General features: G+C 34.7%; 1 protein-coding gene and 1 pseudogene across 1 annotated transcript; one reads left to right on the top strand and one right to left on the bottom strand.

Annotated features, from left to right (window-relative positions):
* The first annotated feature begins 9053 nt into the window (after window positions 1–9053).
* Window positions 9054–97734, top strand: Shprh (SNF2 histone linker PHD RING helicase). Its single transcript, XM_076858167.2, has 30 exons — window positions 9054–9236; window positions 21221–21891; window positions 22955–23084; window positions 25124–25346; window positions 27693–27767; window positions 28723–28873; window positions 29546–29654; window positions 30285–30541; window positions 31873–32529; window positions 33705–33956; window positions 34787–34865; window positions 39821–39984; window positions 40093–40349; window positions 41564–41685; window positions 47827–47915; window positions 49793–49885; window positions 56233–56340; window positions 57285–57427; window positions 58216–58389; window positions 58679–58741; window positions 59740–59965; window positions 61694–61837; window positions 63451–63552; window positions 66599–66670; window positions 69380–69568; window positions 87072–87164; window positions 87852–87938; window positions 88714–88892; window positions 93172–93252; window positions 94348–97734. Exons 2-30 carry the CDS (start codon window positions 21253–21255, stop codon window positions 94442–94444), a joined length of 5055 nt encoding a protein of 1684 aa, XP_076714282.2. The 5' UTR covers window positions 9054–9236; window positions 21221–21252; the 3' UTR covers window positions 94445–97734.
* LOC143402271 (large ribosomal subunit protein uL15 pseudogene) lies at window positions 16497–17007 on the bottom strand (annotated as a pseudogene).
* Window positions 97735–142685: the final 44951 nt, after the last annotated feature.

Consider the following 142685-nt stretch of genomic DNA (forward strand, 5'->3'; position numbering starts at 1 on the left):
ATCCCAGTGGCTTGGGAAACTGAGACAGGAGGATCACGAGTTCAAAGCCGGCCTCAGCAATAGAGAGATGCTAAGCAACATAGTGAGACCCTGTCTTTAAATAAAATACAGAATAGGCTGGGGATGTGGCTCAGTGGTTGAATGCCAAAGAAATAAAGAAAAAAGAAAACTGCTCTCCTTCCCCAGTATTTACTATTTGTCATTTTCCATAGGCTTAAGTTGATAGTGACAATTTTTAATCTGTTTCTAATTTTAAGGTTGAATTCAAAAGTCTTCAGTAAAATGAAAGATGCCTAAAAATTTTTCAACTTAGTGAGTCCCTGAGCAACTTAGCGAGACCCTGTTTCAAAACAAAAAATAAAAAGGACTGGGGATGTGGCTAGAGGTTGACTTTTTTTTTTTTTAACTGACATCTTTAGTTCTAACTTCCTTGAATTCATATGTTAAGAAACTTTGGGCATTTTAGTCAATGTTGAAAATTGCTTAAAATATAATTTACAATGTAACTTTTCAAATAAGAGTTTTTGTTTAGTATACTTAAGGTATGTTTTTTGAAACATAAATTTGCATCTTATTTTTGTAATAATTTTGATATTTTAAAAATATGAGTGGATTTCCAGGAATGGAACCACAATATGTGTGTATATAACCTTGTGGCTGCTGGAAATAAAGGTTTGATTTATACAAATGTGTTCATCAGTTTTCTATTACTGTGACAAAATATCTAAAATAATCAAATTAAAAGGAGGAAGGGTTTATTTTGATTCACAGTTTCAAAGGTTTTAATCTATGTTCACTTGGCCATGCTACTTTTGGCCTGCAGAGGCATAGTGCAGCATGGTGGAGCATGTAGTGAAGGAGGCTTGTTCACCTCATGTAGCCAAGAAGCAAAAAAGAAAGAAACAGCACACCTTCAAGGGCACTTTTCCTATGGCCTAACTTCTCCCTATGGCCTAAATTCTCCCTATGGCCTAAATTCTCCCTATGGCCTAACTTCTCCCTATGGCCGCACCTCCCGAAGGTTCTACTTCCTAATTGCACCAAGCTGAAGAGCAAGTCTTTAACACATGGGTCTTTGAGGGACAGTCAAGATCCAAACTACAGCAATGATCTTGATTTCTAACCATCAAGATGTAAAAAAGAGATGACCTATTCAAGTGATTCCAAACATTTGTCTCTGAATTGTCTTCACTAGTTACTTGGGATGGTTGGATTATTTGGTTTATTTTATTTTTTCCATTATCAGGCAATAAATAGCAAGGAACATGGGCAGAAGCACTAAGAAGGAGCTGCAGTGAGGGATGGGCATCTGGCCGTGAGGAGACCTATGAGGTAGAGCAATACCCTGTGTGTAAGTAGTCCTGGAATTATGATGTGACCAATATATGTGGCTTCTCTGTGTCCCGTGCACTCAAAGAATGAGACTGTTTGGGGTCCATTAGGCTAAGGGTGGGAACCTCCTGACAAATTTCAGAAAAATTCCAGCAATCTAAACCTTGGATCACCATAATGCTACTACACAGATGTGACTAGCTTTTACAGATACTTTACTTTCATTTTTGGAGTATCATGGATGTTTTCATATAGGTGAACATTGTGCAATGTTTAAATTAAATTAAATCTCCTCAAACATTTATCCTTTATTTATGGTGAAAATATGCAAGGTCTTTTCTTTTAGCTTTCTGGAGTATGTAATAAAATTATCATTATCTGTTGTCATCCTACTGTTTAGTAGTACACCAGACCTTCCTTCTCCTATCTAACTGCAAACTACCACCCACTGATCAACTTCTCCTCAATCCTCTATTCCCTCTTACTCTCCCTGACATCTGGTAACTACCCTCCTACTCTCAACTTTTATGACATCAACTTTTTAAATTCCACATATAAATAAAATCATGTGATACTTGTCTTTCTATTCCTGGCTTATGTCACCTAACATAATGTCCTCCAATTCTATCTATGTTGCTGCAGATAACAGTTTCCTCCTTTTTATGGCTGAGCAGTATCCATTCTGTATATTTATTTCACTTTCTTTATCCATCATCAATTTATGGACTCTTAGGTTATATGAGAGTACAGATGCCTCTTTGATGTACTGATTTCATTGTTTTGGGATATCCATCTGGGAATGGGATTGGTGGATAAGATGGTCAGTCTATTTTTAATTTTTTAAAAAACCTCCATACTGTTTTCCATAATGGCTGTACTAATTTGCATTCCCACCAACAGTATGCAAGGGTTCCTTTTCCTCCACATGCTTACCACCTCTCATTATCTTTTATGTCTTTGATAATAGTCATTCCTTTCTTTTCAAAAGTTTACTCAAAGGATTTAGTTATTTCTAGAAAGTCCAACTAAAGAAGAAATAAAATGTTAATGCTGTCATTTAATAATTTGAAATGACACAATATTTTTTATTAAGAAAGTTTTTTTCATAATTTTTTCGGTAGCATTATAGTTGTGCACAATGGTGGGATTTGTTGTCACACATGTGTATGTGCACACAATACAACAACTTCATTTGGCCAATATTCTCCCATGTTTCTCCATTCCCTCCCCTTCTCTCTCTCCCTCATCCCTTTCATCTATTTTACTTATCTCCCTTCTATTTTCATGAGACCCACTCCCCCCAACCTTTATTTTCCTTTTTCTTTTCTAGCTTCCACTCCACATATGAGAGAAAAACATGCAAACCTTGACCTTCTTAATTTGGCTTTCTTAAGTGGTAGCTCTTTGTGGTTACTTAAATTTTTCATGTTGAATGTTTTAGTTCCTTATATATTCTGGATATGAACCTTGTCAGATGTGTAATTTACAAATATTTTCTCCCACTCTGTAGCTTGTCTCTTTACTTTGTTGATTGTTTACTATGCAGAAACTTCATAGTTTGATGTAATCCCATTCATCTGTTTGTGCTTTTGTTTCCTGTGCTTTCCAGGTCTTGTGCAAAAAAATCTTGCCCATTCCAGTCCTATAGCATTTTTTCTAATAGTTTCATATTTATTTTTGAAAATTAACTCCCTAACTGGGCACAGTGGCACCTGCTTGTAATCCCATAACTTGGGAGGCCTAGGTGGGAGGATTGCAAATTCAAGTTCATCTTAGCAATTTAGCCAGACCCTATGTAATTTAGCAAGACCCTGTCTGAAAATAAAAAAGGCTGGGGATGGTACCTCAGTGGTAGAGCACACCTGGGTTCAATCTCTAGCACTAAAAATATAAAATTAACTCCCAAGAGCTCACATCCAAAATGGAGTTGTTATGGCATATAAACATAATTGATAATCACATACTACTATTGTGTAGGCTTTAAGTTTATTTAAAGATCCAGGGAAGAGTTTGGAAATTTAACAGGGTTTCAAGGAAATAGAGCTCAAATCCAATTTTGCCCTCTACTGGATGTAAGTTTTGAAAAGGTTCTTCATGACCTAGCAAATGTCATTTTAGGCTAATACTATTATAGCTAAGCTTCTTTGAGGTTTTGGATTCATTCTGAAAGTATTATGTCACTATTTTTGTACATAAAATGAATGATAGTGACCCTTGGAATATCCAAACAATATTTTACATGTAGGTCTCAAAATTGCAAAATAAATATGACTCAGAATTATAAGCATCAAAAGATTGATCAACAGTATTCCTGTTACTTAAGGCCTTGAGGCCATACTGACAAAGTAGTTGGAAAAAATATGCCCCATGGGAAAAAGTAATGGTTGGATATGGAAGAAGAGAGGAACTGTGATGGGGGAGGGGCAGCAATACACCTCATCTTATCTTTCTTGCTAAGCACTAAATATAATCTCTCATATTTCCTTACACCTCAAACTTCTCGTTGGTTTTACCTAATTTAAAGCATTGCTTTATTCACATCCAACACAAACACTTAAAAAAAAACAATGAATTCCATTCTACATATGCTATAAATTCATTTCCAGTGTAACATTTTGTGTAGATTACAAACTTTGGTTCACAAACGATGAGAGGCAGAAAGGATACAGCTTGAGTTTTCAGTTTGCAGGTTGAGCTTGCAGCAGGGAAGGTAGAACAAAACTTCATACTTTGAAATAAATCTGATCTGCAAATCACCAAGAAAAAAGGGAAGTTGAAATTTAATAATTAAACCTAACAGGGGTTAGCATGAGGAAAAAGCTGTGTAGTTTCGAACATGAAGATTTTTGTTCAGTTCATGTACTTCCTGATTCTTAATAGATCCTGCTTATAATCCTGCATAGCATGTCTGACCCCTGATACTATTCTTTTTTATTTGTTTGATCTGGTACAACTCCTTTCACAGATAACTCCTGCTAGCACCAATTTTCTAAGACCATATTTCTTCATCACACTCTCTGTTAGCACTATACACATTTCAGCGGTGGACTCAGACATTGTTATTTTTTTCTTAATGATACCCAACCATTACTTTTTTCCCCTGGGGCATGTTTCTTACAACTACTTTTGTCAGTACAGCCTCAGAGCATTAAGGAATAGGAAAATCGTAAATGAATCTTTTGATGCTATAACTCTGAGTAATATTTATTATGCAATTTTGAGACCCAGAAGTAAAAAGAGTATGAATATTTAAAGGGTCACTATCAAACAATTTTTAAGTATAAAAACAGTGATGTAACATTTTTCAGAATGAATCTAGAATCTTAAGCAAACTTAGTTATAGTAGTATTGGATTAAAATTAAACATGCCAGAAAAATAAAGAACCTTTCCAAAACTTCCATTCAGTAAAGGGCAGTGCCATACACAGACTTTAGCATTGGTGTATTGTTCAGGTCTGTTCTTGGGGTCAAGGGCAAAATTAGATCTGAGATCAATTTCCTTGAAACAAGAATTACAATGTCCAAGTCCACTGCTAAAATACATATAGTGCTAACAGAGAGGGTGATGAAGAAATATGGTCTTAGAAAATTGGTGTTAGCAGGAGTTATCTGCTATTCTGAAAGGGGTTGTTTCAGGTCAAACAGATAAAAAAGAATGGGATTAAGGTTCAGACATGCTTTGCAGGATTATGAGCAGGAGAAATATGACTGAACACAAATCTTCATGTTCAAAGTGATGCAGTTTTCCCTCAGGCTAGCCCCTGATAGGTTTAATTATTACCTTTCAATATTGTTTTTTCATGATGATTTGTAATTAATTCTAGAATAGTGACATTGAACCTAATATTTTCATTTTGTGAGGGAAAGGGAAAGAAATCCCAGGACATGTTGAAGGTAAAGAAATGAAAAGGAAGGATTTATCTCTGTCAATTCTCAATCATACTTGGTGGCAATCTACTTCATTTCCAGAGAACAGACAAAGTGTTAGACCAGGACGCAAGAAAAGACCACTGACTCAAATTAAAATCAAATTAAAGCAAGCTTATTATTTCGACCAGCCGGGCTGCCTCTCCCACCCAAAACCGCGGGAACAAGAAAGCAGCCGCAGCTTTCCTACAGCCCAGCTTTATAGCCCAGAAAGTTATACAAAGGGGGGTTACAGATAACAGAACTCTGCCGAGCATAACACTAATGGTAGTTTACATTTTTGCTGGCCCGGACATCAGAATTTATGAAGGTCATTAGAGCCTTAGAGAGGGTCGTTATCTGGCCAGGGAAGGCCAAGATTTGTGAGGCCTCACTGAGGTTTCAGAGAGGGCTGCTATCTGGTCATAGAGCCAGGCATGGGTGAGTTCAAGGCATGGGCAGGCATTCCAAGCAGGTTCAGAATTTGCAATAATTTATAGTAAAGCCGAAATTATCTTTTCATGGCTTTGTGGCGAGATGGCTCCCAATTTTAAGAAAAGATCAGGTTGGGTCTATCAAAAGGAAGGAAATATGGAATAAATTTCTTGAGTCATTTTATGAATGACCTTTATCTTGATAAGAAAATAGATATTTGTTGTTATGCATAACTCTACATCATAGTATAATCACATGCCTCTTACCTTCAATTTGCCCATAATAACCTAGTAAGTCTGATGATGAAATTGTTTATTATTTGAGAGATAATATGATTCAAAAATAAGAGGCGACATCCTTTACAGAGAAGTCAAGAGGTGTTCTAGAAACACTTGTTCTCTTAGCACTAAACTGTGTCAATTACCAAATTTCTCTGCGTGTCAGATCACTTTTTTGTAAAATGAAAATGAAAAAAAAATCTTCAATTGTTAGGAATCAAGTGGAAAAATCAACATGAAAAGGCTTTGCAAAATATAAAGTTCTACATTGATAAGTCATCATTTAATCCTGTTTCTGTCCCCAAAGGAAGTAAAATTTGCATTACACTAATTTATCTGCTTCTTCTCAACCAGCCCTCCTAGAGAACAACTTTTGTCATTCATTTGTAAAATAGATGTCCTAAATTAGGGGTGTGGCAGACTAAAACTACTGTCAAAAAGAAGTGGATCTGTAATCACTTTGGTTAATGAGATCATATAAAGAAACAAGTGGTCTAACTGCCCTTATATTGTAGGCATACCTCATTTTATTGAACTTCACTTATTGCACTTCACAGATACTGTGCTTTGTTTTTTTTTTAGAGAAAGTGTGAGAGAGAGAGAGAGAACGAGAGAGAGAGAGAGAGAGAGAGAGAGAGAGAGAGAATTTTTAAAAAAATATTTATTGTTTAGTTTTCGGCGGACACAACATCTTTTCTTTTTTTGTATGTGGTGCTGAGGATCAAACCCGGGCCGCACGCATGCCAGGCGAGTGCGCTACTGCTTGAGCCACATTCTCAGCCCAAGATACTGTGCTTTTTGAAAATGTTTTTATTAGGGAATTTTAGTTATACATAATGTTGGGGTTCATTTTAACATAATTATACAAGCATGAAATTTAATTTGCTCCAATTCAATCCCCAGGACTTTTCCTTTTCCTCCATTCTCCTACCCCTTGTTCTCTTTCCTTTATTCTATCAGTCTTTTTTCAATTTATTAAGTTTTTTCAGATTAGTCAGATTAACATTATAGATATATTACAATGAATTTCACGTGTGTGTGTGTGTGTGTGTGTGTGTATCATGCACTGTTTTTTTTAACAAATGATTTGTCTTGTTAGTGACTTTAAGTTGAAGCTGAAAGCATGTTTGTTCCTCCAAATACCCTAGGGCTTATGTGAATATTGAACCTGTTCTACCTTTTTTCTATAAATGGATCAACAGTGTCTAGATGATAGAAGATGTGTTAACAACATGGTTTGTTCACTATTGATATTTACTGCTCTGAAAAAAAAGATTCCTTTCAAAATATTTCTGCTCTTTAACAATATAACTGGTCACCCAAGAGCCCTGACAAAAGATGAACAATGAGGGCTGGGACTGTGGCTCAGCAGCAGAGAGCTTGCCTGGCACCGTGGGGGCGGGGTGGGAAGGAATAGGGGACCGGAGCCTGGTTCAGTCCTCAGCACCACATAAAAATAAAGGCATTGTGTTGTGTCCATCTACACCTAAAAAATAAATATTAAAAAAAAATGAACAATGAGATTAATGTCTTCATGCCTGCTAACACAAGATCCATTCTTCAGCCCAGGGAACAAGGAGTCATTTTGACTTTCGTGCATTTATGATTCATGGGGTCTGGTGTTAAAAAAATCAACATCAACAAGTTTGAAAGAAGTTGATTTCAACTCTGATGAATGACTTTGAGGAGTTCAAGACTTCTGTGGAGGAAGTATCTGCATATGTGCTGGAAATAGCAAGGGGATTAGAATTACAAGCAATGCCTAAAATGTGACTAATCCTACAACCTCATGATAAAACATCTGTGCATAAGTAACTGTTTCTTATGGATAAATGAAGAAAATGGCTTCTTTAGATGAATTTACTCTGGAGAAGATGCTGTGAACATTGTTAAAATTACAACAACAAAAGATTCAGAATATTACTTAAAGTTAATTGATTAAGCCGCTGCAGGGTTTGGGAGGATTGACTACAATTTTGAAAAACAGTTCTGTGGATAAAATGCTACAGCATTGCATACTACAGAGAAATCTTTCATGAAAGAGTCAAATGATGCAGCAACTTTATCGTTGCCTTATTTTAAGAAATTGCTGTAGCCACTCCAACCTTCAGCAACCACCTCTCTGATCAGTCAGCAGCTTCAACATGGAGGTACGCCCTCCACCAGGAAAAGGATTATGCTGTACTGAAGGCTCAGATGATCATTACCAATTTTAACAGTAAAATATTTTTAAATTAAGGTGTTTATGTTGTTTTTTTAGACAATGTTATTTTGCACTACAAAGACTATAAATATAATTTTTGTATGCACCAAGAAACCAAAAAAAAAAAAAAAAAAACTTATGAGACTCTCTTAATTGCAATATTCACTTTATTGCTGTCTGGAACGGAACCTTCAGTAGATATGCAGTATGCCTTTACAGGATTTGAATTGTATGAACACCTAGGGGTTCACTATTACCATCTTCTATGTCCAATCAGTTGATTCTAATTTCTATAATGTCACTAGATTGATAGCATCTAATAGGTGCAAGAACTCAGTGTTCTCAAGGGTGAACAGATGTCTTACCAGAGATACAAGGAAGAAAAATGAATTATTTTTATGTGGGATGAGCTCTGGTGATTCTAATATTGAAAAACATTCCATAGAGAAAATTTTCAAAGGATATACAGGGTGCTTAGCAAAGACAAGATTAAAAATTCCATTGAAAATTTGAAAGGAAGAATTTGTTTAATTGAATGGTAGTATACTGAATTCACCTTTATAGTTAAAATCACATCTCTACACAATTTACAACTGGATCTCAAACGTTTAACATATTGCCCATGATTACCATATTTATATGTATTAATTAAGGTAAACGAATTACACCTATCCCCGGTTTGCCCCGCCCACATCTGCTAATAAGCCTCGCCTTCTGCTTCGGGATTCCAGCCAATCCTGTATTTCATAACATCCTTGAGCAGAGCTATCGCGAGACTCTCGCGGTAGCCTTAGATGGGCGGACTTGCGCAGAAGAGACGCATGAAGCCAGAGAGGGACACAGGGGGCGGGGCGCTCCGACGTGCGCGTTCACTTTGACCCCACGCTCCAGCGCGCACCCGGCAGCCGGGTGCTGTGGTTTCTGGGCCCCCCTGAAAGCCGACGCTACCCAGCATACCGCGCGCGTGCCCACCTTAGGCGGATGTTCGGTGGGCGGCGAATGCCTGCTGGGGGTCTGCAAGGGCATTTGAGGGACCCGGGTCTAGCGCAGAGAGACTCGGGAGGCTTGGATAACCAGCCGAGGTAGGTGCTTGGGCGATGGAGGGTCAGGGGTCAGAGGTTGCGGAGGGAAGACGTCTCTGGCCTCCCAGGGCCCTGGAGAGAGGACTTGGGTGTCCCGGACCTCGGGAAGCACAAGGGCTGAAGGGGAACGGCAGCGCGAGCCTCCCGGACCCCATCCTCTTCCCAGACTTGCGGGCCTCCGGACCGCAGCAGCTTTCTCGGGGGCTGGCGCGGGGCGTGGGAAAGGTGGCCCTTCTTCTCGCCGTGGATTGGGGCTTGCGGTGTGCGGTGTGGGGTCGAGACCACGCTTCACTGCCAGAGGGGCGGTAGTCGCGGTCGGCGGCCTTGGGGTGGCTTGTTTGCCCAGCTTGCTAGGAATGGTCGGCTGCTTCCAACCCCGCTCCGACTCCTGTAACCTCTTTGGCTTTTTTGGGGAGGATAACTGGGTATCTTCGTATACCTACCTATGCCCCCTGGAGGCTGGCACCGGGCAGCCTCTCGGCTTCTTGGTGTGCGGGATTGTGTAGAGTTAAAGGGGAGGCATGGACTTCCAAGTTCGTCTGACTGAAAGTTCTGTTACCTTTGGAGTTAAATTAATTACATTGCATTCAAAATCGCTCTTGCACATTGTGTATTTGTGTTAGCTGGGTTCATGAAGGAAGGTGTGATTGTATCTGATGATCGACGATCCCTGTCAGATATACATTATTATTAAATCGTGGCAAGTAAACGTGAGCTCTTTTCCCAAGCAGCTCGGCATTTGCATGAGGTAGAAACCCTAGATGTTTGATGTTTTCCTACTTGTACTTAAATTAACTTGAGACTTTCACTGAGCAAAATAACATAATTTTGAAGTTGTTACTGTTATTTTTAGTTTTTCCAGTGGACGATAGCAGGAATGATGACACTCCCTTGAGTAGAAGTGATCCATAATATCTGTACTGGCAAATTGTGGTAATACTGGATTATTAAGAGATTTCAAGTCCTTTGTAACAACTGGACTTTGTTTGCCTAAACCAACACCTTGGGCAGTGAACTGGCAAATGTATACTTCTAGTTGCCCTTGATAGCCTGAGTCATGGTCTGTTATGGATTTGTTGTAATTCAGGATTTGTTTATCATTGAATGAAGGAATAAATCATTTGGAGGGGAATTTTTTAAATTTAATACTCATTTGTTATGTTCTCTTAATAACAGTTTATTTACTTTTTTTTTAGCAGTCCCTCTTATTTTCGTTAAAAGATACAATTTGTTCAGTTTTTAAAATTTTTCCTGCCTCATTCTGGGACAGAGATAGCAAAGAATAGTTTTCTATTCTCTGAAGTCTGATAGAATGTGAATTAAAGAGACTTCTCAAAAAAGAAATGTGAATAAAGTACTGTAGATCCTTATGAAGGAAGATAGGAAGTTAGAGATCTTTGTTTCACCTTGTTTTTGTATATCATTTTTATCCTGGCACTGACCTGGCTTTGGAGGTAAAATACTGAATAAGATACTATTCTTAGTCAACTTTCAAGAAATTCATAGTGAACCCTGGAGCAATTGGAATCAAGCACAAGAGACCTTAAGTCAATTTCCTCAGTCATACATGGCAGGAAGGCTTTCTGGGGAATATAGGACAGCCACTGGGAGGAAAGTGTGAGAGGGTGTTTACATCAAAAGACTTTTTGCATTTAAATGCAGGACAGTAAAAGTGTGACCCATACAGAAAACTTCACATAATTACATTTTACCCAAATACTAATATTTATGGAGGGTGAGGAAGTAGAACAATCAAAGGTCTGATTCAAAAGGTATGAAGACACATGGAAAAGGAAATGGGATTGGGTTACAGATGTATAGAATTTCACCAGTACTTATTAGCTGATGATTATCTTTGACCAAAAAATATCTTTGGTTTAAGACATTATCTCTGGATAGAGATTCCTTAGGGAAAGAGTCAACCAGATACATATATATATATATATATATATATGTGTGTGTGTGTGTGTGTGTGTGTGTGTGTATATATATATGGATATTTTAAATCATGAATTTTGCTCCATTGAGAACTGAACAAAGGGAGAACATGCAAAAATGCCTAGTATTTACTTTTCTCCAATTTTATTATTATCGTTGATAAATAACTGAGTCTCTAATGTTAGGAAAATCAGGTTGAAATCAAACCTGTAAAGGAATGTACAGATTATATTGGCATACATGATTTCAAAGACACTGAATGGGTCTTACCAGAGAATGAATTAGTAGTTGAAGGAATGTGTTCTTGGTATACAAGTTTATTTTAAGAAATGTGGGCACACAAAAGACAAAAATTTTAAAAATGACACATTGCTTCTATTCATATTCCATTGGCTGGAACTAGTCATGGTACCTTACTAAGCTGGGCAGCCATATCCCAACTGGTCTATACTTTGGAAGGAAAGAAATGGATTTCAGTAGGCAACTAGTTATACAGAATAAGGTTTCTCCATTTTGGCAACTCAGTGGAATAGGAAGCCTAAAACAGTAATGAGGATAGTGCCTGTGTCTTATCCCCAGACATTCTGATTTAATTGATTGGGTTACAACCTAGGATTTTTTAAGAGTTCTAAATGTGCGGCTAAATTTAAGAAGCACTGATTTATGGTCCCCATCCAAATTCAGTTATAGTAAAGTGTAGTTTAGAAGACTCTGAGGATGATAATGATAACATCTACCACACTGTGAATACATGCTAAACTTCTGTTACTGTTCTGTTGTACTTTAGTTATTTATAACTACAATCTTGCTGTCATCCCCATTTTAGAAATGAGAAACTGTCATAAAAAGGTTAGTTTACTATTTCAGTGACAAATAGTTGGTAAATACAAAAGCTGGAATTAAAATCTAAGATTTCAAAACACATTTTTTTCTGTGAGCTATATTGCTTTGCAGATATTGTTTTTTGGACCTTCATAGTTTGGTTTCTTAGTGTGTGATATGTTCTGTGAATGTTGGTTACATAACTGTATACCACCCATTTATCAAAACTCTTCAAATTGTACTCTTAAAATTTTATATGAAAATCATACCTAAAGTTGATTAACTTTATTAAGTGTGTGTGAAACATTTTTGGCCCAGTTTCCTTCAACCCATATCCATGCTCTTTGCCATATACAATTCCACTCAGTAAAGAAGTGCAATAGATTTCCCTATATCTTAATTTTGTATCCATCAATGTGATTTGTTATAGGTCATGGAACCTTAGTGATTTTGATGTATGAAGCACTTTGAAAAGTACTTGTGTGACTGGATTTGTGTTCTTACATTGCCATATAATTGTTCCTGAGGTACTTCTTCTATCTCAGGAGGAGAATAAAAACTACGTAAGCAGAGCCAGACTCCTCCTAGAAACCTATCTTACATCAGCCACCCTCAGGTAACCTATTGATCTGTGAGAAAAAATGATTTGCTGTTTCAAGGCATTGAACTTTGGGGTGTTGTGTTATATTGCATGTGTGTGGTGGCAGTAATTAACTGATAAGCTGGTATAACCGAACTTACTAGGGTTCCAGTTGAGTGACTCAGTTTCACATTTTCAGCATATGTTCTGAGGAGAATGTGACAACAATTAATGCTTAGGAAATTAGGGGCTTTCTATGTATTATTTCTCCAAGATAAAAGAAGATGGTAAAAAAAGTCATTAACCATTGTCAGATACTGATTATAATCCATCACTTGTGCATTCATAAACTAAGCATTGTCTAATGTGAATGACATTTTCATGATTGACTTAGATTAGCACTGTTTGATAAACTTTTTGCTATTTGAATGTTTTATGCCAGTGGTTACATATGGCTACCAGGTACTTGAAGTGCGACTGGTGAGACTGAGGAGCTGAGTTTTTAATAATACTTTTATTTATTTTAAGTTGAATTCTACACATAGCTTGTGTTACTTAGCTGGGCTTGGTTTAGCCAATAGTAGACAAAAACTACTTCCTTGGAGCTGCTGTGGATACCATCCTTCTTTGAGTTACAGAGCCACTGTGTTCCTAAATAAATGTTCTGTCAGGAAGGAAGTGGGGATAGATCAGGTAGATAGTTACTTCTGATTCTTTTATGGTTATTGGTCTATTCAGATTTTCTATTTCTTGGGCCAATTTGTTCATTGTAGATTGTTAGGAAATTATCTGTTTTATCTAGATTTTTTAAGTTTATTAGGAAAAAGCTGCTCTTAATATTCTCTGATAATTTTTAATTCCTGCATCTTTTTTTTTGCTTTTTAAATCAACTTTATTAAGATAATTTACATATTATAAAATTTTATTTTAAGACTATAATTTGATGAGTGTTGATAAATATATGCTATTTATATAACCACCATTCATAAAACATTTCTGTTATCCCAAATCTTTCCCTCCTGCTCCTTTGCTATCAGTTATCTCTTTCCAATTTCTGGCTCTTGGTAATCACTAATCTGCTTTATATCACTACATTTTAACTTTTCTTGACTTTCATAAAAGTGGAATCATACAGTGTGTAGTCTTTGACAACTAGCTTCCTTTACCTTCTTTAATGCTTTGAAATTTTACCCATATTGTTGTATACATCATAGTTTGTTTTATCCTTTAAGGCTACTGAAGATTGAACCTAGAGTCTTATGTGCTTGATAAGGGCTCTACCACTAGCCTATCCCATCCCAATTTGTTTATTTTTATCATAGAATAGCATTCCATTCAATGAATATGCCACAGTTTGTTATCTCTTCAGCAGTTGATGGATATTTGGATCATTTCCAATTTTTTAGCTCATTTAACATTATTAGATTCTGACAAACTTTTCCAAAGTGACTATGTTATATTAAAATATTTGAGAGTTCAATTTCTCATATCTTCAGTCTTTTAAATTTGAACATTCTAGTATATATAGTGACATCTCATTGAGATTTTGTATTGACTTTATATTGTTGTAATGACTTAAGATGGTGAAAATAGTTTCATGTGCTTATTTGCTACTTCTAGATCATCTTTGGTGAAGTGTCTGTTCAAAATTTTTGCCCACTTTTTTAAGATAAAATGGTATCACTCCAATATTTGTTTTATTGTTTATTTGCAGGAGTTCTTATATATTCTGTAAATAAATCCTTCATCAGATATTGTTTTGCTAATATCATCTCCCATCTGTGGCTTGTCTTATTTCCATAACAATATTTTACGAAAAGCCAAAGTATTTAATTGTAATGAAGCTTAATTTATCATTTTTTTAATAGTCTCAGATTCTTTTTGTGTGTGTGTCCTCTTTAAAATATTGTGTCTTTTTTATTATTATTTTTACCTGACTCAATGTTACTTGATTTTCTACTAGGAGTTTTCTAGTTTTAGCTATTTATTCTAGTTTATCATCTATTTTGACTTAACTGTTACATATGTTATGTAGTAAGCCTCTAGGTTCACTTTTTTTTTTTCATATGGATACTCATTTATTGAAAGGGATATACCTTCCCTGTTGATTGCCTTTGAACTTCTCTCAAAAATCAATTGACCATACATGTGTGGGTCAGTTACTAAACATTTTATCTTTATTCATGGATATTATGTCTGTCTTTACAAAGCTATTACCACAAGACTTATTGTTGATATAAGTCTCGAAATAAGTGTAATTCATTCAACTTTATTCTTCTTTTCCAAAATTGTTTGGTTCTTCTAGATGCTGGGCATTTCAGTATAATTTGTAGAACCAGTTTGTCAGTTTTTTTCAAAGAAACTTATTGGCATTCTGAATGGTATTACTCCAATTCAATAGATTAATATTAAGGAATTGATATATTGATATTTTGAGTCTTTCAGTCCATGAACATAATATATCATATGATAATTATATTACTGTACTCTTTTATCTATTTTTACATTTGCTGGAAAGTTTTTAGAATAATTTTTTAGATTAAAAAGTCAGTTATATCTTAAATTTGGAAACAAAAATTATAGTTACAGATACTTTTTATTTCTGCTTTTTGTTTTATTATGTAGACCTACATTTCTAATATCATTTTTCTTCTGCCTGAAAACAACTTCTGACATGTCTTATAGTATAGGTCTGTAGGTAATCAATCCTTTTGTTTTTTTTCTTTTTTCTTTTTTTTTTTTTTTGAATGTAAGCTTTCCATTTTATTTATACAAAGTGCACAGGAGGCAATTTTAACTGAAATTTAAAGATGAGGAATTAGATTGAGCTTCAAAAAAATCATGCAGTTCTTGGGTAGAAATCATTTTCCTAATTATAACGGTGCAGTTCCTTGGTCTCAGTTCCATGTTAGAAGCCTTCAAGAAGACCAAAATGCAGAGCCTGTATTTCCACCTTTTCCCATCAGAATATTAAGATGCAAACCCAGACAATCCAGTTTTAAGAGTGTCCACTGAAAAACGTTCCTGACCTCTTACAATTGTCTCCTATTCTTATCCCAGTCTATCCAATCAAGTTTCTCTCCTGTTCTTTGTATTTGATCTCCAATATTCTCTATAACACTTGTTTCACAGAAAATCATGATTCTCCATATGGCTGAGAGTCACTTCCACTAACAAAAACATCATACAGTATTATAAATAACATCTTACACTTCTTTGCTCAGGATCCTAGATGCAAGCTTCATTCTGGGTCCAAAAAAGTTCAAATTTCAGGAAAAGCCATAAAGCTGTTAACATATCATAATTTATCCTGACACCCATGAGGATGCAAACAAATATTGGTCATGGGTTTTACAACAGCAAAATACCAGCCCTAAAAAACACATATCTGGCTCCTGGCCCTCAGGATTTTTCAGTCTTCTCCATACTTCAGACTAAAAAAATTAACAATTTCATGATTATTTTTTGAACATAAAGACCCTTTACAGTTGCTTTGCTGAATCCAATGCATTTTGATATACCCAGATTAAAGATTCTGATTGTAACTAGAAATGTTTGGTCCAAGATGAGAGAGCCAGGTTGGGGTAGGGGCATTTTATACTCATGAAGTAAGTCAAAGTACTCCCTCATCTTAACACTGTCACTGTTTAGTGTGACTGATCAAAGTCTTGTTAAGATCATGCCCCATACAAAAGTGAAGGATACACTCTCATTTGCTGTAAAATTCACTGTACAATACCAGTGGGCCTTTCAACATATTTCAATCATCAACAGTTCTCACTTTCACTTTAGAAAGCCTATTCCCCTCTATGTATCTAATACCTATAAAGTAGGTTCCTAACATATGACATACAGGTTGTTGTATGTAGAGATTTGTTTTAAGTAGAGGTGCCAAAAAACCTACTTAGACCACAAAGGAAAAGTGTTTGATAGCATTTAATGAACCTCCAGAGCTCTTGGTGGCTTTAAGCCACCAGAACACAGGCACCCCCAACACCCTTAATCTTCTCCTCAGCTCTTCTGCTGAAGAATTTGGCCTTCACGATGACAGGCAGCTTTGGGAGCTTTCCCTTCCCCAAAACTTTGTAGTAACCCGATCGGACTACATCAGTTATGGGAGCAGCTCCCGTCTTATTTTTGCCAGCATTTACTCGTGTCTGTTCACTGACCAATGTCCACAATTTATCAAGGTTGACACTTGGGCAGAAACTCTGGTTCCTCTTTAAGTGGTAATGCCTCATACCAACTTTCCCAAAGTAACCTGGGTGATATTTGTCGAAGTTAATCCTGTGGTGATGCATGCCACCAGCATTACCCCTGCCTCCTGGGTGCTTCCGGTGCTTGCGGATGCGGCCGTGGCCATGGCTCACGTGTCCCCGAAGTTTCCGGGTCTTCCTCAGTCTGGATGGCATGTCGGAGGCTAAGACGAAAAAAAAAAGCTGTTTTTTGTCTTTTTTTCATCTTCATTTTTGAAATATATTTTGCTGGGTTTAGAATTCTAGGCTAGGAGAAATATCAAAAGCAGAGATAAGACTAATCTGGAGAGATGATGCTTTTCAGCAATTTAATTATGGTATACCCTCCTGCTATTGTAGTTTGTGCTTGTTGTTTTTAAGGTTCTTGTAATTTGCCCTTACTGGTTTTCATTAAGCCTTTTGGTTTTCTGGGTTGATTGTGTTCTTATCAGATTTTGAAAATTTTCTTGCATGGTTTTTTTCAACTGTTTTTCTTACCTTCACTCCCTTTCCTGTTAGATTCCAATTGCATCAGTGTTAGACAGTTTTAACATTTTCTAGTAGGTCCAGGTGCTCTGTTTGTTGTTTTTAGTGTTTGTTTATCCCTTTCATTCATTTTCACTACTTGCTGCTGTTACTGTGTTTGAATCCACTCTGCTTTTCCCCCCATGTCTTTCTGCTATTGGCCTCTTTTCATTTCAGATGTAATTTTTCCATCTACATATCTTCCATTTCTCCTCATTATTGTCGTATTTTCTTCTACTTTCTTGAACATATTCAGAATATTTAGAATAACTGAATGTTTATATCTGGTAATTGTATCATCTGTGTAATTTCTAGGTCTTTTTTTCTTTCTTGTCATGGTTCTTTACTGTTTGTTTTGTTTTGTTTTATGCCTGGTGATTTTTTTTTTTTTTTGACATTTTGTTCAATTTTATGTTTGTTGTTTTTAAAGTTTGTTAGACTAGATTCAGAATGAACTCATTTTTGTTTTGTTTTGTTTCTGGCTGTTAGTCTAAAGCTAACTTGGGACCACTTATAAGGCAATTCTTCTGAAAATTCTACATGTTATCTCCTGTATGAAAAGGGGATTTCTGTAAACTATCCCCAGTTATGTATGAGCTGCAGGGATTGTTCCACCTATTTCTTTTTTTCTCTGAATACTTTTCAGTTGTAGGTAGACACATACCTTTATTTTATTTATTTATTTTTTATGTGGTCCTGAGGATTGAACTGAGCCACAACCCCAGCCCCTGTTCCACCTATTTCTAGTGGTCCTTTCTCCATCTTTGACTGTTTCCCTCATCCACAAATATAAATCATTAAATCATTATCATACATACTCAAGTGGTTCCTCTGTGTATCTTTAGAGCCCTCTGTGTGTGCACCTTCTATTGGATATTTTGTTGATGGGTTTCTGTTCTGGCGACTAAAAGGCTCAGGGGTTACTCCAGTTGAACTGGGCTGACTGGGGTGCGCAAAATAACCACACAAGAGACACAAATACCTTTTCCTTTGGAATTGCTGTGACGGCTCCTCTGACTTTAAGGGTCCGCAGAAAGAGAGACAGCGAGAGTACATGCTAACCCCTTTTATTGAGGAAAAGCTATTCAAATGAGGCAAGGGGTCAGGTTTCAGGGGACTGAGTCTATCTTCATGATGTCCACTGTCAGCAGGTTGACTGACATTTGGGTAGGCCACATCAAAGGGCACAGTAAGAGAAGGGGACACACATACAAGGCACTTCCATGGAAGATTCTATCCTAAACAGGGCAAGGGGTTATATTACAAAGGAACAGGTGAGCATAGCTTCACCCATGGGGCTGTAGCAAGATACACCCATGCACGAGACACCAACCCTCGAACCCAAGAAGGGTGGGGAAAGCTCTGCCACATTTCTGTGACTGAGTGCCTTAGCACCTAACCGGGGTGTGTGACTCAGTCATGTGCAAGGTTGGTCTCCCTCGTTTTGTCTTACAAATTCTAAAATGTTTCCTTAATTCAGAAGAGACCACTGGACTCTGATTTCCTCCTATTGTTCCTGGAAACTGTCTCCTTGTAATAAGCTGGGAGAAGGGCCATCAAGAATCCTATTTCGCCTGGGATAGAGGGGTTTCCTGGGATTGACTACTTTCAGAGATTGAATGGCAAAATTTCCAGGTAAACCAGGAAGAGTCAGTTAGGCGCTATGAGATAATTTACTTGTTTCAGGGATCATTTTGACATTTGTTCTGTAATTATATTCATTCTGCTATTACTGAATCATTGACCTCCTCTATTTCTCTTATTTTTTTCCTTCTCTCGAATTTTAGCAATTTAATTTGCTTTTCAAAAATTTTTAACACCTTTTTATAACCATATCTTTTTGGTGTTATTACTTACTGCTTCTATTTCATGAAAACAGTATGTTTTCTCCCTAAGAATGTGATGTTATTGACCATCTAGATTGTAAAGTGACTCACATTGTTCCATCTATTTCTTAGGTGAAAATTTGTCTTTTTTGTTGTTTTTTTTCTCCTGTTGGTGGTCTGTAAATGTTTGATTGATCCTTGTGAGCTTGTCTTTGCACTTCAAATTCCCTCCTTCACCTTTCATTGCTTCTGCAGCTTGCTTTAGGGGAGAATTCAACATAGCTGCTTCAACTTGTTTTCTACTGTGTTCAATGAGAGTGAGGACTGATGAAACCCATCCATAGGTAGAGTCCATTGCCATCGACCTTTTTTTCCTATAATCAGTAACAAAAGGACATCTCTTTAGTTTAGGCAATACTCTCACTGGAAAATAGATGTCCCCATTACAGCTGCATTACTTTAACAAGAGAGATGGTTGATATTCCATGATTGTCTGTGTCTGTGACCCTGTATTCACTTGGGTTCCACTAATAGGTCCACCACCTGGGCCTGGGAATCCTCTGGATGATGCTCCCTAATACATTCCTGCTGTCACTTAGTTTTTCAGTCTTATTCCTTCTGTATTATTTTTTAGAAACTTCTCAAAGTTTCTGGTCAGCTAAGATTTTCCTAGTCACTTTGTTTTGTCTTATTTTAAACAGGGCAATGTTTTCTTGAATTGTTTCTTTAAAATACATTTTTCATTCTTTCCGGGATTTGGAGGACATAGTTAGGGATGGGAGTTAGTAGGAGTAGAGGACAGTAGGCTGCTTTGTGTGCTCAGTTCATCAAGATATCAAAACACAGTTTCTTTTCTGTTCCACATTAGTCCATAATTTGATTTGTGCTTATTTTATATCCTCCCCTGAAATACAGCACAGTGCTGAGTATTTAGTGGAGACTCAGCAGATACCTGATAGGATATTTAACTTTTTTAATTGGTGCATATTAACTATACAGAATAATGGATTTTATTTTGGCTTATTTGTGCCTGCATATAGCAATTCAAAAATAATATATATATTTTTTTGCTCTTAAAGCAAAATTTTAGTTGGTTTTGTTTGTTTGTTTGTTTAATGCATCTTCCCTATCCACACCTCAGCTACTAGGCTGGAATAGGCATTAACCATCATTATGACTTTAATTATTTAATATTTGAGTGGTTTTACATTTGGCATAGGAATTGGCTTTTGAGTGAGGCTAGTGTACATTTAGCCCTGGTTCCTCTTTTTGAAATCACCAGAATGTGTGCGCTTCTCCCTCCACTTCTTTTACTTCCATTTTTTTTTTCCTGCTTCTGTCTCATTTCTCCTGGTTGCCATCACTACCTTATTCCCAGTTATCCTTCTAATCCTATTTTTCTGCTAATCCATAAAAAGGAATAGAGATTTGTATTTTTATTTTTCCCTTTTGGAAAAGAAGATAAATTTTTAAGGGGTTTTAAGCTATATTAGGTTCAGGTGATATTTGGTTAATGATTTGGAATCATATAACAAAACTGAAATTCTGTAGCAATGATGTGAGTTTAAATATTAATAATCTATTTCAAATAAACATTTCCAAGCTATGTGAGAGATTTACCCTCACATATTGCTTATCAAATGTAGGTTTTTTAAAAATATTTTTTAGTTGTTGGTGGACCTTAATTTTTTTTATTTATATGTGGTGCTGAGAATCAAACCCAGTGCCTCATAAATGCTATCCAAGCACTCAACCACTGAGCCACAACCCCAGCTCCCTCAAATGTGTTTGTAGAACACATTTTACACAACAAATTGTCTTTACTAAATATATTCATTAAAGACCTGAAAAACAATTAGAATTTATTTGATACATGAGATTATGGTTAATATGTTCCTTAACTGTATTTGACTTAATAAATTTTTTGTTTGTTTGTTTCTCTCTGAAGATTTCATGTTAAATTTGTGGACTTTGAGTTTATGTTGAATTTCTCATCAGGGAATACTTACATACTAAAATCCTTTGAAAATATGTCTATTGGTTTCATTTGTCTTCTAGAGTTCACATTTACCAACCAAGAGAAGGTGAAAATGAGCAACCGACGGAAACGCGCTCTTCCAGTGAAGGTAGATGAAGAAAAGCAGCAGCAGCTTCGTTGGAACATGCATGAGGACAGAAGGAATGAACCACTCACCTTGACTGATGATGAACAGCCCTGCCCAGTTGCAGAATCCTCTCTTGCTGATTGCATCATTCTGGATGACAGCCCACAGGAAGAAGTGGTTTACAGAGACAAGAAGAGGTGTTCACAGTCTGGGAGTGTCTTGCAACTGACTAAAAAAGAAGAAACCATTGGTATTTTTTCCTCCTCTTCTGTAAAGTTGAGTATTGTGATTTCTCCCTATCATTTTGATAATTCTTGGAAAGCATTTCTGGGAGAAGTAACTCTTAAGCTTCTTCCTGAACAAAATTTAATTGAAAAATTTTCTGAAAGGAGTTTTACATTGATGAGTTCAGAGTTAAGCAATGAGTTCCTGATCTATGTTCATTCAGAATGTGAGGAGGTAAAGAAACAAGAAAAAGGCCTCAAAGAGTCAATCAGCATTTGTGACAAAAGTATTCGAGTAGAATCATCCTTCACTGGTGAACTGTTAGAAGATTTAGGATGGCTGCAAAAGAAGAGAAGAATAAAACTTTACCAAAGACCAGAAGGAAATCACATTATCAAGGTATTCAAATACACTTTATTTTGGGCTTTCAGTAACTACAGAAAATGTATTATAGCTAATCCTTTCTGGACCATGTTTTTCAAGGAGATCCTCCTGATTCTTCTTTCCGTCTGTCTTGTCAATGTCTTCTTTGGTCCTTATCATCTCTTCCTTACTATAACAATCATTTAACCATTTCTGTTTCCTGTTGTACCTTTTCAGATCCTTTATCTAGTTTCTGTACATGTATACCATGCATGTAGTTCTTTCCTGTCTGAAGAACTAAGTATAATTTTTCTAATCTGCTATACTAGTTTCTCCTTTGATATGTCTTTGAGCCTCATACTCCATCACTCTTTTTTTGTTCCAGAAACTCCAAATTGATTTGCTTCCTACAAACACTCTGCTGTCTTTCTGAATCTTTCCATTTGCTCTCATAATTCCTTCTATCCGGATTGTTTCCTTTCCTTTCCCTAGTAACTCTTGGTCATTTGTTAATATTTTGTTCAGAGTTTATTTAATCCATTAGTAGGTTTTAAGAAAAACCCCCCTCCCAGAATCAATTTTTATTTTGATTTTTGCTTTGGTCATTTGTAGTACATTTACATTTTGGTTCACCACCCCCACCTGCCCGTATTAGATACATTTTAGTGTTTGATCCAGTAATAAGGATTTCTAAACCTAACTTCATAAGAATTCTAGCATGTGTGTTAGAACCTTCTAAGGAAGTCTATGTTTTTAATAAACTTCGGTGATTATTCTGATGCTCATCAAGTAAAGGAATTAATGACTTGGCAGGTAGAATTGGATGTTCTCATCACATTCTCCCAGGTTTGGTTTAAGTTAAGGAAGTATTTTTTTTTTCTAAAAGCTAGACTGGTGTATCTAGCATAATAGACACTTGCATTATTGAAAATGAAAATATCCAGAGGAGATCTGGTAGGTATTTAACTAGTACTTGGGTGGGGCAAATACTGTGAAAACCTTTAAAAGTGATGAAACTAAAAAAAGGTTGTTTTCTTATGTCCTCATAAAGAATGGTACATCCCAAGTAAAACTATTTTTTGTTAACAATTCTTTGTAGGTTGGAATTTATATTCTGGAAGCTGGCCTAGCAAAATTAGACTTTTTGAGTGATGCAAATTCAAGAATGAAAAAGTTTAATCAACTCATGAAGAGAATTATGGAAAAGTTATACAATTTTATTATTCCAGGTAATTTTTAAAGTAAATTTTATATTGCTTTTGAATTGTGGATTTTTCTTTCAGCTCCTATACATTACAACCAGAAAATCAGGTAATGAAAATGATTTAAAAAATTTATATGACCTACATAAAACACTGTGTGGCAAAATTTTACTTATTTGAAATGCCCTTGCTGATATAATTTATTTTACTGTGTTTGCTTAGCTCTGTGCTTAGTTTATAGTAAGCATTCAAGAAGTGTTTGCCAAGATAATATGCAAGTTGAAAGGTAGTCTAAATGGATCTGAGGTAGTTGGATTTTTTGTTTTCTTGTGCAGAATTTTATCACAGCCAGAGATTCTTCTTTGCAGTTGTCAAGGGCTTGGTTCCCATAAAGACCAGATGACTTCACTCTGTTTCTTGGCAGAACATTGTATCCTTGGTCAGAATTGCAGTTTCAGAATTATCTGCCATTGGTGGCCAAGGGAGAGTGTGGATGATTTGGTGCATCCAACAGCACTACTGCAAAACCGCTCAAATTTCTCTTTGAAGAATTGGTAGGGCAACATTATTTCAGTTGGAAATTTTAGAACATTTAGAACATACTGGAGTATTCTAGAAATCAGTTTCTAAGCTTAGTCAATGAGTTGATTCTATAGCATATTATTTCATAATACTGCTACTAGTAAATTATTTTGCAAGTTAGAGATTTAGTGGGGAAAAATCTCTGGTTTCAGAATTAACAGGAATGCTTTCAAGTACATGTAGATTCTTTAAAGTTACGATAAAAATCTATAATTCTTATAAAAATAATGGATTTTGAATTTTTGGAAACATGGTTTCTAAGGAACAGTTCAAATTTAGATTTTAGTACTAGATTGTAGAACTACCTAATTATACAATAATTGAAAATCCTATACAGTGTGTTCTTTTTACTGAAAACAAAAGTGAGCTGTATATTTTTGGTATAATCTTTTCGTTCTAGAGCATATTAGGTATGTCCTATGGATTATATAGACCTCTTTGAAACCAATTCATACATAAACGGTTCACTTCACCTTGAAAGAATGATATTTTTGATAAGGAATCAGCTGAAAGAAGTTATAAATTTATCAACAGAGTTTTTATTGAATTATTCATGTTAGAGTAAGCACAAATCTTCTTGAATAGGACAGTTGTGCCAACTGAGTGAATCAAATGAATCAGATATTCCTCCCAAATTGACATTTAAGCACTTGTTTCCTAATTAGCAACTGCTTCTACCAAAAGCTTGTCCTTTTTTAGCATGAGAAATAGAATGGGAACTCTTGTTTTAACTTAATATACATAGAAAAATTAATATTTACATATGGAAATATATATATATATATATATATATATATATATATTTTTTTTTTTTTTTTTTTTTTTTTTTTTTTTTAACAATAATGGAGATTGGATTCAGGGTTCTCCACCACTGAGCTACATCCCCAGTTCTTTGATTTATTTTTTATTTTGAGACAGGGTCTTTCTAAATTTTTAGACTGGCCTCAAACTTGTGACCACTTGCCTTAGCCTCCCAAGTCCCTGGGTTATAGGTGTGAGGCCCCGTGCCAGGCCTGTCCCATTCTCTTCCCCACTACCTCCCACCAATCCAGTTCAAATCTGAAATGATGTAAAAGTGAAATAAGTTATCATTTTGTAAACTTCAGAAGATATTTACAATCAGTTCCTGAGATGGTTATTACATACCCAAAATGGGCCAATATGTCTGAAGAGTTATTAAAACAAGACCACCTTTTTTCCTCAGTGGTGAAGGGACAGATACACATAAATATTGCAGTATACTGTTATATCCAAAATCTTGTGTGGGCAGAGGACTTTAATTCCAGCCAGAGGAAACAAAAGAAAGTGCCATGGGGAAAGTGGATAGATTTTTGATGAATGAAGAATTAATAGGGATTTCCAGTTGTAAAACACACTGAACAAGACCTGAATTGAGTGAGTGCATAGTATATTTTTAGGATAAAAATTGTGTGTGGTTATAAAAGGTAAATCAAGTTGTGACTACGTTGTTTTTGAATATACAGATGTGTTAGAAGAAGATGATGAAGATTCAGAGAGTGAGCCAGAGGGACAGGACATCGATGAGCTCTATCACTTTGTGAAGCAAGCACATCAGCAAGAAGCACTGTCTGTACAAGTGGATGTCCAGCATCCTGCATTAATCCCTGTGTTGAGACCCTACCAGAGAGAGGCTGTCAACTGGATGCTACAACAAGAGCATTTCAGAAGCACTCCTACTGGTGGCAAGTATAAGATGCTTAACAAAAGGCACCTTGGTTAGAGGGATTGGTGAGGGTTGGCAGTAATCATTAAGCAAAGAATATTGAAAAGATAGGATAGAATGGGTATTATTATGAACAAAATAATTTCTTAAGAAACCCTTCAAAATTGAAATCTACAAAAGTTAATTTGTGGCTTTCCTCATTCAGAAAAGTTTGGGAAGTTTTTTCTTCCCAAAATGAACACAATCTTGATTGGAATTTTTAAAAACCAAGAAATTTATTTACATGATTTATCAGCTAATAGTTGCTTCTAAAATCTGATTAGATGAGAATTTTGCTATTCTTCTATAGGAAACTTCATAATTTGATGTTAAATATTAGGACAGAAAACAAATTTTATATGTGAGAGATACATGACTAATTTTCTTAGATTTGTGTGTTATTCTTTGCCCCACAAAATAAAGAAAGAAATAAAATTTCACCTATTAAGTATTTTCATGAAAGTAATAGGTTTATGGGAGACACACACTTTATCACTACCTCAAGATGAGATTTTTACTTGATTATAGGAAGTGTATTAATTATTTAGAATTCTTCCTATATATAGATTTATTTTACTTAATGACAAACAGCTGTAATTTCTTCCCGTGTTTATACATTTTAACAAACTTCATTTTTTTTTTTTTAACTTTTCATTTTGAACAACAAATAGCAATTCATTCCCACTACTCTGGTCCCATTCTCTTGTCCTTTACCTCCCACCCACCCAGTTCAAATCTGAAAAAAAATAACATCTGACATCGGAATTGGTTTCTGTTAAGATTCCTAATATGTGGGTTTTGTCTCCTCACTGTTTTTTTTTCTTTTAATTTTTTTTGAAGAAATTGTAGTTCTATAAAGTTTCCCACGTACCATATTACTTTTTCTCTAAAATAAAATATTTTTTCTTTAATTAGTTTTATTAAGGTATAACTTTTATACATTAAATTGTACTGATCTTAAAGACATAGTTTGATGAGTTTGAATAAATCTATACATCTGTATAGCCAGCAACCCAATTAAAATAAAGAACTAAAGGGTTCCCAAAGTAGCCACAAGCCACAAATGGCTCTTGAGAGTTGAAATATGATTGTTCAGATTGAGATGTACTGAGTTTAAATTCATACAAGATTTCAAATAGGAAGAATGTAAAATATCTTAATTTTTCTATTGACTACATGTTAAAACATTTTTTTTAGTTATATTGGGGTAAATAATATACACTGTTAAAACTATTCCACCTGTTTCTTCTTTTTATTTATTAATAAAATTACAAATTAAAAATTACATGTGCAGTTCCCATTGTACCTCTATCAGACAGTCCCAATATAAAGTGTTGCCATCATTCTGGAAAGTTTCCTCAAACCTCAGTCATTTTTCCTACTTCAACCCCATCTCAGGAGGCAACCACTGTGACCACAGTTCTGCTTATTTTTGAAACAATGAATGAAATTATAATAAACATACATTTTGGGGAGAAATACGCTTCTTTTGGCATAATGTTGAGATATATCCATCCTGTGTGAATCAATAATTCATTCTTTTTTACCATAGACCACATTTTGTTGATTAAATCCGTGTGTACCATTTAGCAGCTCTTCTGTCACTTATTCTCATTAAAACTTTTCATCTTTTAATCTTTTCATTGTATAAACACTTGTTCATCTGTGTTCCTATTTCATCTGTTAATCCCTTAGGAATGCAACAAAAGATTGCTTGAATTTTACTAATGGGTAGAGGCACACTCCCTCCTTGAAAGTTGGCTTTAACAAGTTAAAATATTAAGAAGAAAGATGGTGGAAGATTCTGATGAAAGCAAACTTGAGTATTTTTATGTATTATAGTTTTAGATATTTTTTACTTAAATAATCCTTTTCTGACTCTCTGACCCACGTAAGAGGTCAGGTAGGATTCAGATAAATGTACTAGTGTACTAGCATATGTCTGCTGAGTTATTTTAAAACAATGGAACTTCTTGAATGATTTATACAAGATAAGGAATTGGTTATATATATGATAGGAATTGGTTATATACATTAGGTTTTTTTTCCTGTTAACCTTGTGTAATTTGCTACAGTTAACTTTTTCATTTTATTACTTGCTTATATGGATTTGTGCTGAAAACAAAGAAATTAAAGAATACTATTAGAAAAAAAGACTTGGAGGGATCCTTAGTTTTTCACCCATGTGTTAATTATGTAGTTTTTCCTGATTGAGATTTCTCACCATGGGTCTCCAAAATGAGTATCCTAGGGTATCTGGACTTCTTACTAACAGAAAGAGAAACAGATTCATTCTTTTGGTTATTTATTTATTTATTTATTTTAGATAGTTCCCTGCACTACTTATGGCGAGAGATTGTTACATCTGATGGTTTGAAACTCTTCTATAATCCCTACACAGGCTGGTAAGGCAAAATTTTATTTGTGTGCTTGATTTAAAAATAAATGTAAAACTAGCTTGGCATGGTGGCACACACCTGTAATCCCTGTGACTCAGGAGCCTGAAGCAGGAAGATTGCAAGTTCAAAGACAGCTTCAGCAAAAGTGAGGTGCTAAACATCTCAGTGAGACACTTTTTCTAAATAAAATACAAAATAGGGCCCAGGATATGGCTCAGTGGCCAAGTGCCCCTGAGTTCAATCCCTGGTACCTCCAAAAAATAAAAATAATTAAATGTAAAACTATATGAAATAGTAACATATGTTCTCAGTTTTGGCAGTACCCAAAAGGTCTTATTAGACTTTTTTATAGATAGGATATATGTAGAATTAATAGTACTTGTCATTTTTCAGTAAATGAATACAACATAATAGACATAAGGAACTTAGTTATCAAGATTTAAAGAGACATTTTTATTTTAATAAAAGTTATTTTGTTTACTATGGGCCAGTTTTTAGATTTGTCATAAGATATATCAATTTATAAGAGTTTTAGGAATCATTAACATAATTAGTCAGTAGATATTGCCCTTTATTTATTTTTATTCACAGATTCATAAGGGTCACAAAAGGACATGTTTTCCTTTTAATTATAAAAGAAAAAATGATGAGTATTTACCAATACCACTTTTGTTTCTGTGAACTTATTTGTTAGCCCAGGCAGTTTTTATTACTATTATTATTTTTATTTATTTATTTACAGTTCTTACATTTTCTATTATTTTTTATTTATTTACAGTTCTTACATTCATGATCTATGAATTTGAATTGTTACATGCTCAAATACAGCTTCGATAAACTTAGGCTTTTATGCATCTCGCAGTTCTCATTAGGAACACTATTTAGGAAAGTGTAATTTTATATACATTACTATGATATAATTTGCTTGATTTTTTTTTTTTTTTTTTTTTTTTCTCTTTAGCATCATCCGTGAGTACCCACATTCTGGGCCACAGTTGCTTGGTGGAATCTTAGCAGATGAGATGGGTCTTGGAAAGACAGTGGAAGTTTTGGCTCTTATTCTGACGCATACTAGACAAGATGTCAAACAAGATGCTCTCACTCTTCCTGAGGTAGGAGGAGTACTGTAGTGCTTGGGAAAGTGAGGGACATATGTTCTCAAAAGGCATCATTTGTTGAACATATGCTTGGCACTCAAATCAACACTTTCTGTTCGCTCTGTGGCTAATGATTTATATTAGTGGTTAGTTAACTTCAAGTGGGCACAGAGAATGGGATGTTTGTGACCTGGCAGGGTTTTCTCAAGTGAAGTTGGCCAACTAGGAAGAGGATATGTGATCACTTACCAAGCATCCAAGCAGTTGGCAAGGAAACTACTACTGACTTCTTAAATATTTTGTTACTACTACAAAGATCCACATTAACGTTAAATATCTTAAAATTGCTATTTTAAAAAGTTAATCAAATCTCAGATATGTAAATTTTAGAATTTAATAATTAGAACTTTGTTAAAAGATATAGGTAGCTTACTAAATAGATTGTTAGATGAAATAAACTCTTAAGTCCTTGTCCCGAAATATGTACATATTTTTAAAAATAATGGCTAATTGTAGGTTCTGAAATTTAAAAAATAAGGTTTATATGTATGAATAGTGTATTTAGCCCTTTCTTTCGTAATTATTTTCAGCTGTTTTGCATTTTCTTAATGGAAGGAGTATTAATTTTAATAAACACTTCAGAATACTGGAAGCAAATATGTGACTACTGAATGTTGTTTGTATCAGGGAAAAGTGGTGAATTATTTCATCCCATCACATTGTTTTGGAGGAAAAGTAAAAACCATGGAAACCCAGAATATGGAATTTGAACCAAAAGAAAAAGTTCATTGCCCCCGTAAGTATGATATTTCTTAAAATGCCTTCTTAAAGTGATTTTCATTATAGTTCTTAGAGATATCTTGTAATTGTTATGAATAATTGTTTCTATAGTTGTTTATACATTGTATAAATGGACTTAATTACAAGTCAGTATCTTAAGAAAAAATTTTAAAATATTAATTTGTTCGACTTGATCCAGGTAGTTCGTGCTTAGTCTCTTTTGCTTAAATTTCTTTAGCATACAATTTGAACCCAGCTTTGTTTATTCACAAGGATAGCTATATTAGGTTCTTGTTAGCAAATGAGTGTTTCCCTAACTAATGATAGCATATACTAAGTAATTATGAGAAAGTCAACACTTTCTGTTCTTTTATAATTTTGAATTGATTATTGTTTTTTAAGACAAATAAATTAACCTTAGTAATTCTTCCCTACATTATTTCTGTTGCAGTGATTTTTTTCTTAGTATATTGAGATAAATTTTTTATTATATATTCCTCAGAGTAATATATTACTGTATAGTAATAAATCTTTGATTTATATTTTTCTTAACACAGTCCTTAATGTAGATCAAGCTGAACTAAGTTTTATTTCTCATTTCACTTTTATTTATTTTGACTGAGTTAGGATATTCTTTTGCATTTAGCTACACGGGTAATGATTCTGACAGCTGTGAAAGAAATGAATGGGAAAAAAGGAGTTTCAATCCTTTCCATCTACAAGTATGTCAGTTCTATATATAGATATGATGTTCAGCGAAACAGAAGTCTTCTGAAACGGATGCTGAAGTGTTTAATTTTTGAAGGTCTTGTGAAACAGATTAAAGGCCATGGTTTCTCTGGGACTTTTACATTGGGAAAGAATTACAAGGAAGAGGACATATGTGATAAAACAAGGAAACAGGTACCAGAGCATTTATTAAATACATATATGTCTGTGTGATGTCTTATAGAATAAGTTGACAAATCTCATCTTGACAATGACAAAGAAGCTCTCATAGTCTAAAGATTAAAAAAAAAAAAAAAAAAAAAACCTAGTTAAAAGAAAGTAGAAACTTGGTTTTGGTTATCATTAAATCCAGAGGAGAATTCTTAGCACATCACAAGTACTCAAGTAGGTGTGAATTATAAAATTGTTGATTAAACATAATACAGAGTTTTGGATCATTTCTCTCTTCTCATCATGCTGCTGTCATTGGTTAAAATGTTTGTGCACACTTTAAAAAATACTTATGATACCTAAAATTAACATATTACATTGTATACATTTCAAATCTTTTATATGAAATTCTCATTTCCACGTTATCATCTTATAATTTTTGCATTTGGTTATAAAGTTGATTTCATTGATTCAACAATTTCAATGTGATTTTAAGGAAATAGAGTATTTGCCAACAAATGAGTAAAAGACTAATGATAACAAGTCACAGTAAGACATCAGCTTGGTTACTATAAAAGAAAAAGTAGGAAAAAAATTCATTTCCTACAGTAGATAATGTACAGTGTGTACAGTATTATCCCCATGTGGTATAGAAGACTGGAGTTAACTGCTTTTATCAGTCCTGCTGCCACCAGAAAAAAGAAAAAAAAAAAAAAGTCCTCTAGTTAATACCATTGGTTCTGTGTTAAGTATCCTAACTCCTCTTTGATCTTAGTTCTGACACTGCTTGGAGGAAGCTATCTTGTCACCTACCTGTTTGTCACACCCCCCCCCACCATGTATTATACACCCTTATAAGGCATTGCTATTGCATCATTTTTTTTTTTTTTACTATCCTGAGACCTGTTAAGACCAGGGACCAAATAATTGCAAGATGACACAGGCAGAAAATGGAAAGGTAGAAGGAATTTATTTATTAATTGTAGTGTTTAGTAGATTAACTTACTTTTTTTAGAACTTGGTTCTTTTGTAATTGCCTGAGTTTGGATATGTACATTTTATCGACTTAAATATACACATATTATAAGAGATTAATATCAAAAATTCACTAGCTCTCTTTATTCTTCCGATCTTTATTCCTTGCAAATTGTACTGTACAGGAGTAGATCCTCCTTCTTGGTTCCCTGCAGACTACTGAAAAGTAGATTAGAAGCCATTTATCAGGAATGATTTCTCCTCAGGAAAAAAGACTAGCCACTGAATTTTTTTGTAAAGAATGTACATGAAGTTGTGAGTTTAATTTCAAAAATATAGCTGTGTTCAAATAAGGTAATTAAATTATATTTTATTCACAGACAGTAGGAAGTCCAAGGAAACTTCAGAAAGAATCCAGGAAATCAGGAAACAAGGACACAGATTCTGAATACTTGCCATCTAACACCTCTGATGATGATGATGATCCTTACTATTATTATTATAAAACCAGGAAAAATCGTACTAAATTGAGGAAAAAGCCTATTCCATCAAAAAAAGAAAAAAGTCAGCTTAACGTCAATCCTGATTCACAAAGTTACCGTCCAGCCTCTAGTGAATCTGGAATTACTGATATTACCATGTCTGAAAGTACTTGTGTATCCGAAGCCAAGCAAGAACAAGAAACAGAGGACCATGCTCAATCTCTGAACCTTACTGATAATGAGATGCCACATTCTAATATTGTGATTCCCTATAATACCTCTGATTATCGCTTTGAATGCATCTGTGGTGAACTTGACCAGGTAGACCGTAAACCTCGTGTGCAGTGCCTGAAATGCCACCTGTGGCAACATGCAAAATGTGTGAATTATGAAGAGAAGAATGTAAAGATTAAGCCGTTTTACTGCCCCCACTGCCTTGTTGCAATGGATCCAGTATCAACAAGGGCAACTCTCATCATTTCTCCAAGTTCCATCTGTCACCAGTGGGTGGAAGAGATAAACCGGCATGTGAGGTCATCATCTCTTCGAGTCTTGGTGAGGCAGTGTGGGCTAAAGAGGGATAGAAAGATGTAAACTTTTGTTCTTTGTAACAGTTTTTGTAATCTTTTTTTTTTATTATTTATCCCTCAAATTAACTTATTGGTATATAATAGTGATATTAAATCAAAGCTTTAAAAGGAAACTGAAAATAAAATATAGAACAGGGGACTATCTTTCTGACCTAAGAATCTCCAGAGTCAGAAGCACTTTGAGAATGAAAATGTGAAAGCTTTTTAAAAGTTTTTTGACCATATAAATGAAAAAGAGTTGGTTTAAGCATTTATGCTTTCAGAGAGAAATACAACCCAGAGGCAGCATTATGTAATTGCAGCTATCTGTCTGATTTGTGACTTTTTAGCTCTGGAATCATTCTCTGAAGATTTTTTTACCTATGCGAAAATATTTTTTGAGCATCTATTATATGTCAAAAACTGTACTAAGTTCTGAAATGATATGTCACAGACCTGATATGAAGATCAAATGATAAAGTACAGACAAACAGTAAATAGTCATTTTGTTTACTAACAATCGGTACTCTTCTCTACCTTTGTTCTTTTCATGAAAATATTGTAGCTTTTTTATATTTCAGTCACTATCTAGGCATAGAAGAAAATACAGTAATAAAGAAAGCACAGTTTTTGCCATTGAGAAGCTCTGTTCTGTGTGGATAGGGAAAACTTTGGTTTGAGTCTTACTTCTTTTAGTTTTGAGTAAACCACTTAATGTTTCTATGTGTGGCATGGGAGTAAGAACAACAACTAATGGAATTGTTATTGAAGTTTGAAGATAATGCTTAGCATAGTGTCTGAAACATTAAAGGCATTTTATAAATAATAGCTCTTTTTCCACCTGCAAGAACTCCTAAATATTCTTCAAAGTATACCTCAAATTTTAATTTCTCTGACTTTAACTTCTCAGCCACAGAATAGTTCTTTCCACTGTGATGCTAACCCATTTACTTTTGTTATAGGTCCTTTTACATTGCTCATGTTATTTGTCTTCCACTACACTGAAATGTGTCCTTCTTTAGACAGGTATTCAAATCTGTCTCATAGCATGTATGATCTTTGGCAAATAGAAAGGGCTTGGTAAGGATATGAATAAATGAACATTTCATTTGTCTTCAAGTTTTTCTGCAATAACTGTGTTGGTGCTGATTGTTTCTTTAGGTATATCAAGGAGTGAAGAAACATGGCTTTTTACAACCTCATTTTTTGGCAGAGCAGGATATAGTTATCATTACCTATGATGTTCTTCGTTCAGAACTAAACTATGTTGATATCCCACATAGCAATAGTGAGGATGGGCGTCGCCTACGGAACCAGAAGCGCTATATGGCCATTCCCAGCCCCCTAGTAGCTGTGGAGTGGTGGAGGATCTGTCTTGATGAAGCCCAGATGGTTGAATGTCCTGCAGTAAAAGTAAGAGTCTGCAAAATCATTTGAGGACTGGGGAAGAAAGGGAAACGGAATTAGGTGTACTTAAAAGTTTAAATCCTAATGTATTTAAACTTAAAAGTTTAAATCCTAATGTAACCCTCAGTATTGATATTAATTGAGAGTTTGCTGTTAAACATCCTACATTTCTTTTTCTTATGTGCTAGAAACCTTTGGAATTATTTTAATACTCCATGAGTCATTGCTTTATATGAAAATATTCATAAATATTTGGATAAGATGTCAATCTGATGCAAATCAACTAAACTGTATTTAATGACTTTTTAAAGAATTTCTGCTGACAGGAAAGTCTACCATACTGGTTCTGATAAGCCAAAGTTGACTTTGGCAGTTTGGTTTCACTTGTCAAGAGATCAGATATTTACAAAAATATTCTACTTCAGAGGTCAGAGTTTTGATTCCACCTTTATCATTTATCTTTATTCTGTCTGCTTCCTTTGACCAGTCTTTAACCTGAGCTGAATTTATGTATCATATTCCCCTACCACAGAGGTTTACATTTGGAGTGTAGTGTAAGAGATGTATTAGTCTTAAGATTTTTTATTCTCTGCATACTTAAACTACCCCTGCAGTTTAGGGTGGCACCTGGCAACTTTCCATTCAAGACAACAACTGTATTGGAAGATGACCCATTGATGACATTCGACATTGAGCATGATAATTGTTAAATAAAAGCCAATGTGTCCCACCTGAAGTATAGCTTTACTATGTTCATGAGTAAATGTATGCCTGACTTCTGCGTTGTTCCTGTGACTTTTTTCCTTCCTTTTTCTTTCCTATTTCTCTCTCACCAGGCTGCAGAAATGGCCCAGCGTTTGAGTGGAATTAATCGGTGGTGCATCAGTGGCACTCCGGTGCAGAGAGGATTGGAGGGTAGTGTATATCACACATTTTACATATATTTGAAAACTGTTTTTGAGGGGGAAAATATTATCATGCTTAAATTTTGTTAAAATCTATACTTTAAGTGAATGTGTATTTAATAGAGTTCACTCCTAATAGCTTCAAGCATATATCTTTCAAATAGAACTTGGGTTATTTTTCTGTTTTTAAAGAAATTGCTTTATTGCAACTATTGTACTTACATTACAAATATTATAGATACTGGTCTGAAGTGAGTTCCATAGTGGTAGGTAGAAAATAGAAAGGATCTGACCAAAAAGAAAGCAGGGATAAAAATTAATTGCATTTGGCTGCCTTATTAAAATAGGAACCATAATGTTCATTGTCTGAATTCATAAGTAGTGAGATTAAAGTTATACTAATTGTAAAAGTTACAAAATACTAATAGCTTTATACTGCCATGGTATATTCATATACTATTATCCCCTCAACCGTTCTTCTGTTTCTTCCCTTCCACACACACATTGTAATCTCACTCCTGTTTGTTCATAGAAAACCACCACATTATTGAAGTCTTTATTCAAGTTGTGACTATTTAAATTTGAAATTTTAAGTAAATGTTATTTTATATAAGAAATTTCCTAAAAAGTTATCATTAAAATGTAGTGAAAATATAAAATTTAAATATACCTAGAGTCCAGTAATATTTATTCATCTTTGTTATGGTTTAGTGTTTTGATTTTGGTCTTCCCCAAAATCTCATGTGTGAAACTATGCAGAAAGGTTTAGAGGAAATGATGGGGTTATAAGAGCCTTAACCCAGTCAGTGGATTAATCCCAGAATGGAATTAACTGAGAGGTAATTGAAAGCAGGTAGGAGGTGGCTAAAGGAGGTGGATCATTGTGGGAGTGCCTTTGGGGTATATATTTTGTATCTGACAAACAGAGCCTCTGTATGCTTCCCGGTCATCATGTGACCTGCTTCCCTCTGCCACAGTCTTCCACCTATGGACTTAGACCTCTGAAACAGTCAGCCCTCAAATTAACCTTTCCTCCTTTAAAGTTGTTCTTGTCAGGGCTTTTAGTCACAGCAGCAAAAAGGCTGACTAAAACAAACTTATCTTTCTGAAAATTCAGGGTTTCATATGTTGCATTTGATTTGAACTGTATAACATTTTATTGTGCTAAAAAAAAACTTCTATTACTATGACCTGGAAAAAAAAGTGGGTTTTTTTTTTTAATATTTCGAATTTTATTGAGGTATAAATGACATATTAAAACTGCTTAAAATGTAAAATTTGGAAAGTTTTTGCTTATGTACATACCCATGACTCTCTTATTTCCACAATAAAATAATTATACCCAAAATATCCTCATGCCCCAAGTCACCTAAAAAAAGCAGCTTTTTTGAAACTTTCTGGAATTTTGCTTGTCTTTCCTCTTTGCTTTCATACTCTATAGCTTCTTTAACTTGATATATTCTAAAAATCGTATTTTTTTTTTTAGTCATTATATTGAGATTGTTAGCTTACCCGTGACTTACTATGTTGTATCAGAGAGAGAGGAATCGAGAACTCCGCTCAACAGAACATAAACCCCAAAGACACATCCCTAGGAATCCACCTCCTCCAACCACTTCCTGCTTAGAGTAGTATTTGCATACTGATTGGTTAAAGCTCTCTTAACCCAGTCATTCCACCTCTAAACCCTTTTGTATTGACTCATACATGAGCTTTTGCGGGACACCTTACATCTAATCATAACAAATGTCTTCAGATGTTGCCAAGTATCCCTTGGGGAGTAAAATTGCACCCTTTGACGTCTGCCTCAGTTGAAAACCTAAACTCAGAGAGACAAATTATACTTAATGATCTATTAATTAGCAATAACTAAGAAATCTTAAAAATCTCAAATTGGCCACATATTGAACAAGGAAATGAAGGTAAAGTGTTTTCATTCCATAATTTGCCAGGCCTTTACTGTGTGGCTGATAGCCAGCTGAAATACTGTCAATCTACTTGCAAAGTCAAGTAGGCAAGAAAACTGCCTACACTTCAAAGCTTTGGGAATATCTAAACCTAGGTTCACATCTTGACTTATTAATTAATTATATGTTTATAAACAAATTGATTAAACAGTCAAATCTTGTTGTCCTCATTTGTAAAATAATGTGTTTTTCATATGAATTATAATAAAGAATACAAAGCACTTAGTACGCAGTACCTGGCAGATGTTAAATATTCAGTGAATGATAGGTACTTCCACTTTTCCTTTTGTTTTTATTTTTGACTTATGTAGTCATTTATTTATTTTAGTTTCTTTGAAACTGTTGACTTTTGAATGAGTTCTTTGTAGTGCATTTATCATTTCATTTAGTTTCTGTGATGTATCATGGTGAACATAAACAGGCAAAGTCCCCCATATTATTGAGCTTATACCTTAGATGGGAAGATATGTTTATTAAATACTTACACAAAAATTAAACTGTAATCAAGATAACTTTCACCAATGAAAAAATTACAAAATTCTAACTAACACAGGTTTTATAAAGAAGATATCACGTGCTAAGGATGCAGAAGGGAGTAACAACTGATCTGAGATCCAACACATAAGCTAGGTTTAGAGGCAAAGGAAGAATTCTCTGTTGTAGAGGAACAGGAAAAAAAATATATGAAGATCATAAGGTAGCAGGAGACCAAAAGAGGATCAATGTGACTAGAATACAAACAGGGGGAAACATGTATTAAGATGCTGAGTAGGTGGGTATAGATGGAATGGTAGAAAATCTTGTAAGCCATAATAAAGAACTTTACTCATTTATTTTTCTTAAGAAAAAGAGGAGCTATTGAAAGAATTTAACACAGTGATTTAGGGTCTTTTGTGGCTAGTTTGTATTTCAAAAGAACACTAGTTGCAATGTGGAGAATGGTTTAGAAGACTGGCAGAATGAATATTAGGATGTCAGTTGATTGGCTATAATAAATAACCTAGACAAGTTATGCTAGCACTTTGGATTTAGACTAGGGTTGTTCTTAAGAAATAATGAACAGTAGATAAGGAAAAAAACAAGACTTGATGATAGATAAGAAGATGCTGAGATTTCTGACAGGTGGAGACAATATTTACTTCTGCATAATACTAGAAGAAAGGCATATTTGGGTAATAGATTGCAAATTTGATCGTGGCAGGTAGAATCTGAGACAATTTTTGAGACCACAAAGAAGTAGTAGCAACATCTCTAGCAATTAGAAATGTAAACCAAAACTACTCTAAGATTTCATCTCGTTTCAGTCAGAATGGCAGCTATTAAGAATACAAACAGCAATAAGTGTTGGTAAGGATGTGGGGAGAAAAGCACACTCATATATTGCTGGTGGGATTGCAAATTGGTGCAACCAATATGGAAAGCAGTATGGTGATTCCTTGGAAAATTTGAAATGGAACCACAGTTTGACCCAGCTATCCTACTCCTCCATCTATACCCAAAGGACTCAAAAATAGTATACAGTAGTAATGCAGCCACATCAATGTTTATAGCAGCACAATTCACAATAGCTAAATTGGGACCAACCCAGAGCCCTTCAGTAGATGAATGGGTAAATAAACTGTGGTATATATACACAATGGAGTATTACTCAGCATTAAAAAAGAATAAAATCATGGCATTTGCAGCTAAATGGATGGAGTTGGAGGATATAATGCTAAGTGAAGTTAGCCAATCCCAAAAAACCAAATGCCGAATGTTTTCTATGATAGGAGGATGCTGATCCATAATGGGTATGGTGAGGGTGCATGGGAGGAATGGAGGAACTTTAGATAGGGAAAAGGAAGGGAAGGAGGGAAAGAGGTTGGACGGAGGTAGGAAAGACGGTGGAATGAGATGGACATCATTACCCCCAAGTACATGTGCGAAGACATGAATGGTGTGACTCTACTTTGTGTACAACCAGAGCCATGAAAAATTGTACTCTATATGTGTACCCTGAATTGAAATGCATTCTGCTGTCATATATAACAAATTAGAATAAATAAGTAAAAAAGAAGGAGTAGCACATGGGTAATGGGATTGATTTGAGCTAAAATATAAATCTGGATTTCTGCATATGGACAGTGATATATCAATTCTTTCAGATGTTATTCATTCCCAAAAACCATGAAAGTAACTTGATTCAACTTAAATATTTGTTGCTTCTCTTCAAAAAGATATTACAGGAAGGGTTATAGCATTTTTTAAGATAATTTTAATGTCCTTTGAAGAGAGTACATGCTCCTTGTTAAAAATATATGTATGTACATGTATATACATATATGTGTGTATGTATATATGTATCTATCCATATATATAAAACAGAACAGAAAAGCATAAAGCAAATTACACTCACTCATACTCTTCATTTGAAGACAAAACCACATTTAGTATTTTCTATATAAATATTTTTTATATTTGCACTTATTGATTGCATAATTTTTATGTTAGTTTCCCTACCACACACCTGGTATTTTATCCTAAGCAGTTTTTATGTGTTAAAATATTCATCACAAATAGATAAGTGGAAAACTGCTTATTAGGATATGTTAAGTAGAGGAAAATACAATACAATATTGAATGTGCCCAGTCAGGAGATATATAAGAATGATCATGCACTAAAGCTCATGAATGGAAGGCCAGCTAGATCAGAAAAGGACAATAGTTGTTTTGTGAGGGTACTATAGTTTATTTATTTTTCTTTATTTTACATTTTTATTCTATAGATGTTGCTATGAATTACTGAGTAAGTCTCATCTATATTTTTTATTATAGTCTTAGGCTTTTCTCTGAGATTAGGAGGAATTTTAGATAAGATATTCTCTATGTCACCTATATATTTTAATTCATAGAAAATACTTTGAGCTTTGTAATGTCTATGAGAGTACTTATTCAAAATAGTAACAAAAAAGTATTTAAAAAGTTATTCTTAGTGTGCTTTTGGCTTTTTTCTTTTTAGATCTTTTTGGTTTAGTGGTCTTTCTTGGTATTGAACCTTTCTGTGTCAAACACTGGTGGGTTCGCCTCCTCTATCGCCCTTACTGCAAGAAGAATCCTCAGCTCCTCTACAGCTTTATTGCCAAGATACTGTGGAGGTCTGCAAAGAAAGATGTGATTGACCAAGTATGTTTTCATCAGTTAAGGGTATTAGTTTAAAAAAAAAAAAATGGAGTTGGGGTGAAAAGTTTAACTTTCAGGTAAAGTCTTTTTATTTTTAACTCCTCATTACAGATCCAGATACCACCTCAGACTGAAGAAATACACTGGCTCCACTTTTCTCCAGTGGAAAGACATTTCTACCACCGTCAGCATGAAGTGTGCTGCCAGGATGCAGTGGTAAAACTCAGGAAGATTTCTGACTGGGCCCTAAAGCTCAGCAGCCTGGACAGAAGGACTGTCACCTCCATTCTGTATCCATTGCTGAGGCTCAGACAGGCCTGCTGCCATCCACAGGCTGTTCGTGGAGAGTTCTTGCCACTGCAAAAAAGGTTTTATTATCAATTTCCTTATCCTGTGGTTTATGAGATTGTAAAATAGACAATATTTAAGCAGTTACCACAGTTTTATTCAGGGACTTAAAATTGAGTTGTCAGTTATTTTTAGTCATATAGTGGTTTTTCTCTGTATGAAGTCTTATTTTTGAATGAGAATCTAATAAAAATGATTTTATGTTTTTTAAAATTTATTTTAGAATTAGGACCATTGTTGGGATTTTTTTAGTTGTTGTTGTTTTTTTAATTGGAGTTCTTTTGGCAGTACTCCAGATTTAAAAGGCTTTTGTTCTAATTGTATTTCTTAGTTTCCCCACATCAGGGAATTACATTGCCATTGAATAGTTTCTTTATAATTGTGCTAGCTCTTTGATTTTTTTTTCTTCCAAAATCATTAAGGAATTTGTGTCCATAATACTCTGTCACCCCAGAAATATTTTTGCAAATCAGACTGTACTTCAGAAATGGCCTGTTTTTAGCACTGGCATAAAAAAGAAACTCTTTTAGGTGTCATAGAGATATAAAGAGGATGAGATATTGTTCTTGCTTTTAAGTAAATTATAGACAAATAGGGAAAGTATCAAAGATTATAGAATCTTCAATATAAGGCATATATGATAAATATCATAAAAGATACATACAAAGTCCTATGGAAATAATTTTATTGCATGGTGAAAATTCAATAGCTTTCTGGTGGAAGTGACATTTGACCTTATTCTTGAAGGATTTTTTAAAATTACATACTAAAAGATATAAGGCTCAAGGAGATTAATTAATTTTAGAGATAGGGTGTTACTGAATTGCCTAGGGCCTTGCTAAGTTGCTGAGGCTGGCTTTCAACTTATGATCCTCCTGTCTCAGACTTCTGAGCCACTGGGATACAGACGTATGCCACGGCCCTAGCATTCAAATATATCATATTCTATTTTGTATTTGAGGAATATTTTTCTAGTTCCTTTCTTCCTTGACTAAATAGGGAAAATTTTAAAGAATGATGGGATCAAATAGAAGAAAGTCTGCTTTTAGAGTAAAAATAATTAAATTAACAAGCTATAATGGTAAAATGGAGCTAAAGAGAAAAATGCTGTAATGGTATCATATAGACTCTTTGTAAGAGTCCTGTGATATTCATCTTGCATGATGTAACTCTCCCACTGAATTAATAGTTGGGATTTCATTTCTAGCTTTTAACAATCTGCCTTTTCTTTAAGCACAATGACAATGGAAGAGCTACTGACATCTTTGCAGAAGAAATGTGGAACCGAGTGTGAAGAAGCACATCGGCAACTAGTTTGTGCCCTCAATGGCTTAGCGGGCATCCACATTATTAAAGGTAGAAGGTGATTGCTTTGTTATTTCTTATTTTTTAATTATAGCAGAACCCACCCACCCCCCAAAAAAATACACACTACTGATTGTAATTTAAATGTTCTTATTTAAGTTACAGAGAGCAGTTATGCAGGATGGTTCATAAACTTGAAACATTTACATGTGTTTTGTCTGAACAATTCCACTTTTGCAAGTTTTTTCTTGTTTTTTTTACAGAAATTCAGATATGAAAAAAGATATGGCCATAAGTTGATAATCTTAGTCTTTTATAATGAACAATTAAAACCAATCAAAATGTCTAGAAATAGAAGACTGGTTAAATTTTAACACATTCATAGGAGTATTGTTTATTGATTTTAAAATTTATAAATACAAAGTTTATTTATAAATTTGTTTTTCCCATAAATATATGCCTGCAAAGAATGATGGTGGTATATAAAGTGTCAGATGTTTTGGATCTTAAATTCGTTCAGAAGGTGACCAATATGTGCGTGTGCGCACACACTGACACAATGCATATAATATAACTGCCGTGAGAAATAGACAAATCCATAATTGTAGTTAAGGATTTCAGCATCTTTCTCTAAATGTTTACCAGAGTATAGATAAAAAATAAGTACATAGACAAAACTGTTATTCAGTTGACCTAATGAAGACTTATTTAACACTTTACCCAACCAAAGAGTTGCACATATTCTTTTTGGGTATACATAGAATGCTTACCAAGGTCAGCCATTTTCTGGGCTGTAAAACAAGTAAATAAGCCAAGGATTCAAAATCTTTTGTGCATACTCTATGACCACAATGGAATTAAATTAGTTATCAGTAAGAGAAAAATAACTAAAAAGTCTTTAAATATTCGGAAACTAAATAACAACTTCTGAATAATCCTTAGAGTAAAGATAAATCAAAAGCTAGACTAGGATGTATTTTGAAGTGAATGAAAATAAAATATCAAGGTTTGTGAGATGTAACAAATAAGTAATTAAATGGAAATTTGTAGCACTAAACGTTAAAAAAAATTTATTCTTGTTGTATATTGTTATAGTTCTATTTTTTATTAGTTATTAATCTTTTATGTTTCCTAATTTATAAATTAAACTTTACCATAGGTATATATGTATCATAAATGTACAACATATATACATATACACATACATATATGTACACCATACGTGTGTGTGTGTGTAGTATTCTTAGGGCTCAGTGCTGTATGCCATTTCCGCCCGGCACTAGAAGTGAGGGGCCAGGTGTCTTGGACTTATCACCAGCTGATGAATGGAGAACAACTTTAGCATAGTGTTAAAGTTTGTTTTAAGGTATTTCATGGTTAATGTTAATTCATTCAACTTTCCACCAGTAACCTTTTGTGTTAAATGTAAGGGTTCTCATACCCTAGTCTATTGAGTACACAGTCACAGAGAAAATTTACCATTACTCTCATTTACCCAGTAAGAAATAAATCATGCAGAGAAATTTATAATTTCTATAGAATACAGGTAATGTTCTAACCCTCTTTGATTAGCCTGTCCTTAGTTATTAGTTCTTCTGCATAATGGAAACAGAGCTGTGAAAGGATCCATTATTACCTTTATTTTTCTTTTGGTCCTAGGGATTTATCCCAGGGGCATTTTACCACTGAGCTACATCTCCTGCCTTTTTTCTTTTTTTTTTTTCTTTTTTGGTGACAGGGTCTCCCTAAGTTGCCTAGAGCCTCTCTACTAAATTATTGAGGCTGGCCTCTAATTTGTGATCCTCCTGCCTCAGCCTTCCAAGCTGCTGCATGTGCCACCACACTGGATAAATGTTTCTTGTTATCTTGCATTCTTGAGTAGAATTAGAAGGACTCTCCAAAGCTGTATAGAAACAGCTCTAGACAAGAATTGAAAAAGATGTGGCTTCTTATCTGCTGCAATTGTAATCTGTGAACTTGGGCATATTTTTCAAAATTTCTGAACCTTAGTTTACTCAGTAAAATATAGATAATATAGTAAAACTTTAGTAAAACATAAATAGTATGACCTACATTGCCTCTCTCAGAAAGTGTTGTTCTCAACCCATTAAGTCCCATTGTCCAGATGTGGGACCCCCCCTAAAAACTTAAATTGAGCAACACATATTCCATTATGGTAACTTTTGAAGTAAATGATTTTAGAGTTATATTCTTTTGAGAAAAGTGATAGGTGAATGATTAAATATATGTGTGAAATATAAAGGATCTATAAGCTCTACATTATGACCTCCAACCTAATTGAAAGCACTTATGTTGATTTCATTGAGATATTTGCAGAATTAAAAACTTTGGACCTAATAGATTAACACATACACCTTCGTAGCAAATCTTCCTTCTTGGACATTGAATAGAAAATCTTAAATTTATCAAGTGATTGCAAGTTTGTATTTTCTCTAGTAATTCTTAATCATTATCATCATCATTATTGCCAGCTCAATTGCTAATTTTGTCCTGTGGCTATTTGGTATTTCAGCCATCTATCTCAAATCATCTCTGCCTTAAAATTCATGGGGAAAGAGTAAATAAGGCAATTCATTATTTAAGAATTGTTTTGAAAAACAATAAACTTTGCTTTACATCAACTTTGAAATAAATAGTCAAAAATAAGGAAAATATGTGTTATATCTAATACTAGCTTTTCCCAGTGCCAAGTTACCTGAATAATTATAATTAAAACTTTCAAATTTCATGACTATCACAGATGAGAAGTTATGTGTGCTCATCTTTGAAAATATATGAATAATCAATGTACTGTTTAAAATATTTTTAGATCATCAAAATCTGGCATCACATCTGAGAAGTGATTGTTTTTCTACACGCAAATCATATTACACATTATATTTGCCAATTAATTAATACACACATACACACATATATATATGCTATTTGATTCTTATAATTGCTCAATGATTGGAGTATTATCTTCATTTTACTTAAGAAAACATTCAGATAACCTTAGTTGCTTTCTCAACATTATAGTTAATCACTCACAGAGTGAGCCCTGGACTTTTTATTTCAAACCAATGCTAACATCTCGCCTTCCTTATAAAATGAATATTTATGAATTTCAATATTATGCTGTCTATAGTAGGTTGAAACTCACAGCCAAATTTTTTTAAATGCAGTGATATAGTACTTACAGATTGTTACAATAGTAAATTTCAGCTTTCCCATCTTCATTTTAAAATTACTTTCCTTATTCTGTGTTGTTATAATTTAAAAACTTAGTGAATGAATTTCCTCTCTTTGCCTTTTTGCTTGGCTCCCTCTCAGATTTTATTATTGCCTTTCCCTGCTGTAAACTTAGGGCTATAAGAAGAAAAAAAAAAAAAAAAGGTTCTTCATCTGATATTTCAAACAGTCAGGATTTAGCAAGATCAGTATGTAGTTGTATCCTGCTCCGCGAAATACAGTACTGTTGCTAGACAGAAATGACACTACTACTCCTTTCAGTTTTTACTGCATTCTCTCTGGAGTTCCTTGTATGAAATTATAACATATTAATGCTAATTATTAAGAGAAATCCCTATCAGAAAGTTCATTAACATAGGATATATCCATTGAATTTATTATGATAAACTGAATTATAACAAATTTTCTGCTTTTAGTTTGTATTACTTAATAGTATGTTGTAAACAATATCCTTTTTTAAAAGAGCATTTCATATTTAACTGACATGATTCAGACTTTTCTAATATAGAGATGTCAGCGAAGTTTTCACTTTTTAAAATGTGAAAAAAATGTAAAATTAATTTTAAATTCTAGAAAGATTTGCGTGTATTATATGCAGTCATACATAATAATATATAATGCATTTTCTTAGGTTCTCATTGACTATCGTATTTAACATCAGATATTATTCCCATAATGTGCTTTCTACAAATATTTTTTGGAGAAAATGAACTTGACCAGTATGAAATCTTCTAGTGTGTTTACTAAGAAATGTTAGTGCCATCATATGGCTATGAATATTTTCAAAATCAACCTTAATTTGTATAATATATTGAGTATGACATGTTATGTATGTTCTTCATAAAGAAAGTATATCATTTTAATAAACAAACAAAAGGTATTATAGTGAATAGTTTAAATTTAGCAGATTATATTATAATCTAGTCACTATACCTTCTTTAAAAAATATAATTATGAAGGAAGAATTATGAAGGAAGAATACCATAAATGATATTATCAATACTAATTGAATCTGTATACCCATTGACTCTTAAAAAATAAAAAAATTAAAACCTCACTGAAAGAATGAGTACTCCTACACTATATGACCTTACTATTATAAAAATAGTCTTGCTCATTGAAGGGAATAGAAATTGGTAGACTCTGCAGTACTATGAAAATAATGTTTTGGAAAGCTTTATGTTAAGTAACTGCTAGAACTAGATAAAAAGCAACAGCTTAAAAGCAAATGTTTTGCTTAGCACTGTGTATGTATATAATACACTGAACTATTCACTTAAAACTTGTTAAAATGATAAATTTTATATTAACATAATATATATTTTACAACAATTAAAACATATTTATCAGCTTTAACAACAACAAAAAAAGAGAACCAACTAAAAAAATCATTAAAGTGTATATATCTCTATAGGAAGCTTGTGGCTAGCCTATGTTCATATATGAATATATGACCAGTGTAACTCCACATCATGTACAACCACAGAGTGGGAAGTTATACTCCATGTATATGTAATATGTCAAAATACTCTCTATTGTCATATGTAACTAAAAAGAACAAAAACAAAAAATCTTTTTTAAAAAGCCTAAGTCAGAAAAAAAAAAAGAAAAGCTTGTGGCTACGAAGACATCCTAAATATATGATATACATAAAAATAATTCAAAGTTTTAGGCAAAAAATGCTAGTATATGTCATAATCAGGGGAAAAAACATTCTTGGCAAACAACTGGAACAGGTGGAGAGATTTCACCTTTTTTTCTATTTTATCATTTTGCCACTTAGATTTTTATTTTAATTGTATGTAATTCACCAGTTCTAAATCCCCAAGCAGCAAATAAGTTATATTTTTTTATTCAAGCTACCAGAAATGTTTTATCTTTCCTTTTAATGTCAACAGTTTTTCTGTAAAGAGCCAGACTGTGAATATTGTAGGCTTTGAGAACTCAGCTTTACTATTATAGTGCAAAAGCATCCTTGGACAGTACGTGAGTGAGTATAGTGGGGTTCCAATAAAACTTTATTCATGGACCCTGAAATTTAATTGCACTTAATTTTCATACATCACAAAATATTAACAATTTGATTTTTTTTTTAACTGCTTAAAACTGTGTAGATCAGTCTGGGATGTAGCTCAGTGGTAGAGTAACTGCCTAGCATGCACAAGGTTTGATCCCCTCACCGTAAAATATTTTTTAAAAATTGAAGTGTAAAAATTATTCTTACCTAATAGATCCTATAAAAATGCAGAAGGTTAAATATAACCATGGACTATATTTTGCCATCCTATCCTTCTATAGATACTTTTTGAATTTCATTATTTGAATGAGCTGCTGATTATAAACAAAAGAAAGCTAACATATATGTCAGACTTAAGTGACCAGAATTGGAAAGATTTTTAAGTTTAATTGCAGGTTATTTTGACCTAATACTGAAAACAACAGTATCGAGAGGAGGATAGTTTTTCCTGAAAATTATGTGTGGATTGATCATAGTATTTGATATATTTGTTTATAAATGCATTATTACTAGAAATTTGTCCTCAATTTCAAATCATATTGACTTTTAATTGGCATCCCTAACTTCAAGAAGAAGAATATTATTTGTCTAAATTAAATGTTAATCCAGAGTTTGTCTATCAGTATAATTTTTAAAAACATTGTGAATACATTTGTTTTTCTTTCTTTTTTAATACTGGGACTATCATTCATGCCAGTTTCCTTTAGTTAAAAAAATGTGTTATAGGACTGTTATGTGGCTTAGTGGGAAAGCACTTGCCTAGCATGCTCAAAGCTCTGGGTTCAATCCCCAGAACACACTCAAAAAATTATAATTATTAAACTATATATTTTAGAATAGATGTTTTTAGATGATAGATAACCAGATGACACTGGGAATTAAATATGTGACTTTGTTGTTTTAAATATATTTTAATTCTTTAGGTGAGTATGCCTTGGCAGCAGAACTATACAGAGAAGTGTTGCGTTCGTCTGAGGAACACAAAGGAAAACTCAAAACAGATTCACTCCAAGTGAGTAAAATTAAAGGTTTCAAACATGTATACTATTTATTTATTATACAGAATAAGTTTCTGAATGTTTTAAGTCATAATCATTATAGATGAAGCTCACAAATCATTTCATTTAATGAGCACCAAGGTGATTTCTGTTTATATGAAAGCTTGAGAATCACTACTATGCCATCTGCTTGGGCCAATTTTTGACTGAAATCTGACTGAAAAATCTATAACTTCTATCAGAAAAATAGCTCAAATTATAAATCTGAGTAGGTCAGATTTATCATTTTCACATATCAGCATCAACATATTTATTCACAGGCTCTTTACTTGTGAATAAAAAAGAAAGAAAAGGAGTTACACTCATCAGTGGAACTGACAATAATAAAAACTTATCCAGTAATCTTTTAATTTTTCGAGGCCTTTTAGGGGGATTTGGATATTTCAAGTATTATATTTATTTCTCTTTATTGGTTCTGTCCAGTGAATCTTAGACAAGTTTATCTAGTTAACTGGGAAATAAAAACCTCTTTTATTAATCATGGCAAATTTGGGCTTGAGTCTTAGGCATATTGACTTCTTTGTTATACAGAATAAAGATCTTGGGACTTACATGTTCACATTCCATGCACTGAGAGGCATTTGGAGAAATGTGTGGAGTATAGGGGGGAAAGAAAAAATTAAAGTCTACTTATATTCCACATGGATAAGATTACAGAAAGCAGGACCTGGGCCTTGAGCATGTGTGTTTACCTCTTGAGAGAAGGAGAAAATATAAAGATATTCTCCTCTTGAATAAAGAAAATAAAAGTAGGGCTGGGATTGTGGCTCAGTGGCAGAGCACTTGCCTAGCATATGTGAGTCACTGGGTTCGATTCTCAGCACCACGAATCAATAAATAAAATAAAGGTCCATTGACAACTAAAAAATATATATATAAAAAAATTAAAAAATAAAATAAAAGTAAAGAGCGAGGAAGAAGTTAACAAAAATTTGTACCATCACCTGTAGTCTGAGCCAGACAGAATGAACCTTTTTAAAGTCTCCAATTACCAGCACCAAATCAGTTTTCCTTTAGCTATCATCCCAAGTGAAATGAGAACTTAGCAGCTAGAAGCTGCCTTCACTTTTATTTCTTCTCAGAGCCTTTGTCTAACTAGCCCTAGACTCCATATAATCATGGGAAGTATATAACATATAATATAGTTTTCTTCTTATCTTTGTAACATCTTCACTTCCAGCTCTTCTCCTTTTTAGCCCTTAAGCTCAACATGTCCAGGTCACAACCCTGTTTTCTTATGTGTTTCATTATCCTTATTTTTATCATACTACAATTGCAAGACTCATTCAGAATGATTTTTCAGGAGAAAAGGAACCAAGTTAGTACAGTTGACTTTTTTATTCTCCTGAACATTTTACACTTCCCTGTATAGACAAATGCATGTATAATAGGGAAAAAAAATACTTGCAATACATATTCTACCAAATGTATAGCTATATTGCATGAAACTTTTTTTTTTTGGTGAGGGGGTACCAGGAATTAAATCCAGGGGTTGGGGGAGTTTAACCACTGAGCCACATCCCCAGCCCTTTTTTAAATTTTATTTAGAGACAGGAATTGCTTAGGGCCTCACTAAGTTGCTGAGGCTGGCTTTGAACTTGTGATCCTCTTGCCTCAGCCTCAGGCATACGCCACCTCACCCAGCTGAGACTTTTTTAATTAAATAAAATTAATAACATTATTATTTAAAACTGATATCATTTTTCTCAGAAAAAAATTGTACTCAGATTGTTTTTAGAAGGAAAGTAGATGATGTGATCTTAATGTGGTATTAGTACCTGTTTACCATATAAATAGTAGGTCCACTGCATTATGTGTTGTGTGTTTATAGAGACTTCATGCTACCCATAACTTGATGGAATTGTTGGTAGCTAAGCACCCAGGAATACCTCCTACCTTACGAGATGGAAGGCTTGAAGAAGAGGTAATTGGTATTCTGAGTTTTTTTTCTTCAAACTTTCTGCTCTATCTGGTTGATACTCCTAGGGCATGCAACATTTAAATAAATGAAATCATTTTTCCTTTGCTTCAGTGTTACAAATTTTATGACAGTGATTGCATGTGGCAGAGAATGGCAATATTTCAAATTATTTTTCTTTTCTGCTTTATCTGCTTACAGATTATGTAACAAGGTAACTTTCTTACAAGCTTGTCATAGAAAGAGCATTGACAAAAAATAAAGAACACTTGATCTCATGACATCTACAGTATAGTATATATAGAAACTTTTGTTCTTTCTCTACTTTGTATATTATCATTTTTTAATTTTTACTTGTAATTTTTAAATTTATTTTAATTAGTTATACATGACAGTAGAATGCATTTATGGACTTTGATATATCATACATAAATCGGGTATAATATCTCATTTTTCTGACTGTTCATGTTGTAAAATCACTGTGGTCATGCACATGTAAGGTAATAGTGTCTCTTTCATTCTGCTAACCTTCCTATTCTCATATTCCCTTCCCTCCCTTCGCTCCCCTCTACCTAATCTAAAGTAACTCTATTCTTCCCTACCATCCTCACTCCTGTATTATGAATTAGTATCTGCATATGTTTTTTTCTGATTGGCTCATTTCACTTAGTATGATATTCTCCAACACCATCCATTTACTGGCAAATGCCATGATTTCATTCATACACACACACACACACACAAATATATATGAATATCACGTTTTCTTTATCCATTCATCTATCGAAGGGCATCTAGGTTGGTTCCATAGTTTAGCTATTGTGAACTGAGCTGCTATAAACACTTGACATAGCCACATCACTATAGTATGCTAATTCTAAGTTCTTTGGGTATAAGCCAAGAAGTTGGATAACTGGGTCAAATGGTGGTTCCATTCCAGGTTTTCTGAGGAATCCCCATACTGCTTTGCAGAGTGTAGTTGCATCAATTTGCAGTCCCATCAGCAATATATGAGTGTACATTTTTCCCCCACATCCTTATGGTTGCCTATATCTTAATGATTGCCATTCTGACTAGAGTGAGGTAAAATCTTAGTGTAGTTTTGATTTGCATTTCTCTAATTACTAGATGTTGAACATTTTTTCATCGATACTTGTTCATTGATTGTATTTCTTCTTCTGTGAAGTGTCTGTTCAGTTTCTTAACCCATTATTGATTGGGTTATTTGGTTTTTTGGTGTTAAGTTTTTTGATTCTTTATATATCCTAGAGAGTAATGCTTTATCTGAGGTGCATGTGGTAAAGATTTTCTCCCATTCTGTAGACTCTCTCTTCACATTATTGTTTCTTTTTCTGAGAAGACACGTTTTAGTTTGAATCCATCCCATTTATTGATTCTTAATTTTTCTACTTGTGCTTTAGGGTTCTTGTTAAGGAAGTCAGCCCTAAGCCAACATGATGAAGATTTGGGCCTAGTTTTTCTCCTGATAGATGTAGGGTCTCTCTTCTTGTGCCTCTGTCTTTGATCCACTTTGAGTTGAGTTTCATGCAGAGTGAGAAATTTAAGTTTAATTTCATTTTGTTACATATCGCTTTCATTTTTCCCAGCACCATTTGTTTTATAGGCTATCTTTTCTTCAGTGAATGTTTGTGGTACCTTTGTCTAGTATGAGGTAATTGTATTTGTGTGAGTTTGTCTCTTTGTCTTCTGTTATAGAACAGAAGACCAATCCTAACCCTAACCATTGGTTTACGTGTCTGTTTTGATGCCAATACCATGCTGTTTTTGCTACTGTAGCTCTATAGTATAGTTTAGGCTCTGGTATTGTGATGCCTTCTGCTTCACTTTTCTTACTGAGGATTGCTTTGGCTATTCCGGGCCCCTTATTTTTCCAAATGAATTTCATGATTGCTTTTTCTATTTCTATGAATAATGTTATTGTGATTTTAATAGGAATTGCATTGAATCTGTATATCATTTTGGTAGTATTGCATGGCTACTTTGACAGTGTTAATTCTGCCTATCCAAGAGCATGGGAGATCTTTCTGTCTTCTAAGATCTTCTTCTATTTTTTTCTTTCTTTAGTGTTCTGTAGTTTTCATTGTAGAGGTCATTCACTTTTTTTGTTAAGTTGTTAGAAATCAATGGTAAAATAAAAAATAGAAGCTATTCTAACAAACAGAGACTAAATAATACACTATTGAATGATGAATGGATAGTAGAAGAAATTAAGGATAAAATTAAAAAATCTTAGGTAAATGAAAATACCAATAGAATATATAAAAACCTCTGGGACACTAAGAAGCCAGTACTAAAAGGAAAGTTTATGCATTGAGCTCATTTATTAAAATAATAAAAAGTCAACAAGTAAATGACCTAACATTACATCTCAAAGCCCTAGAAAAAAAATGACAAATCAACATCAAAAGCAGAAGGTAGGAAATAATTAAAAACAGAGCTGAAATTGAAACAAAAGAAATAATTGACAAAATGAAAAATTGGTTCTTGGGCAGGGGCTGGGACCCAGTGGTAGAGTGCTTGCCCAGCACGTGTGAGGCACTGGCTTTGATTCTCGGCACCACATAAAATAAATAAGTAAATAAAATAAAGGTATTGAGACCATCTACAACTAAAAAAATATTTTTAAAAAATTGGTTCTTTGAAAAAATAAATAAAATAGATAAACCGATAGCCAGGCTAACAAAAAGAGAGAAAACTCAAATTACTAAAATACTTGATAAAAAAGAAAATATCACACAGACATGTCTGAAATACAGAAGATAATTAGAAACTATCTTAAAAATTAATTCTCCAATAATGTAGAAAACATCAAAGACATTGACAAATTTCTAGAGACATATGATGTACCCAAACTGAATGAAGAGGTCATACATAAATGATTTAAACAGATCACTATCAAGTAATGAAATAGAAAACGTCATCAAAACCTACTAATCAAGAAAAGCTCAGGACCAGACAGATTCTCATTGGAGTTCTAAAGACCTTCAAAGAAAAAAAAACACCAGTACTCCTCAAAGTATTCCATGATAAAGAAAAGAAGGGAACCCTTCAAACTCATTCTGAGGCTAATATCACCCTGATACCAAAACCAGACAAAGACACATCCATGAAAGAAAACTTCAGACCAATACTCCTGTTGAATATAGATGCAAAAATTCTCAATAAAATGCTGGCAAATCACATATAAAAACATATTAAAAAGATAGTGTACCATAATAAAGTGGGGTTCTTCCCAGGGATACAAGGTTGGTCCAACATACAGAAATCAATAAACATAATTCATCATATCAATAGACTTAAGAATCATATAATCTCTCAGTAGATGCAGAAAAAGCATCTGCCAAAATATAGCACCCCTTCATGTTCAAAACACTAGAAAAACTAGGGATAATAGGAATGTACCTCAACATCATAAAAGCTATATATGCTAAACCCAAGACCAACAGCATTCTAAATGGAGAAAAATTGAAAACATTTCCTCTAAAAATGAACAAGACAAGGATGCCCTCTTTTACCACTTTTATTCACCATCATCCTTGAAATTGTAACCAAAGCAATTAGACAAAAGAAAGAAATTAAAGGGATGCAAATAGGTAAAGAGGAACTCAAACTATCACTATTTGTCAATGACATGATTCTATGTTTAGAAGATCAAAAAAATTCCACCAGAAAACTTCTAGAATTAGTAAATGAATTTAGCAAAGTAGCATGATATAAAATCAAACATGTTCCTATGCCTCAGCGATGAATCCACTGAAAGAGAAATTAGGAAAACTACCTCATTCACAATAGCATAAAAAAAACCACTTTGGAATCAATCTGCTTTATATTTTATTTAAGGTAGTAAATAAACTCAAAATTTTCAATGGTGTTTCTCTGAAGTTCCACCGCAACAACTGTTGCCTTTCATTCAAAGCAATGATATTATAGATTATTCCATGGTAGATCATTAATAGCTTATTATGGTAATTCTTCAAGAGACTTATGACTTTTGTCTCCAGTCCCAGCAAACATCATCCTATTCACTCTTCTGTGAATTTGATTTTTTAGATTCCACATGTGTTATCATGGCACTTATCTTTCTGTGTCTGGCTTATTTCATTTAATAAGCCAGGTTCTTTAATATCATGTTCTCCAGGTTCATTTGTGTTGTAAATAACAGGAATTCCGTCTTTTTGAAGTTCTGAATGATATTCCATTGGGTGTATATATATGCATCATATTTTCTTCATCCATTCATTGATAAATAGACATTTAATTGATTCCATGTCTTAAGTGTTCTGAATAATGCTTACTGTGAACATGAAAATGCACATCTCTTTGACCTACTCATTTCTTCTCCTTTGAATGCATACCCAAAAGTAGAATTTCTAGGTCACATGGAGTTCTGTTTTTAATTTTTTTAGGAATCTTCATCCTGTTTTCTGTTATGGCTATACTAATTTTTATTCCCCTCAACAGTGTGCAAGGGTTCCCTTTTCTGCATATCCTCAGTAATATTTATTCTCTTAACTTATTGATAATAGCCATCCTAACAGAAATGAGGTAATATCTCATTAAATGTTTTTAATTTGTATTTCCCAGGTATTTAGTAAAATTAAACACCTTTTTCATAGACCTGTTAGCCATTTGTTTGTCTTTTTTTGAGAAGCTTCTTAGCTTTTTTTTTTTTTTTTTTAAGAGAGAGAGAGAGAATTTTAATATTTATTTTTTAGTTTTCGGTGGACACAACATCTTTGTTTGTATGTAGTGCTGAGAATCGAACCCGGGCCGCACGCATGCCAGGCATGCTGCTACCGCTTGAGCCACATCCCCAGCCCTATTTTTTAATTTTTTTTCTTCTTGCTGTTGAGTTGTTTGCCTTTCTCATGTTTTGGATATTAACACCCTATCAGTTGTACATTTAGCACATATTTTCTCCCAATCTGTAGAGTGTGTCTTCACATTGTTTCCTTTGCTATATTTTTGACTATTCTGTTTTAATGTTTGATGGTAGTCTAAGTGTTAAAAATTTTCAAATGAAATATCATTTGCAGCACAAACATCTAATCCTTGCACATAATTAGTCACTCTTCATCTAAATGCCTTCAGTGACAGGAAGCTATTACAGGGAGAAAGCCCATTCTGTTAGTAGGCAGCTCTAATGGCCAAATAATTATAGCCAAGGAATTATAATAAAAATTAATCAAAGGGTTTTGACAGAGAAAGGAAAAAAATGCATAAGGAGGAGCATTCTTACTTTAACTGTATTTCTAAGGAAGCTACATTATTACTCTGTCTTACTCTTATTGAATATGAAGCCATAGTAATTCAAAGCTGGACAAGATTTTAGAAATTCATCTGCTTTAGCACCTGTTGTGCAAATGAAGTAACTGAAACTAGAGAAGTGAAATGGCTAATCCAAAAAGATTATTCAGTTGAGCCATATGAAATTGCCATTTTGTTTTAAAAATGGTCAAGTATTGGTAATTTCGTGTGGCTCAACCCTTTACTGAGTGAAGCATTAGGATTTCAATTTAGTCATCTTTTCAGTTTTCCTACCACTACCCTTTATACTACCCTTTGATAGTATTTGAATACAAGGAAATGAAAAATTTTCACAAGTTTTCTCATGTTGAGTTTATAAGAATAGAACTTTTCTATTTATAAGAACAAAATATGTTGATTACTTATGAATTATTCTCTTGAAAAGGTAAGAAGTTTTAATCCCTTGTGTGTTAGTCTGCTGAGACTTCCATTACAGAATACCACATATTGGAAATTGTGGTAGGAATTTTATTTTTCTTAGTTCTGAAGATTGGAAGTTAAAAAACAAGATATTGGCGGGTTTCTTTTTTCCTGATGCTCCTTTCTTTGGCTTTCAGGAGGCTTCCTTCTCACTACATCCTTGCATGATGTTTTCTTCTTGCTTATAAATCCTTCATATATCTCTCTTTTGACATAGGAACACCACTGGTCATATTGGATTAGGGTCCCAGCCTTATGGCCTTATTTAACCTTCCTTGCCTTCCTCCAAATGCAACCACATTGAGAGTCCTTCAACATTTGAATGTGAGAGTAACACAGTTCAGTTCCATAATACCTTTGCTACTGTATATTTTCAAGTTTTATTTTTAAACTGTAGAAGCTAAGAAACTTTAATATTAAAACAGATAAATAATTCTGAAAGGTGTCCTTTGCCTCATACTTTGAAATATTAATGCTCTCTCCTTTTTTTCTAATTAAAAAAAATATTTTTTGAGGAAAAATTCTTTTGGGATTTCTTAAATTCACCATAGTAAGTTATTATTTTTTTGAGACCTAGTTTTTATCTATTTTCTTTTTAAACACAGGCCAAAGAGCTGCGAGAGCATTATATGAGCAAGTGTAATACAGAAGTTGCCGAAGCCCAACAAGCTTTACAACCTGTGCAGCAGACCATACGAGAGCTCCAAAGAAAAGTACACTTACAGAAATGCAGTGTTTCTTGCTTGTGTTTGTCTCCAGATATCATTTGGGTTTATGTTGTTTAGGGAGAAACTTGAACTTTCTTATTCACTTTGGAACTCCTAGCACTTTGTACCATGACTGTTCCATATATCTTATTTTACAGTTAGTATGTCTTTGTTGAATGGACTGATACATAGATAAATCGGTTCTGTTTTGTTTCTTTTAATCTCTAGTGGGTTTTCTCTTACCTTGGTATCTAAGAAGTTATCTTTTAGGGAAAGTAAGGAATTCTATAACCCCATTTTGATCTTAGATGTGTATTTCCAAAATCTTTTAAGATGTTAGAGTATTAGAACCACAGATATTTTTCTCATACAGTATGTGCCATTTGTCCTTTCTAAAGTTTCACTATTATAAAATTAGTAGCAAAGTCAGAAGAGAAGACTACACAGATATATTTTTACTTATCAATTCTTTAATCAGTTGTTCCACATTTTATTTTTCCTATTAATTATTTGATATTCAGGCATATAATTTTGTTAGCTACAGTCATTGTAGATTATTTATTTAGCAGAATCTAGTTCAATTGGTCAAAGAGTAGAATGGAGGTTTTCTTTGTTATGCTAAGAAAGAGACCCCTGACCTTTTCATTTATATAGAATACATACTTGATTTTCATTTTGGTAAAGTATTTTTTTTTTTTAAACTCAGCTTTGTTATACAAGTATATTGTATAAATTCTCATTCATCCAGGGTAGTCAAGGAACAGTTGTTATTTTTCTGTATTCAAAAGAGGCATTTACCCAATGTGTATAGATTATGCATATTTGTCTCCTCCTTTGAGAATAGCATTTATTATTGCTTCCTTTGGATTTTTCACATCAACCTTTCCAGGGATGGAAACATAATGAATATTTTTTAAAAACTTAATTGATCAATATTATGATTTTTACAGATTCATTCTAATTCTCCTTGGTGGCTGAATGTAATCCACAGAGCAATAGAATTTTCTGTTGACGAGGAACTTGCTCAGCGAGTACGAAATGAAATAAACAGCAACTACAAACAACAAACTGGAAAGCTTTCTATGTCAGAAAAGTAAGAAAATGGTATAAAATAGAATAATTATATGAGTAATCACCCCAGCTGTTCAGATCATTTGGTGTTAGGAGATGAATTTAAATATCAGAACATATTGTGGTTATAGCATCTGGTTTTACATTTGTTAGGAGTACATTTTAAACAAAAATTAGTTATGTCTAAAATAGAGACCTTTTTCCCCATATCTTAGTCATTTTTAAATGCTCTCTTTTTATAGTGTTTTAAAAGTCTTCTTAAAATATTTTCTTTGGATATACCCAAAGCCAGATTCAAGCAAAATTCTGAAATAGAATTTTGTTTTGGAAAATTTCATCCTTGATGTCATGATTTCCCTGTGTGATTCACGGTGCATCAAGTGCCATGGTGGCCCCGTTTTTATATTGTGGAATGACTTGTTCCTCCTTTTCTTCCTGTCAACACGTACTATTCTTTAAGGTCTTCAGAGATAAGTTGGCCTATTAATCTAATGATTCTTTCCAAAGTTGCTCTTTATCAAAAATACCTTCAGTGGTTTTAATCCAAAAAATGTGTCCCTCTAATGTGGAAAAGTGTTTGTTGTGGGCAGAACCTTTCTGGCACCTTTTGTATAGACAACCTAATATTCTTATATCTTGAGTATTAGTAGATACAATTGAGTATATTCCTACAGAAATCTCAACCAAGTGTGATGGGTAAATGTTACATGCAATTTTCTTAATACTTGTTGGCAACTGTTTTCTGAATTTAAGAAAATTGACCTTTCATTCTGTCTTTGTGTTTGACGTGGTGCTGGTGATGGGAATCAGATTCCATGACTGCAGAGGTCTTCAGTTCTTACTTACAACCCAAATGGAAGAGCTGAATAAATTCCAGAAACTTGTAAGAGAAGCTGTAAAAAACCTGGAGAAACCTCCATCTCGAAATGTCATTGAGTCTGCAACAATCTGCCACCTCCGACCAACCAGACTTCCTCTGAACTGGTAAGTAATTAAAGAAATCATATAGTAAATGACATTGTTCCATGAAACTAGAGTTTATTAAGACAATAATGAATCATAAAAATAAAAATTGTTCATTTTAATTCAAAAGTAGAAGGAGATGTGTTATTAGGAAGAATAAGGACCATGCACTAAAAGCCATGTAATTTTTTTCTAAAATAGCACAAAATGATTATAAAGAAAAATTGAAGTACAAATACCAAGCTTCTTTTAGAAATTTTCTGATCGCCTATTATGTTTTTGAATATTTTTCTGATAATCTGTTTTTCAGTTGTGTCTTTTGTAAGGCTGATGAATTGTTCACAGAGTATGAATCGAAGCTGTTTTCTAACACGTAAGTTTTCTGTTTGATTATTACCCATCAGAAAATTGAAACATTTTATGAGATTTAGTATTTGGTTATAAGGCTATATTTCTACTATGACTTTTCTTATATTTTTTTCTTTTATTTAATCAATGTAGTAAACCTTTAGCATTTGATCCTTTGAGCATGCTGATGCTCAGTTTTACCTAGGTAGGTGTTACTTGTTAGTATTCACGTCATGTAGCAATTGTAATTAATAGAGGGGCAGATGAGGGGGTTGGTTAAGATTCCAAACTGTGGAGTATAATGAATTTGAACTCAAATTCCTGCCCACTAATATGAGTAAATTATTTCTCTAGACCTCAGTAGACTCATTCATGAAATGAAAACACCCACAACTCTTCCTTCATTGTATTTTATGAATATTAAATATAATGAACATAACTGTTTAGCAAAGTGCTTAGTACATTTTTATAGGTTAGGAAGTATCTTATTAAAATGTTAAGTCTCATTATTAATACCCTTTTTTCAGCAGAGCCTTTATTCTTGTATTGGGGATTAAGCTCCTTAGTACATCTAGCCCTGGCATTAGCAAATTTAACCATCTATCCTTTTTAAACAGGAAAATTAAGGAAAGGATAAGTTCTGATTGCCCCCCCCCCAAAAAAGTGATTGCCAATATATTTTTAGATCATATTGGTTTGTTTTGTGTCTTTTTCTGTGTCATTAGTGGTAGGTCAATTTATGTTTTAATTCTCAGAGGGAAGCTTATAACCTGGAATTTAGAGACATTTTTATTATTCCAGGTTATTCTCAAGAAACACTGGACAAACTTGATTCTTCCAGGCTTTTTAGAGTTGCTGTTATTTTTTCAGAGACATTCAAGCATGATCTTGTAGATATGATATTGAGAGTTATAGAAAAATTACAGACCTTGCTTCCCTATTCGTTCTGCCAATTTTACTGATCTATAATGCTTACAACCCATTGACAATAGTTGCTATTGTTTTTGTTATTTATATTTTCAGAGTCAAAGGTCAGACTGCAATATTTGAGGAGATGATAGAAGATGAAGAAGGACTTGTGGATGATCGAGTACCTACCACCACCAGAGGTCTTTGGGCAATAAGTGAGACAGAACGTTCTATGAAAGCAATACTATCCTTTGCAAAATCACATAGATTTGATGTTGAATTCATTGATGAGGGAAGTACTTCAATGGATCTCTTTGAAGCATGGAAGAAGGAATATAAGGTACAGTATTTAAAACTATACTTATAACTTTTAAACTAGACCCTAAAACTTGCTCCCAACTTAAAAATTCTTCTCTACAATAATAGTATGTGCTACTTTTCTTTTTCCTTCTCCTCAGTTTTTCTGAGTTTGCTTTAGAGACTGGAGGTTAATCATAATTTCTCTTTCCCTAAGATGTAATTATTATAATATAGAATAATAAATAACTTTTAAATTCTTCTTACTAGATTATTAAACTAAAACTTGTATGAAACCTTTTATTTAGCTGTAAAAGTATTTCATTCTATTCTTGGCTTGATCTTCTTCTGCTACTCTATGAAACTAGAGTAGTGGGATTTATGTTTTTTGTTTTGTTTCATTTTGTTTTGTTTTTGCTTTGCTCTGACTAACCAGCAGCAGCATCAACCTTGAATATTAGGAAACATAGTAGATGTGTTTCAAGCTACAAGGTTGGAAACCATTCTAATGGATAGAGTATAAATATGTTTTTTGTGTACATATTTTAATAATTTCATTATATTAAAACTCCATACTTGATATTCTAGAGTTCATTAATTTTGAATTATTCTTTATATTGAATTTTTTACTCATTATCTTACTGTGCAGGTGATGTAAGTAAGGAAAGGAAAAGTGTTTCGTTTATTTATAATGTTATATTTCCATGTTATCTATTTTTTTAATCTAAAGTTCTTGATTTTTAAAGCAGAATGAAAAGTTTTATACAGAAAGAGAAGAATGTTGTTTGAAATATCTGTTCATGCATTTGAAAAGTTGGGGAATGGTTTTTTTTTTTTTTTTTAACAATTATCAGTTTAATAATTTTCCTCACACATTATTACTATAAATACAAAGCACATTAATGGTTAATTATGGTAAGCCATGGAAGAAGATATTATTATACAGTGTCTGACTACTTGCTGTACTCTTTCCTTTGGGCCCAGTTTGGCCTCATGTTCTGTGTCCAGAGGACTGCTTATCATGCATATCTCCAGATCTTTGTGCATATTTCCTTCTTAAGTTTGTAGAATAAACCGTTTCACAAAAAAGTAAATGGATGAACTACTGTTAAACACATCAAACAGGATCTTACCTCAAAATGTTACTAAAAAAGCATGTCAAAATTTTTATACTGATGTCATTTCTATTAATTTGAGAAATGTATATAACCAGATTTCAGGAATACATATTTATAGTATTATTTTAGTGGAAAGTCAGGAATAATAATCTTCTTAATGAAGAGTGATTATTCCATTGTTTGGTATTGAAGGAGGAATATATAAGGGAAAAGTGATACATTTAAGGCTTTCCAAGGAACTTGCATTATTTTTTTTTCTTAAATTGAATGGGAGGTACTCAATTGTATATTTTATTTTTCTTATTACCATATATAGATGTTATTTTGAATATGTGAATATAATGAAAATATTTTTTAATTTAAAAAAAGGTAGATTTTATCAGTCTAATTTTGATCTATAAAGACCTTTGGTCTTACCAATAAATCTGAATATTCTGTTCCTAAGAATTTGAAGAAACAGTGTCACGGAGATTATTCAGTCATCCTTTCTTATTCTAGATAACTAAAAGAATTTCTTTATCCTTAGACACTTAACAAAACAATGATAATGTCTTAAGATCTCATTGAGGGCTTTCTACTCAAGGCACATCTTGATATTTTTAACCAATCTTATTATATGATTTAGCACTATCTTCATTTTTTTTTTCTTTCAGTTGCTTCATGAATATTGGATGACTCTGAGGAATCGTGTATCCGCTGTTGATGAACTTGCAATGGCTACAGAAAGACTAAGAGTTCGAGATCCTAGGGAGCCAAAACCAAACCCACCAGTTCATCATATCATTGAACCACATGAGGTAAAGTGCGAGTAAATCCCAGAAAAGGGTACAACGAATTGATGTCATAATAGTCTTAAGACCCACAGAAGAGATATAATCAGAGCAGTGATCTCTGAGTATATATTTAATCTGCATTCAGTTTGTACAATATGAAGTTGCTTTGTAGGTCAAAATGATCAAACATTAGCAATTTTACATTTGATACATGCTTAATAGTCACTATTTTGGGGCATTTTATTTCTCTCAAAGTTGTGCGTTCATCTCTTTTTGAGCACTTGCTCTGTGTCATATCCTGTGGGTATTCTTGGTCACTTTTTGTATGTTTTATACTACCTCAGTTTTATTAGAACTAGAAAAATCTTCCTTAGTGTTTTAGACCTCCTGACTTTGTTGTGACCAAAATACCTGACAAAAACAACTTCAAAAAATAAAGTTTATTTTTGCTCACATTTTCAGAGGTTAGTCCATGATGGGCTGACTCCATTGCATTGCTCTGGGCTCAATGGAGGCAGAACATTATGACAGAAGGTGTGGTGGAAGAGCACTACTCTCTGTTCATGGCAGCCCAGAAGCAGAGAGAGGAAGGGGCTGCCAGGAACGTGAACCCTTTCATCATATGCCCCCAGTAACCCACCACCTCCAGCCACTCCTCACCTGCCTGTAGTTACCACCCAGTTAGCACCCTCAAACTAGCATAAACTAATTAGGTTATAGCTCTCATAATCTAATCACTTCACCTCTGAATATTCCTTCCTTAATACAGGAGCTTTGGTGGATTACCTCATATACAAATCATAAAACTCAACAATAACTTAAAACTTTCTTTTGCAGTGCTTTTACTAATAATAGATGGATATTTACAACTTATCCTCTAATAAGTCCCTCCTTATATCTCAGGATTCTCATAACTCCACTAGTCTCTTCTATTTCCCATTAAAAATATTCTTTTCTATATAATTTATCTTTATCCCTTGTATGTGTTTCTATAAAACTTGGAGATTCTAACTTAGTAAATCTTTAAAATAATCATTATAATAATCTCTCCTTTAAATATGAATTCTCAGTAAGATTTTGTTTAGAAACAAATTCCCTGTTATTTGAATTCTCCTTTCTGTCTACTATATTTTATTTGGAGGCAGGAGTTGGAGATTTTTCTCTGCATATCCCTCCATGTAAATCAATGTATTATTTAATATTTTTTCATTCCATGAACGTATTACTTAAAAAATACACCTAAATAAAATTTGGGTTGGTTTCCATCTAACTTCAGTATCTTGTCAGTAATTTTGTGTTTTGTTTGTTTGTTTTTTAATTGTAGTTGGAGACAATACCTTTATTTTACTTATTTTTATGTGGTGCTGAGGAAAATCCAGGGCCTCACACGTGCTAGGTGCACACTCTACTGCTGAGCCACAACCCCAGTCCCAGTAATTTTGTTTTATGTAGCAAAAATGAAGTCCTTTCAAAATACATTATCTAGTATACTTTTTGTATATTTGAGTTTGAATACATAAATGGGTTTTCTAAAACAGGATATGTTTATATTATTGAGAAGATTTGTACATCATGTTTAATAGTTTAATTAACTTTCTGAGAGAGAACAAAGCAGCTTTTCTGTTATTTGTTTTCAGGTAGAACAAAATCGCATTAAACTACTAAATGATAAAGCCGTTGCTACATCACAGCTTCAGAAAAAACTTGGTCAGCTTCTTTACCTAACTAATTTGGAGAAGGTATTGTTTTTAAAAGATTCTATTTTTTCCTCATACTATATTATTATAAATTATTTTAGTGACTCTTTCTATTTAAAATATTAGTCCTGTTAATTAATAGTACAGCTTTTCTAAAATTGATCTTTTGTTTATGTTACTTATGAGTTGAAACACTAGCTATCTTGGCAGTAGCTTCACAGATCATCAAAGAAGATTATATCTATGGGAATTATAATTAACACAGGGGATTTGAAATACACTATGTGGTGAAAAGCAATGTACAGAGACTATGTTTCAAAGCCTTGAATAGAAGTGTTACAACATAACCGCTCAATGAAAATTTTTATCATATAACATTTATATTCATTCATTGATACTTAATATATATTTTTAGTTTATTTGAAACTGTGAAATAAGCTTAAAAAGCTAATATCATAAGACATGGTAACACTGGTAAAGTTCAGTTATTTGGTATATGTCATAGCATTTTATGAATTGTAGTCCAAGTATTACATCAAACATTGATGACTTGATAGGTCATTGATAAATATAATTTTTGATAATATTAATTCAAGAATTCATAGTTTTCAGTAGACAAGCACATATCAGAACTGGTAACTGAATAAAAATGCTTTTCTTTCAGTACTGTAACAGTGACATGACATCTTTAAAATGCTGAAAGAAGAACCTGCCAACTTAAAATTCTATAGCTTAGAGAAAATATCCTATAAAAAAATTGTGAAGTAAAGTATTTTCAGTTAAATAAAAACTAAAAGAATTTATTGCCAGTAGATTCACATTACAACAAACATTAAAGGAGATTCTTTAGGTTAAAGACAAATTATCTAAGTCTTAAGGATGGAACTTTCAGGAGGAAGGAATAGCAAGGGAAAGCTTAAATGTGTAAGTAAACATAAAAGAATATTAACTAAAGCAACAGGGCTGTTGTGGGATATGTGGCATATAGAACAAATGACAGCACAAAGGAAGGAGATAAGAAGAGGTAAACTAGATTCTTATACACTTTAAAGAAGTGGCCAAAATATCTCTAAGAATATCAAATATGGCCAGTTGACACAGACTGCCACACCCAACAACTACAGAATACACCTTTTTTTTTTTTTTTTTAGGTGTGCTTGGAACATTTTACTAAAGTTGACGTAATTCTGATTCAAAACAACTCTTAAAATTTTCAAAGAATAAGAAGTATGCAAGGATATATTTTCTAACCAAGGAGAAATTCAACTAGAAATTAATAATGGAAAGGTGGCTAGATAAATCCCCAAATTGGAAGTTAACACAATTCTAAATAACTCATGGCTCAAAGAAGTTCAATGGAAATTAGAAATTATTCTGAACTAATTGAAGGTGAAAATATGTGACAATATGCACCTAAGGTATTCTTAGAGGAAAATTTCTAATTATTTGTTTTTATATTTTAATTGATAAATAAAAGGGAAACTTACAACTTTAAATCAGAGATCTGCAAACTACCACACATACGACAAATCCAAACCAGTACTTGTTTCTATAAGTAAAGTTTTACTGGAACACAGCCACAATTTGCCCATTGTCTATGGCTGTATTTCACACTGTAGTAGCAGTGTTGAGCAATTGCAATACAGACCATATGGCCTATAAAGCCAAAAATATTTTCGGTCCAGCTCCTTACACAAAATTATGCCAACTCTTTCTTCAAATATATTAGAAAAGAAGTGACATCATGAGTTATGGTAGATTGCTTACAAATTGCTACAGTAAAATGTTCTACATTATATATGCCCTTAAGCAATCCCTTCCATGTTGACTCTAGATTAGTCATCTTACTTTTGACCTGTGACATAAGCAGAGACTTTAAAATTCCATGCACATCAGGGTTCCCCAATCTTCTTGCTCTTTGCAACATGGAGACCATGTGAAGAAGCCCAGATTAACTTCCTTGAGGAGCTGAGCCCACAGTTCTGCGTTCCCCCAGGCAGCTAATCCACCAGCTGCCAGAAATAAGGATGAGACCATCCAGGACTATTTAGCACAAGCCAAGCTACCACATCCCCAAAGTACCCAGGTGGCCTGTAGAGTCATAATAATTACATGTTTATTTTAAGCCTCTGCATTCTCAGGTGGTTTGTTACATGTTATGTGACACAGAGATCAATAATTATCAGGTAATAATTCAGCTCTTCACCTTTGATAAATGCCTGCATACTCTCATTTTATTTAGTGGAGTTATTTTGAATTCTTAGAGATACTGAATCTACACAATTTAGCTTTTTGTTGTTGTTTTTGCTTCACTACTTGTAAGCCAAAGGATGATTATTATAAACATTTAACTATGTGGTTTTTGAAACACATATGAAAACTGGTGATCTTTCGAATTTACTTTTCTTTTATGTTTTTCTCAGTTTTATAATTTGTCCATTTTGTAACTTTTTGAAATATTTTCAATTTTTATAATTTTAAGAAATTTTTGAAAAGCTATTATATTTTGATATAATTTCCAAGCATAGAGATCTCACATCATTAATATTTCTGTTTTTCACAACATATAAGTGTCCTATATATGGGCTGCCAGAACATAATGGGTTAAGGCAACTAGAAAAAGGATGCTGAGAAACATGTAGTGTTAGTAAGGGTTTATGTTACATAACTATGTGCTGCCTCTTCCCATGTCTCTGATCCTATGCCAAGTGGATATGCATTACAAGTGCACATTTTCTTCATAATAATTCATATTTCTTTATAATAAAATCTAAAACTAAAGTTTTGAAAATTTAGTTATATCATATTTTGCCTTTATGTTCTACCATAATCACAAATATAGTAACATTTCTTAAACTGTAATAAAAAATTGTTTCTTTTTTTGTTCATACCTTAAATAAATTTTTTTGGTAAATCCTAGGAATGATAGTGTTAGGTAATATATAAAGTATTAGATAATCTCAATCATTAGATTATTTTATTGCATTTGCCAGCATTTACTTCTAGAAATGAATTGAAAAGCATCTATCAGGTAGGTTTTAAGTCTAAAAATGTCACTAATGTATTTTTGGATTCTTCTCTTGCATAGTCTCAAGACAAAACATCAGGAGGTGTTAATCCAGAACCTTGTCCAATCTGTGCTCGACAGCTGGGAAAACAGGTGAAATGTCACATACACTTATAAAAATAATTATGATTTTCAATGGTTTCTATATGCAATCAGTCAATCAGTCTTTCTTTCATGATTACTGTGTGAAAGACAAGTATTACCCATCTTTTTAAGGTTAGGGTATTAAAGTTTCATGATTTTGAACATATTTCCAAACACGAAATTGTTTCCAAGTCATTTAATTTTGCTGGATGACCATAGTTATTTGGTAATTGTACAGAAATATAATGCATCGCAGATAAATTTACTTATGAAGGTGGTACTGAGGTTTAGTAACGTAGCTGTTACTTAATATTGTTAATATCTTATAATCCAGGCTTTAAAGTGCAAATAACATCACTTCTACAGGAATTTAGATGTGCTTTTTAGAAGGCAGCCATAGTAATTAAGTACACTTCTTTGTGACTATTACATACAAATATGTATAGACATGATGTCACCATATAATTATTCTCTAGGAGGCTCAAATTTTTATCCTAAGTAGGATAAATCACTGTATACAATATCAGAAGGTTCGTTACTTTTCAACATTTTAAACATAAGCCTGTTACCTTTAACAAATAAAAGTATCCTCCGCTGTCCTCCCCTTTATGGAACTTTGGAACTGAAATTAAATATATGAATTCCATGTTCTAAGCAGGAATAATCAGGAAGTAAGGACCTTTTAGTTTTCAAGATTTAAGTAGAAGCTAGATTCTCAAAGGAAACTTTAATTATAAATCTTAATAGGATAGGTATAACATTGGAAACTCGTAATACTATACAGATATTGATGACTTCTGACAAAAATCAGTGATAAAAATACTATGAGTAAAAGTGAAAGAGGCTGAGCAAAGTGACACACTTCTATAATCCCAGCAACTCTGGGGGCAGAGGTAGGAGGATTGCAAGTTCAAGGCCAGTTTCAGCAATGTAACGGTACCTTATGTCAAGATAAATAATAAAAAGTTTGGGAATGTAGCTCAGTGGTAAAGTACCCTCAGTTCCATCCCCAGTACCAAAAAAAAGATGGGGGGAATATAGGGATGGGGTACAGGGTAGTGGTAGAGGATATGCCTAGCATGTGCAAGGCCCTAGGTTTAATCCCCAACACCCAAGAAAGATACGGGGAATGACAGGGAACATAACATAGAGCAGTCTTTTTTGTTTTTAGTTTTTGATGATATTCATGCAATTATATTATCTACAAAAATTTATTTCCTCTTTAATCTTTAACATTTTCAGTTTTTAAATTCTTTCACATTCATTATTCCATTCACTTCCTGTGAAAGTCAGGCCTCCTACACCTAGAAGAACATATTGGATTGCAAAACTGTTATATTTCGAACTCTGTTCATACCCACAATCTGTGGGAACTCTATCCTTTCCTCTTAGTTTCCCAGTTCTCCTCCCTCTGTAATTTAGGTCTATTCAGTTAGAATCTGTCCGAGATAGCTCATCTGTATCTGCTGATTCAGGAAGTATTGCCATTTATCTGTTCTTATGTTTCAGATACTTCAGTCAGTCTCATGACTCCTAATGTGGGTGTCTCTTTGATTACTCTGTTACTTATTTATTCTGAGCTCTCAAGAGTCATATAAGTTCTCTCAAGTATCCTTTCTTGCCAGTGGCACTACAGATACATAAGGTACTGGATAGTGCTGCTGTGTATCAAGCAGAAGTAGTAGTGAGATAGCTCCTTAATTTTGTCCCAGCCTCATGAGGAGTCTGACACAACCCCTTGAGAGCAGAGGTACAGCTGAAGAGCAATGAGAACAGTATCAGCCAACCAAACACAAAATAATCCCTTTTCTTTTCTATTATTGTTTTAAAAACCAGGCTTATCACCCTCAATTTTTTTCTTTCCTTGGTGTGACTCTTTTCCAAGAAGTTTCTTAGACCTTCTACAAAGTATGTTGGGGGAACCTAGCCACGTATTTTCTTTTTATGCAGATTCATACATATCTATATCTTAGAAAAAAACAACTAAGAACTAAGGAGCCTTGTACTCATGAACCCCGTTTTTTGTTGTTTTTGTTTTTACTTGGTGAAAAAAGATGTTAAATAAACTGCATAAAATACTATAGCTTCTGGAGTTGACACTTAGATTAAATCTAATGCTCTTCTACACCACTATTACCAAAGAGGTACATATACTTTATGGTATTCTCCAGAGATTCAGAGAGTATTATTTTTCTTTTCTTTAAATAGGACAAGGAATTTCTGAAAAATACTTTTTTTGTTTGGATCTTTTTTTTTTAATGTATCCAGAACCACTTTTAAAATTAATCTGAGATGTTAATCTCATTTTCTATATAAATTCTTTAATATACAAAACTATAAACCTTATTAATAAATTGAAAAGGATGTATTAAGTACATTGTCTCCTAATTAATGTCGTTCTGCTGTAATATCTGCTGTTAGCTTGGTAAGAATAATTTGCATTTTTTCTAAATCTGAAATGAGTACCAGTTTATTACAAAATAATGGTAATTGACTAGGGTCAGTAGAACTAAACACTATAAAGGCTTACTCCCTTGTGACAAAAGGAGTAAAAATAATTAATTTAAAAGTACAACTTGGATTTTATATTTATAGAATGTTAATATTGTAGAATATTTAGGAAGCAAAATCATGAGTCACTTCATTTGTTGTATTTATAGATTGAAAACATGTTTAATAGCGTCTTACAAAGGCTTTTTTGTGTGTTTTCTGTTTTAGTGGGCAGTACTAACTTGTGGACACTGTTTCTGTAATGAATGCATTTCTATTATTATTGAACAATACAGCGTGGGGTCTCACAGAAGCTCCATTAAATGTGCCATCTGCCGCCAGAACACATCTCACAAAGAAATTTCCTATGTCTTTACCTCTGAGCAAGCAAGCCAAGAAGAGGACATCCCTGTGAAGGTAAAGTAGGTCAAGAGCATGTGGAAGCATAGTTAGAGCAATAGAATATGAATCAGTATCTGATCAAGGTGAGCATTGAAATCAGAGAGTGGTGGATATGTAGAAACCGCTGTTGTCCATAAATCTACTGCCTAAAACTTCAGCTTTGCTACCTACATTTTTGTTGTGGAAGGAACACAACAATACTTATTAAAACATGGTTAGCAGTAGTCGTCACACCCACTATGACAGACAAGAATTCCAGTTCCCTATTTTATCTACACTATTTCCATTCACTACATATGAGATAGAACTGTGGTTAAATTTGAAATTTATTCAAAGAAGGTTTTTTTCTTCATTCTTTTATTTAACTGTGGATACCAGAAAAAAAAGCATGTGCTCAACCACATTAAAGGAAAAAATAGATTTGTTATTGATGGTAATTGTTGCTATGGGAAAGATATAGTATGTTTTTAAACACCATGGATGGATATTTCAGAGTACAACCAAAATTTGACTTTATTTTCCTAATTTTTTCTCATTCTTCCTTCAGAATATTTTTTATAAATTACTAATTTGAGATATAAACAGAATCTGTAATTGAACTTTCTTTGTAGAATGCTTATTTAATGAAAAACTTTTACTAGACGTTTTGTTCCTTGTTTTTGTAAAGTATACTTTTTCAGTTTTTTCTAACTTGGACAAAGGGCAAATCAATTTGTAAATAAACCGAGGAATATGAGCCTCAAGGATTAGTTTATAGAATGCTGGAACTAACTCTAGCAAGAAGTTAAATTTTGTTCATTAATTCCTTCTCCTTCAAGGTTCTTGATACTCTCTTCTCACTGATTTTTGAGGATGTGTTTTGTGAATAGTTAATTACAAATTGAACTTTACTGCCAGGAGTTAGCCAGTTCTTAAGAGTGCTCCCTCCTAAGAAAACTACAATTGAATTAAACAATTTTTAATTGCTGGGGTTTTTTTCTTGTTGTTTTTGTTATTTTTTCCCTACTTCTATTTGTATAAAACCTGAAACTATCATTAACAATGCTCTTTACTGTGTTGGAATAAACAGAATCCCAGGGTTGGAATAAAATTTTTATTCCTTCATTTATTTATTCATTCTACACATATTTATTAGATACATACTGCATGCCAAGCAGTGTGCTAGACCTCACAGATGCAGTATTACATGCATGAATAAAATAGATGGTGTTGCTGCTCTCATGGATTTAACAGTTTGGCAGTATGGGGGAAGGTTTGAGTAGGAGCAAGAAGCACTAACATTAAAACAGATTATTCATGATTATACTTATGATAAACACTAAAAAAGAAAAGCAAATCTGGCTTTTCTGGGGGAATAACTTAAGCAAATAATAAATGATAAATGATACAGTATAAATGGATTAGCTAACATTGGAAGAGGTAGGGAGTGATCTTATGGGGAGGAGACTCCCAAATAGAAAAAAAAAAAATGTGCGTGTGCGCGCACACACACACACACACACACACACACATACACAACATATGAAAAGACCTGAGAAAAGAATGACTCAAATAAACTAAAGACTGCAATGCAGAAAACAAGAATGAAAATTTGAATGGCCCAAGCAGGGCGAGGCATTGAAAGGTCCATTTGAAGGTTTGAGAATTTTATTTCCATATAAAGCCATTAAATGTTACAAGCAAGAAAGTATAATGATTGGATTTAGATTTTTAAGGGATCTTTCTTGCTGAATATGGAAAATAGACTATCAGGGATAGAAAAGAATAGAGTAGGAAAAATTGGGGGACACCAGTTTATGAAGTCACAGTAGTCATATTGGTGATTTCAATGGGTTGATGGTAGTGGACATAGAGAAAAATAAGTATATTCAAGAGATATTTAAAGTTAGTTAGTAAAATAGAATGTTGTAGGCATTGGTAAAGAAAGAAATTTAATAAATGATCCCCCAGTTGCTCGTGTGAAAAATAGGTGACTAAAGTTATAGTTTCTGATAAGGTATTTAGACACATTATATTTGAGGTTTCTAATGTTGAAGCTGAAGTTTGAATGGGATATGGTGGCACATAATCCCAGAGGCTTGGGAGGCTGAGGCTAGAGGATTGCAAGTTCAAGGCCAGTCTCGGCAATTAGTGAGGCTCTAAGCAATTTAGCAAGATACTTCTTATCTTAAAGAGGTCTAGGAATGTGGCTCAGTGGGGAAGCATCCCTGGGTTCAATACCTAATACCAAAAACAAATAAATAAAATATGAATAAAGAGATGAAAGTCTGAAAAAAAAGCCTGAGCAAGAAATAGAGACACAGGCAATCCCAGAGTGTGTGCTGTTTACAGAGACCTCAGGAACACACTGCTTCAGTAAAGAGATCACCTGTGTCCAATGGTAATGAAAATGGATCATCTGCTTATAATATGGATTTAAAAAGCTAGTGGAGGTCATTGGTGATTTCTAAAAGAACTCAATATGGTGAGGGGCAGATGGAGAGAGATTGACGAGTGAACAGGAGGTAAATAAATGGAAAGAGAAAATGCCCACTATTTTATACATTTAGCTGTAAGAATTATAAGCAAAGATATTTCTTTTGTTTGTTTTGTTAAATATTTTTCAGCATGTTTAATCTTCAGTTTAAAAAAATAAAAGAAGGCTGACGATAGAAAAAGAATAATGTGTAGTATAAGTTTTGTGAAAAGATAGGGAGTGGCCAGGCACTGTGGCACATACCTGTAATTCCAGTGGGTTGGGAGACTGAGGCAGGAGAACTGCAAGTTCAAAGCCAGCCTCAGCAAAAGTGAAGCACTAAGCAACTCAGTGAGACTTTGTCTTTAAATAAAATACAAAATAGGGTTGGGGATATGGCTCAGTGATTGAATGCCCCTGGGTTCTATCCCTGGTACCCCAGAAAAAGAAAAAAGATAGGGAGTGTGTTGATATATGAGAGAAGGCAGAGATCTCATTGAAGTCAGGTAACAGCCATAGGTTAAGCTGTTGAGTAAAAAAAAACTACTAGGGTAGGAGTCCTTATCTGAGGATGGGAGAGTTGAATTAGTCATTTCAGAGAGAATAGGTATTAAGTACCATGAATGTGATAGTAGAAGTAAGTGACCCAAGTGAGGTAAAGGGAAAAAAGGGGGGGGGGGACTAGAAAATAAAGTGGTGAGACTTGGATGTTGGATGGATTACAACCCAAGTATATAGTATATAATATCTAGAGTTCAGAGAGCTGAAGATTATAAGTTAGGCACCAGAGTTCTTCAGCGAATGAAAGGTAATGTTCAGTAGTAAATGGTATCAAAGATGAGAAAGTTTGTTGATCTTAAAGCACAGGTTCCATGGGGCACCAACAAAAGGTTCAGAGATAGAAACAGAACAGAGTGTAAAAGAGGTAAATAAGCAGGGGGAACTGGAGAACAATAAGGGTAAAACCGCATGGGCAAGTTTTATATTTAAATGAGAGGATTATGACTTCAGGATCATCTAGTCCTGTTCTCTGTGAACCGCCTAGATAAGTGTGTATTTTTAAGGCACATGACAAAGAGTTTCAGAGTGAAGAATCCACAGATCAGCCCTTGGGCCTTTAGTGGTGCATTTGTCCCATTCACCACACATAGAACTACTCTCCTGCCCAGTCCCCGCTACCACTTTCTTCTCACTCCTATAGTTTTCTTTTCTTTCCTTCCCCTAAAGATAGTCTGTCTCAGCTCTGTCTTTCTTTTCTGTCTCTTCAGCTGGCTGCAGGCATCCCAAGGGCCTCAGATGGCTTTCATGGCTAAGAAGCAGCAGTTCACCTTTAGGTGGTGAAAGCTTTCCTCACAGTTCAAGGAACTAGCATGAAGCAGAACTGCTGTGTCAGGATTCACTGAGTTTGAGGAAGTAATTGCTATATCTACCAGTAAACATCACAGCCTCTGAACTGAGTCACTGAGCCCATCAAACCCAAACACCTGTTCACTTGTGGCAGATTTCCTAGACACCCAGAAGAGATCAGGACAGTTATATTTGTTGTCCTGTTGGGTCAGGGATATGAGTGTTGAAATCTACTTCTTGTGCTCTCACTTCTTCCTGTCTTTTCTGGGTATTAGTGAACACATGAATTAATAGAAGCATCTTACTAAAAAAAATAGAAGATTTAGAGTTTATACTAGATTTAATAATTTTCCTCTTGTCATAGATGGATGCATTTCCTTTTTATTAATGCATCACTGAATGTTGTACCATTATGCAAACAAGTTTTAACCCTCCTTCACTTTTTCACATTGCTTCTCACCACGTTTGTGTTTGCTGCTTGTTGCCTGTTCTATCACCATTCATGTCTGCCACTTCTGCCATCTGCTGTCACCTCCTCTGACTTCTGTCACATTTCTGCCCTACTGTCTGTCACTTTCTCCTTGAAGCATCTGTTTATTGTATTTTCAAACTTTGCCTCACTCTTCTTTCTGAAACTTCTTCATTAAATGGTCATCACTCTTAACTTAAAATTAAGGAAGAAGTGATTATGTATGTAAAATAAACACGAATCTATATAAATAATTAAGGCAGTATTTTCACATTTTAGAACTATTGGTTCAGACTCTTCCTAAACCTAAATAAGGGTATTTTTCCTTTATACTATTGTTAATTACCATATTCCTGTAATTCAATAAACTAAGAAGTAATTTTTTTTATTTCATTGAAATTTTTGTTTTATTTGAAATGTTTATTTTACAATAAGTATTCCTGTCAAGATTCTTGGACATAACAAACGATATGATATCACATACAGTGCATAATCATATAGTTGACATCAGGTAAAAGATATTTGGAGACAATAAACAGTATTAGGGTTAGGGTCATAGCTCAGTAGTAGAGCGCTTGCCTAGCATGTGTGAGGCACTGGGTTCAATTCTCAGCACCACATATAGATAGATAAATAAAATAAAATAAAGGTCCATTGACAACTAAAAAAAAATAATATTAAGTAGTATTCCTCTTTTTTTCCTAATGGTATTTTTGGAAATTAGAGATTTCACAATGTAAGGAATTTTATTGATTGACCAGAAATAAAATAAATATTGAGATCAAAAATGTCCCTTTGGTGAATACATTTCACTTAAAGAACCTGTCTTTCCTAACCATTAGTATGACAATATTCCTAAGTGACCTTTGGAACCTACTGGGCATTTCACAAAGTAAACAAAATTCCCCTTGCAAGTTCTGACAACTGCCAGGCATTTTGGATGCTGAAGTAGGTCTCTTGGCAGAACATATACCCACGTGGCATGTTCTCTGTGTCCTGTGTTTGGCTAGGTTTCATACAAATAATTTTGCCAGTGAAAAACCTGACTCCATAATGGATATGATTCTTACGGCGTAAGAAGTTTCATCCAGGAGAAAATAGATATAGCAACAACGATACACAACTTTCCCCTCAACATACACCTCTACCACACACATGCACAATTACTTTATCTTCTTAAACATTAGAGTATGATAATCAACCAGCTTGCTCTTGAAAATAAAGAGTTTTTTTCCGGCCCCACATTGATAAATTTTGACTCATTACGTGTAGGATATGATCCAGGAATCTGCTTTTAATAAGAAATCTGTTGAAAAAGAGATATCTTATAGTCTGTTTGTAGAGAAAATATTGTATCTACATTCAAACTCCCAGAAAAGCCTAGCAATACTGTGTATAGTATTCCAGTATGTGTAGAATCCTATCCCCCCCTTTTTTTAAATTAGTGCTTTTTCAGTTAACTCATGACATGTATCTCATATTTCTTGAAATATAATTAAACATCTGGGTAGAAAAAACAATTATGAAATCTTACTGAGTTTAGATATAAAATAATTAAGTAAATGTAATTCCTAAATAATTTATTTAAATCTAAATAATCTATACATAAACATTAACTGGTAAATTCAGAATGCAATTGTGTGTTTCTGTTAGAGTACAACATGACTGAATATGTTTACAGGAAAACAATTTCTATTTACTGGGGCTGGGGATGTGGCTCAATCGGTAGTGTGCTCGCCTGGCGTGCGTGCAGCCCGGGTTCAATCCTCAGCACCACATACAAAAACAAAGATGTTGTGTCCACCGAAAACTAATAAAATAAAATAAAATTCTCTCTCTCTCTCTTTCTCTCTCTCTCTTAAAAAAAAAAAAAAAAAAAAAAAAAATTTCTATTTACTGGCCAACTTAACCACTTGAAATGCTGAACTGTTGGTAAGTCTTTGGCGGAAATTGGTCATAGCTTGCAGTAATTTAAACATACAGTAAAGACTTTGAAGACATAAACTATAAAGTACCTTTGGGAAAAATTTAATTGTATAGTGTAAGCTTCTTTATAATGTGGAAACATTGGGGACTTTGTTTTATTCACTGCTATATCCTAAGTACAAAACAATTCCTGGCATATAATGGGCACTCAGTAAGTATTTGGATAGATGCTGAATGGATAAACAATTCAACAGTATTTACATGTAAATCCATAAGAGCATTTGAATCCAAATTAAATTTTTACTTGCTAACTCTGAGTTCAAAACAATTTTGCAAAACTTTTAAAATGATACTATTTTTGTTACTGAGTGCACTTGTGTAAGATTTCTCTCCACCTAGGTGGGGTTTCCATTTTGTTTCATTCAAGTAAGGTGTGACTGGACAATGGATGCAGAACCCAGCAATTGCCAGAGGCTTGTGCTTGAAAAGTATTCCTATTCTGTGGAACCAATCAGACAAACCTAATAACTACCCTAAGTTGTATATGCCACTACAGCATGAGTGTTTACCATGAACAGATGAAGACAGAAATAAAATAATGTTGACTGGTCTTACTTAGCTAAAACTACTATGGAATATACAGGTACTTTGAAGGAGTTAGCTTTATTTCAAAAAGAAAAGTCCAGAATGAAAGTCGGAATATAATCAAAATAGGAACTTTCTATTCTGAACAATAATAGTAACATCCAAGTTATTTGCAAGTTTAAAACCACTAAGGAAAACCAAAGAAAAATCTATTACCTTTCACCAATACAATCCTATGGTGCTCATATTACCTATTAGAGAATGTCATTCTCTTTACTGGGGAGGTGGGGAAGGGAAATTGTGTGAATCTGTCTTCGTTAAAGTGATGTTTCTCAGTTTCGTGAAATCTTCGAAGTCTCTAGTCTCCAGACCTTTGATTTTTGTAATAAAAATAATTAAAATATTGCAAAAGTTATTCCAACTAGTAACTGGAAGGTTACTGTTTCAGATGTGATTGCCCCACCTCTGACAAAGCTGAAACTCCTCATCTGTGGCAGGTTGTATAGATTAGGCATGCACTTGACCCTAGGGCAGTAAGAGGCATTACAGGTACAGCACTGAGTGACGACATGATTTGCAGGACTAGTTCACTTGTGATAATATCCTGTTGGTATCCTTGAAGTTTAAGTTAAAAGTCCCAGAATTACAGTCCTTCCTTTCATCTCCCTAAAATCCTTATTTAACTGTAAGAAATGAAAGTAGAAGAAAAGGTTGTTATTTATTTTTTAGTAGAAATAATTTCACCAAAAAGAAAAAATAAATTACTTCAGAATAATACAGAATGTCACACCATGGAAAATAATGCTCTCCATTCTCCCTTTTTTACCTTACCACTGTAAACAGTTTCTGTTTTGAATTCTAGGGACCATTTATATCACTTTTAGTGATTTATGTAAATTTTTTCTTGAAGTACTAGCTTTAGGTATAATCTGTGGACTTTTCACTTTAAAATATGAAGAAATTAGTATATATGTTTCTTCAATCCTTCTCTTCATCTTAATTTTATAGTATCACTTTTACATTATAATGCATATAAATAGTCACACTTTAACTACACATGTGTTTTCCATTTGGAAAAAATGGTAAACAGTGTGTACAATATTACTGTATAAATACTACTTATAATAGAACCAAGTAAAATGAAAGAAATCATGCAGAAAATAATGTAATACAAATTTTACATTATTTAAACTTTGCCTTTCGAAAAAGAATCTCATTGTAACTTCTAATTATTTTTCTAACTAGCTTCCTTCATTTCTCTGTTGACTTATATTTGACACTATTACCCATGAAATTTTCTATAATTCCCTTTTTTCATTATGCTATACTGCATCGAGAAATTTACCATAATGAGCATGTGAATGACAAATTTTCAAGTTCTTAGCACTTCTGAAAGTGAATTCATTTGGCTTTCACTTTACAGTGCGAAGTGACTAACAGCCCCCCTACTGTAAGACTTCACTAGAAGTGTTTCATGTTTTAGTGTGTTTATTTCATATATAGGAAATATAATATGGATATATAATATATATATAAAAGCTCCAAAGATATGGCTTGACTGTTGACGTAGTCTCTAAGCATAAATGTTCTTATGTTTGATAAAAAAAATAGGACTAAGTACATTCATCATCTCCATTATGTTGACTTTTCTTTAATGTTCTTCAGGATTCAGCAGCCACCTTAGCCCTTAACTCTTCAAATAGAACTTAGCAAGACCATGGGAATCCACAGACACACTGCACAGAAAAAGGAGTACAGAAAGATGTGAACAGATTAGGTAAATAGAAAAAAATAGAAGGTGACATAGGAAGAAGGAGGACTATACTGGTGATAGACAAAGAAATATATTGGCAACAACTTCCTGATTCAGGGTTATGGATTGGCATGGCTTGTTTTAAATTGTGCCATAAATACTCACTTTTATTGTAAAGTCATTAAAGAAAAATAGAAAGCCTTCCTGTCACAGAGCACAGTTTATTTGTTATGTAAGTTAAATGCAAGTAACTGTTAATGCTGCAGCAGGGAGATCTATCTGTCCTCTTTGTTTTCTTCCCTTAAGTAATGGATCTCATCAGATAGGACATGGATGTGAAGGAAATAGAATGAATCCAACAATAGTGTATCTTTCTACACTGTACTGAAATATTTTTAATAGTATTGTTTCCTCCCTGTTTTTCAGTAATAAGACTTCAGGAAATGAAAGGCACCGCTTACTCTAATATTCCATTGGTAAATAGTCTTATCCTGAAGGGGAGAAAATGATCAAATTCTAAATTGCATACTGTTTTTGATTATTTTATTACTAGAATTATTTAACTCTACTAAATACAAGGCAAAGAAATAAAACTGAATTTTCTTTCCATTTTCTTATACCATTTAATTCTCAGAATTTTGCAGCTGGATCCTGTAACTGATTACCCAGCACAATTTTCCAATCAGATTTAACTCTGTAATAAAATTAAGTTAGTTCCTAGAATAGCTAGGAAGTTTCACAGCATTTCTGGACCTTTATTTGTGCTACTAGATGACTTCTAGTCTGAACTTCATATGAAATATTGTTTATTGACCTTTAGTGGTAATAGTATCACCCATATTTTAAGTGCCTTAACTTGCTACCACAAAGTCTAGAGTTTTTAACTTTGTACTTTATTTTCCAGAAAGTTAAAGACTACAGTTCACTTCTTCATTGTTGAATTAATGTTTTGGGTGCTGGCTTTTTCTCTTGATTGGGAAAACAGTAGAAACAACAGGCTTGAGCTGAGTGGTTGTGCTTTGTTATCCGGTTCTGTACATTAAGGTCAACTGACCTTAATGCACCAGAGAGAAAAATGACAGTCAACTAAAGGCTGGAAACAGATGTTATATCTTCTTTCCAGAGCTGGGTCTTGGCCATTAATGTTTCAGAAACATGAAAAAGAACCAAGAGTTGAACAAATATAGGGTTGTTGCATATATACCTGGGAAAACTGAAGAGATTGATGAAAAAGGGGCAGAATGAGGAAAGGAACAAGAGCTTCAGAAGAGGACAGAGGTACTTATAATTAAATGCAGCTTTATCCGCCTAGTATGATTAAAACTGATTTAGCAGTTTCATGGGATTTTTATTCCCATGCTCACTACTCCTAATACATATCATTCCAGACTAACTTTGCACCTGTATGTTTACTGCTATTTCTAAAAAATAAGCTCAGCTGGACTGAAGCTACTAATTTACCTGTCTTGATAATGTCAAACTCTCTTAACACCTTGCATGTTTATTCATCCTAATCTCTTTTTCTGTCCAGCTTATCTACATATAACCCATCCACTTTTTCCTATTTTAACATTTTTTTAACAAAACAAATAATCCATAGCAGTGACCACATTTAATAATCTCTGAAACTGGAAGATTTGAGTCCAAGTTCATTTACATATTTGAGATGGAAATATTAAAAAGAGTAGTAGAATGTGTATATTATTCATTAAGACGGTTAATAAAGCATCCATTTAAATGCTTTCAGGTCAAAGCAGCAGTATAATCCTTTTTGGGTTTTCCTCATATTCTATAATAAGCAGTAGACTGCATGTATTTGCGGATAAGAAAGTTATCTTTTCATCATATGTACCGTATGATGTAGTTCTTTTTTTAACTTACAAGTGAAAACATTTATGGTATACAGTGATGTTTTCATATATGTAGACATTGTAGAATGATTAAGTTAAGCTTATTATATAATATCACCTCTCATACTTTTGTTTTGTAGTGAGAACACTTAAAATCTATCCTCTTAGCAGTTTTCAATAATACATTTTTACTTACTTTATTCACCATATTGTGTAATATTATCTCCAGAACAGATTCTTTCTGCTTAAAATCCTTATATCCTTTACTTAACATTTTTCCAATGATTCCCACTCTCCCTGGTTCACCCACGTTGATGCAAATGACAGAATTTCCTTCTTTATTAAGGCTAAATAGTATTCCATTCTTTGTAGATATCACATTTTTCTTTCTATCAGTTGATAAACATTTAAGTTGATACCATTTCTTGGCTATTCTGAATAATCCTGCAACATTGTGACTAACATTGCAGTGAACATAGGAGTGCAGTATCTCGTTGACATACTGATTTCATTTCCTTTGGATATATACCCAGAAGTGGAATTTCTAGATCACTTAGTAGTTCTGTTATTAATTTTTTTTAGGGACATTCATCTCATTTTCTGTTAATGGCTATATAATCTCACCAATATTGTACAAGGGCCTTTTTTCTCTACATTCTCACCCCCACTAGTTTTCTCTTGTTTATTGATGCTAGCCATCCTTGAGGTGATAGTCATTATGATTTTAACTTCCATTTCCCTGATGCTCAGTGTTAGTGAGCCCTTTTCATAATCTGCTACCCATTTGTATGTCTTCTTTTTAAAAATGTCTTTTCAGTTTCTTGGTTCTTTTTAAATTGTATTCTTGCTATTTAGTTGTTTGAGTTTCTTATATATTTTGGATATTAGCCCCTTATCAAGTATATGATTAGCAAACATTTTCTCCTGTTTCACAGATTGTCTCATTACCCTGTTAATTTATTTTCTTTATTGTGCAGAATCTTTTTCATGTAATGAATTCCCATTGATCTATGTTTGTTTTGTTGCCTGTGCTTTTCAGATCATATCAAATGACTTTGCTATGATCAGTGTTAATAAAGCTTTTCCCTGCAATTTTTTTTCTAGTAGCTTTGCAGTTTCAGATTTTACATTTAAGTTGTTTAATCCATTCTGAGTTGATTCTTGAGAATGGAGTGAGATAAAGGCCCATTTTTTTTGCATGTGGATAATGAGTTTTCCCAGAACTGTAAGTGAACGGATTGTCCTTGTTAAAGATCAACTGACTCTGTGTGTTTGGGGGTGGCGGTTATTTCTAGATTTTCCTATTCCATTGGTCATTGTGGCTATTTTTAATGTCAGTACCTTACTGTTTTGATTACTCTAGGTTTGTAATGTGTTTTAAAATGAGGGAATGTGATACCTCTAGCTTTGTTCTTTTTACCCATAATTGTGTTGGCTGTTCAGATCTTTTATGGTTTCATCATTGTTTTAGTTTTCAATGTTCAGACTTTCACCTTCTTGATAAAAATTTATCCCTATATATTTTAATTTTTGTGAAATTATAAATGAGATTTTCTTCAGGTAGTTTATTGTTTACATATAGAAACACTACTGATTTTTGTGTTGTTTTTGTATCCTGCAGCATTACTGAATTCATTTGTCAATTTTTATAGTAGTCTTTAGCGTTTTCTATGGGTAAAATTGCTTTATTAGCAAAGATAGTTAGATAGTTTCACTTCATCCTTTCCTATTAAGATGTCATTTATTTCTTTCTCTTACCTCACTATCACTGTTTTAGTCAACTTTTTCACCACTGTCACCAAAAGACCTGATGAGAACAATTTTAGAGGAGGAAATTTTTATTTGGTGCTCACAGTTCCTGAGATTCCAGTCCATAGAAAGCCAGCTATGTACACTGCTCTATGCCCAAGATGAGGCAGATTATCAAGGCAGAAGGGCAAGGTGGAGGAAAGCAAATAGGACGTGGCAATCAGGAAGCAGAGAAAGGGCCTCACTCACTAGGAACATAATATATATCCCAGAGGGTTGCCCCCAATGACCCACCTTCTCTAGCCACACCTTACCTGCCTACAGTTACTACCCAGTTAATCCCTATCAGCAGATTAATGCACCAATTAGGTTAAAGCTCTTATAATGCAATCATTTTCTTGCATTTTCTAACACATGAGCTTTCAGGGAACACCTCATATCTAAACCATAGCACTAACCCAATTGCCCTTCCTACGACTTCTAGTATTATGTTTAAAGAAATTATAAGAATGGGAATCCTTGTCTTGTTCTTGATCTTAGAAAAAAAGCTTTCAATTTTTCACCATTGAATATGATGTTATCTGTGGGTTTGTCATATATGACCTGTATAGTGTGGAGGTACAGTTTATTGTCTACCTAATCTGTTGAGTTTTGTCATAAAAGGACATTAAGTTTTGTCACATGCTTTTCCTGCATCTCTTGAGGTGATCATATGCTTTTAATTCTTTACTCTGTTAATATGGTATATCATATTTATTGATTTGTGTTGTGTTGAATCATCATTGGATACCAGGGATAAATCCCACCTGATCATAGTGAATGATCCTTTTAATGTTTTTATTGAATGAATTGACTATTTGAATAATCAAACTAACTTACTTGAAATTTTGAAGACGGGACTTGTGTGATGTGGGAATGGGTATGAATATAGAAAAAAGTCTTCCTTGTTTGTCCACTTTCATTGACTCTGCTTGTAGACCAAACATTGTCCTTTCAATATTGGTTATGGATAAGGATTTATGATTCTAAAGATTAGAAATAAAAACCCACAAGTTTGCTGACTTTGTTGACCTCTACTCTAGCTGCTGATAGGTGAAAAAAAAGTCAGCATTGATAAATGTGAGTGGCATGGTTACTACCTCTCCAGTTGTTGGCCTCTTTTAATACTAGTTCCAGTGGTTTCATTAAAAATATCTAACAAAATCCTCCATAGAGCCTGCTTTGTGTTAAGTCAAATGGTTTTCTTTCATGGCTGCTCTTGTCAGATCTTATGAGCGGGAAAGCAAGATTTGATCTTAGAAAAAAAGCTTTCAATTTTTCACCATTGAATGTGATGTTAACTGTGAGTTTGTCATAAGTTGCCTGTATAGTTTTGAGGTACAGTTTATTGTCTACCTAATCTGTTGAGACTAATTGCAAGGTTTGATTTGCATATTGTTTAAAAAATGAAAAATATGTTAGAAGTTTCAAATTGTATTCTGATCCCCTTTTATTTTATTTTGTTTTTAAATGTGTTTTACTTAACATATTTGGAATTTAAAAGTTTAAATATAAATATTAGGGTTTTTTGCATTAAATGAACTGATTGTATACTGTTTACAAAGTTCCAGGGTAAGCTCTGAGTGATATAAAAGTAAATGCCATTTGATTTTTTTTCATACTTTGAGGTATGAATAATAAATTATATATTATGTAGAACCATGGTAAAACAGTTAATTGAGAAAAATGCTATTCTTCTCCAAATAAAATCCCTCACCTTTCCCTTATGAAAGAATAATTCAGCTGAGTGCAGTGGCATATACCTGTAATACCAGTGGCTTGGGACTGAGGTAGGAGGATTGAAAGTTTAGAGCCAGTCTCAGCAACTTATCAAGGCCCTAAGCAACTTGGTGAGACCCTGTCTCAAAATTTAAAAAATAATAAAAAGGGCTGGGGAAGTAACTCAGTGGTTAAGCACACCTGGGTTAAATCCAGTAACAAAAAAAAAAAAAAAAAGACTAATTTGGAAGTCTAACCCAAAAAAAAAAATTTTTCAATAAAATACTTAAGGAATAATAGTGTTAAATTCAAATGTCATTCATCGAGCATTTTGTGAGTTACCATAGCTTGAATAATGTATCAGTTTAACACTTTTGCTTATATCATTGCTTTTAACACAGATAAATGTGAACTGTGGGTGAATGAAGTACTAGGAAAACATGTACAATCTAACATCTACATTATATGAAGATCTAAATATTAGTAGCAAAAGATAATGCAATTTTTAAAATTAGTTAAAGTGTATGAGTATACAATTTATAGAGAAGGAATTCTAACTGCCCAGCAGATGACATTCATACTTACTCTCAGGGAAATGCAGACTAAATACAAATTTGCTTCCTCATTTCATCTATCAGATTGGCAAAAAAATTAAACTTTAATAAGTATTGGAAGAAGCAAGCACATTGAACTATTGATAGCTTAAAATTGTAGTATTTTCAACTAGGCATGGTAGTGCACATCTGTAAGCCTAGCAGCTCGGGAGACTGAGGCAAGAGGATTGCAAGTTCAAAGCCAGTCTCAGCAAAAGTGAGGCACTAAGCAACTTAGACCCTGTCTCAAAATAAAAAATATTAAAAAGGGCTGCCAATGTGACTCACTGGTTGAGTGTCCTGTGTTCAGTCCTGGTACCAATTTAAAAAAAAAAAAAAAAAAAGTTTTACTGTTTTCAGAGGGCAGATTGATAGGGAATCTTTTAGAATCCAAATATCTAAAAAGTTCTTTATCTTTTAATCAGCAATTTCATTTTCCTACAAGAGTTTTCATACATGCACCTAAAGCTGTAAATAAAAGCATAGCCACTAAAGTGTTGTTTGTAATAGCAAAGCACAATATAATCAGTGTAATTATGTGTCAGTGAGCAAATATTTATAAATTTTGTACACTGGAATATTATGCAGCTGTCAAAGTAAGGTAAATATATGGGTCCTGTATAACACAGTTGCTAGATACAATGTTAAATAAAAGGACCATGTTGCAAAATATATTTAAAAATATTTGTAAAGTGTAGTGCATTTTAATGTAGGTTTCTAAAATACATAGAATCTAGAAAGATAATTGTCAGATCCTTAATAGTGTTTAGAGAAAGTTACACATAAAAAATATTTTATCCTGTAAATTTCTGTTTGCTTATTTGCTCAATAAATACATATTGCTTTATTGTAACTTATAAAAAATGATCCAAAAAGTGCTTGTAATATTATTTAGCAAAACAGACAGAAATGAGGTTTTTATCTTAACTGCTATTCAGTTTTGTTACTATGGTATGTGTTCCATGTTGTTTCTGTGTTGTCAACAGCATTTTCATTTAACAACAAATTATGAGTTCATATTCAAAAAAATTGGCAGTGATTTTTTTAATGTAACATCTTAAAATTTGAACCAACATTTTTATGATAATTAATAATGTAAATGTCAAGTAGTCTAAAATATGAAATCTTTCACCTTGAGAGGAGTTAACGGAACACATTGGCCTAGCATAAAGACTATGCATTTTGCTGGCTTTGTTTTCAAAAGTTGTGCAGGGTGTGCATAATCAAACCAAGAGCCATAGATACATACAGGCCACAGCTTCTTTCTTTATTGTTCTGTCTTTCAGTGACCACTTTTTGTCCATTTGGAAAGAAGAGGGTATAAGTTCATTTCACTTCTTGTGTAGCTCTCTGCCAAGCAGAACTTTTAATTTCTAAGCTTTCTTATCGTTCTTCTTTTATAGTGAGAAGTAACTACCCTGGGCCCAAGTTGTTGAGAACTATTGCACTTGGAAGGGATTACTGAGAGCTACCACTGAACCCAGTAAACTTCCATAAAAAGAGAATGTATTAGTCTTTTCCTACAAGGATTTAACACACCAGTTTGGAATGTTGCTTATAAAAAATTATTCCATGTATATCTAGAGAAATAAATGTAAAATTGTGATTTTAACATGAGGATTTTAAAACATTTTCCATGATTCTATCTTGCCAACTTAAAATTAGTAGAACTTTAAAACTTATACATACACACATAAATTTTTTCAACATATGTGTATGTACATACATACATATATTTATTTATTTTTTATTGGCCTTTAAGTATTTTTCCATGCGAAAACATATTGAGGCCTGGTTCAGTGGCACTCAACTGTAATCTCAGCAGCTCAGGAGGTTGAGGCAGGAGGATCATGAGTTCAAAGCCAACCTCAGCAAAAGTGAGGAACTAAGCAACTCAGTGAGATCCTGTCTCTAAATAAAATACAAAATAGGGCTAGGGATGTGACTCAGTAGCCAAGTGCCCCTGGGTTCAATCCCCTGTACTCAAAAAAAAAAAAAAAAAAAAAAAAAATTGAAGGTATTTAGGAGAGGGCTAATGTTGCTATGGAAACATGTTTGCTTCTTTTTGGTTACATCTGCCCCCCTATGGTATATTCTAGGTCATAGTCCTCGTATTATGATCTCAAAAAGATAAAAATTATTGAGTGTTTACTCTTTGCCAGGTGTTAGGCTGAAAACTGTGTGTGTTTTTTCATGGAATTGTCAAACCAGTTTTGGAAATAGGTAAAATTATCATCCTTGTCGGATAAGGAAAAGAAGGTTTAGGAAGGTTAGAACCCATATAACTTGTGGGTTGAAACTTAGATTTGCCTAATTTGAAACCCCATGCCTTTAATCTTTGTCAAACTCTAAGAGGAAAACTTTCTCAGACCTATAGAAATACTTGTAGTTTCATCCTATTCTTATTTGTCTACTTTTAATCATTTTTTTCTCATTTTCATCTTTTTATGGTAGAATGGTTATGAAAGATGCAAAAAAAGCACTTTTACATGGTTAACTTTGTATGAATTTGCTTCAGTTTAAGTAAACATAATTTGTACCTCTCTTTTTATGCTTGTTCATGCAAGAAAATATTCTTCCTTTGTTGGCTTCTTCCTTGTTTGCTAGCTAGCATTAGAATTTTGATTTCTTAAATTTGTAACATTTCTAATCCATAATATCTGGAATAAGAGACTTAAGCAAAGAACATTTTTAATATAAATTGTTTATCTAATGTGGCAAAATTTTATAACTCTAAAACCAAATGCCTAACTAAAAAATCTTACTAAAATATCTTTAGTGTCATATCACTGCATGACTCTCTGATGTACCTTTATATTCAGTTCTCTCTGGATGTAAATTCCATGACTTCTACAATTTGAAACTAAAGAAAATTTCCAGCAAACACAAAATAAAATATAGTAAACATATGTACCTGTTTTGGTTTTGATACATACATAGTTTTGCAAACAAACAGTATTTTTTATGATTTTCCTTTCTATTCTTAACTAGATTTTATTTGATTGTGATGTGTTTTCTTATTTTTATTCAAAGGGCAGCCATTCTACAAAAGTGGAAGCTGTGGTCAGAACTCTGATGAAAATACAGCTTAGAGACCCAGGAGCTAAAGCACTTGTTTTCTCCACGGTATAATCAACATTTTCACCCTCAATATTAACTCAGACTGGTTTTCTTTTTCTGATCCATTTATATCTGAGAACTAATGTGTAATGTCTAATATAATTTAGTTAAGATTTAGTTTTATTGTTAGACTTTTTTTCCCATATCCTTAAGGTAGAATTGTTTCTAGAGAAATTTGATGCCTCTTCACAGTGCCATTCTTATAATAACATTTTATGATTTTATGTTAATTTCATTTGGAGATTTTCTTATTTGAACATTTTAAAAATTGAAACCCATAATCTTGAAAAATCTTATTTCACAACTTAAGAAAAAGCAAATTAAAGTAATCTACAGACTGTAAAGTTCTAGTTTTTATTTTTGGGAAATTTTCATTTTGAGGAGATAAGTAATTACATCCATTAAACATTCCATATTTATTTTCTGTTATTTATCTTAATTAATTTTTAAAGACCCTTGTGTTTTTTATTCTTTCAGCCAGCATTTTATACAAAAAAAAGTGTGTTTGTACATATATATAACATATATAATTTAATTTCATGATAGAACTAAATAATATTTAATGGTAGTGCACGTGAAGATTTTGTTTTTGATCACTTTGAGGTATAAAAGTTACTGTGCTTTAATCCTCTCTCAGATCCTCTTTGAAAGCTCCGTGTAAATACCAATTTTCATACGTTTCATGTGTTTCAGTGGCAAGATGTATTAGATATTATTTCAAAAGCTCTCACTGACAACAACATGGAATTTGCACAAATCAGTCGTGTGAAGACATTTCAGGTATGTCAAGATGTTACTCCTGCTTTTTAAAAATACATTCAGTTGTAAACTAAAACTGCTATTAAATTACTAACATTTTTTGTCATATGTCATATAAGTTTCATAAGCAGATTTGAGGTTTGATTAATTATGAATTAGAATTTTAAAGCAAAGTAGAGAAAATAAAGGTATTTTATGTCTCTTCACTGTCTATTTTCAGTTGTACTCCTCAAAGGATCTCTGTATAGATCTTCTTACTTGAAGTCCTTTCTTTAATATGGGAAAAGATTGCCTATGATATGCCTTTTGAATGGGGCCTTATGCCCTGGAATTAATTTTTGCAGATTCTATATCAGGCAAAACTACATATGGTTAACATTGTCCTGATACCACACTTAGCACAATGACATACCTCAAGATACACACATACACAAAACCAAATGAAAATTTATTAGATTCATGCCTCTGTTTCACATTCACTCTAGCATATTTTTTACTTTCCTTCTCTCTTTTTCCTATAAACTCATACAGTTTAATTTACATACATTACATTCTTTATCTTGTGATTCCACTATATTTTGTAAAGAACAAGAAAGGTTACATGATGCTTTTCCTTATAAGTAGATAAGCAACAAGTTTCTATTTCCTAAAATTGGTGATTTTACATTTAAATTTCTTAGTTCTTAAGTGTCACAGTGACCTAATGGATACCATTAGCCTTTTTAACTGAGCTCTAACATACTGCTCTTATTTTACTCTGATCCAGCTAAAATTAAAATGTACCTTTCTTTTTTAGGAGAACCTTTCAGCATTTAAACGTGATCCCCAAATCAATATTTTGCTGCTGCCCCTGCATACAGGTTCTAATGGATTAACTATCATTGAAGCAACTCATGTTCTTTTGGTGGAACCCATATTGAACCCTGCCCATGAGCTTCAGGCCATAGGGAGGGTGCACCGAATTGGACAGACAAAGTAAGAACTAAAATTAGTTTCAATAACTTTGCCTCAGGTCTCAGATACCAAAGCAGCATTTAAATTCTTCATTTATGTTCATTATAGCCTAATTATTTTTAATCACAGGTTGAGTATCCTTTATTTGAAAATGTATGATACCACAAGTATTTCAGATTTTTTTAAGATTTAGGAATATTTGCATATACATAATGAGATTTCTTAGGGATAGGACCTAAGTCTAAACATGAAATTCATTTATATTTCACCTCATATACATAGTATAAAGGTAATTTTATATGCTGTGTATAGTATGCCTGGGTTTTAACTACAATCCATCACTGAGGTCAGGTGTAGAAATTTACACTTAAAGTACCATGTCTGTGTAAGAAGTTTTGGATTTTTTGATTAGGATTGCTCAGCCTGTATTTCCTTATTAGATTATTAAGCATTACTGTGTGACCAAAGGATATGAAATTTCCAACCATTCTTCCTTCAAGCAGCAACCCCTGAATTCTAGATTTCTTTCATCCTTCCAACAGAAACCTAGTCATTTCATTTAAAAAGCTTATTAGGAATACATAACAACAGCTGCAGTGTTGAAGGTGTCCATCTTGACTTTGAGATGAATTGATCTTTGATTGTCTAAATTAGCCTGTGTTTAAGAGAAGACACAACTCATGCATGACTGAAACAGATGGCTCCTTTTTAAATTCTTACCCTAAGAAAAGACATCACCCTGGTTCAACTCAAAGATAATTACATTTAGTTTCGGGCCCAAAACAAATCTAATAGGAAATATCATGTGGTTGGTATGTATTACCTCTTCTCAAATATCAGAATGAATGTTTATGTTTGATAAGTCCTCCTAGATAAACTTCTGGATATTACATGTATTGAATGTTTAAAAAAATACATATCCTTACCAAGAACTCATTGAATAATAAGTATATACCGAGTAACTAATGTTACATCAGACTCCTGAGGAGTGTGTCTTCCGTCTTCTATAACTTCCTCCTCTGTGCTAATGATGATCTTAGTCAGATTAGAAGTCCGTCATCAGCTAGAACAATCTACCTACATCAATCCCCACATACTTCATTCAATAGACTTTAAATTTTTTATTTTTTGGTAGTGGACTTAAACTCAGGGCACTTTACCATGAAGATACAAACTTCCAAGTCCCTGGGATTGCAAGCATATGCCATCAAACCCAGCTATTTAGTAGATTTTTATTGAGCACTTTCTATTTGCCAAGCACTAACACTTGAGATGCCCTAATGAAACTTATATTCTAGCTGTAAAGGAGTTAGGAGTTGGTTGAGAGACAACTGGTAAACAATAAGCATAATAAGTAAACAATATACTGTGTTAGGACCAAGAAAAGTAGAGCAGGGTAAGGAAGATTAAGTGCTTCATTAAAAGATAGCATTTGAATAAAGACTTAAAAGAAATGAGAAAGTTCATTATGCAGATATATTTAGGAAGAATTTTCAGACAGAAAGCACACTCTGTGAAGACTGTGTCAGGAGTGTGCCTTATATGCTTGGGGAATATCAAGGAGTCAAAGTTGCTGAAGTAGCCAGGCAGAGAGAAGTAGGAAGTGAAGTCAGAAGGCTTGTGGAGGAGAATATTGGGCCCAGGAGGCCACTATAAGGACCTTACTTTTACCCTTTGTTAGATAGAGAGCTATTGGATGGCTTTGAACAGAAGAGTGACATGATCTAACTTAAGATTTGAAAGAATCATTCCAAGTGCTGTATTCAGACCAGGGGAGAAGTGGGGAAAGCAGTGGAGATCATTGCAGTAATCCTGGTGACAGTCAAAGGTGTCCTGACCATGGTGGCAGCAGTGCATGTGGTCAGGCTTTGGTTATATTTTGAAAGTAGAACTGATGGTATCTATGGACATGCTGTAGGTGGGATGTGAGAAAGTCAAGTGTAACACCATGGACTTTGGCCTAGACAATCAGAAGGATGAAAAGCCTTCTGCTAAGTTTGGGAAGACTATTGGGGTAGAGCAGGTTTGATAGGAAGAAGAGAAGTCTACTTTAGATTTAAGTTTGAGATTCTTATTAAACATCCAAGTGGAGATTTCTATTCTATTCTTAGATATACAGGTTCAGAATTTGAAAGACAAGTCTGAACTAGAGATACATATTTGGAAATCAACAATATATAGTGGTATTTTTAAGTCATGAGACTGATTAGGAGTACCTAGGGAGTGAATATAGAGAAGAGGACCACGAACTTTGGCAAACCAAAGTTAAAAGGCTCTAGTAGAAGGAAAGGGACCAGCAAAGGCAACAGGTAAAAATCAAATCTAGGAAAAGAACAAGATCGGCTCTCATGGGTTTTCAAAATGTCAAGTAAGATAAGAAATCTTGTCATTGGGGTTTGATCATTAGTTTTAGCAAGATGGAGATCAAAAGTTTCAGTGTGGTAGTATAAGTGACTGCCTATAAAGAAGAATGGGATTTTTGTGTTATTTCAATTTGACAAGCACTTGTATATCTTGCCCATGGTCACATAGCTTGGAAAAAAATGGTGGCAGATGTAGGCACAGCACTTCTGCCTCAGATCATGCTTCTCCCACAGATCTTGCTTTCACAACAACAATGCTGCTTCTATGTATCTTGTAGGACTATGATTTTGAAGAGTTTTGCTACAGTAAAGAGCAGAGAAAAGGAAGAGAATGAAAACAAGGGATTTTTTTTCTTTTCCTTTTGAATGAGAGAAATAATAGAATACTTTTACTAGGGATAGAAAAACTAGGCAAGCAAGAGATAGGAAAGAATGTTGGATCAATGTCTGCAAGTAGACAAGAGGATAACAGGAGCAAACACTGAAGGCTGGACAAGGGTCTTACATAGAAGCATGGATAGTCATCTCTAACAATAGACAGGAAGGTGCAGGGTATGCCTGTCCTTTAATTATAGGGAAGAAGTGTCCTTTTTCTTCCAAAAGCCAGGCCCTCATTCTGGATCCCATTCCTTTTTATATTTTTAAGGATTTTTTTCTTGTAATTTGTCACCATCTAAATATGTCATAATAATATTCATCTTTTAAAAAATAAAAAACTGTCCTCTACATTCTACTTCTACCTCTTTAATCTCCCTTTTTTTTTTACCCTATTTAACTTTTTGTCCCTAATATTACTGAAATGAGGCTCATAACATTATTGACAACCTCCTTCTTGCTCTGAGATGAATTCTTCTAGTCCTGGGGCTTTCGGTAGCATTTATTTGTAGATGAATGACTTTTAAACTTATAGTCTTCAACCCAGAAATGCCCCTTTTAACTTGTGATTCAGCTTTGCCCCTTTTAACTTGTGGTTCAACTTTATATATTTAGTTCTCAGTACATGTCCCTATGTACTCTATACCTCCCCTAGGATCCCTGCCTAATAGGTCTCTCAAGATTAACAAAAACAAAACAGAATGCACTCCCATCCACCAGCCTTCCTCTTCTTGTAACGTGGTACTATAATCCAGTTATTTGGACAAAAAACTCTAGGTCTCTTATGTATTTCTCGCTTCATATTTCATGCAAATTATGATTTAAGTCTTGTCAACTTTATCAAAGGATATTCTAAGTCTACTATTTACTATCTCCACTGATAAAACCATAGTACAGCCACCCTCTCTTACCATCCATCCTATCTGAAAGACTACATAACTTCTTAACTGGCTTCTCTGCCTCCATAGCAGACAAAGGGATTTCTAAAGTACAGTCTAATGTAAATCAAAGCATACATTAAACCCTCTGAACACTTCCCATCATACACACAATAAAATCTAGTTCCTGGTAATATCTGGCAAGACCCAGTATGCTCTGGCCTCTTACCTGATTCTCCAACCTCATTTCCACCTCTGCCCCCCATTTATAATATATTTCAGCCATGCTAGGCTTCTCTTTCCAAACATTCTCTTCCCTAGGACTAAGCATGAATACGTCATTTCTTCTATTCTCTTCCTGTTCCTCCTTTGCCTACTAGCCTCATTCCCATCTCTCATATTTTTTCATGGTATTATATGTACATCAAGCTATCTGATTTCTTCAAGTGTTTGTCCATCTTCCTTCATTAGAACATCCCTCTTAAGTCATGGAGATCAATAGTTGGTATATTCATTGCTGAACTGCTCCCTACCCACCCACACATACCCAGCACATTGATGAGTACCTGCCACAAGTGGGCACCAACTGATTGACCAGCGAACATAGCATGTGATATATAAAGTCAGTTTCTACTGATTATTTTTAAGATGTTTTTAAACTTACAATTGTTATATACCTTCTAGACCTACTATTGTACACAGATTCTTAATTAAAGCAACAATAGAAGAAAGAATGCAGGCAATGCTGAAAACTGCTGAAAGAAGGTAAGTAACAATTTAAGTAGATGGGGGAAATTTTCCTGTTTATTGAGTATGTGTTTGGAATGTCTTCACTTAGATGATAATAAAAGATATAAACATATTATTTTTAGAGCAAGAAATAACAGTTTACATTGAGTATTCCCCAATCAATTCTTTTGGACATTTTGTATTTGGTTCATTTTATTAATAGGTTGTCATTTCTAAAAATATTTAAACCATGTGACTTTTGTTTGCCACATTGGATTACTTTTTAAATGAAATAATCATTATGCCTTGTTTAAGCAAGACTTAATCTGATCTGTATAAAACTAAATTTGTTTTACACAGATACTTGTAAGATACTATCTCATACTTGTTGGTCACATGTAGATAGGAATATCTGAATTCAAAAACTTGGCTACTGATAATGTTTTGAAAGCATTAAACTTCCTAATATTTATACCATAATTTGTCTTTTAAGCCATTCTAAAACAAACCAATACCTTTTTAATTCCTGTGAAGTAGGTAGGATTGAAAGACACCCAAGAAGAAGTATTACTTTTTAGAAGGGATTGTTTCCCTAAAGGTACTTTGCATAGCAAATAAACTGCTTGAACCAGAAAAATTCTTCAATCAGTGGTATTTGAAAAAGGAGGAGACTAGGTACCCTAAAGGTTTTATACCTAAAACACAAATGCTTTTTGTTGTTTCCATGTATTCCATGTATAACAGAATTCAGTGATTTCCATATAAGCTGCCTAAATAAAATAGTAGTTGGAAAAACTGTTGAAATTTTCTTTAAACAAATTAGCTTTAGATGGTAAGAATGTAATTTGTAAGGTTAAAGCTGTAGCAGCTGCTCTCAGGGGACCTTCTTTCTTATTAATTGTTTAGAGAAAAAAAAATATTTTATGTCAAAACCTGAAAATAATATATACAAGTCTTTATTAATTTTTGACACATTATAATAATCAATCTCATCTCCTACTTTCTTCTGGAAGTTTCTTATGGCCGAATTCTAACAATTTAGGAACAAATATATGTTTGGTCTTTTACTATAAATGTAATCACTGATTCCTTGGGGTTTCCTCCTGGTTGTGCCCACTTGGAAAACTGCAGTCACACGAACTCATCAGGAAAGCATTCCGAGGCCTCTGTCTTGACTGTGGCTGATCTGGCAGACCTGTTCACCAAAGAAACGGAAGAGCTTGAATGAACTACATCTGATTCATTCCACAGACTAATGTATTAATAAACTTTTATAGCTGTAGAGCAAAGTTATAAGTTTAAACAGTCCAGTAGATGTCAGTAAACACTGTTCCTATTTGAATGAATTTGTTTCCTTTTTTGATTTTACATTGGCCAAGTACTTACTGAGCCCTTTTCAATATACTGTTTTCAAATGGTCTATAAAGATTCTTAATTTTACACTCCTGATAAAACATTTATTTTTGTTCCAAAGACTATGTCTGTATCTGATGAGGCATGGGAATTAAGAGAGGTAATGTGTACTTTTTGATATGATTAATTGTAAAAAGAGTTGGAATAAGAGAGAAGTAAACTAGTCTAGTTTTATATAACCTGATATATTCAACCAACATGTATCTCCTTTTTGAAAGGCCTTTAATATCTTAAGCACGTGATTCACCAATATCGTGTCAGTAATATTTTAAGTAAATGCTTGACTATAAGAACGCCTAGTTATTTGAATAACTTTAAATTATAACACCATGATAACTTTACAGTAATACAACCCCTAACAGTAAGTTAATCTTAGGCAATTATTTGTTTTCACTGCATCTTGCTACTAAAATCAAAACACTGTAAGCTTTTCATTAAGTTTTTATATGTCTTAAGATTGATATATCTATAAATATTGCACTTTTTATAATTTTTGTTCTTTATATAGAAATATGGCAGGGTTTTTTTTTTAATCATTGTTATACTGATGTCTTAGATTGTTCTCCTTTCCTGTGTTCTTGTAACTAGCCATTTTAGCACTGATACCTAAATTTATGATAGACTTTGTTATTTCATTTTAGTCATTCTTCCTTAAGGACTAGTATTTGATCTTTTGAATAAGAGAATCCATTTTCACATTAACAAATAATTGCAAGTGATAAAAACTAAGCATTTCCTTTTTTATGAAGAATTAATGGACTTTGAAATCACTAAATTAAGGAATAGCATGTTGTAGCTATTAGACATAATATAAATGTACTTATTTTGTTTTCTTCAAGCCTTCCGAGTTTTAAACGACCCTCAGGACTCATTAGCTCCTACTTACCTGCCCAGAAAACTGTAATAGAAATATCCCCAGGATCTTATTCATCCAGGAGGCTTTGGTGCTTAGCTAAGGTGCATTTTCTTACTCTAGGTTTATAGGGTGACATAATGCAGCTGAAGAAAACACACATTTTTGGTGCTTATTCTTCAGTTGAAGAGAGATATGCATTGGTTCTTTTATATGAAATTAAACAGAATTATTACTTTGTAGCTCTTTGTACATAATAAAGAGCTTTTCTTTATGCTCGTGTGTTTAATATTCCTAGCAGTCCTATGAAATGGATGTTATTAATATTCCTGTTTTAAAGTTAGAGAACTAAGATTCAGAAATTGAGAAACTTGCCTATGACACATAGCAAATAAACAGTAGAGGCCAGGCTCCCTGACTCCAAATCTAATGTTCTTCCACGAAATCATATATGGTACTGAGGTTCAGAAGGCCCATGGCTATAATTTAATAATGAGACTATTTCAGCATTTCTTTTTGTTTCCTGGTATTCCTTTATGTGCTGTTTTAAGGAAAACTATTTGATATGCTTCAATTTTGTAAAAAAAGAAAAAATATATATATTTACACACACACACTTATCTGTATTAGAAAATACTACTCTTACTTATTTCTGTAAAATATCTTTAATTAAATAAATATTTTAGTGGAAATTGAAACTAGAATCACTTAATTTCTAAATCATAGAACATATGGATTTTCTTTGTTTTTTCTCAACAAAAGATGATAAAATTACTGCTACTACAGAATCCCATGTATTATATACATTTGTTATTTTTTTTTCAAAATAATTGTGACAGTTCTTCCACTTATTCAAAACAAATACATGTCCCCACATCTTGGCTACAGCAAAGAATTTTTAAGTTGCCTCCCCCTATGATTTTATATTCTCTGAAATATCACTGTTGTACTAAGGAACCATTGAGAAAAAAAAACTGGATACCCCAAACCTTAGTATAGCCCAAATCTTTAAATGTGTTTGTGTGTTCTTCAGAATGATTCCAGATGAGTTTACTAAGACCAAAAAAATCTATTGTTATACAGTGTAAACTATATAGACCTGGTTCCTTAGCCTGTTTCTTCAAACCCAGATAGCTTTACTATGTTTATTACAGCTTCAACTTTTCTCTTTGTATATAACTCTTAGCAGAAAAAGGTTATGCATTTAGTTTTAGATAACAGTCCCTTTCAATTCATTAATACAACAAACTGAATATCTTCATCATAAGTCAACATGTAGCTACTAATATTTTACAAATAATAGTAATTGGTTATAAAATCGATTATCAAAACGTTTAGAAATTTAATTTAGCCATGCAGGATTAAGCATCAACTCAAACTATGTTTTCAAGAGGGCAAAAGAAGAAATAATGTCTTTTACATATACCGCTCTCACTAACCCTCCCATGACTTAGTGTGCTTGAGTACTCTGTATTAAACTACAGGATAATCTTTTTATAAATGCAGAAATCACCTTGCTAAATGACCAAAGCATGTGGTGTTGCCTCTGAGTAATAAAACAAATAGTATCACAGAACATAGCACAAGAGCTTAGCAGGAACCAAAGTTGCAATCTCTAGCCTCACTCTGCTTTCAGACAGCCTTTCAGGAGCATATGTAACTCTAAAGGCAGTGGTCCCAAGCATAACTTTAGTCTTATTTCATTGTTTACTGCCCTTGACTTGACTGATTTTGTTTGTTGAAACCTACTTTGTTATATTGAAACTAAATCCTTCATATTGCAATGAATGCTTCTTTTCTTGCAAAATATAAATACAATGTAAATAATCTCCATTATCTGTATAATGATCCTTTATATGGAAAATTGTTGTTATTAAAATCAGTTAACTCTGTCCTTCTATCAAGTGATCCATCCCTACCACCTTATCTTAATAGTCTTCCTCTACAACCCATCTATTTGGACTCTTAAAATTGCTTTTAAGACCAGTTTAGAAATTATTCAAATTTTCATAACTTATTTTGTTTTGTTTTCTAACCATAAAATGATATTTTTTTCTCTTTTGTTTATATCACTTAAAACCAGGCTTTGCTCTATAGAGTATGTATGCTTTCTGAAATGTTTTATATTTTTAATTAGTCTTATAATTTTCATTCATGGGCCAAAAATTATGAAGGAAAGATGTGACATAAATTATATTAAATAATTTATTACATGTACTATTAAATAATACATTTATTCTAATTCTTTTCAGTCAAAAAATACTTGGAGCATCCATTTTATGCTTAATAATAGATGGTTTATTCTCATGAAATTTCTGATGTTTCTGGAAGTAACATGAGGAATAATAAATATTCTGTTTTTAGAACTTTTAAACATTGGTAAAATTAATATTTTCAACAAATATCTATGTTTAGTCTTCTGCCTTCCATTATTTTTCTGCTTATTTTCTTCCTGCTGTGTGTCAGACAAAATAGGTGTAAGAAGACCTATTTGATTCTTATCCTTTGATTTTATTATCAGTAGCTGATTACCTAATAGCAGGGAAGTAGTCGGTGTCTTCTCTGTGTTCTCGCACAATCTCTCCGTGCATACATACCCCTGCTGTCTCTTTTATAAGGACACCAGTCATACTGGATTATGGCCCCATGCTAGCAATGTCATTTTAACTTAAATCACTTTCTTTAGGAGCCTTCTTTCTAAATATAATTACATTTTGAGATACTAGGGGTTGGAATTTTAGCACATGAATTGGGGGTCTGGGAGCACAGTTCAGCTCATGATACTTGAGAGAAATGAAAACATCTATCCACATAAGAACCTGTACATAAATATTTATAGTAGCAATGTTAATAATATGTAAGTGAAAAACAACCAACTGTTCATCAAATGGTATACAACTGGTACAACTGACACATAAAAATAGTATATATTTATTTAAATGTGATATGTATTTCCAATGAAATTTATTTGAACATGAAATGAAGTACTGATACATGTTACCACCAGATGAACCTTGAAAGCATGCTAGCTAAAAACACCAACCACAAAATACGTTTATGTTAACATTTGTATGAAAAGACTAGGATAATAAAATCTTTAGCAATAGAAAGTATGTTAGAGGAGCTGTGATGACTACTAATGGATATGGGGCTTCTTATGGGGTAATGAAAGTTTTCCAACCTTAAATTGTAATGATAGTTACACAACTTTGAGTATACTAAAAATCATTGACATGCGCACTTTAAATGGCTTCATTTTATGGTGTGTATATTATATCTCAACATAGGTATTCCTCAAATGTAAGAGCTTTTACTTAAAAAGTCTTGAAGCATGCAAATTCTTTGGCATGGCCTCTTAGACAAATATGAAACAGATGGTCTTCAAAATATGAGGCACATATTATAGACAATATTGTACTCAGGGTCTGTGAATCTTATTAATTTCTGGCAACGAGGTTAAAATATAGCATCTGGACTTGGTAGCAGTAATTGACATGCAACTGAAGAGCTTGCAGTAGAACTGAAATGACCAGTGCATAGATGAAATTCTTAAACATGAAACAAAGCTGTTAGGTTTAAACTCTCTCATTAACCCTCTCTATTCTTAGGCAAAGCCTTCATCTGACACACTTGCCAGTTTCTAGTAATGGCTGACTATAAAACATGTAACCTCAAGTAGGGTATTCTCCCCGTCCCAAAAATATAACTCTATAGTGCCAGTCTTTCTTATTAAATAGTTGCGCGTAAAATTTCCATTAAAAAAATACGGTTGTGGCTTGAGCTGTGGAATGAACTATAGGCTCTGACATAGTGGAGAATTCTCAACCACAGCATGTGACATTTTGGACCAGATATTTTTTTCTTGTGGAGACTGTCCTGTGTATTGTGAAATGCTGAGCAATATCCATGGCCTGTTCCCACTAGATCACAGTATATCCCACCCCAAGTTGTGACAAATAAAAACATTCCCAAATTTTCTCTGTGGGGACAAGATGGAGAACCATCAACTTAAGGAAAATTAATAGTTTTTTCATGGTAATAGCAGACCATATACAATAAGGAAAAATCCATGTTTAATTTCTCCTTCACTTATACAAATTCTGTTCACTTGAAGTATTCAGAATGTCATCTAAAAAACAATTTATCATGTAATAACTTTAGATGACAATATTCCTTGATGAGTTTATTTGGAAGATTTTCATTTTATGTTCTAAAATTTTTAACATAATGCTGAAATTCCATCTTGGAGCCACAGGAATCAGTTGTCCTTGTACAGTTCATTGTATTTTTAAATTTAAAAAATGAATAAAAGGAAATTTTATAATCAGATTTGCCACCTATTAAAAGATTTGCTAAAATTGAAACTGAAGTGATGAATGTGTTAATCAGCTTGATTGTGATTACTTCAGAATATATGCATACATCAAAACATTACATTGTATATCTTAAATATATACTATTTTATTGGTTCTTTTTAGTTATTCATGACAGTAGAATTCATTTGAATATAATTAAGCATGGAATATATCTTATTCTAATTAAAACCCCATAATTACGGATATACACAATGGTGGGATTCACTATGGTTTATTCATATGTGTACATAGAAAAGTTATGTCAGATTCACTTCACTGTCTTTCTTATTCCTATCCCCCCTCCCTCCCCTTCATTCCGCTTTGACTAATCTACTGAAATTCTGTTCTGTCCCTCGCCCCCATTATCGGGGGTTAGCTTTCACATATCAACAAAAATATTTGACCTTTGGCTTTTGGGGTCTGGCTTATATCACGTAGTATGATAGTCTCCAAATCCATCCATTTACTGGCAGATGTCTTGAAGTCCTTCTTTATGGCTGAGTAAAATATATACTATTTTTATATGTCAGTTGTACCTCAATAAAGTATGAGAGGGAAAACATTTTGCTGTTTATTGACAGCTTGCTTTCTTTTTCTTTGCTTGTTGGTTTGGTTTGGTTTTTTGAGATGGGGTCTCACTGTTTTCCCAAGCAATTTACAAACTTCTGAGTTCAAGCAGCGCTCCCACCTCAGCCACCCAAGTAGCTGGGATTTCAGGTGGCACCATCCCTCACTAAAAGTTTTCATATACACTCAATGTCTTTATCATTAAGGACGGCAGTCAACATGATGGAACTCACCATTGTCCTTCCAGTCAGTCAACTCTTCAACTTAGCATTAAGGATGGAGTTAAGTTTTGGTGCAGTGTGCATCAAAGGTTTTAAATGTGAGTTTACTGCAATATGAAACTATGGTGTACATGGCATGTGCCCATATTTTGATCTGTTGTAACATTAATACAATACCACTTTGTGACATTAATTTTGTGACACTGTAAAGTCTTCACCTATCTCAAGAATACCATAAATGGTCCTCATTCTCTACCTTCTAGAAGCTGGATTGAATTGTTTCTGACTTTTCTTTTTCCCATTTCCCTCCTTCCTTCTGTTCTTTCATTTTTTCCCTTCTTTCCTTTCTTCCTCCATCCTTTATCAAGTATTATTGAAACTCTAAAGCTGACATTGCTTCCCATCCTTTACAACTGTACTGCAGGGAAGCGTGGACATGCCAGTCTGTCCTACTAGCAGGAATGGGAGGTTTTACCAAGAAGCCTCACCAGATTTCAAGTCTGTGATATTGGCTGCCAGAGACTGATTGAAAGATCATAAAGTAATGAGCAGTAAAGCTCTGTTTTCTCCCAGAACTTTTAAAAAATAAACTGAACTTGTTAGTTGGACTTTTGTTAATAGTGTAAGAATAAACCTACTATATTCTATAGCTCAGTCATGTCATGACATCCTTCCCTTGCTCAAGCCACAACTGGAGTCATCCCATACCATTTTCTTCACTCATCCTCACATCTAGCCATCAGCAAGTCAAGTTTGCCTTCAAAATACATCTGTATTCTAGTCAGCATGTGTCCCTGACATCATCACTATTAACTGGTTATTGCGATAGCCAATATAGTCTGCCAGTACAGCCACAGAGTGATCCTTTTAAGATAGATGGCAGATAATGCTCCACCTCTGTTCACAATCCTCTTGTGATTATTCATCTCACTCAACAGAAACCTCAAGGCTAGAAGGCCCTATGTGATAAAGACCTCCGTTACCTACCTATAATCATGTCTCCCACATCCCATATAAAGTGCTTATTACCTACAACGTGTCAAATATACTCCTGATGTCTTTGAAATGACTGTTCCCTCTCCCCATAACTTACTTTCCCCACATTTGTTTATGTTCATTCTGCCACCTAACATCCTTTGGGCCTCTGCTCCAACATTGGTTTATCAGTAAGCCCTCCTAAAACACCCTACACAAGGTAGAACCCTTAGCTCCTTTCACTGTCATTCTATCCCACTTACTAATTTATTTTTCTCCAAGTTCCTAATACCATCTGACATATTCAATTTATAAATTTTCTCAATCATCCCCACTAAGAAATCCCATGACAGCTAGAATTTTGTTTTACTGCTCTAGCCGAGCACCTGGTTCAGAGTAGGAGCTCAATAGATACATGTTGAAAAGACTATGTTATGAATGGATTGATAATTAGTAATGTTCTGAAGATTTCCTGTAGAAATTGTTGCTCAAAAATGCTTAATATTAAAAGCTTATCATTACATTTTTCTATAAGGTAGATTGTGAGATAGTTTTTAGATACCTGTGAAATCCAGTTACTGGAGCTAGTTGCTTCTAATAAAGGCTTTGATGTATACTCATCAAACCTTCAGCTATAACTTTTATAAATGACCTCTTATTTTTCATTTGTACTCCTTAACTCTTTCCAGTCCCAAAGTTGGGCCCTTATTCTAACACTCCTTTGACTATGTCCACCAGTACCTAAGTTTGGAGTAAATCCATCTGGGGATACAGCTCAGTTGGTAGAGTGTTTTCCTCGAATCTGGGCTCTTTCTTTTTTTCTTTTTTTAAAGAGAGAGTGAGAGAGGAGAGAGAGAGAGAGAGAGAATTTTTAATATTTATTATTTAGTTATTGGCGGACACAACATCTTTGTTTGTATGTAGTGCTGAGGATCGAACCCGGGCTGCACGCATGCCAGGCGAGCGCGCTACCGCTTGAGCCACATCCCCAGCCCTTGGGCTCTTTCTTTTTTTTTTTTTTTTTAAAAGAGAGAGAGAGAGAGAGAATTTTTATTTATTTTTTAGTTTTCGGCGGACACAACATCTTTGTTTGCATGTGGTGCTGAGGATCGAACCCGGGCCGCATGCATGCCAGGCGAGCGCGCTACCACTTGAGCCACATCCCCAGCCCCATTTGGGCTCTTTCTTGATCTGATCTTCTCATTAACAAGCTGGGTCTCCTTGAACAGGTGACAGCCTTCCCACATGTGAAATAGTTAAGTTAGGTCAAAAGCCCTCAACAAACTTGCTCTTTCACTTGAGAGAATGAGTGGGATGGCCTAACCAAAGCCTTTATTTTTCATACTCTGGACAGTCCAAAGCTAACATTTGAGTGCAAACATTTGTCACAAGTGGGGAGAGGGTACTCACTGGAGTAGATTAGATTATCTCTAACCATTCTGGGCACTAAAATCCCATTATTTCTCTGTTCCAAAATCTTCAAATTCTGCATCCTCTTTGCCCTCAGGAACCAATTTTCTGTTCTTTCTAACATAGATTACTTTGTCTCAGGTATTTTGTTAAAGCAACAGGAAACAGAATAAGACAAGAAGGAATAAATAAATATGTCATTATTTGAATGTATCATGAACATCATGTATATAAAAACTCCAAAGTAATCAACAGCAAAAACTACTGAACTAAAAAGTAAATATAGCAAGGTTTCAGTATGCAAGACTAATATATCAAATTCAATTTATTTCCTATATGTCAGCAATGATCCAGTAGAATTTTAAATAAATGCAATACCATTTACAGGCACACAAAAATGTGACATTTAGGTATAAAAATAAAATGTGTATAAGGTAAATTACAAAACGCTGATGAAAGAAATCAAAGAAGAACCAATTAAAGGAAGAGAGATCTCATGTTCATGATTGGAAGCCTCGCTATCATCAAGGTATCAGTTCTTCCCAACTTGTTCTATGGACTCAGTGCAATCAGCAAATTATATTATAAACATCAACAAACTGACTCTCAAGTTCTAAATGTCTTCAAAAGTTACTGTGAAGCTAGAATAATCAAGACATTGACATTGGTGAAAGAAAAGACAACTGAATCAACAGAATGGAATAGAGAGCTCAGTGATTTCTAGGAATTGTGGCAGGTGGTGTGACACACAAAGCATAGATTTTTAGGGCTGTGAAACCACTTTTTGTGATACTGTAATTATGGATCTATGTATATATATCCAATGCAGGGAGTTGGGGCTGTAGCTCAGTGGCAGAGCCCTTGCCTAGCACATGGAAATCACTGGGTTCCATCCTCAGCAGCATCACATAAAAATAAATAAATACAAGTATTCTGTCCATCTACCAAAAAAGAATTATCCAAACCCATATAAAGTAAAATACCCAAGGTAAATCTTAATTAACGTGAACTATGAACTTCAGGTGATAATGACATGTCAGTGTGTAAGTTTGTTGATTTCCACAAATGTGGCATGCTGGCATAGGATATCTACAGAACAGCAGTAGGGGTGCACAAAAACTCTTTTAAAGAGTTTTCCACTCAGTTCTGCTAGGTAGCTAAAACTGTTCTGAAACATAAGGTATTTATAAATATATGTATTTTCATATACTTCAAAGCCAAGCTCAAGTTCCATCTCATTCTTTATAGCCCTCTACAAGTCACTCCTCCTTCCCAACCCCAAGTAAAATTAATAGCTACCTCAGTGTTTTTTCCATGTACTTTAATTTTTATTTTTTCCGTTTTGTATGGGGCTGTATGTTAAAATTGTTTAGCTTATACAACTTCTCCTAAGAGATAAATATTTTCAATCCTAGGCAATAGCACTGAATTTTTGCACAGTGAATAATTCAACATAGTTCAATAAATATTTATTATGGCAGTACTTAAATCTTTACTAATTTAACTCCGATTTGTGATCCCTGGTTATGTTACAAAATAGCATATCACTTAAATTCATCTGAAAAGCACATATGATGGTTTCTTTCAGTCTTTCTCAATGGTAAAATTCTGAGATTCTGTGAGGACTTTTTACAATACATCTTTCCCTGATTCCTGTTCAAGAACTTTTCTAAAAGTGTTCCCCCTATCAGACAGTCTCATTTCAAGTCCTTATTTAAATCTCTTCAACCCTAAAGCTACTAAATTTTATTTTTCATAGATCCTGCCTCCTAAAGAGAAAGTAAGAAGGTAATCAAGATGAAAGAAAATACAAATGCCAATAACATCTTACTCACCTCCCCCCTCCCCAAACACACATTTGAAGCAGACCTAACAAGGAATCATCTTCTGATGAGTCTTATCCCCTGGATAGGAATGTCCCCTGTCTGGTTTACAAACAATAGCCCGCAACGTTGCCTAGGGGCCTTGCTAAAATAGATTGCTGGGCCTAGCCCCTAGAGTTTCTGCTATGAATGGAAACCAATAATTTATAATGTATAAGCAAAGGGTGGTTTTATTTTTTCTATGTAGACATTCTGCACTAAAATAGCAGTATATCTCCTCCTTGTGAGATGGCAGAAGCTATTGTCTTTTAACAGGTGACAACTTGGTAATCTCAAAAAGGTTCAAAACTGTTAATGTTCGGCCAATTATATACACTATAATTTTTTACAAATGTCTCAAATCAGTTAATGGCTTGGGAAGCAGATAACAGGCACATTTATGGTTTCTATATAAATCTATTGATCATTAGTCTGATTGGTTAAAAGTTATCTTATTCAAAGCCAGCATCAACTTAGTGAGACCTTGTCTGAAAAATAAAAGTTAATAATCTATAGTAAATAAGGAAAGCAAGGGAAAGAGAATTATCCTCTTCTTTTTTAATATCTGTCAAGACAAGCATCTTTTAGGTATTAATATTACCAGAAAGACTTTTCAAATAATAAAGTAACCTAGAAAACTTGGGATAGGAGATCACATTCCTTTAAAAGAATCTGATCATTTCATGATCTCTGTAGCTCTTCAGAAATGCCAGACTCCTAAGAGTGACTGTATAACAATGATCACTTTCAAAGTACTCCCTAAGGACAATTTCTATGTTATAATTGCATCACAACATTTAATATAAAATAATCATGCAATCAGTTGAAAGCACAATACTATCATGCAAGAGGTACAAAGAATATATTTAAATTGAGCTATTATTATAAGCAACAGGTTACCTAAAGCCAAATAATAAATTATCCCCAATTTAGTGACCTTAAAAAACAATAATCATTTATTTATAACTCATAATTTTTGTGGTTCAGAAATTTGGTAGTGACTTTCAGGAAGCTGTGGTCTTCTGCCAGGTGTAGATGCAGGTACCATAAAACTCATCTGATTTGAACTCTTCTTAATTTTGGACATGTAATTGTTTACTGTCTGCCTTATCTTCCTAAAATGTAGTTATGGTTGAGATATGAGCTGTTCCCCCAAAACTCATGTGTGAGACAATGCAAAAAAGTTTAGAGATGAAATGATTTGGGTTATGAGAACCTTAATCTAATCAGCACATTAATCCCCTGGTGGAGATGAACTGGGTGTTACGGTAAGCATATAGTGTGGCTGGAGGAGAGGGGTTTGGGGGGACATATCTTAGGGGTTTATATTGGTTGAGCAGAGCTCACTCCCTCTACTTCCTGATGCCCTGTTCCCAGTTGCTTCCCTCCTCCACACCCTTCTACCATTTAGTTCTGCCCCACCTCAGCCCCCAGGAATGGAATTGGCTGTCTGTGGACTCAGATCTCTGAAACTGAGTCCCAAGGTAAACTATTTCTCTTTGGTCACAGTAGTGGAAAAAACTGACTAAAACAGTGTTTTTCTGTGTAGTTTTTTTGTTTTGGAGGGGTTTTATATTCTGTTCCCAACATTTAGAATATTACTTGGCAGATAGTATGTCTTTAACAAATATATATTGAGTGAATTATGTTTGGAAAGTCTTGTTGTTAAAAAGCAACATTTTAGAACATGACCACAATTTTTATTATTAAAAAAGAGTCTCTCATGAAATGAGAGCCATTATTACAAAACATTATTGTGATTCAAGATATTTAAATTTACTCTGAAAATAATAATTCATTGTATATGTTTGTTTTCCCCCCAAAAAAATGATATGTCAAGAAGTCAGCTGTAAGAGTCATTGTTTTGGGCTGATGTTATACCTGAGTGGCAGAGCATTTGACTAGCATGTGTGAGGTCCTGGGTTTGATCCCTTTCACCAGACACACACACACACACACACAAAGAATGATTGTTGTAGAACAAGTTTGCTTTTAGTTTTTTCTTTTGGTTTGTTTTTCTGTGTTGTCAGGGTTGACTGCCAAGGCCAAGGCTGTACCTCCTTCAATATCAGATTGAATTTGCTGAATAAGAAACTCCAGGGTGAGACAATTCTAAGAGGGCTAGGCTGTCTCCCTTTGATTCTTTACTTTAGGGTTTTTTATATTCTGAAGTACAAATATTAGAAGTCCACATATGTGTTCTACTTTAATTTCATAATGCATACCAGGAGGGGCTGCTTATTTCCCTTGACTGTCTTTGTGAATACTACCTTAACACTAATACCTTATCTTAGCCTGACTGTGACATTATCAAAGCTTCCTAATAAGAAAAAACATTCAACAAAAGCCCTCCCACTTTAGTCAGCATAGACAAAGGCCAGGACAAGTGTGAGTCATTGTGTATTGGTCAAGTTAATGTTTGTGTGGAGAAAGCACTTTTGACCTCTGAATCCCTGGGTGCAAAAGGAAGAGGTAACTTTTGGAGTCTCCTTTAACCTTTTTCTTCTAAAAAGGCCTCCTCAGGGGAATTGAAAACCATTGTTGAGAGTTCATGGTCCCCATTTGCCCAGAGAGTGACTTCTGCACCTTTGGCTCCTCAAATGCTACCTAAGGTGAACCCTCTGTCCATTTTCAAAATGAGATCAGAGATTTCTGGTTCCTGAGCTGCCAATAATGTTAGTAATAGGGTTGGCTCCTATTAATCTAGTACCTTATAATAAGCACTCTGATATGCAGATTTTCCTTCCAGTGTATTAGCAAAAGTAGATAAGACATATTTTTATCCCTTAAGGATTAAAGTAGTTAATTATAACTCATTTAATCCCAAAAATTTAAAGAGAGAAAAATGTATGTTATTATCCCCATTTTCAAGTGAGGAAGTTGTGTGTTAAAAGATAGTTTTCAGAAAAAGATAAAAATGTAACTTTCATACAAATATAAAAACCACATGATAAAGATAATTTGATTCATTCAACGAGGGGACCAGACAGAGGTTATAACTGCTTCAAAAAAGAGGTCAAAAAGCACAAAGTTATACTATGTAAAGGAATGTTGAAATTAATGACAAATTAAGTCAAAACTGCCTCCATGTGCGGGAAGGAGTGAGGAAGAGAGAAGTCAACAGTGCTTACACCAAAGAGGACAGAATGTGACCTGGACAGTCCGGTAGATATGAGGGAGAGTTGTAAAATAGCACTCAGGGAATCAGATAACTGGAGGGAGGGTATATATGCCTAGATTTCCAAATAGGGGCTGCTATGAATCTATGACAGATATCAAATTCAGAGTCTGTCCCTCTCTGAATGTGGTAACATTCAATGTCCCAGTTTCTGAGAACAGTATTTTGTCATCTTAAGTCACATAGAGTTAAGAAAATCAAAACAAAGGCATAAAAAGTAAATTGATGTTCACAGTAAACCCTGCCTCATCTTGAAATGCTCACTGAGGCAGCCAGTAAGCCAAGATGTATCTGGGCCCAGGCCTCTCCATGTTGAGGCCCAACTGCTGAAAGGGAGCCAACCTCAGAACTTGCTCAGCCACATCTGGCTTTTCACTGCGGTTGCAGTAGCAGCATGAATTAGGTTCAAAAGTGACCAACTGCTTCTAAATCTCTATAGGAGTCACATAAATGAGGTCAAAGGCACCATTCCTACCTCTGGCTGCAACAACAAAATACTGTAGATTGAGGGGCTTCAGCAACAGGAATTTATTTTTTTCGCACAGTTCTGGAAGCTAGAAGTCCAAGATCAGAGCGCCATCCTGGTTAGATCTAATGACAGCTTGTTCCTGGCTTGGACCACCACCTTTTTTCCTTCTCACTGTATCCTCTGGGGTCTCTTCTTATAAGGATACTAATCCCATTGTGAGAACACTATCTTCATGCTCACCTAAACCTAATTATTTCCCAAAAGACCCCATCTCCAAATAATTCAGTATATGATTTTGAAGGTACACTGTTCAGTCCACAGCAGTACCAGGATACGAACTTCAACAGAGGTTTAAGCCAAGGCTGAAATGGCCACAGCCATGGGGAAGAAAACAGGGCAGAATAAGATTATAGCAGTTTACAAAAATGTGGCAACTTGTGGTTCTGAATATTCCATACTAGAACTAGAAAGGTACCATGATCTCACCTTGTATGTATGTATGTGTTTTAAATTTTATTTTACTAGGATTTAATAATGAACATTAATAATAAAAAGCTGCATTGACAAAATTGCCTACCATTAATGACCTAAAAAATGTGACAACTCAAAAAGAAACAAATAATTGTTTCAGTGTAGACCTCTCAGAAATCTAGGGCATCATCAAGCCTTGGTCCCCTTGGGCTTTTCACTTGGGAAGAATGCACTCTTTTTTTTTAACTTGTCTTTATTCTCTAAAACCTTTTCAAATCTTGCTCATGAGCTATATATTGTTCATAAGCTTTAAAAAAATAAACACTCGCATTTTTGTACCACATTACTAAATACAGCCTCTTTACAAAAGGCTTGTTTTTGCTGTTGTTTTTTGCTTTTTAAAAATCCTCCATTCATTTTTCAGAATTCTTTTGAGTTTAAAGATGTTTGGTACAAATAAAGAATTTGGAATTTATTCAGTAACAAATGTCCACAAGGAACAAATACAAAGACTTCCAAATTAAGGTTTCGATCAAATGAAGAGAGGAAAGAAATGGGATTAGATTATAGATGATAGCTCTTTTTAAAAGATTTGTCTTAAGTTAGAGTCACACAACTAGGAGAGTAGAAAAGATCTCATTTGCCAACAAAATGTAAGAATAAAGTGCTTCATAAAGAACTGCACATAGGTACTGGAGTTGTGGCTCAGTGGTAGAGCCCTTGCCTGGCATGTGTGAGGCCCTGGGTTCAATCCTTAGCACCTCAGCACTTAAAACATAAGTGAGATCATGCAGTATTTTTCTTTCTGTCTGGCTTATTTCACTTGGCCTCCAGCTTCCTTCATTTTTATGTCTAAACAATATTCCATTGGGTAGATTTGGAAACACACACATAAAAACCACATTTACTTTATCCATTTATCCATTGATATATTGTTTTCACATCTTGATTATTGAGAATAATGTTGCAGTGAACATGGGGAAGCAAGTGTCTCTTCAAGATACTGATTTCATTGCCTTTGGGTATATAACACAAGTGAGATTTCTGGACAAAGTGGTAATTCTGTTTTTAGGGCTTTTTTTTTTTTTTTTTTTTTTTTAGGAAACTATGGGTTTTACATAGTGGCTGTGCCAATTTATATTCCCACCAACAGTGCATAGGATCCCTTTTCTCCATATCCTCTTCAGCACTTGTTATCCTTTGCATTTTTTCTTATCATCATCCTAGTAGACATGAAGGGATAGCTTGTTGTAATTTTGACTCGTATTTTCTTAATGACTAGGAATGGTTCACACCTTTTCATATACCTCAGCACCATTTTTATGTCTTCTTTGGAGAAATATTTATTTGAGGTCTTTTGTCCATTTTTTAACTAGATATCTGTGTGTGTGTGTGTGTGTGTGTGTGTGTGTGTGTGTTGCTATATAGTTTTAAGTTTTCTTGTGTATTTTGGATATTAGCTGCTTATCAGATATATGGTCTAAAATATTTTTTTTCCATTTCATAGGTTCCTTTTTCATTCTAATTGTTTTCTTTGCTATGAAGAAGATTTTTAAATTGTGTGTAATCCCACTTATCTGTTGGGTTTTTTAATTTTTTTTTTTTTTTTTTTTTTTTTTTAGTTCTTAATGGACCTTTATTTATTTGTATGTGGTGCTGAGAATCGAACCCAGTGCCTCACAAGTGCTAGGCAAGCACTCTACCACTGAACTGCAATTCCAGCCCTATCTGTTGTTTTTGTTGTTTCTGTTTTGTTTTCATTTTGGTCTGTCATTGGCCTGTATTGTGGTGTCATAGCTAAGAAATTATTGTCTAGATCAGTGTCATGAAGCTTTTCTTTTTGATTTTCTCCTAATACTTTTACTGTCGGGGTTTATATTTAAGTGTTTAATATATTTTGAGATGGATTTTGTATGTGGTAAAAGAGTCTAGTTTCATTCTTTTGCATTTAGATAATCAGTTTTTAAGCACCATTTATTGAAGAGGCTATCTCATTCTCATTGTAAGTTTTTCTCACCTTTGTCAAAACTCTGAATCATATGTATGTGGGTTTATTTTTTAACTTTCTATTCTATTCTGTTCCTTCACTCTATGTGTCTGTTTTTATGCCAATACCATATTCTTCTGATTATGGTAGCTTTTCAATAAACTTTGAAATTGGGAAGTGTGATAACCTCTAGCATTGTTTTTCTTGCTAATAATCATCACTTTAACTATTTGAAATCTTTTGTAGTTTCTAGTAATTTGGGGATTTTTTTCTATTTCTGTAAAAATATTATTAGGATTTTGATGGGTATTGCAGTAAAATCTGTAAGTCCCTTTGGTAAGTATGAACATTTTAACAATTTGATTCTTTCAATTCATGAACATGGGATGTCCTTTTATTTATTTATGTCTTAAATTTTTTCAATCAGTGTTTTATAGTTTTCAGTATACAAGCCTTTCATCTCCTTGGTTGAGTTTATTCTTAAGCACTTTATTCTTCTTCATGCCATTATAATTGGATTTTTCTTAGTTTACCTTTTGAACAGTGTGTTAATCAGCTTTTCATCACCAAAATACCTGAGAAGAACAATTTAAAAAAGGAAAAGTTTACCTCGAGCTCTTGGTTTCAGAAGTTCAGTCCATGGTTGGGTGATGCCATTGCTCTAGGTCCCAGGATAGGCAGATGGCATGATGGCATTAGGGCATGGCAGAGGAAAGCTGCCAAAAAGCAGAGAGAAACAGGAGCCAGGGATAAGATACATAATCCCCAAGGGCACAGCCCCCAGTGACCTACTTCATGCTCTCCCCGCTTATAGTTACTACCCAGTAATCCATTCAAATTAGGAATCCAACAAGTGTATTAATCTACTGATTAGGTCATAGCTGTCATAATCTGATCATTTCGTCTATGAACATTCCTGTGTTGTCTCACATATGAGCTTTCAGGGAACACTTTATATTCATACCATAACAAATAGGTTGTTGTTTGTGTTTATAATACATGCAACTTACTTTTTGTGTGTTGATTTAGTGTCCTGAAAACTTAATGAGTTCACTTACTGATTTTGCATGTGTATGTGTGGAATCTTTAGGGTTTTCTAAATGTAAGATTGTGTCACTTATAAACAAATATGGTTTATTTCTTTCCTCCCACTTCGGATGATGACTTTTATTTCTTTGTCTTGCCTAATCTCTGGCCTGGACTTCAGCACTATGTTGAATAGAAGTGGTGAGTGTGGGCTTCCCTGCCTTGTTCCAGATCTGGAAAAGCTTTTCACCATTGAGTACAATGAGTACATTGAGTACTTTTAATTCACTAATTTTAAATGCCAGTTTCCAAAATAAATAATTTTATCCGTCTAGGCAGTTATATCCAAATACAGTTTAGGTTTAGATTATAGAAGGATAATTTAACCAATGTTAGTGATTAATAATGGTTAAACAAAAACCTACCTTAGATACTGTTAATGTGCCTCTAATACATACTCATTTATCACTCTGAAAGAACAGATAGAATTCAGTTAATGATCCAAAGCAGTTCCTCCTCTTCTCGCCATTCCAAACTATGCTGTACCATTATAATATCCACAAGGAGAAAAGTTGCTTGGCCATTGCCATCAACTTCACCTTCACAACTTTTCTATAGGGTTGGAATCAGAAACATTAGTTAAAAGCAAATTCTGTAAATTCTCACTATCATGTCATTCTAACTGAAGTCCTGCTTCTGTGACTCTTGCTTGTCTTTTTTGTTTGTTTGTTTTTGTACCTCATATTTCTTTCATTATTTGAAATTGAAGCCACTGCAACATTACCTTTTGGAAAAATAGGTAATTTTTTCCTAAATTTGTATTAATATCTCTACTCTGTCTACATGGATAAGTTATTCTGAATTGATAATGTACAGTTCAATGTATGAGTTGATGCTACATTCATAGTAGAGAACCATCTAGAAAAAAAAGCATATTAGGTTGAAATTTAAAATTTTATTCTGATTTTCCCATAGAAACAATGTCATCAAGTATTTATTTTTATTGCTGAGTAGCTTTCCATTTTGGATATGCCATATGTGTTTATTCATTCAAATATTGATGTTTATGTTCTTGTTAGTTTTTGACTGTTGAAAATAAAATGTCTGTGAGCACCCATGTACGAGTCTTTCTTTATATATAAGCTTTCATTTCTCTTAGGTTAACATAGGAGGAGAGAAACTGAATTATATGACAGGCATGTTTACCTTTTAAGGAAATTGGCAAATTGTTTTCTAAAGGACGTACCATTTTACATCCCCAAGCAGTTTATGAGTGCTCTAGTCCTCCCACATCCTTGCCAATTCTTAAGTTGCTCAGTCTTTTTAATTTTAGGCATTCTACTAAGGATATAGTGATATCTCACTGTGATTTTGATTTTCTGCCCCAGGATTAATGATATTGGGAAATATTTGCTCAAATATTGTGCCTACTTTTGAATTAGACTGATTGACTGATTTCTTATTATGGATTTTTGAGCTCAAGTGACAAGTAGTTTGAGTCTGTGTCCTTTATCAGGCATTTGCTTTGCAAATATTTTCTCCTGGTCTGTTGACATGTTTTCATTATTTTAGCAGTGTTGTTTGAGGACAGCAGCTTTGAATTTTGGTAAAGATAAATTTATCATTTTTTCTCTTATGAATCTTGCTTTTGGTGTTATACCTAATAAATCTTACTAGCAGTTAAGTTACAAAGATTTTCTCTAATGTTTTTTCCTACAAGTTCTAGGCTTGAATTTAGGTCTGTGATCCATTTTGAGTTAATTTTGACAAATTCTTCAAGATATGGATCAATATTTCATTTTGCATATGACTATCTAGTTTTTCCAACAGCACTTGTTAAAAGACTTTGGCCATTGTCTTTCCATCTTTGTAAAAATAAATCAGCTGGGCATATATGTATATTTCTAGACTCTATTTCACTGATCTACTTATCAGTCTTTTTTACCAACATAACACCATGATAATTACAGATTTATAGGAATGTGTCATTTCTTGCAGTGTTTGTCCTCCACCTTTATTCTTATGTTTTAAATTGTTTTGGCTATTCTAGACGCTTTGTATTTCCATATGAATTTTAGAATCAACTTGTCAATTTCAACAACAAGAAAAGTTTTCCAAGACTTTTGATTGGGAATGTGTTGAATATATACAAAAGAACTGGGAAGAATTGAAATTGTATACACACACACACACACACACACACACATTTTTGTTTATTTAAGTGCTGGGTATCAAATCCAGGGCGTTACACATGCTTGTCAAGCACCCTACCGTTGAGCTATACCCTCAACTCTCATGATATGAATTTGTGGCCTTAAAACACCATTTGACTATACACAAAGGACTTAAAATCAGCATATTATAGTGATATGGCTACATCAATGTTTATAGCAGTTCAATTACAATAGTTAAGATATGGAACTAACCTAGATACCAGTCAACAGATGAATGGATAAAGAATATGTGGTAGATATACACAATGGAATATTACTCAGCCAAAAGAAGAATGAAATTAATTCATTTGCCAGTAAATGGATGGAACTAGAGACTATCATGGTAAATGAAATAAGCCAGTCCCGGAAAACCAAAGGCTGAATGTTCTCTCTGATATACAGGTGCTAATAAGTGGGGGAGGGAGAAGAATAGAAATTCACTTGATTCAACAAAGGGGAATGAAGGAAAGGGAGGAAGGATGGGAACAGAACAGACAGTAGAATGAATCAGACATAACTTTCCTAGGTTCATATATGAATATACAACCAGTGTAATTCCATATCATGTACAGCCACAAAAACGGGATGTTATACTCCATCTATGTATAATATGTCAAAATACATTCTACTGTCATGTGTAACTAAAATGAACAAATAAAAAAAAATAAAAACAAAGAATTTGTGCCCTTACAAAATTGAGACACCAGAGAGCTCATTTGTCCATTCCATCATGTGAGGACACCGTGAAAAAGTGCTGTCTGCATCAGAGAGTGGGCCCTTACTAAACATTGCATCTGTCAGCAACTTGAGCTTGGACTTTCCAGCCTCTGAACTGTGAGAATGTATGTTGTGTGTGAGCCACTCAGTTAACGGTGTTGTGTTATAGCAGCCTGAACAGACCAAGACACACTCTTGTACATAACATGTGTTCTACCGTGACCAAAAAAGTGTATGATATCAGGCAGCATCAATCCACTCTCAGGAGACATCAGAGAAGAACTACTTATGACCTCTGCTAGTCCAGACTTGTCCTTAAATGGCTAGTGGAACATAGTTGATCTTTTTTCTCAAATCTATGTGCTAAAACATGAAAAAAAGAAAAAGAAAACAAATCAAAAAATATCATACAATTCAGTGCTGTGTACATTGAAAAATAGGACAACAGTGGGGTTCTAATTCCAGCATCACCAGTCCCTATATATATATAAAAAAAAAAAAATGCATCTCATCACCAGCCTTGTGAGAATATTGCTAATTGCCTTCTGGTAACACTGCCATTTGAAAGATGATAACAGTCATTCAATGGACATTGAGTGCTTTTTATGTAAGAGAATATGCTTGCTTAGATGTATCAAGCCAGTTCAGTCTAAACAGATCAGTGTTGTGTAGTGCCTAGTTGACAAAAAGAACTGATTAATAATGGGCACTATTCTGTATTACATATATTACAATATATATCTGCTTTACTATGACTATTTTCATTTTACAAGTAGAATAACTAAAGCATCAGTTGGTGCAGGTCTTCTTACCTAGTCATTGTCAGGAGCAAATCGGGATCCAGCAGTGTAATTCTAACATCTTCTTATTATAATCATGTCTCAATTAGCCTTTAAATTTTGTTCAAAATGAAAGCCAGGGACTACATGCAGGAGTTTGATTTTATTTAGAAAATGCAAAGCAAATCTCTGAACTATTTTTGCAACAGTGCTCCCACAACCCAGAGAGAGCCCAGTGTTTTCTCATGAAGTTCCTTTATCAAAGTTTTTTGGGTTCTGTGAGGACAGAGGTCCATTCAGTGTTGTCCAGCAGAATCACCTGTGACAACCTAAATGGTTATATCTGTGTGGTAGATACTTAACTTTTGACTGAGGAATAAAAAAAAATTTGAATTACTCTAATTTTAGTTAATTTAAGTCTAAAATAGCCAAAAATGGCTAGAGGCTAGCTACTATGTTGAGCAGAGCACATCTATCATGAACTGTCCATTTGTCATAACAAGAGACAGCAAGAAATAACTTTTTAAAGATATAATTGAATTGATTAAAACCAAAAGAAAGCTTTTCCAGCTACTCTGGGCTTTCATTCCATCTGCTCTCTTCCTCACCCCAACCTACAAAAGACAAAACACGTGTGCAAGTGTGTGCACACATGTACCTACATACAATTACACGCACATGTTCTCTATCCCATTAGACAAAGGTTATTTCCTCAATGTGTCCTGGACTTCCATGCTGCCCAGGACTTGCTGCTGAAAGTCCCCTCCTGTCTTTCCTTGAAAATGCCTCCTTGCTTTTCAGAATGTCATCTTCCCTTTTTTTCTCTCCCTGGATCCTCAGGACAGAATTGATTTCTCTTGTGTTCTCAGTTGTGAGGGTTAATTTTATATGTCCACTCTGTGCCATGGGTGGCCAGATTGAAATTACTTCTGGGTGCATCTGGAATTTGAATCAGGAGATTGAGTAAACTAGATGGCCCTCCCCAGTACAGGTTGGCATCCTTCAATCCTTTGAGGGACTGTATAGAACAAAGAAGCAGAGGAAGGAGAAACATGTCCCTTTGCTTCATGCCTGCTTGCTTGAGATGGGACATCAGTCTTCCTGCACATGGCCTGAGATTTATACCACTGGCTCCAGTAGTTCCCAGGTCTTTGGAGTGGAGCTGCAATTGTACCACTGACTTTCCTGGATCTCTAACTTAAAGATCATGGGATTCGCAGCCTCCATAACTGTATTCTTATTGTACAAATTATTTGTGTGTGTGTGTGTGTGTAAGAGAGAGAGTTTATGTGTGTGTGTGAGAGAGAGAGAGAGAGAGAGAGTTTGTGTGTGTGTGTGAGAGAGAGTGTGTGTGTGTGTGTGTGCGTGTGTGTGTGTGTTCTTTGGTGAAACCTGACTAATGCAGTAAGTATAAATGACCTCTGTGGTGTAAACAGAATATTTATCAAGTAGTGCACTGAGATAGATTGAGAGAAGCAAAAAGAAGAAACTGGGTCTAGAAGGCCAGAATCCAAAATGATTTCACAGAATGTCCCTCATTATACTTCAGCCATTTTTTGGTAACTATCTCAGTTTTGCCCTAGGTATCCATAAGATGATGAGTACATATAATTGTTTTTGACATTCTTCCTTCAGTTGAGTAATAAGAATAAATGCTCTTTTTCCCGGCATAGTGGCACATTCCTGAAATCCCAACTACTCAGGAAACTGAGGCAAGAGTATCTCAAGTTTGAGGTCTGTCTGGGAAATTTAGCAAGACCCAAAATAAAAAAGAAAAAGGACTTGGGGTTGTGGCTCAATGGCAAAGCACCTCTGGGTTGAATCCCCAGTATCAAAAAAAAAATGCATTTTATCATCCTGCATAAAGCATAAAATTTCCCATTGACAGCTTTTCAGTAGAAAATCATAACACACAGGATATGACTTCCATGTCTAAATTGAGTCAAGGCACCCAGCAGTCTTTACTGTGATGCTATTCAGCACGCCTGGAGTGTCCCCATAATTTGTAAAGATAATGCAGACTACAAAATACATCTCAAAGGATACTTTTGAAGGAATTTAAACCTAAAACTTGTGATATCTCTACTAATAGGAAAGCTGGTGTGAGCTGCTCAAATATAAAGAACTTGCCATTCAGCCGCAGTAGAATGTAGCTGAGAGCCTCCAGCTCTAGTGCTTTCAGGAGCATGGACATCTCCCAGTGAATGCCTACCATGGCCTACGGGGGTCTGGGCATCTCTCCCTATCACAGGACCCTCTTTTAACAGTCTTTATGCCTAAGCTCCCTTTTGGATTGACCAAGATCATCCCAACATTATTTAGAGCTCTCTGAGGCAGCTCCTATCCAGCCCTCCTTCCTTCCTACTTTCCTTTCACACGAGTCAGACCTGCATCACAGTATGAGCCTTTCCCTCTCTGTTCCTGCTCTCTTCCATTCGCCTTTGTCTTTCACAGACATTACTCCTGAAAATTGTCTTGCACTTCTAACTACATTTTGGTGCCTTCCTCTTGGGGAAACTGAACTGAGAATTATAGCCAAATTTAGAAACAGGAATCAGGCCATGTAAGCTCAGGACTTACCTCCATGGCTTCTCCATATACCACTAGGTTGAAATAGCAAAAGAAACATATTTGTGTACTATTTTTCATCTAATTTTTGCTAGGAAAGTTGGTCCTCTACGGAACTCCTCTTTTCAAAGGACCTTTAGAGATTGTTTTTAAGCCACCAACAACACCTACTTCACTACTACTTGAAAGCTATTTCTTAGCATTTAATGGAAAAACTGGAAAAAAATACTTATACTGCACACAGATTAACTCCAAATTCCTTTTCAATAACATATATCAATCACATTTATCTTTACCACCCCTAAATGGCTATAAATAAATACTCAGATTATAAGCTTTGTAAATGACAAATTAGACTCAGGTAACTCAAAGACAGACACGGAGGACATAGCGTTTCACTAGCTGACCAGATCAAGTGGTAAATAACCAAGAGCCAAAGTAAGGGTCTGGAGAAAGCTCCCAGGACACCTAGGTGGTTAGCTTGCCTCTGCATCTTCAATGAGTTCTTCATCTCTCTGAGCCTCAGTTTTCCCACCTCTGTTGTGGGAGGACACACCCTGAGAATATCTAAAGTTCTTTCCTGAATTAGCAAAGCTACCTTATTCATGCAGGAAAAGCCAGAGATGACAGTAAATATTTCCAGGGTGTAAAATTGAAGCATAAAGAGAAACACAACATGTTTTTTCCCCGAATTCTTATAGAAGATTGATTAGAGAAAACTAACATTCAACCGCAAACAAAAATGCAAAAACCAAAACCTGTCAAAAACCTGCAAGTGTAGTTAAATGCTTCAGTTCACAGAAGCAAGAGACTGAACAAAAAATGGAATTTGAGGATGCATCTCAGTCTTCAGTCTGCCTTTTAACATATCAGCTGCTGGGCTTCCACCAAAAGGGTCATCAAAGATTTGAGGATTACAACAAAGTTTTTACTATGAAGATTCTTAAGTTTTTCCCCACAATACTTTTATGCATGTGCTGGTCAAATAAATTTAGTGCATTCAGCTTAAATAGAACTTTTATCTTCTGAACCATTATTTTAAAAACATAAGGTGGAACTTTTCAGTTTCCAAAGCCACATAAAATAGTGTTCTCTTTTTAGTGTGAAAGAAACATCATTATCACAGATAATACGGCGTCTTCCTAATTGTATCTTTCATTTTCTAGTTAAATCTGTTTTTAGATCACTATAAAGGGTTGAAGATGTGAACTATTGAAGATACAGAATATTATATTTGAGGGAAAACATTCCATTTCAGTCAAATTGTAGACTTGGAATAATCCAACCTGAAAAATACTGCAGAATCCTCGTAATGCCAAGTTTGACAACATGTGTAAAACCATACTAGTAAAGAGAAAGAATAAGAAAAAGTGACAAAAACATATATATATATATATATATATATATATATATATATATATATATATATGAAATATACAGCTGGGCAAGATGGTGCATGCCTATAATCCCAGCAACTCAGAAGGCTGAAGCAGGAGGATCACAAATTTGAGACTAGACTGGGCAGCCTAGTAAGACCAAAATTTCAAAAAAAAAATTCAAAACAAAAATTTTTTAGAGGGCTGAGGGTGTAGCTCAGTGGTAGAGCACCCCTGAGTTCAATAGCCAGTATCTGGTGGGGGAGGGGTGATATATATATTGCTGTAATAAAATAAATACTTGGATTCCATTTAAGGAGATAAGACAGCAGGACATGCCCTGGAATCTGTACAATAAGTGGAAATTAGCAAGATTTTGGTGGAAATTGGAGGCAAGGGGAGAACACCGGGTCAAAAGAAACAGACTTTGAAGAAGTTCCAGAGACAAGAAGGATCAGATAATATTTAGGGTTAAGTGTAGAGTTGAGAGAATGGGGGAAGATAATAGAGAAAGGTAAGACTGGAGGAGCAAGTGGGACCAGATAGTGAGGGAGAGACCATATGCACTGAGATTTATTTTCCAAGTGCTTTCTACATGTATACTGAATCTTCATTTTATCTCATAACCAACATACCATATTGTCACTTTTGTAAAAAGGTAACAAAGGCTTCGAGTAAAGGAATTTGCTTGCAGATGTTAATAATTGTGTTCTGTCTTCTGTTCAAAAGGTTGTCTCCTTGGGACTAAAGGAGTGTTAGGTGGTTGGGGAGGAATGCCAGCAGCAGATGTTCTCTTGCCTCTTGTTCTGCAACTCCCAGGCTGCTCCTAAGCCACAGGTCTCCACACCCTTCTGCATCACCCATTAGGAAATTCATCTGTGGCTCTTATTGGATTTAAGCTTTACACTGGTTCCCTAGGGGGGTTATTGACAGAAATAAAAAGTGACTCATTTGACAGAATTAGGATCCGGGATTCTTGCTTCTATTTTTAATGGTAGTAGATCCAGAGAATTCAAGTTATTATTGACAGACTTCATGGGTAAGTTAACTGAGTAATAATGACAAACCAAAATTTCCCTGGGGTATAAATTGTACAAAAACTTGGCAACATAGGAGCAAAATTTGAACAACAGTTGCATAAGATGGTGACCTGGCTGTCCTCTCCATATGAGTGACCAGTCACTGTGTGTAACAGGGGAGTAAGAGACCTGCCTTATCTACACACTCACCACCCTGGACTTGCTAAGCTAAATTTGTATACAAGAGCCTTTTAAGTAATATTAAATCAACCCTTAGACTCTGACTGTGTCTTTAAATTTATTGCTCGTTTGTCCAAGGATCTTTTTTTACAGCTGGATGAAATAATATCCAAGAAACTGAAAGTCATATGGTGATGAGAGTATTCCTGATTTTTCATCAGGTAAAATCAATGGTTTTATGTCTCTGCAATTCCTTCTAGGTGCCTTTGAGTTGTAAAAGATAAACACTATTAGAAATAATGACCTTTATAAAATCTAGAGGGAAAAAACTATATATTTAGCCATGTTGAAATTTCCTATGATCATCTGTCCTCCACAGCATGGTTCCATATGACACGTCTGCTATCTGCAAACTGGTAAGCTTCCCATCTAGAAAAAGTTTGTAGATAGGGATGCAAAAATAGATGGAACCATATTTCTATCTTAGAATAAATATGACAGTGATGGTGCATTTTAATCAAAGATAATGGGCACATTAAAACTTTCTCAAAGTTAGGCTAGAAACCCATCTTAAATCATTTTAACCAAAACCACATAAACAGGAACTGAAGTAACTGGATGGCCCATCATGAGTCGAGTATGAATAGATGGAGGAGACCATGCAATGTCATGGTTCTTATTTCCATCTCTGGATCTGCCTGCCTTTGTTTATTCTTTATTCTTAGGCTAAGTCCTGGCAAAGATAGTGCCTGCATGCTATACGTTCCCTTACCCTTATGGCTGCAGATTCCACTCTTGAAAATTAGATTGATATTCAACATCCTGGCATAAACTACTGTTCATCTTTGATTACTCTGTGCAGGGGAGTAAGAGACCTGCCTTATCTACACACTTACCACCCTGGACTTGGTTACCCTGGGAATAGGAAATGGGGTGGTTCTCCAGAAGGAAACCTTGTAGAATGAGTAAAAATAAGTAAATAATCAATTGAAGATGTCCTCTCTATAGGCAAATCAAATTAGGAGTAAAAAACTCTATTGATCCCCAAAATATGTTTTTAGAAAGCAATCTTCACGGAACACATGTTGAAGAATGTTGTAACGCTATTAGAAGGAAAAGGTTGTCTCTCTATCAACAAAGAGGCTTTTAAATCACAAAATGTTTTTCCAATATCCACAAGAATTAAAATACATTATAATGGACGTAGTCATTCTATGTTCAAATGACTGTGAGTGAAACTATTACCTGTAGAAAAAATAAAATTTTCTCAGAATGTATCTTAATGGAAGTTAGTTGACTGACACAGCTGGCAAAGACAATAAATCAAACAAGAAAAGAATGACATTTAGGGAACTAACTTAATTAAAAGGCATATCCCTGTTCCCGAAACTTACACTACATGACCCAAAAGTCTCCAGTTGATTGTGGAAAATTCCTAGTATCATTCAAAACTTGCTGCACATCAGATAGTTTTATTAAAATGTCAACAAACTTTTCTTTCTACCTAATTTAGGGAATAAAAATCTTTATTGCAAGTAGACACTTAGTCTAATCGGTTGTCCTTTCAGCCTACTTTCTGAGCAGAGGTCAGGAAAAAGCAGGGATGGTGTGGAAGGAGACAGGCCTTAAAGAAAAGAAAAGGAATTCATGAAAGCTGGCACAGTATCAGACCATAAACAAAATGCCTTCCTGAGCAGATTGTATAATAGGCCTTTCACAAGTTAAACAATCCCTTAGTCGTCATGGTTGTGAAAGAGAGCAAAGACTAAAAAAGGAAACAATCTCTCTTCTTTCTCTCCTGGGTAAGACAGAATCTCACAGTATGTTGGAGTGTGAATGTCTCTCATCGAGAGCTGATTTCTTGGCATCCTCCTGCCACCTCGTTCCCCAGGCATCCCTTCTAGAAGTGTAATATAGCATCTATTTCTTATTCGATTAAAGGATATTTTCTTTTTAACACAATTTGGTGATTTGGGCTTAATCGGGCTGCACCGCAGGTTCTCTCCTCACAGAAAGTGAGTTGCTGGGCTGGATGTTGTAGAGTTGCCACCCACCAGCCCGACTCCGCAGTCCTAATTACGTTGAAGTGTTACTTCCCTCCACCTGAGCTGCCTAAAGACTGGTTTCTGGATCAGAAGCACATCCTGCACAAACCAGCGCTTCCTCGGGAGGGTGTTTTATGTATTTAGGCTTTGATAGTTACATTTTTGTCTTTGATTTTACTGAAAGACAATAGGATGCTTGGATGTAAAGAACCACCATACCCTCCTACCCACAGAGCCACTGCGGATGGAAGGAGAAAGGAGAAGTAAGTGCCTAATACTAGTAGTTTGTACATGCTAGTTTGCTTGAAGTAACCAGTGATAGTGCTTCTTTTTTCTCCCCCAAGGAGTCCTGGTATGGACCATGAAATATTGGGTTATCCTATACCCTGTATATCCTCAGATACCGTTGAAGAATTTGGATATGGTTACATACAGTGACATACACAGAAGCTCATTGATAAGAAAGATTAATGGAATTGCTATAAAAAGCCTGAACTCCTGTGTTAAATGATTGCTGATCCATGGTCTCATTCAATTGATCTGACTTTCCAATTAACTTGCAAGGCCGTTTCCTTAGACCCGTTACAATGGACAAATGACAAAAGTTTTAGAACTTCCTTTAAGAAATGATGAGCAGAGAGTGGGTAGGGAAGAGGTGAGAGAAAACAAGCTGCCTGACTCTGGTCTTGCCAGATTTGCTGCCTCCTGTGGGGGTGTGTGGGGAAGTTAAAACACTCAGATTGTGTCTGTTGAGCTGAGAGTAGAAGCTGCCCATCATTAGACCAACTGTCCAAGACCAGCTTTCCCTCCATTTCTCCACTTCCAGGAGTAGACGCCTGTACATAAGTGAGAATCTTAGGAAACAGGTTCCTGATTGAACAACAACTAAATGGATGGATCTCTTCTATTGTCTAAATTGCAATGGGGGTGCTAATAGCCACAACCCAAACCATAGGAACTTCACAAACCAAAGTCAGTGAGGAGAGATGCACTTGTTAAACTTTTAAATGTACACTGGCTAGTGTATATGCAATTGCCTAGCCATAACAAGGATACCTTAGTTTTGGGATAAATAAACTGGAAATTATTCCTGGAAGTTATGGTTTAATGTATGTGTTCCTTCAAAATTATTAACTTAAACCCCAGAGTGATGGTCTTAGGAAGTGGGGCTTTGAGGAGACGATTAGGCCAACAGGGTCACCCCGCTCACGAATGGATTGATGCTGATACGAAAAGGGCTATAGGGAGGACGCTAGAGCCTTTACAACCTTTCATGTGTGGACAGTGTTCCCCTTTCTGCATGTGAGGATACAGCAAGAGGTACCATCTTGAAGTAGTGAGCAGCCCCCAACAGACACTGAATCCTCTAGCACCTTGATCTTGGACTTCCTCAGCCTCCAGAACTGTGAGAAACAAATTTCTATTACTTACAGATTACCTAGCCTGTGGTATTTTGCCATAACAACAAATGGACTAAGACAACAGGTACTTCCCTGAGTGTTTAACACACTGTAGCACATTACTATAGCAGATCCATAAAATGAAGAGGTTAACTGGCACATCACTCCCTGAGGCTATGCAAATTCCACTGACCAAGGAGGATTAATTAACAGTTCTCAGGAGAAGACAGAAGCAACATGGTGTGTGTGTGTGTGTGTGTGTGTGTGTGTGTGTGTGTGTGTGTAATGACAGAGACACAGATACAGAATTATTATAAGACATTGGCTTAGATGACTGTGAAGGCTTGATAAGTATACAAGCTGTAGATCAGGCTAACAGCTAGAGACCCAGGAAGAACTGACATTGCAGTTTGGGTCTTAGGTCCACCCGCTGGCAGAATTCCCTCTGTCTGCTTTACTCATGTCTACTGATTTAAATCTTAGTCTCATCTGAAAAAATAAAAATAAAAAAACCTTCTCAGAAACACTAGACTAGCATTTGGCCAAATATATGGGTAGCATGACTTAGCCAAGGTGACTTAATGTTAACATCACAGTAACTCTTGCCAGTGTAATATCTTTTTTGAGCTTCTTTTTGTTTACACCTTCAAAACCCATTTAACAATAGTGAGAAGCTAGGAAGTATTTGAAGTTAATATATTCTATAAGGTGAGTCAAACAAAACACCAACAGATGTAAATTTGAAATTAGTAAAACAGAACCAAGTTCTCTCCTTAAATAAATTTTAAAAATACAGAAATTAACTCACTTCCATTTTCACTCAGGTTGCTTGACATATGTTTTGGAGGATAGCACTTCTACATAAATAATCATGCCCTCACTTTCTGCAACTAAGATATTAGATCATGATGAGCTGTATATTAAAAAAAAAAAAAAAAAACCACACAGGTGAAGATTCTATTGACTAATTCAGACTTGCAGTTTCTGACCTAAATAAGAGGGTGTTTGGTTTATTTATCTTGGAAAATTGTCAGCAAAGTTTTTGGAATCTGGAAAGGTAAAACATTTTTTTTGACCCTACTTGAAAGGATATTAAAATATGTCCTACCTCTAGAATATACTTTCTATTTTTATACAAGGACAGTTCACTACTGCTCAATGGCGTTACTGTATGCAACCTGAAGGGCGGTCTGGGAGTGGGATGGTGACCAGACAGCAACTGTCTGAAAGGGTTCTCTAGGGGCTGGAGTAGCTGAACCCCAAATAGAAACTCTTGGTGTGGCCTATAGTCTGACAAGGACACAGAACATTTTAAGTAGCAACTTGAAACCTAATGTTCTGGAAAAACTTCCCAGCTTCTATATTTCTACCAGAGGTACTTCCAGGTTTACCAGGACATTACAAAGTTAATGTAATTCCTGTATACATGAGCTCCCTTTTAAATGCAAAATTTCACCCCACAATAAAATGTTTTTTAACCAAAGAAATAAATTAGATTTCTGGAAATGAGAAACAAAATACCATTGTGATGAATAATTTCTATTTCTGTTTTATTCCTGGGGTCAAATAATTATTTCCCTATTTTTTACCTCTGTTTTGGATCAATGCAATATAAGAAGTAGACTGTAATTAAAAAAAAATGTTCTCAATAAAGATTACTGTCATTCTTTTATTCCTTCAACATATTTTTAAAACTATGCACTAGTTTGTAGAATATGCTGGAGTTTCTGAGTGGGGTAGGACACAATAAGATGTTGTTTTGCCCCCTCTGAAATTCGTGTTGAAATTTAATCCTCAGTACACATTTTTAAGAGGCGTGGCCTTCAGGAGGTGAGTAAGTCTTCATCAGCCAGATTAGCTGCCCTTGTAAAAGGTCTTACCAAGGGAGTCCACTCATATTTGTCCCTTCCATTCCTTCCACCACATAAAGATACAACTTCCATCCCATCCAGAGGATGAGGCAACAAGACCCCATCTTGGAAGCAAAAAGCGGCCCTCAACACACACCAATCCTGTCAGTGCCTTGACTTTGAACTTCCTAGCCTTTAGAACTGAGAAAAAATTTTTTATTTGTTTTATGTTTTTTTTAAGTTATTGATAGACCTTTATTTATTTATTTATTTATTTATTTATGATGCTTAGAATTGAACCCAGTGCCTCACACATGCTAGGCAAGTGCGTTACCACTGAGCCACAACCCCAGCCCCAAATTTCTGATTTTGAAAATAATTTCCCAGTGTGTGGTTTTGCTATAGCATTACAAATGGACTCAGACTGGTAGGTAAACAAGAAGTGTGGGTGACATGAAAATAAAGGGACAAAGACACAAAAGAGGGTCCAGACTCCTTCATAGAGGAGTTAATGACAGTCCCAGTCAATAGGGAAAATGTAAGGTCTCCAGATACCTCCTACGTGTCCATCAATAGATTTAGCCTCCCCGACATCTGGTATTGCCCTCAGCACTAGATACCTTGAATCAAGTTGAAGAAAATTAGACTTCATGGTTCCTCTTCCTCCTGGGCTTCATCGACTATGGAGTCTGAAAAAGAAGGCAGCCTTTCACAAGCCTTACCAGAAGTGAGAACAGGTGTCTGCCAACATGGAATCACTGAAGGGTGATCTTCTGGTAGTGGAGCACATTGTCCAACAACTGTCAATCACACCAGGTACCATCCTCATGCTCCTGGCTCAGTCATTCTCCATTCAACAGCTATAAAATAGTAATGAATGCCCTTATTGCATGTATTATTCCTACATACTGCTTGCTTCCACAAATAATTTGGGAATGCTTATGTGAATAAAAGTCATACATACAATATTATCCTGTAACCTTTGAAATAATAACATAGTAAGTAGGTAGTGAGTAGATAGTTTAACCTAGGTTTACTCAACAGCATTTAGTGGGTTTTGTTTATTTGTTTGTTTGTTGTGGTGGTGAAAGGATAAAAGAAACTGAAGTTAAAATGTAAAGGACCAGGTATTGTAAAGTTTCTGAATTGCACTCAGAACCTGAAATTCCTGTGGCAGTTAAAGACAATACCCGGAACTGCCCATTAGATATGTGTTGAAATCCCCCCTGACCACTTAGTTGCTTAACAACCTGGACCCTGTGCAGCTCAGCACGTAGGCACCTCAGGGCCTAAACCAATCAGTTTGAATGTATACCCCGCCTTAGGACTAACCTATCACCCCCGCCAGACCTGTTCCCGCCAATGAATGTGCTGATCATGTTTGAAAGTTGTTTGATTTTCCCGGGCCTCATGATGATTTGCTCTGATGTATGCAAAGCCCCCGCCCTCCCCAAAAAGTGTACTTAAGCACTGCTTAACCCCTGCTTGGGGCTCTTGGCCGCTCTCCCTTCTTGAGTGAGCACGGAGCCCCAGCGCGCTGGATCTTCAATAAACCCCCTTTTGCTGTTGCATGAGTCGGTCTCTTGGTGGTCTCTTCCCAGAGCAAGTACCCGATCACTGAGCTGTAGCCTCAGCCTAAGCATTAAATGGAGTTCTATTCCTACTAATAGTCAAAGAAAAAAGAAAGGAAGGAAGGAATGAGGGAGGGAGGGAGGCAAGATAAAGGAGGATGTGAACAGGATAAATTCATATAAACTTAACAGATAAAAAAGAAAACTAGCAATTCAGAAATGTATTTGTTCTTCTAGGACAAAGTCCAAAGAGGGATAAATTGTAACAATATTTCTCTAAAAGTGATTAAGTAATGAATAGTTGTACAAAGGATACAGATACACATAGCTTGTGGGGATTGGGTTGTGTTTGGGGTGTGGATTCTGAATAAAAGCTAAAGGCAAATTGTTACAGCTTTGAAAAGATCTTTCCATATGAAACCATTTAGGAATAATAGCTCCCTCTTAATACAGGTTGAGTATCCCTGATCTGAAATGCTTGGGTCCACATGTGTTTGGATTTATCATTTTTTTTCAGATTTTGGAATATTTACACATATGTAATAAGATGGGAACCAATTTAACCATGAAACTCCTCTGTGTTTTGTCTACACCTTATACACATAGCCTGAAGGTGATTTTTCACATGTTTTTATTATGCCTGTGTTTTGACTGCAAACCATCATGTGAGGTCAGATGCAGAATTTTCTACTTGTGGCATGGCGTCTGCTCTCACAAAGTTTCAGATTTGGGAGCAGTAAGGATTTTGGATTGGAAGGTTTGGGACATACAATGTGTTTATGCTGATATTGACATTGTCTTGGGGCTTGACAGATATTTTCTCTAACTATGTTGTAAGGTAGATAGATATTATTGTTCATATTCAAACTATCTATGGGGAATCATGAAAGATTGAAGAACTTGGTCAAGGTAAAGCTAAGAAGTGAATCTGGGGGTGCCTGGCCTAAAATCACATTCTTTCGCCTCTAGCCGCCCAGACAGGAGGCTTTCTATTGATTTGATTGATATAGGAACAGAGGTAGAGCAATGTGGAAAATGCCAGTTAACATGTTCCACAACTCCAGTTGCCATTGTCTGAGCCCAACTTTTGACACAAAGAGGAGAGCAAACAATTTGAGTTTGAGATCCCCAGATTCACTTCTTAGCCTGCAATACTGGTATTTTAACAAAAGAAAATTCCAATGTTTTATATGCTGGATCTGTAAGAGGCAAAGCTGATTTTCTTTTCAATAAAAACTAGAGTCAGATACAGACTTTCCAAGTTGAAGAGTAAATCCTGTCTGCACAGAGATAGACTGTGGGGCCCATGAGGATTGGGGCCAAAGCTTTCCTAAGGAAGCCAGGTGAGGCTCTGGGTTCTACACAGTAAGTTTATTTAACAGCAAAATGCCTCCGTTAGGACTCTTTTGAAGGTGGCAGACATTCAATGAACCTAAAAGGAAAAGAATTTGTTATCTTGTAAAATCTAAAGAAGAGGCGAACGTCCAATCCATGTGAAAGACAAACATTAAGTTGGGTCTCAAGAGACTACAGTAACAAGAACCCGAATGATGCCAAATCTGTCTTTCTCTCTCACTTACTCCCCGCCACTACCCCCCCTCCCCACCCCCATGCTTGCTGTCTCTTTGCTCTGTGCCAACTTTTTCTCACACTGAGCCAGACTTTCTCTGTGTGGCAGAAATATGATCACTGACAGTTCCTACATTTCACAACTCAATTCCATCACAGGACAAGACTGCCTCATGCGCACTATACCCTTCCCAATCAACAAACAAACTACTCAAGGAACACCTCTAATTAGGACAGCATGGCTTGGCTGCCCATCCCTGAGCACTCCATGCTATCTGGGAGCAAGACTGTAGAAGATGAAGGAGCAGTTTCCAGAAAAATGAGTTGCTTTCTTCAGAACAAGACAGGAGGTGATTGGTAGAACAAACAATAAATACCTTCCACAATATTATCTCAGCTCAGTGACTTCAAAAGCAGAAATCACCATCTGTCAAATTCTATCCAAGAGATATTTTATTTAATTGATGGATCAAAATATCTGATTGCAAAAGTGGTTTTGAGATTATTAAAGGAAATCAACTTTTCAATATAAATAAGGCTATTCCTTATAAACTAACATCAGAAAAGAAATGTTGAGGTACTTCATAAAGAATGTGAAATATAGAAACACGAGTCCCACAGGAACAAAAACACCAGGACCACCCAGACCATCACACCAAACACAGTTCTGGAACAACTTAGTGGGGTCCAAAACAATGTATTCTAAACATGCATGTTTTAGCTTTTAAGAGGTTTAATCTAGTAAAAAAGTCTCTTGCTTTTAAATTTACTTATTAAATTTAAAAATTTGGGGAGGGTACCTTCTACATGCTAGACAACACGAGAAAATATAAAAGAATGGATAAAATGTGCATATTTTTTTCTGAAGTCATGCATGGATATTATTTCCCTTAATTGAGCTTTTAATAACTACTTAAGCAACAAAGAATTCAAGAATGTACTCATTGGCAGGTAGCTAGCAATTTGTCTGTTGCTGATTAAGGAAACAATTACATGGGTCCCTTCAGGGAAGAGCCAGGGTTAGAACTGAGACTTTGTGAAAAGTAAACAACTTTGAAGATATTCTCCTGAAGCCATCCTGCTTCCTCATGGAGGTAAGTTAGGGGATTTTCATAGGCAGAATCAAGATCCTCCTTAAAATAGAGTAAATTTTCAAAATGCCCCTAATTTCAATGTGGGATGAGTTGGCAATAATTTTGGTTGACAAAACATTATTAAGCAGTGTGTCTGAAGGTCTGTCTCAACATAATAGCATTCCTACAAAACACCTGAGGACATCCAGGCTTCAAGTCCTTCAGGTATAGCCATCAAGAGGAACTGTTTGCCAAGTGTGTATCAGGTCAATGAGCAAGGTGACATGATACACTGATTGTTAACAATTGTGTAAAGGTTGATAGTGAGTGACCAAAAATGAGGGGGGGGGTTTGTTGTGGGAGAGAGCTAAGCTCAACACCCAAAATAAAAACCCCACCTCCTCCAGCCACACCCTCCCACTTCAGTTACTACTCAGCTAATCCCTATCAGGGAATTAATTCACTGCTTGAGTTAAGACTCTCACAACCCAATCAATTCACCTCTGAATATGTGAGCTTTTTGATTTAATAAGGGTACATGAGCCAAGCCTCACATTCAAACTATAGCAATAACCAATCTTCTATTAAAAATATAATTTCTTTTCATGTATACCTATAAAATTACTTGCCAGAAGTCTATGGTAATTGTGGAATATGTAGCTCCTTTTTTTTTTTTTTTTTTTTTTTTTGTACTAGGGATTGAACTCAGGGGCACTCAACCACTGAGCCACTTCCCCAGCCCTATTTTGTACTTTATTTAGAGACAGGGTCTCACTGAGTTGCTAAGTACCTCCCATTGCTGAGGCTGGCTTTGAACTCTCGATCCTCTCTCTCAGCCTCCCCAGCTGCTGGGATTACAGGTGTGCCCTACTATACCTGGCAAGTTCCTTTTTGATCAGCCTGTATCCAGATGGTGCTGCTGGGTCAGGTAACCACAAAAGAGCTACCCCAGAGAAATAACTCCATGTGTTTGTTGTTAGAGTTAACTAATTCATCCATCAAAGTGAGGCTGAAGAGCAATGCCTGGACAACAAAATGAGTTTGAATATCATTGATATTAATCAGGGATTATTACTGTCATCATTATTGTTATTTTACTCTCATTAGATAATGGGTTGAGCTGGCCTGTGGAACCACTCTGTCATTCCTGTATGAATGCATGCCTTATTATTTGCTGCAGTAAGAGAGCATACATCCACTGTGATGATTTGCTAATTCCATTTATGAATGGAAATTAATATCATTTCTTATCCACTCTTATGTCTGCAGTAATTTTAAGAAAAAGTCTCTGAATCCCACTTTGAAAGTCTGGTATCTATGTTGAAATCATTAGATTTACTTCAATGTTTATAGCAGCTCAGTTCACATTAGCCAAGCTATGGAACCAGCCTATGTGTGTTACAAGAGATGAATGTATAATGAAAATGTGGTATATATATATATAATGGAATATTACTCAGACATAAAGAATAATTAAATTGTGGCATTTGCCAGTAAATGGATGGAACTGGAGAATATCATGCTAAGTGGAATAATCCAGTCCCCCAAAAACAAAAGCAGAATGTTCTTTCTGATATGTGGATGCTGATTCACAACAAGGGAGGGGAAAATTAGAAGTTCATTGGACTAGACAAAGAGAAATGAAGTGAAGGGAGGGGTAGATAGTAATAGGAAAGACAGTAGGATTATTTGGACATAAATTTCATATCTTCATATATAAATACACAACCAATGTAAATCCACATGATGTATAACCATAATAATGCTATCCTAATTGGAACAAGTTACACTTATTCTATATATGTATAATATTTCAGAATATACTTTACTGTCATGTAAAAAGTAGTAAAAATATTAAAAAGAGAAAAAAATAAATCATTAGGCTTGGCTCATGCACCCTTATTAAATCAAAAAAGACAGTATCAGAATGATGCCAGAATTCTGAACTTGTTTCTACCCTTTTTGGATTTTGTCGTTGCTCAACCATGTGAAAGAGAACACAGATGTGAACCAATTCTATCTAATGCTCCTCTGCTCCTCAGAAAGGAACAGTCATCTGGCACTTAGTAGTCCCTCACTAAATGTCTGTCAAATGGACTACAATGAGCACATGACTCTCCAATAGGAAGGTGAAGGGTTTTCTTCTGGTAAATAGACCACATTAGAGTCCTTGCTCAAGAAAAAATGAGTTCATAAAGGTGATTTTTTTGGGGGCAGGGGGGAAGTACCAGGAATTAAACTCAGGGGTACTGAGCCAAAGAGCCACATCCCCAACTTTTTTTATATTTTATTTTGAGACAGGTCCTCTCTCAGTAGAGAGACTTGGGGCCTCACTGAGTTACTGAGGCTGGGTTTGACCTTGTGATCCTTCTGACTCAGCCTCCAGAGCCACTGGGATTATGGTTGTGCACCACCTAGCCCTGTTCATAAAGGTGATTTTGACTTCACAGGGATGTGTCAACAAAAATCAATTACTCAGAGTTCTGCAAAGTGTTCTTTGTTCAGTTAGGGACGATTCAAATACAAATTTCCAGTGAAAACCTGACTATGCAGAAACACCTGGAAATTAAATATACTAAAACACCTAGTAAGGTAGGATAACTAAGGGTTATTCTTTTTAGCTCAAAATTGGTTTCATTGTATTTCTTGTTTTGTTTTAACCATTTTGGATACAAATTTTAATAAATATACTTACTTCATATTTTCCTACACAGAATTTAATAATGATGCCACTTTTTTAACATTCTGAAGCATATTATTATAAACATCTATTTACAGTCTGGCTCTCAGGACTGATAGAAATATGTAGTCTCAAGTTAGATGATGGGTTTTTGCTTGTTTTAGTTTTTCTATTTGAATTTTCCTACCTTTTCCTCTGGACACTAAGGCAATTATTCCTGCTTTTGTCATGTGCTTATTCCAATCCTATTATCATATTTCATACCATATTGCATTTGGTATGTGCTTATTCCAATCCTATTATCATATTTCAATTTGCAGGCTCAAATATGGTAGACTAAGATATTAGAAAGTGATATTCAAAAGTACCGTGTGTAAAACAAAAGAATTTAGGTTTTAAATGGTTTGGATGGTACCGTCTGTGGGGGAAAAAATGGGTTTTTTTCTGAGAATTTCATATTTTAACTGTTCTTTGAATATCTTCTTGGTTTCTGGGATATTTGTTATTTTCCTGATTTGGTCAGTTTTAAAATTCTGCAGAGATTAAGTATGAATGTATCTAGTTAATAATTAATTAAACAATGAATAAATATTTCATGAGTTCCCGCTTTTTTCTCAGTGTTGAGTAGAGATTATATATGTGTTGGGGAAAACACTTCCCTACCATTTCAATGTGTTGGGGGAAATATTTCCCTCCAATTTCAAAGGACAAGGAATATATTTATTTTTGTGGTAATTTGAGTCCCTTGAAATGGTGGTGGTGAGATGGAGAATTAGAATAAATAGCAATTTAAGACTATTTCGTAGAATGTTATAAAACAACCTATGAGGGGTTGGGGCTGTGGCTCAGTGGTAGAGCACTTGCCTAGCATGTGTGAGGCACTGGGTTCGATTCTCAGCTCTGCATATAAATAAATGAATAAAATAAAGGTTCATTAGCATCTTAAAAAAATTTTAAAAAACAACCTATGAAAGCATTTATCATAAGAGGTGATGATTATGTATTTTAGTTATTATTTACTTAATGTCCATTTCTCCCACTATCTTGCAAACTCTGTATAGAGAGGAACAACATCAGTTTTACTAATTTTTAGTGTCTGTTAACAGAGGTTGGCACACAGTAGGTGTTCAATGAATTTTTTTAAATGATCCAACCAAAGTAAAACATAATTGATAAGGAAGCACTATTTCCCAATTTAAAGGACCAGGGATCCAGACTCATAAGACTCCCTTGCTTCCTGCCTTCATGTGATTTGAAACAAATCACTTACTATCTTAGAACTCCATTGATCTCATGTGAAAAATGAGATAATCTATCAAGAAAGTTATTGCAACGGTTATTCAAATATTATATTGAGAGTGTTTGTTAAACTATAAGGTGTTATGAAAATATCATTTTTTCCTAAATTATAATAATTGAAAGTTAAAATTTTCAAGAATGAACAATATTAGACTACAGCTTCTGCTGCTTGATTTAAAGAATTAATAGCCCTGACCTCAATGGCTTCTAATATCTCCCAAAGTCAGATCATGAGACATTATGTGCCTCCTGGCTCAACTATATCTGTGGAGTATTCTTTCTAAAAAACTGAACTTAATTTTTACCAAGCCTCTAGATCTAACTCCCAAGTTGAAGGGACTGTGGGTGTGATGGGCAATGAGTGAGCTCTGGGCTAAGGGAAAGCATATTAGACAAATAACCTGGGTTCTTTAATGAACAGACTTCAAAGGAAATAAAAGAGAGAGTTCTAAGAGGAGGAGCCTGGAGGTTTATAGAAACTTTGGAGCCACATCAACCAACTGGAATGTATGGCATCCAACTTGCTTCCTTCAACAAACACATTTTTAGAAATTAAAAAAAAAAAAGAAGAAAGAAAGAAAGGGAGAACCCAGGCTTCTTCAAAAGAAAAAACTTTTACTCCTCCACAATCATTGTTAAGAAAACGAAAAGACCAGCTATAGACTGGAAATATATATTTTCAAAGCACATTTAATAAAGGACTTTTAGCAATAATACATAAAAAGCTCTCAAAACTCCATATTGAGAAAACAAACTGATCTTTTTTAAAAGTGGGCAAACAAATAGAGCAAACGCATCACCATGAACAGCAAATGAGTAAATGAAAGGATGTCCAACATCATTACTCTGTATAGAAATTTGAATTAAAGCCACCAAGAGATCTATTACATATCCATTACAATGATTAGAGCTAAAAGGGGGAAAAACTGACAATATCAAATACTGGTGGTGCAGAACGGTGAAACTCATATTTTGCTGGTGAGAATATAAAATGGTACTTTGTAAAATGTCACTGTAGCTATTTCTTATGAAGCTAAACAGGCACTCCCCTTATGACTCAGAAATCATATTGTAATATATTTCTGTAATTAAAAGCACAATGCATATATGCATTCAAAAATCTCTACATAAAGTTTTAGAAAGTCAATTATACATAATTGACCTAAACATAAAACCATCCAAAAAATCTTTAAAAAGGTAGATGATAAGTGAAACTGTGGTATATCCACACAATGGAATACTACTCAGCAATAAAAAAATGGAGAAATTGCCGGGTGCCATGGTATATGCCTGTAATCCCTGCAACTCAGGAGGCTGAGGTGAGAGGATTGCAAGTTCAAGGCTAGCCTGGGCAAGTAAGCAAGACCGTGTCTCAAAATAAAAAAGGAAAAGGAGGAGAAGTAACTCAGTGGTAAAGCATCCTAGGTTCAATCCCCAGTAACAAAGATAAAGGAAAATAAAGGAGAGAGAAAGAAAAAGAAGAATAGACAAGATGCTAATACACAGATCAACATGGATTAATCTCATAGGCATTTTGCTAAATGAAAGAAACCAGACTCAACTGGCTGTAGGGTAGATTTCATTCACATGACATTTGGGAAAAGACAAACTAATAAGGACAAAACCCCAAAACCAGTTTAGTGGTTGTCAGAGCCTGAGGCTGGGGAGAGGGGTACACAATGAAAGGGCACAAAGACAGATTTTTTGGGGTGATTATGATAGACATATTCTATATCTTGGTTGTGATAGTGATTATAAGACTGTGTTGTTTGAAACCTTGAAGTCAAAAGAATGAATTGTGCTCTTTGTAAATTACAGCTCCATTTCAAAAACAGAAATTTAGGACACATATCAACCATCTACAATGTGGCAATTTTGTTTTGTTTCTGATTTTTTTGTTGTAGATGGACACAATACCTTTATTTTATTTATTCATATGTGGTGCAGAGGATCAAACCCAGTGCTTCACACATGCAAGGCAAGCACTCTGCCACTGAGCCACAACTCAGCCCTTGTTTCTGATTTTTTTTTAAAAAGCTTTCAAAAAAATTTATAAGACAATTGGGAGTATACGAACACTGGCTTGCTGTTTTATGATAATGAGTTATTATTTTAAGGAAAATTGTGATAGTAGTATTATGGATCTATTTACATGTATTTATACCTTTTAGAGCTACATAAGAAAATGATAGACTTGGTGTGTACGAAGTGTAGGTGGTTAGACCAAGGGGCATGGATGAAAGGAGGTTACATGTGAGATTGCAAGAACCTCACACAGGAAGAGTTAGCACCCTAGTCTCCACTCTTAAGTGTGAATTGAAATTTTCTTTAATGAAACTTTTTTTTTTAAATATGCAATAATTTTATAAAAATGGAACTCCTTAATTCTATGAAAAAGGAAAATATACAGAAAATAATAATCTACATCAGAGGAGCCAAGGCAAATATGGAAATGAACTGTATAAAAGCTGTTTTTTCGCCTCTAGGAGGATTCAAGGCCCAACCTCTGACATCTTGGCTGGAAATTCATCGTGGCTGGTGTCAGCTCATACTCCAAGACACTTGCTCCACAGTACGCTGGTCCCAGCCTGAAACTGTGGCATCAGGTTCCTGAGTTTCTGAGCCCTTATTGGCACATCTTCACCAAAGTCTTATACTAGCCTGAAACATTGAAGTCTGGTAGAAATTTTGGTACAGACAGTACATCTCTGTTCATTTCTGTCTTTCCTGCAGTCTGTCATTAATGTTCACTGCCTTCTGGTTTTAGATAGTCCCCTTTTGTGTTTAGTACAACAATAGCTATTGCATGAGTTTTGTTTCATGTAGTCTTGCTTCAGATTCTTGAAAATACAAATATATTCAGAGAGGAATATAATAGGCCCATATGTAAGATCTTAATACAGAGTACTTATTAAGTATGCTGCAACTTTCTCTTACAATCATCACTTTTATGAATTTTTTTTAAAAAAATTCTCTAAGTAAATTGGGTCTTCTGTCTTTTAGCATGTCTTTGTTCTGCATTCCCAAGACAGGAAAAATAAGAGGCTGAGCCTCCGAGCCAGTGCTGGGAGGCAGAGGGTCAGGGCTAACACAGTGGACAAGGGCCAGGCTGGCTCAGGCCAGGGCAGGAGCCACGCCAAAAAGAGCTGGGACGGGAGCACGGGTCACACAGCCAGAAGCAAACAGGTTGACGGAGGTCAAAGCAGATCATGGCTCTTGAGTCCACAGGACAGGAAGTCTTGGCCCGCAGTCCCCTGTGACAGTGCATTCTTAAAGTGGTTGTATTTCAGGGGCTGACTCCAACTGCATTGTTTTTTGGGGTTTTCTGTTTCTTTGTTTAAATCACCCCGTATTTCGGAATCACTGTAAATTCCTGAGTTTTCGTCTCTTCAGCAGCACATTCTACAGTCTAATGTTGATCATCAATATTAATCAAGTATTAATGAGTATTGATCAGAGAAAATTGCCAAAACAACATCAGTAGACAACTTGGACTGACTGACTTCTGTAGGAGAGGTAAGATAATTTTAAAAGTTTAAATGACTTTTTTTTTTTTTTCAAATACAATCTAGAAAACTTTTCTTCCTCTGCTAGAAAACAGTAAGTAAGGGCTGGGGTTGTGACTCAGCAGTAGAGTGCTCACCTAGCACAGACGGGACCCTGGGTTTGATCCTCAGCACCACATAAAAATAAAGGCATTGTGTTTAAAAAAATAGTTGTTTAAAAAAAGAAAACAGTAAGTGATGTTTCTCATGGTTTTTGGAAGAATCTTATAGTAGCATGGTTTGTTACTTAAGTGGGCTTGTGTATAAAATGAAGTAAAGTCTTTGCTCCCTAAGTCATAAATACAGAAAAATGCTAACAGCACAGAGATGACTTTGGAAATGTCTTTCAATGCACCCTTAGAATCTATCTTCTAATCCACCCCTCTGAGCACCGTGGTAAACATATGAAGAAAGGGCCTTGCTTGTTTGGTTTTGCCTTCTAGGATCTCCTTGTCCCCACTGTCATTACAGGTGCCTCTCTGATTCCACTGAACTCTGTGTCCTTGGCCCACACATCCCAGATGCCCATAGGATGGGTCCAGGACCTGCTTCCTAATCTTTTCATCACCAAAGTCCTCTTTGTCTATGCACTTTCCTCTCCTCTCCACACACAGAGAGATGGTTGTAAATGATTTCACTGCCACCCTGGGAAGTTAGGATTTTCCTAAGTTGCAGGGAAGCTTGATCATATAACAGCTTCCATATTAAGTGTAACAACAATGCAAAAGTAAGCTGTACAGATATTTGTAGATTATGAGCTATGCAACTCTAGAAGGAAAACAGTTTAAACTCCCTGAAGAAGGTGACCTTGGCCACACAACACTTTGCCCTTTTTAATGTATGGTTGGCACTGCTACATCAAAGTGGAATGGATGCCTAGCAGTCTGCCTGGTCCCATCTGTTCTGTTGCTGCCAATGATTAACACCGTGACCTCAGAGAGGCATGTGGTGTCTGTGTTTATAAAATGATGGGGTTAATAATCTCTGAGGTCCAGCTGAATTTGTTAAAACTCAGGTCTTCCTGAAAGAGGGCAAATGTAGAATTAGGAGATTCCAGCTCTATTCTAGTTCTGTGGGAGACCTTGGCTATCTCACTTTGTTTCTGTTTCTCCAAATGCTAAGTAGGGAGTAACTGGGGAGAATGATAGTGAAGTTTCAGTAATTGGTTACAAAAAGTATGAAATAATTTTAAATGTGTTCTACCAATGTAAGGGGCCCTTAAATTAGCTTGCTTCATCTGTACTTATTAAGATGGATTCACATGACTTTGAGAGGTGGGGAAAAATTTATCTCTATTCAAGAAAAGAGCAAAGCAAGCAAAACATGAAGTCTAAGCCAGGACCTCAAGGGCAGAAATGAGCAGAAAGTGAAAAGTAGGAAAAATTATTCCTAATCTGGTATGTGGTCCAGTTACAGCCTTTCTGCCTCAGAGTACCTGCTTCTAATATAAACAACAACAACAATAAAAACCACAACAAAAAAATGTGGGGCAGAGACAGGAAGTTTGTGGCTATTCCCAGCCTTGCTTAAGCCTCAGGGCCCTAAGACTTTAATCAAGAGGACTTTCTTGGTCTCTCCCCAGCTGGTTCCTTTACTGTCCACCTCATCCCTGATCCAAAGACTCATACCTTCTCAGACATCTTTGATCATCTCATCTTATGCTAAATCAGGGTCCTCTGAACCATTTTCTTCCATAGCAATTAGATCAGAAATAGTAACTGGTACTAAAACCAATTTGAAATAATTGAATATACTCTGCACCCAGGCCAGCCCTGCTACATTTTATGTGTCTTTTGTTTCTTTCAGAAGTCTTCTTTCCCCATTTCACAAATGCTTATGTTCTTTTACAGACATTACAAGCATTTAACCAACCGTGGGAAGAGATTGAAGCTATCCTTCCATGAAGGCATCCGTTCATTCTGTTTTCCAAGGAACATAGTTGTGTGACCTCACTAAGGAAGGGGAGAAATAGAAACACATGTTGTTTATATTCCTCTTTATAAGATATACTGAGAAGTGAGTGGGCAGAATTATGGTGTGACCACCTCACTCAACTCTGGATGTCTAAGAGTGGCTCAGGACAGATTAAGCATCCAGGGAAGATGACAGGGCATTTAGGATGTAGTGAATAAGGTTTAATGAGTGACTCATGTGGGCTTGCTTTAACTCTTTCCATTTCAGGTTGAAAATGAAATTAAATATCTGATAAGCGAACTGCAACCCAATTTAGGGCTAATCTGGTTTTGGTTTGAGCATGTTTGTTTTCAGTATCTCATTGGCAAATCATATTATGTGGGAGTGAGAGGTCCTAGATGATGGTCCTGTCTCTGAAATGGATTTTATTGCCCTTCTTCTTTGCAAAATGAGGTAATATGAAAGCCACATGCCTCAGGAGCATAAAATCCCTGGGAAGTCCAAATCAGAACTTGCAGGAAAGTCTACTAAAGGCAAATGCTTCAGTTCTTCTTTTGTGCCCAGAAACTCAATGAAACTTCTACACAGAGAAATAGTTGCCCCAGGGTGTGAAAGTAAGTGGAGAGTGGTCATGTAGGTTTGATTATATCATATCTTAATGTACAAGTTGTAAAATTAAAAAGAAAAAAAAAACAAATATAGACTCAGGATTGTCAGGTGGAGAACAGATTCTCAACCAAGTCTGTATTTACAACAGACAGGAATTAAACATTCAGAGCTAGACTTTGGGGGCCTCCATCTTCCTTTTCAACTTTCAGCATCCTGAGGCCCTTGGAACTTCCCATTCCCATGCTTCAGATCTTTATCTGCCACCAACTGTCCAGATCCTTCTACAATAATGCCCTTTCCAGGGTCTTCTGTCTTTTAGTGAGTGATTCCAGAATTACCAAAGGAACAAATGGATGACTCTGTGGCCCACCAAGAAGATTTGACTTCCACACCAGTGGGCAGACACCAGACTTCCCAACCTCAGGAAGAGGACAAGGAGACGAATATCTGCCTCCCGACTTTGTTTTTCTCTTTGTCTTGACTTTCGGGGGAAGGTCAGTCCAGAGAGGAATGAGGGGGCCATTGGCCAGACACTAGCTTCAGCTTATAGACTGATCAGAATGGAAACCTTGCTCACCCTCTCCCTTTTGCATACTAAAGGAGCAAACTACAAAGGCTCTAGGTCTTACCAATCTTTTCTCCACACTCTGGAAGACATCTAATTTTTATTTTTTAATGGGAAAACTCCTCCACATCTGTATTTTTACTTTCTGGTCTTCTGTGATGATCTTTTTTACTGCAATGTCTTGACCTATAGTGAGTGATCATTAATATCTACCCATAATTATTGCTTTGCTTGCACATATTTCTTTTGTCCAGCCCATCACCTCTACTCTGAATGCATTCAGAATCATTTGTATAAATAAAAAGCAATGAATGTAATGCTGGTTAATTTATTCATTTAGACAATATTCTGGTTTAGAAAGACAAATTAGCTTGTCACCTTCGCTATTTCAGTGGTATGGAAAATAATCCATGGATCCTGAGAATAAGTTTGCCCCTGATTTCAGAAATGTACCACAGGAGCTATAGGCAGATGAGTTTCTGTGTTAGGGTCTTTTAACAAGTCAGGATGGTGCCTGGCATTTTGCCAGAGGGAGTGGTTTGTGAAGTAACGCCAGCGAGCCATTAAGTGCGGAGATTCCTTATTGGTTGACTGCTGTATCTAGTTTATGTTAATTAAGTTAAGCTGTGTGGAATGTATATATACCCCACCTGTCCTACAATAAATGGCTCCCACTCCTGCTGTATCGATGTACACAAGTTGCTCGTCACCCCCCGGTTATTTTGCTGCAGCCAGACTGCGGCATTTCTGGACCAATGTCACTATGGATCCTCTTTCCTTTATTGTCACAGGAACAAAATAGATAGACAATAGACACTGTCTCTTGGTCTGTTGGGTTACCAGGCTTGTACTACAGGGGTCAACCTGGGCTTCAGCTTCCAATCATAACAGGAGATCTCACTATCCCTCTGAGGCTCACTGTTACAGACTGACTCAGTTGTTTTGGGGTTTTCCCATAAACTATGTCAACATGGCAGCTTGTTTCATAATAAGGCTACCAAGGGGGAGAATTGCTAGCAAGACAAAAGTCACACTCTTTTGAAATCATGGGAGTGATAACCAACACCCTTGACATTTCTATTGGTTAGAAGCAAGTTACAGCGCTTGTCCACTTTCTACCAGAGACCATTACACAGATGCATTCATCCCAGGAGAAATGGGTCATTAGGGCCCTCTTAGAGTCCTTCTGCTCCACACAGAGAGGGTGAGCTAATCAACCACTAAGTCAGTATTTCAGCACAGGAACTCCACTTCCAGAAGAAAGTGAGACTCAAATGGTTTGAGAACCCCTAGAAATAAGTATGAACTTTTCTAGTTTACCATCTTTTGGATGAGTCACTAAAACAAGGGATGCTGAAGATTTCAGGCTGTGTGTGTGTGTGTGTGTGTGTGTGTGTGTTTTGATTGGTTGATTTCTTTTCCCACACAGGGTTTTATAATTTTTAAAAACAACATATGGCTTTTCAGTAATTATCTGGATTTCCAGGAGCTTTAAGAAAAAATAATCAAAAATATGGTGCTACTATTCCCTCTATTTTCATGTGGCAACAGCTGGTGACTAGAAAGAAGTAACAGCTTAGTAACAATGTGCTTGTCAGATGCCAACAGCTCCCTTGCAGCATGGGGTTGGTTAAGGCATTTAACTTTGTTACCACCACCAATGAGAGTCCAGGAGGGCTGAGAACTAAATAGTAAGTCCATTTACGGGGC

Source organism: Callospermophilus lateralis, chromosome 6, assembly GCF_048772815.1.
Source record: "Callospermophilus lateralis isolate mCalLat2 chromosome 6, mCalLat2.hap1, whole genome shotgun sequence".
Classification (NCBI taxonomy): domain Eukaryota; kingdom Metazoa; phylum Chordata; class Mammalia; order Rodentia; family Sciuridae; genus Callospermophilus; species Callospermophilus lateralis.

Bases quoted from the DNA above. Each gene is read 5' to 3' on its own strand.
- Shprh (XM_076858167.2), top strand. From the start codon at position 21,253: ATGAGCAACCGACGGAAACGCGCTCTTCCAGTGAAGGTAGATGAAGAA. The intron at 58,390-58,678 runs GTAAGTAATTAA...TCTGTTTTTCAG, and splicing joins ACCAGACTTCCTCTGAACTG to TTGTGTCTTTTGTAAGGCTG. The intron at 61,838-63,450 runs GTAAAGTGCGAG...ATTTGTTTTCAG, and splicing joins ATATCATTGAACCACATGAG to GTAGAACAAAATCGCATTAA.